Source organism: Hypanus sabinus, chromosome 2, assembly GCF_030144855.1.
Source record: "Hypanus sabinus isolate sHypSab1 chromosome 2, sHypSab1.hap1, whole genome shotgun sequence".
Lineage (NCBI taxonomy): Eukaryota > Metazoa > Chordata > Chondrichthyes > Myliobatiformes > Dasyatidae > Hypanus > Hypanus sabinus.
The window spans coordinates 46913395-47057573 of record NC_082707.1 but is presented as its reverse complement, the minus strand read 5'-3'; the positions used below and the strand labels follow the sequence as shown (position 1 = coordinate 47057573).

The 144179-nt window shown below is 41.3% G+C and overlaps 2 protein-coding genes and 1 long non-coding RNA gene across 3 annotated transcripts; 2 read left to right on the top strand and 1 right to left on the bottom strand.

Annotated features, from left to right (window-relative positions):
• Window positions 1-43243: 43243 nt before the first annotated feature.
• LOC132378561 (uncharacterized) lies at window positions 43244-108917 on the bottom strand. The gene is made up of 3 exons (XR_009507107.1): window positions 108850-108917; window positions 45607-45734; window positions 43244-44779 (listed from the first exon to the last, which is right to left on the bottom strand). It is a non-coding gene; the product is annotated as an uncharacterized LOC132378561 (long non-coding RNA).
• On the top strand, window positions 53949-56913 carry LOC132404656 (uncharacterized). The gene is made up of 2 exons (XM_059988975.1): window positions 53949-54178; window positions 54457-56913. The coding sequence occupies exon 2, from the start codon at window positions 54624-54626 to the stop codon at window positions 56211-56213; it is 1590 nt and encodes a 529-aa protein (XP_059844958.1). The 5' UTR covers window positions 53949-54178; window positions 54457-54623; the 3' UTR covers window positions 56214-56913.
• Window positions 108298-110241, top strand: her6 (hairy-related 6). The gene is made up of 4 exons (XM_059945555.1): window positions 108298-108568; window positions 108667-108762; window positions 108864-108951; window positions 109319-110241. The coding sequence occupies exons 1-4, from the start codon at window positions 108461-108463 to the stop codon at window positions 109972-109974; spliced, it is 948 nt and encodes a 315-aa protein (XP_059801538.1). The 5' UTR covers window positions 108298-108460; the 3' UTR covers window positions 109975-110241.
• Window positions 110242-144179: the final 33938 nt, after the last annotated feature.

The window sequence follows — 144179 nt, the reverse complement described above, 5'->3', positions numbered from 1 at the left end:
TGACATTGAATGTTAAGTTGTTGTTATGACACCACTCAGCCAGATATCCAGTCTCCCTCCTATATGCTGATTCATCACTATCTTTGATTCGGGCCACACGAGAGGTGTCATCAGCAAACTTCAATATGACATTGGATGTGTGCTTAGTCACATAGTTATAAGTGTAAAGCGAGTAAAACAGGGGGCTAAGCATACAGCCATGTGGTAAACCTGTCTTGATGGAGATTGTGGATGAGATTTTCTTGCCAATCTGAACTGACTGGGGTCTGTAAGTAAGGAAATCCAGGATCCAATTGCACAAACATGAGGAAATCTGCAGATGCTGGAATTTCAAGCAACACACACAAAATGCTGGTGGAACGCAGCAGGCCAGGCAGCATCTATAGGGAGAGGCACTGTTGACGTTTCGTGCCGAGACCCTTCGTCAGGACATTCGCACAAAGAGGTTTAAAGGCCAAGATCTTGGAGGTTATTGAATAATTTTGAGGGGATGATGGTATTGAATGCTGAGCTGTTGTCGACAAAGAGCATCCTGATGTATGCATTTTTGCTGTCCATATGTTCCAGGAATGAGTGAAGAGCCAATGAGATGGTATCTGCTGTGGATCTCCCGCTCCAATAGGCAAAGTGGAATGAATCCAAGTCACTTCTCAGTCAGGAAGTGATATGTTTCATCACCCCTCAAAACACTTCATCACTGTGGATGTAAATGCAACTGGGTAATAGTCACTGAGGCAGGTCACTACACTCTTTGTGGGCACTAGTATAACTGAAACCTGCTTAAAGCAAATGGGTATTACACACTGCCAAGGGAAGGTGTTAAAGATCTCAGTGATCTGAGATCGGCCATTTGGTTAGCACAGGTCTTTAGTGTGTAGCCAGGTACCCCATCTGGTCTGGACGCTTTCCATGCATTCACCCTCCCGACATGGTGATTTGTGGGTGTTTGCAATGGTTCTTCCATGTTCTGATGGTTAGTACTAGCGTAGAAGGAATAGAGCTCATCAGGAAGTGAAGCCCTGCTGTCTCCAATGTCACATGATTTAACTTTGAAGGAGGTGATAGTATTCAAGCCCTGTTACAACTTTCAAGCATCCCTCGTTGATTCAAGTTTGATTCAGAATTTCCTCTTTGCCCATGAGATAACTTTCCAGAGATTATACCTGCACCTCTTGCAGCTTTCCTGGCCTCCAGACCTGAAAGCCTCTGATCTGGCCCTCAGCAGGTCTCAGATCTCATGGTTTATTCAAGGCTTCTAATTGGGGAAGATTCTGAATGAATTAGTAGGGACACACTGATCTATAGTGGCTTTAATAAACACCTTTACAACCATGGTGTATTCATGCAGATCTCTACCTCTATCATATAGATTCCTATATGAATTTAGTATTTTTCAATGAGATCACCTTATATTCCTCAAGACACTGATGGCCCAGTCTTCCTAAGCTCTCTTCATACAATGTTTCTATCGTTCTAGAAACTGTATACATTCATAGAAATATATGTTTTCTAAATTAGGGACACCAAATGTGCACATAATATTCTATATCTTAGTAGTAATATAGTTACAGCAGATTCCTTAAGGTTGTTATAGCTGGAGGTGGCAGTGGCGAGCTCCCACTACCTATTAAATGCACCCAGTGGCTTGCAGCTGGATAACTAGGTCAAACTCCCGGCCTTCACGTGTGGCTTAGCTATTAAGCCTAGTTAACCAATTCTACTGACAAGAGAAGGGGCAAAGGCAGGTTTCAGGTGCATTAAAACCAGTTGGTTCAGGCATTTGGGGTTTGCCCACCATGGTTGGCAGCTTATCCAGGAAAAGGAAAACTCTGATCTGAAACTTCCACTACCTTGCAGCTTTCCCCCCCATGGGGAAGGCTATAGGAGTAAACCACCAAGGGAAAATCCAGAGCTGGAATCCCTACAGCAGTCCTACGTTGAGTTCAACACAGATTGGCAACTCCTGCAACAGAGCTGCTGCCAAACTGTATTGATCTCTGCTGTTCTCTGGGTTCATTAGCTGCGTGGAGATGGGGAGCTTTCTATATGGGCAGCAGCTTGATCTCCATACCGTAGTGCCCTGGCTTGCATATCTTGACAGCTAGGATGCAACATCCATGGTGGACCCTGACCGATGGAGGCTCATCATCAACTAAAGCAGGATAAGAGACATTGACTTTCCTCCATAGGTGCAAACACAGGATCCAGCAGCTGCCATTCACTCCAGGGTGCTCAGGATGTTCACAAACCCTCTCTAATGTTGTTACAAAGGAAGAACTAGTCTTTGAAAAGCTGCTGCAGGTGGCAGGACAGCTAACGGAGATTTTTCAGTGACTTCACACAAGTTCTTTGTTCAGTCCTGCTTTTTATAACCAGATAACTGAGATCACTATTTAAATTATCTCCATCAAAAAGCTGACATTTCCACAAGCTCTGCTCAGAAGCATCCTTCGACTTCCAATTCTACCTTGTTTACTGAGCAACTGGAACTCATTCCTTGCCCACTGCATTCACTCTTCCACAGGTGTACTTTAAGTGAGAAGGTGTGAAACAGGGCAAGGAACTTTATCTCTATTAGAGAATATCCCACAGGTGACCAAGTTTCTCTTTCTGTTGCTTTATCTAACACCCATTAAAGGGAAAGTAAGAGATATTCAATAAATTACCATCAGTTGGCAAAAGGTGGATTATTTTAGCCATTTTGATAAGTAAAAATCTAATAGTTACAAAGCATCGGCAGATGGAGGACTTCACATCAATTTCCCTTAGAAAATTATACAAAATAAGGTGGCATGCCCATCTACATTGGTGATGCGCAGCTGGAACAGATCAAAAGCTTTAAGTTCCTCAGGGTGAATATCACAAATGACCTGACTTGGTCTAACCAAGCAGAGTCCACTGCCAAGAAGGCCCACCAGTGCCTTTACTTCCTGAGAAAGCTGAAGAAATTTGGCCTGTCCCCTAAAACCCTCACTAATTTTTATAGATGCACTATAGAAAGCATTCTTCTAGGGTGCATCACAACCTGGTATGGAAGTTGTCCTGTCCAAGACCGGAAGAAGCTGCAGAAGATCGTGAATATAGCCCAGCACATCACACAAACCAATCTTCCATCCTTGGACTCACTTTACACCGCACACTGTCAGAGCAGTGCTGCCAGGATAATCAAGGACATGACCCACCCAGCCAACACACTATTTGTCCCTCTTCCCTCCAGGAGAAGGTTCAGGAGCATGAAGATTCGTACAGCCAGATTTGGGAACAGCTTCTTTCCAACTGTGATAAGACTGCTGAACAGGTCCTGACCCAGATCTGGGCCGTACCTTCCAAATATCTGGACCTGACTTGCACTACTTTCCCTTTTCTATTTTCTAACTATGATGTATAATTTAAATTTTTATTATATTTAATTCGATTTGTACTTCAGGGAGGGCGAAGTGCAGAATCAAATATCGCTGTGATGATTGTACGCTCTAGTATCAATTGTTTGGTGACGGTAAGGTAAGTATTCAAAATATCTAACAATTCCACCCACAGTTGCTAGTCTATCATTTGCGTTCCTCCAGCAGGTTGTTTGTTGCTCCTGATCCAGTTTCTGCAGTGTCTGTGCCTCCATCTAACTATTGCCTCCTTCTTCAGCTGAATTAGTCAATGGATACCTCCAAGTCCTTTTGCTGTCATGCTAAATTCCTAACATTATGTGCATTTTCTTCTGAACATTATTAATGAATTGACTTAATACACACAAAGTGCTGGTGGAAAGCAGCAAGCCAGGCAGCACCTATAGGAAGAAGCACTGTCGATATTTCGGGCTGAGACCCCTCGTCAGGACTTACTGTTTTTAATATTCCTTAAATAAGTGAAAGGAAGATTACTGTCGACATGGTTATCTTCAAGCACTTGTGTTGTCGGAGAGTCCTGGAGGTTATTGAGCTGCCATCCATTGCCTGTACTATCTTAACTCATAAGTACCTGGCTCAAGTATTGGCAAGTCTCTTGACATCACTATGATTACAACTTTAGTGACTAATTTCACTATGTAGAATAGTGTGGTGAACTACGTGTGCCTGTCTGGACACGCCCCCTGCTGACTGCTCCTGTGGCTCCTCCCACAGGCCCCTGTATAAAGGCGATCTGAGGCCTGAGCCCGGCCTCAGTCTCCAGGATGTAGTATGATGGTCACTCACTGCTGGTTCCTTCTTCCAGTCAATAAAAGCCGATATCTCGCCTTTACGTCTCAGAGTGAGTTATTGATGGTGCATCAAATAGTCACATCAGTGTTATAAAATTGTGAGCGTTGATGTTTACTAAAAGCCTAATAACATAAGAATTAGAAGCAGGAATAGGCGATTCAGTCCTTCGTGGCTCCTTTGCTATTCAATAAGATCATGAGTGATTCTTATCTTAACATCATTTTCTTCAATATTCTTTAAAAATCTGTCAATGATTTTGAAACTTTTCTACGTTATTGTACGCAAGTTCTGCCCTAAGAGCAATTCAGCACTGCACTGGAAAATTTGTTCTCAGAACAACTTCAAATATTCTGCATTTCTCAAAATGAACTGTGACATCCAGGATTGGCGGATTATCCACCAACGGTACATTTGCAGCATGGGATTCAGAACTTGGACTGAATAAATATCTTTGCAAGATACTCCAGAGTATTTACAACCAGCACTATATGATAAAGTCATGTGATATGAATATAAGTAGACACTGGCCGTACCTGCTCAAAGTGGAGAAGGATTTTATTGGACACAATGAATCCATGCAAGTTAAACACACAGAGGTCCTGCAAGAGTGCAGAATTCGTGCAGCGGTTCACTAACTTGCTCTATCAGTCACTTCCACTGTCTCCCCCCCCCCCCCCCCACCTGTGGAAGAGTCAGCAATTCCTCATTAGTCACCACAGGAGCCACTGGACCTGAGTGGAAGTCAGTCACCCTTCATCTGGTGCAGTTGCCCAAGAAAAGTATCATAATCCTGGCACTGCAAATCACTTGTTGAGATTTGCTTTGTGTCACTGTGTGGGATAGCTCTTAAGGACCCAATGAAAGCCGGTGTTATATACCATTCCAAAAATAGAAAAAAAAGCAGAATAAGAATCCTCCAACCAGAGAGAGGTGAGTTTCCAGGAAGCATTGCCTAAGAGTGTCAGAGGCAGAGCTATTGATGCCATTTAAGAGGTTCCTAGATGAATACTTGAATCACCCAGTTACAAGGCTATTGGTCAAGATGATCTGGATGAGTGAGCACAGGTCGAAGTGAACGTGCTGGGATGAATGGCCTACTTCCATAACAAACATTGTGTACTAGGCATGTTTAAGACTATTTCTGTAGGGAATTTCAGATAAGTTCAAGTGTAAGCTGCTCAGAGATTCAGATGAACACAGTTCTTTCCACATGTGCCAATCTGTGTTCTGTTCTTATGTGAGTGGGTCGTGTTAACTCTGTCTCTCCACCGACTACCATTGCCTTCCATCTTCCAAGCCTCCCTCCGATCGCCGATCACCCTCCAGGTATGTAACCTCCTAGCTGTCCCAGCCTGCAGCCTAGCCCAGAAACCTATGCTCTTGCCTGGTGCTACCTGCTGTCTGTCGGTTGCAGTCTGTTGATCATCTATGAAGGGTTTGTGAGTCCCACTCTATTATTTCCCATTCATTCAATGGAGATAGATTCATTCTGCAGGAGCATCAAGGGTAGCTGTTCTGAAACCAGACCTACAGGCTACACACAGCCAATCAGCACACTGCTGCATCCACTTCAAAGCATTTTTGAGTAAACTCACCTGAGGTAAATAACGTGGTGTGGCCACGTGGGAAGGATGCCCATTTTAAGTATTGGGCACCGCATAGTCCCTGTATGAAAATTCACCCCATTCTCAAACACTGATACCATTTTGTTGCAAAACTGTAAAAACTCCACTATAGCATTCAGAAATATTGGACTGTGATCGGTGTCTGAAATATAAAGGATCAAAGTATAGGCCTACCACAATCTATCAAACCTGCTTTCCTGCTATAAACCAGTTTCTTTTATTAGTGCTTATCTGGAAGTTCTTCTCAGTATATGGGTGCCTTGAGTGATTTAGTGGTTGAAGTGTCACCAATTTCCTCCAATTCCCACACTGATAATCATCTTTCCATTGTAAAATAACTTAATTATGGGCCCTGAAACTAGTAATCAGTCATGTCATTTGGAGCTCAGACACACTTATCTTCATTGTTTAAGCACTGTGTTTGCTTCTGACTCTGGAAAGTTGATGATTCAACACTGTGTCTGGAGATGAAAACCTTAAAGGCATTTTAATTCATATGTGACCCATTCTATTTACAGGTTTTGAATTTAATGATTTACCTTATTGTTACCAAAATAAATAAATGACTTATATACAAAGTTGCATGGACCTTACCTCCCTTTTTAAAATTAAACACATTTAAATATTCACTTTGTTGTGAAATAACCAGATGTTGATAGCTTTGTTGCTTTTTGCTATCTAAAAATGTATCAATAACCTGGAACATTTACACACTGAATGTCTGCAATTTAAACTAAACACAAATGGTTGATTCTGGCATAGTATTGGGATTACTAACCGATTAAGCTGCTGCGCACAGCCTCAAAATCAATTCCTTTCTTCACTCCCATAACACAACTTCATAAGATCACTAAATTGTCGAGCTCACAAGATCCATGCCTCTTGGATTATGCTAATTACTCCCAGGACTTGTACTGTTGGTAATCAGAGGCTTTCTTGGGCAAGTTGGTGTTTTGACCTGTGGATATTTTGTTCTGTGTTATCTGCTGAAACCAAATGGCATGTTTGTTACTGATGCACCATCAATAACCCACACTGAGACGTAAGGCGAGATATCGGCTTTTATTGACTGGAAGAAGGAACCAGGAGTGAGTGTCTATCATACAATGTCCTGGAGACTGAGGCCGAGCATCAGGCCTCAGATCGCCTTTATACAGGGGCCTGTGGGAGGAGCCACAGGAGCAGTCAGCAGGGGGCGTGTCCAGACAGGCACATAGTTCACCACATTCACCCCCCCTTTGTTTGAAAGAGTCCCCATGTGGCGAAGTTCCTTACAAGTCAAGTCTATCAGGTGGTCGAATCTGTCGCTGTGATCTACGTAGCACCGGCTGTGATCGCATAGATGCCGGCAACATTGGTGATTGCACAGGGGACGGAGCTTGTTCTTGCCCACTAGGCGCCGGTGATCCCTCATGCATGTGCGAGGCGCCTGGTATAAATGCGTACGAAACGCCCGGTATACAAGTGTCGTGAGGAGTCTGTGTAGGGCCTGGTGAGCACGGTGTCACCTCTGGTGCAGGGTTCATAGTTACCGGAGAGCCTTCAGGGTAGTGGTCTGCTGCACCTGCGGGTGCCAGGTCGCGGATGGAGACCGTGTCCTCCCGCCCATCAGGTAAGACCACGTAAGCATACTGGGGGTTCGCATGTAGAAGGTGAACCCTCTCTACCAGCGGGGAGTATTTATTGCTCCTCACATGTTTCCGGAGCAGCACTGGCCCCGGGGACGTCAGCCAAACTGGTAGGGTGGTCCCAGTGACAGACTTCCTGGGAAAAGAGAATAGGCGCTCGTGAGGGGTGACATTGGTGGACGTACATAACAGGGAGCGGATGGAGTGGAGTGCCTCAGGAAGGACCTCCTGCCATCGAGAGACCGGCAACCCTTTTGACTTAAGGGCTAAAAGTGTGGCCTTCCACACTGTGGCATTCTCCCGCTCCACCTGGCCATTACCCCAGGGATTATAACTCGTGGTCCGACTGGTAGCAATGCCCCTAGCTAGCAAGTACTGGCACAGCTCCTCACTCATAAAGGAGGACCCTCTATCGCTGTGGATATAGCAGGGATACCCGAACAGAGTGAAGAGCTGGCGCAGGGCTTTTATGACGGACGTGGCAGTGGTGTCGGGGCAGGGGAAGGCAAAGGGGAACCATGAGTACTCGTCAATAACACTGAGAAAATAGACATTGCGGTCAGTGGAGGGAAGGGGGCCCTTAAAGTCAACACTCAGTCGTTCAAAAGGGCGGGTGGCCTTGACAAGTTGTGCCGTGTCAGGACGGTAGAAGTGCGGTTTGCACTCAGCGCAAATTTGGCAGTCCCTGGTCATCGTCCTGATGTCCTCCAGGGAGTATGGCAGGTTCCGAGCTTTCACAAAATGGTAAAATCGGGTGACCCCCGGATGGCAAAGTTGTGCATGAAGAGTGTACAGCTGGTCGAGCTGTGTGCTAGCACATGTTCCCCGGGATAGGGCATCAGGGGGCTCATTGAGTCTGCCAGGCTGGTACAGGATATCATAGGTGTAGGTGGAGAGTTCTATACTCCACCGCAAAATCTTATCATTTTTGATTTTGCCCCGCTGTTGGTTGCTGAACAGGAACGCAACCGAGCACTGGTCGGTCAGCAAGGTGAACCTTTTGCCAGCAAGATAGTGCCTCCAGTGCCTAACAGCCTCCACTATGGCCTGGGCTTCTTTCTCCACCGCGGAGTGCCGAATTTCGGAGCCTTGGAGGGTGCGAGAAAAGAATGCTACTGGTCTGCCTTCCTGATTGAGGGTAGCAGCCAGAGCGAAATCGGAGGCATCACACTCCACTTGGAAGGGAGCGGTCTCGTCCACCGCATGCATCGTAGCTTTGGCAATGTCCGCTTTAATGCAGCTGAAGGCCGCGCAGGCCTCAGCAGAGAGGGGAAACAAGGTAGACTTGACCAGGGGGCGTGCCTTGTCTGCGTAATGGGGGACCCATTGGGCGTAATAGGAAAAAAAACCCAGGCACCGTCTGAGGGCCTTGAGAGTGGTGGGAAGAGGGAGTTCTAACAAGGGGCGCATACGTTCGGGATCAGGGCCAATAACCCCGTTTTCCACGACATACCCAAGTATAGCAAGGCGGGTGGTTCCAAACACACACTTGTCCCTGTTATAAGTAAGGTTCAGAGCTGCGGCCACTTGGAGAAATCGTTGGAGGTTGGCGTCATGATCTGGCCTGTCGTGACCACAGATGGTGATGTTATCCAGATAGGGAAATGTGGCCTGCAGTTGGTACTGGTCCACCATCCGGTCCATTTCCCTCTGGAAGACAGAGACACCATTCGTGACACTGAAAGGGACGCGCAGGAAGTGATAGAGCCTGCCGCCCGCCTCGAAGGCGGTGTAGGGGCGGTCCTCTGGGCAGATGGGGAGCTGGTGATAAGCGGATTTCAGATCTATTGTCGAGTACACCTTGTACTGAGCAATCTGGTTGACCATATCCGCGATGCGGGGTAGGGGGTACGCGTCAAGCTGCGTAAACCTATTGATGGTTTGACTATAGTCCACCACCATCCTATTTTTCTGCCCGGTCCGAACAACAACCACCTGGGCCCTCCAAGGGCTTGTGCTTGGCTCAATGATCCCCTCCCTGAGCAGCCGCTGCACCTCCGACTGAATGAAGGCCCTGTCCCCCGCGCTGTACCTCCTGCTTTTGGTTGCCACAGGTTTACAGTCGGGGGTCAGGTTGGCGAACGGCGGTGGGGGAGGGACCTTGAGAGTGGAGAGGCTGCAAGTGGTGTCGGTAGCGCAGCTGTCGGCATGGTGCTGGATGGGATGTGTGTGCCCGTGTGTGTGTGTGTGGTCAGTAGCGGGGTTTGTGAAGAAGTCCCACAAAACTGAGGATTCCGGACAGTAAGCGGTGGGAGGGGCCCGTCGTATACCATAGTCACACTTTCAAGATGGCTCTGGAAGTCCAGCCCCAATAGCACAGGTGCGCACAGATTAGGCATGACCAGCAGCTCAAAGTTCCGATATTCTGCGCCACCAATGTCGCTACACAACCCGCCCGGATGTCTGTGGACTGCGACCCAGAAGCCAAATGGGCCTCCGACTTACCGGCCGCGTTGCGAGTCCGCAGCGTTGCACTGTGTCCGGGTGAATAAAACTCCCAGTGCTGCCCGTGTCAAACAGGCATCCAGTCCAATGCCCCTCCACCTGGATGTCCATCATGGACCTTGCAAGCTGGTGTGGGGCGCTTTGGTCGAGGGTCACAGTGCCCAGAGACCTGGTCAGCATCGGAGGGCCAGGGGCGGGGCATGCTGACGTCGACAAAGATGGCCGCTCACATCCGGGGTACCCGGTCAGCATCGGAGGGTTGGGGGCGGGGCGTGCTGACGTCGCCAAAGATGGCCGCCCACATCCGGGCATGCAAGATGGCGGCCCCCATGTTTCACCCGCAGCGCTGCACTCCGCTCGAGGTTGAGACTTACAGACCTTGGCGAAGTGGCCCCGCTTCTGCAGCTGGAGCAGGTCGCTTCTCGCGCTGGACAGCGTGTGTCGAGGATGTTTTTTATGGCCGCAGAAATAACAAAGCACGAGCTTCTGACGGGCCACAGCCGTGGTCAGGGTCGGGGAGCTCATGGAATCGCGACTGGCGGCGGCGTTGGCGAATTCGCTCCCGGGAGCCGGCGGTGGTGGGGTCTGAGGTGTCCACGGAACCGGCGGGGAATCGCGCGACTGGACAGCGTCAGCATTATGCAAAGCAGCTTCTAGAGCGTTGGCCGTCTCTATCGCCGAGCTTAAGGTAAGGTCTGAGTTTTCCAGCAGCCGCTGGCGCATGTACACTGACCTCAGTCCCGTCACAAAGGCGTCTCGCACCAACAGCTCCGCATGCTGTTCTGCCGTGAGCGTCTTGCAGTCGCAAGGTCGGACGAGCGTCTGTAGTGCTCGGAGAAACTCAGCGCACGATTCGCCAGCCCGCTGTTGCCGGGTAGCTAAACGATGTCTTGCGTAGACGGTGTTCACCGGCTGCAGGTACTGTCTTTTGAGGGCGTCCAGTGCCCCATCGTAGGTCGGCAGGTCCCGGATGATGGAGTAAACTTTGGGGGTGACCCTCGAGAGTAGAATTTTGTGCATAACGGCGGGTTCAGTTGCACGAACCTCCTCCAAGTACGATTGGAAGCATGCAAGCCAGTGTTCAAAAGCGAGAGCTGCGTCAGGGTCTTGAGGGTCCAAATCCAACCGGTCCGGACGCAAAACGGTTTCCATGTTTTAAAACTTCCAGTCAATAAAATTGATGCACCATCAATAACTCACACTGAGACGTAAGGCGAGATATCGGCTTTTATTGACTGGAAGAAGGAACCAGGAGTGAGTGTCTATCATACAATGTCCTGGAGACTGAGGCCGAGCGTCAGGCCTCAGATCGCCTTTATACAGGGGCCTGTGGGAGGAGCCACAGGAGCAGTCAGCAGGGGGCGTGTCCAGACAGGCACATAGTTCACCACAGTTACTGGTATAAAAACTGCAAAATATTGCTGTTTGCGAATGAAATATGTCCAAGATAGAGACTTGAACTGATGATACCTCTTGTTACTAATGGCCACACAAAGCTATACCACGTAATGTGATTCATCTGTCTGTAGGCTAAGCCCACTCCAGGACTCTACGTTCACATATGACTGCATCAGCAAACAGCTGAGCAATCACCTTGTCAAGTTCGCTGATGACACGAAGGTGGTGGGGCTCACCAGCGACAAGGATGAAACTGCCAACAGAGAGGAGGTGAAAGAGCTCGAGGCCTGGTGCCAAGCAAATCGCCTTTTCCTCAATGTTAACAAGGCAACGGAGATAATTATTGACTTCAGGAAAACTCGCACCTCTCATGCCCCTCTTCACTTTGAAGGCACAGCAGTGGAAACTATGAGCAGTTTCAAACTCCAGGGAGAGGACCTTTCATTGTTCCTGAACACAAACTCCACAGTCAAGAAATGCCTTGCCTTCTGAGGAGGCTGAAGAAAGCTGGTCTATGCACACACCGACACTCACGACCGACGATGCACAGTAGAGAGCACCCTAACATGTTGCATCACTGTGTGGCGCAGAAACGGCACTGAAGCAAACAGGGGGCTCTACAACACGCAGTTAAAACACCCAATGCATCAGCACGCCGGCCTACCTGCCATCAGGGACAAACTGTATATACAGAAAAGTGCCAGAAAAAGACCAGCAAGGTCATGAAGGATTCCACCTGTCCTCTTTATGGACTGCTTGTCCCGATCCCAACAGAGGAGAGGCCACACCATCCATGCCAGGACAAATAGACTTAAAAACTGTAAACCATCAGAGTGATTAACATCTCCACCCATTAAACCACCAAACCACCACTACATGCACATTATTTAGCATCACTTTATGTACAAACAGTCTGTGTACTGTATGTAAGTTCCTTGTACATTGTATTTACAGATTTACTTTTATGTTTACATTTATTGTGGTTTTGTTTTTATCATTGTGTTCTTTATCCTTATTTTGCTTTACCTGCTGCATTGAATCCAGAATAACAAACATCTTGCTCTCCCTTACACTTGTGTACTGAAGAATAACAATAGACAACTTTGAATCTTAAATGTTGAGAGGAGCTGTTCTACATTTCAGCCATGTGCAGAGAGTATTGTCATCTGTTCCCATTTCCTGCTCCCTCAAAGGGCGTTTCAGCTCTTCAATGAGATCATTTCTGTCTCTGCTACCCTTCTGGTTACTTTAGTTGTACGCAATGTCAGACTATGGGTGCCATGGTAGCGTAGTGGTTAGCACAACACTTTACAGGACAGGCGTTCTAGGTTCAATTCCCATCACTGCCTGTAAGGAATTTGCACGTTCTCCCCGTGACCACGTGGGTTTCCTCTGGGTGCTCTGGTTTCCTCCCACAGTCTGATGATGCACTGGTTGGTAGGTTAATTGGTCATTGTAAACTGCCTTGTGATTAGGCTAGAATTAAATTGGGGGATTGCGGACCGGTGTGACTGTGCTGTATCTCAACAAACAAACAAGTACACATGGGTATCAACAGCTCTTCAGGCTTCACATACCTTTAAAGGTATGTACACTATGCTGAGAACCAGCAGCCTAATTTACTTGATTTTCATTGGTTCAGGGAACACAATTCAATAATCCAGTGAGAAGCAACTGTGGGTTGCATCCAGTGCAGGGAACATCACTAACACTACATGGGGACTCCCTGACTTCAAGCTGAAGACAATATATAGCCATTCACAGAATCCATCCAGTCCATGAATGATGGGACCATATACGCTGCAGAGTGAATTTATGGTCATCAGTGCCAACCATCAATGAACAAATTGAGCTCTGTTGCAAGGGACACCTCATTTTTCTACTTCACATATCACAATGTGACTTTTCAAACAGAATGCTTTACAGGTCCTAAAAAATGACATTCTGGTGTATAGTGAAGGCTAACCGATGATAAATGTAAAAGTCATTCTTCTGTGCTATTGAGTGACACCGTATGAAATGTGCAAAAAGATTAAAGTCCTGTTCCCTACAGAAAATATCCTCCCTTAGAAACTGTTGGGTCAATTTTAGCTTTTATTACAATGGCAATTATCCCACAGACCGGATTATCCATGTTGTTGAAACTGTCTGATATTTCCCCCCAAATTTCACCATCAAATCCAATGATCATGGAGAGCTATTCTAATATGGGTGTTCCTTCACAACTGTTCCCATTGAATTACATTCAGCATGTCCAACATCTGTTCTGTCAACACCGTAGCCTGATGCTATTATCTAAAGGGTAGCAGCAGCTGTATAAAGTCAGACATTTATTATGTTATCGGTTGTATTCAACTGGAGAAGATCACAGGTGGTACGTATTTTGCTTCTTTAATGTAGTAGAGGGCAAACATACTCCAAAATGAGCAGTGAAGGATAAGTTGCTTTGTGCTATTCCGGTGCATACTCTTCTCAGAATACTGTGTCTGTTACAATTGATCACATCTTCATATAAAAGGTGATGATAGCCATATAACCTTTACAGTTTTCTACACTTCGAAGGATATTTGTATTGCATTGGCAGATAAATGGTATTTGTTATCAATACCGTATATCTGAGGCCCACCCCCCCCCCCCCAAGGAGAACTGATGAAGTGACCTGCACGTTGGTCACCTCTGAGGCTGAATTACACAGGTGTTTCCAGTGAGTGGACAGTCGCAAGGCTGTGGGACTGGACGGCATCCGAGGGCGGGTACTCAGGATGTGAGCAACGCAGCTGGCACCTGTGTTCACAGGCATTTTTAACTTCTCCCTCTCTCAGAGTGCCCTCCTGCTTCAAAACATTCACCATTGTTCCGGTACCTAAGAAGACCAAGGTAACATGTCTGAACGACTGGTATCTGTTGCACTCACCTCAATAATAAGCAAATTCTTTGGGAGGCTGGTCAAGAACATCTGCAGCATTGTACCACCCAGACTGGACACTCTACAATTCACCTACCAACACAAACAATTGACAGATGACACAATAGCCACAGCTCTACACACCGTCTGTACACATCTGGAGAAGAAGGATGCTTATGTGAGAATGCTGTTCTTGGTCTACAGTTCAGCATTCAACACCATAATTCCCTCCAGGCTCGACTAGAAGCTCAGAGACCTCAGCCTTGACCCTGCCTTGTGCAGCTGGATCCTGGACTTCCTGTCAGATCGCTGACAGGTGGTAAGAGTGGGCTCCCTGACCTCTGCCCCTCAACACAGGTGCCCCTCCTAAGCCCCCTCCTAATCCTAAGCCTTTACTCTCTGTACACCCATGACTGTGATGCCACCCACAGCTCCAATCTGCTAATTAAATTTGCTAATGATACTACATTGATTGGCCCAATCTCATATAATAACGAGGCAGCCTACAGAGAAGAAGTCATCACCCTGACACAATGGTGTAAAGAAAACAACCTCTCCCTCAATGTCACAAAAACAAAGGAGCTGGTTGTGGATTACAGGAGGAATGGAGACAGACTAGCCCCTATTGACATCAATGGATCTGGGGTTGAGAGGGTAAACAGCTTTAAGTTCCTCAGCACACATATCATCGTGAATCTTACGTGGCCTATACATACCAGCTATGTGGTGAAAAAGGCACAACAGTGCCTCTTTCACCTCAGATGGTTGAAGAAGTTTGATATGGGCCCCTAAATCCTAAAAACTTTCTACAGGGGCACAACTGAGAGCATCCTAACTGGTTGCATCACTGTCTGGTATGGGAACTGTACTTCCCTCAATCGCAGGACTCTGCAGAGAGTGGTGCGGACAGCCCAGCACATCTGTAGATGTGAACTTCCCACTATTCAGGATATTTACAAAGACAGGTGTGTAACAAGGGCCCAAAGGATCATTGGGGACCCAAGTCACCGCAACCACACACTGTTCCAGCTGCTACCATTTGGGAAACGGTACCGCAGCATAAAAGCCAGGACCAACAGTCTCCAGGACAACTTCTTCCACCAGACCATCAGACTGATTAATTCATGCTGACACAACTGTATTTCTATGTTATATTGACTGTCTTGTTGTACATACTATTTATCACAAATTAGTATAAGCTGTACATTGCATGATTAGATGGAGACATAACGTAAAGATTTTTACTCCTCATGTATGTGAAGGATGTAAGTAATAAAATCAATTCAATTTAATTTAATCAGAAGAAAAATAGCGAATTTTCACTTTTAGTTGCATGGGATCCGGTAAGATGGCTGAACTCTTGGACACAGCAGCCTCCCCAGGGCCAACCCAAGGTGCTTTTGTCTTTTTCAGACACTTTTTTTTGTCAGTACAGGACAAGCTGGACATTAAAAACTTCAAGTACTGCAGTCTGCACCATCAGCGAGTTGCTTGTGTTACGGATTCAGCAACAATAAATATGTAAGTGAGGCAGGGTTTTTTTTTATAACAAATAAAACATTTATTAAACACTGAAAAACAAACCCCCAAAAGTAAACAAACCACTAATGTAACTGTGCAGCAGCTTAAACAGTTCTTAAAGCGATGTGGCAAAAACAGTTCTTCAAAGTAGTACTGCAGAAGTTCAAAATGCTTACAGTCAATTAAAGGAGAGACTTTTTAGATGATTTAAATTCTCTTTCACGTCGTGATGTTGCGGTTCCCAGTCGAACTATACTTTTCCCGGAGAATTTACGAAGATGAAAATGAAACGGCTTAAAGGCACTGACCTTTCCTTTACAAAACTGTACCCAACCCTTTCTGCTATTATTCGCAGGGGTTACCGCGGGGACAGCCAACGAATTCCTTCTGAATGAGGTTCAAACAAGGTCGAACCTGTTTCATCATCAAAATCGACTTTCCTCGATCTTTTAGCTTCCGAACTCCGATCTTCACTCTCCACTGATTTTTAACTGGCTGTATTATAAAGAAACTGCCGGCAATGACCTTTTAAACTTTAGGCATTAAATAAAACTCCACCTTTCAACAAAACTGCGTCATAATATTGGACCACGCAGTGGCATGGAGTCAAAATGGCAAATCCAGGCACGAACTGCCCCTCCTCACAGGGAGGGGTCCTCCTTTTATACCCTGTAAAAAAAAACCTGTCACATGACCTCTACTGGTGGGAAAATGACGTCACTCCACCATCACAAGACCACTACCTTAAGTCCAGTATAGCTTCAACACCACTGTCACGTGACAAGTACAAGACACCCATGGGTACGTAACACCTTCCTCCAAAAAAAATTTTGGTCTGTCAAGAACAAAATTTTAACAATTATTTACAAGAAAAAAAAACAAATGTATAAATTTTATAACATACACAGTATACATAGTATCATCATATAACATCTTACAACTTACAATACAGCAGGAGTGTTACAATTGTAAAAAAAACACTCCATTAAAAAATTACATTGTACATTCAACATCGAGATAGACAATCAGCAACCATATTATCTTTACCTTTAATATAAGTTATCACAATATTGTACTCTTGTAACATCAAATTCCAATTTAATAACCCTCTGTATTTGTTTTTCATCTTACTGTGAAACACTAACGGATTATGATCAGAGTAAACAATAAGTGGTTTTTGAGTTGTACCAACATATACGTCAAAACGTTCTAAAGCTAAAACAAGAGATAACAATTCCTTCTCTATTGTCGAATAGTTTCCTTGAGACTTATTAAATTTCTCAGAAAAGTAAGCTACTGGACGATCAACCTCATCACCCACATTCCTTTGCATTAATACTGCTCCTGCAGCCTCATCACTAGCATCTACAGCTAATGAAAAAGGTTTTTCAAAGTCAGGTGCCTTAAGCACAGGTTGATGACATATCATAGTTTTCAATTTCTCAAATGCTTCTTGACAAGGCACTGTCCACACAAACTACTCATTCTTCTTCAAAAGGTTAGTTAATGGAAGGGCAACATTAGCAAAATTCTTACAAAATTTTCGATAATATCCTACCATTCCCAAGAATCCCGAGAGTTTTTTTTCCACGTTGGAGTGGGAATCTCTAAAATTGCCCGAACTTTTGCCTGAACAGGAGCTACCTTACCTTGACCCACAACATAACCAAGGTAAGTCACAGTGGCATGTCTGAATTCACTCTTAGCTAAATTAATAGTAATGTTAGCTTTTGAAAGCCTTTCAAACAATTTCTCCACCTCAATAATGTGTGCTTCCCAAGTATCATTTCCTGTCACTAAATCATCAATATAAGCATCTGTATCTTTCAATCCCTGAATCACAGAGTTAATCATCCTCTGGAAAGTACTTGGGGCATTCTTCATCCCAAATGGAAGAACATTATATTCATATAGCCCAGATGGAGTTACAAATGCAGAAATCTCTGTCCGTTAATGGAACACACCAATACCCTTTCAATAAATCAATCTTTGTAAGGAACTTTGCTTTTCCAACTTTATCTACACAATCATCTACTCTAGGAATTGGATATGCATCTGTTTTCATTACAGCATTCACCTTCCTATAATCTGTACAAAACCTAATACTACCATCTGGCTTTGGCACCATAACACAGGGTGAACTCCAATTCGAGTTAGAAGGTCTAATAATATTATTCTCTAACATATATTTAACTTCTTTCTCAGCAAGTTCACATTTTTCCATGTTCATCCTATATGGGTGTTGTTTAATGGGTTTGGCATCTCCAGTATCTACATCATGTGAAGCTATAGTCGTCCTTCTCGGAACATCTGGAAACAAATCCTTATATTTAAAAATTAATTTCTTCATCTGCTGTTTCTGCTCTGGCTGTAAATGTGCTAGTTTCTCATCAATATTTTCCAGAATGGTTGAATTTGGTTACCTGACAGAAACAATGTTGGATTTAGAATGAAATTCAGATGAATCATCTATCATGTTCCTAGTTAAATCAAACTCATTATCATTAAGCACACCAGTCACAGTATCAGATTATTTCTCATAATATGACTTTATCATATTTATATGGCAAAGTTGTGTTGGCCTTTTACGATCTGGAGTTTTTATCACGTAATCCACATAATTGATTTTAGACACAATTTCATAAGGACCATGAGATCTAGCTTGGAAAGGATTCATTTGCACTGGGATAAGAACCAGCACCTTATCTCCAGGCTTAAACATCTTCATCCTAGCTTCTTTATTGTACCAAATTTTCATTTTCTCCTGAGCCAATTTAAAATTTTCCTTGGTTAAGCTACAAGCTTTATGTGACCTGTCCTTAAATTTCAAAACATAGTCCAACAAATTAGTGTGTACTTCCTTACTAATCCACTGTTCTTTTAATAAAGCTAAAGGTCCTGTAACTCTATGCCCAAATACAAGTTCAAATGGACTGAAACCTAAGGAATCTTGTACCGATTCCCTTACTGCAAATAAAAGTAAGTTTATACCCTCATCCCAGTCACTTTCATTTTCCACACAATACGTCCTAATCATATTCTTGAGGGTAGAATGAAACCTCTCCAAGGCACCTTGCGACTCTGGATGGTATGCAGACTAAGGGATTTACTTAGCTCCCAATTTATAAACTATCTGTTGAAACAATCCAGACATAAAATTACTGCTTTGATCAGTTTGTATTTCCAAAATAGGTAAAGAATTTTATAAGAGCCTTTGTCACGGTTTTAGCTGTTATATTCCTAAGTGGTACTGCCTCTGGAAACCTAGACAAAGTACACATGATAGTCAACAAGTACTGATAACCAGTTTTTGTCTTTGGTAATGGACCGACACAATCTATAATAACTTTAGAAAACGGTTCACCAAATGCTGGAATAGGTTGTAATGGAGCCACTGGTGTAACTTGATTTGGTTTACCCACAATTTGACAAGTATGGCACATTTTACAAAACATCGCCACATCTTTTCTTAGACCAGGCCAGTAAAAATGTTTTAAAATTTTGTCCACAGTTTTCCTTACCCCTTGATGTCCACCTAAAGGCACACTATGAGCTAAAGTCAAAATCTCATTTCGATAAATTTTAGGGACAACTACCTGGTAAACAATATTCCATTCCTCACTTGCAGGAACTGTAGTGGTCTCCACTTCCTCATCAACACTCCTTTTTCCAAGTAATATCCTACTGGCACCTTCTCAATTTCACTATCTGGTAGAGCTTGTTCTCTTAATTTTATAATCTCAGGGTCTCTATTCTGCTCTGCTATCATCTCCTTCCGAGACAGAGATAAATCTTCATAGTCAGACTTACTCCAAGAACCTTGTTCAAACAATGAAGGTAAGAAAGTCTCTGACACATCCTCAAAACTCGAATCCTGAGTTGAACAGTCATGAGTAACAACCTCATTCTGCGAATCAATCTTTTTAGCCATAGCTCTAGTCACAACACAGGAAGAATCTGTGTTAGAATTCATCTCTGGTTCCTCTGATTCCATTGCCAAATGCACTTCAGGAAAAATTTGTCTACCTGCCAAGTCATTACCTAACAATAAAGAAATATCCTTCACAGGTAAGCTAGGCTGTAATCCTACTTTAACAAATCCTGTAACTAACCCTGACTTTAAATTTACTTTATGCAAATGTACAGGCATAAAAGCACTCCCATCACCTCGTATATAATTTACCTCACCAGTATCAGACTCTTCATAAAACTTCAATACACTGTCTAACATCAGTGATTGAGACGCTCCAGTATCCCTAATTTTATTGGCACCGGAGTAGATCCTTCTTTCAAGGATACAAACCCTTCAGTTATAAAATGATCATATCCCTTTTTAACTTGGTCAGACTCTAACAAAACGTCATTTGTGTTTATCAAACCCTGTAAATTTACAGGTGCTCAAGTATGTTGCACACAAGCATCTGGGACCGCTTCCTTCTCTTTCTTTTTCAATCGCAAACAGTTAGCTATTACATGGCCAAGTTTCTTACAATAGTTACAAATAGGACCAAACTGTCTTTCCTTCACAGGGTTTCCTTCCTCATTACCTTTCTCATTAACTTCTGATTTAATTTCTGATTTACCTTGAGTCTCTGTGTTATTTTTCCTCTTAAAAATTCTGCCTGAGGAAATTTATTCTTATGGATTAAAACATACTCATCAGCTAATCTAGCAGAGTCCTGCAATGTATCAGTATCCCTCTCATTTAAGTAGGTGCTTACTTCAACAGGGGTGCTTATTTTAAATTCCTCCATTAAAATCAGCTCTTTCAATGTATTATAGTCCCCATTTACATTTTTAGAAAAAGCCCATCTCTCAAAACACACAGCTTTATCATAGGCAAATTCCACATAAGTTTTTTCCACAGACTTCTTCAAACTTCTGTATCTTTCTCTATACGCTTCTCGGACCAATTCGTATCCTTTTAAAATCTGCTGTTTCACAATATCGTAATCAAGTGCTTTCGCAGCAGTTAAAGCTGTATAAACTTGTTGTGCTTTGCCTTTAATTACACTCTGCCTTTAATTACACTGACCATTTATCTTTCAGCCACTCTGAGATCTGAGCAATCGTTTCAAAATGTTGGAAATATCTTTCCACTTCTGTTTCACTAATCGATTTTCAGAAGGCATTTGAATAGGTCTCACATAGGAGATTGGTGGGTAAAATCAAAGCTCAGGGCATCGGGGGGAAGACATCGACATGGATAGAAAACTGGTTGGCAGAGAGAAAGCAAAGGGTAGCAGTGAGTGGGTGTTTCTCGGAATGGCAGGTGGTGATTTTGCTGATGATACTAAGCTGGGTGGCAGTGTGACATGTGATGAGGATGTTAGGAGAATTCAGGGTGACTTGGATAGGCTGGGTGAGTGGGCAGATACTTGGCAGATGGCACTTAATGTGAATAAGTGTGAGGTTATCCACTGGGAGTAAGAACAGGAAGGCAGATTATTATCTGAACGGTGTAGAGTTGAGTAAGGGAGAAATACAAAGAGATCTCGGAGTCCTTGTTCATCAGTCACTGAAGGTGAATGAGCAAGTGCAGCAGGCAGTGAAGAAGGCTAATGGAATGTTGGCCTTTATTACAAAGGGAATTGAGTACAAGAGCAAGGAAATCCTCTTGCATTTGTACAGAGCCCTGGTGAGACCACACCTGGAGTACTATGTACAGTTTTGGTCTCCAGGGTTAAGGAAGGACATCCTGGCTGTAGAGGAAGTGCAGCATAGATTCACGAGGTTAATTCCTGGGATGTCTGGACTGTCTTATGCAGAGAGATTAGAGAGACTGGCTTGTACACGTTGGAATTAAGGAGATTGAGAGGGGATCTGATTGAAACATATAAGATTATTAAGGGATTGGACAAGATAGAGGCAGGAAATATGTTCCAGATGCTGGGAGAGTCCAGTACCAGAGGGCATGGTTTGAGAATAAGGGGTAGGTCATTTAGGACAGAGTTAAGGAAAAACGTCTTCCCCCAGAGAGCTGTGGGGGTCTGGAATGCACTGCCTCAGAAGGTAGTGGAGGCCAATTCTCTGGATGCTTTCAAGAAGGAGCTAGATAGGTATCTTATGGATAGGGGAATCAAGGGATATGGGGACAAGGCAGGAACCGGGCATTGATAGTAATTGATCAGCCATGATCTCGAAATGGTGGTGCAGGCTCGAGGAGCCGAATGGTCTACTTCTGCATCTATTGTCTATTGTCTATTGTCTAAATGGAGAGTCCAATTTAATTTCTTGACTAGCAACAAATGGTTTTCTAGAACCAGAAGACTGATTCTCAGACCTTAATTCTGCCATCGCATATTCACATTCCCTCTGTTTACTTTCAGCTTCTAACCTACAACGCTCCAACTTCATTTATTTGATTTGCAACTGCATCTCCAGATTACTTATTGGAAATGACTCTAAAATCGATTCATCAAAATCACCTGAATCTACATACTGTGACGCGATTTTTCTCTGTATTAGAGCCTTTGATGTAGACCTCAAAATACCTTTAAGTTCCAATCTACTAGCTATCTCAGACACCTCAGTTTTTTTTGCCTTCGCTAATAACTCCGCATCTGGCGAAGACAGAAACTCATCAATATTCATTGTTGCCGAATACCACTCACAAGCCAATCAAACAAAAGAATCGAGTATTCCCCTTTTCCAAAACACCAATTCAAAATTGAACAAGCATTTAAACTCAAAACTGGTTCATCCCGGATACAGCACCCATATTTATGTTATGGATTCAGCAACGATAAATATATAAGTGAGGCAGGGTTTTTTTAATAACAAATAAAACATTTATTAAACACTGAAAAACAAACCCTCAAAAGTAAACAAACCACTAACATAACCGGAACTCAGCTGCTGTGCAGCAGCTTAAACAGTTCTTTTTTTTTTAAACTTTTTTTATTGCATTTTTAAATGATTACAAAGTATGAAAAAACAATGTATATAACCCATACCCCCTCCCCTTAACCCCTCCCCCCTAACTGCCCTATAGAAAAAGAAAGAAAGAAAGAATGCCTGGTGGTTGGAAGATCTCCACATGCTCCATGGAATTCGTAATAATTTTAATATGTATATTTATTTCTTTCCCCTAATAACAAATTGTTTCATCTTCAAAGCATCTATATATTTAATCCTGTCTTTTGTAAATAAGGGCTCCAAATTTTCAAAAATGTTTCATATTTATCTCTTAAATTATAAGTAATTTTTTCTAATGGAATACAACCATAGATTTCTTTCTTCCAAGAATCTATACTTAAATGTGTATCCGATTTCCAAGTAACTGCAATAGCTTTTTTGGCTACTGCCAGTGCAATTTTTATAAATTCTTTCTGATACTTATTTAGTTTGAGTTTCGGTTTTATCCCTTCAATATCACCTAGTAAAAATAATATTGGATTATGAGGAAATTGTGTTCCTGTAATTTGTTCCAGTAAAAGTCTTAAATTTGTCCAAAAAGGTTGAATTTTAGAGCAAGACCATGTCGAATGTAAAAAAGTACCAGTTTCCTGGTTACATCGGAAACACTGATCCGATAAATTTGGATTAAATTTTTTTATTTTTTGTGGTGTAATATATAATTGATGTAGAAAATTATACTGCACTAATCTTAACCGAACATTTATTGTATTTGTCATACTGTCAAGACATAGTCTTGACCAATTTGTTTCTTCAATTTTAATATTCAAATCACTTCCCCATTTTTGTCTTGACTTATGGACTCCTTGCTTAATTACCTGTCTTTGAATCAAATTATACATGCAAGATATAAATTTTTTGATATTTCCTTTTTGAATTAAAATTTCTATTTCATTAGATTTCGGCAATAACATTGTTTGACCTAATTTTTCTCTTAAATAAGCCCTTAATTGAAAGTAACAAAATAAAGTGTTGTTTGATATTTTATATTTATTCTTTAATTGTTCAAATGACATTAATATACCTCCTTCAAAACAATTCCCTATATATCTAATCCCATTTTGAATCCAATTATATAAAAGTTGATTGTCCATTGTGAAAGGAATAAGTCTATTTTGAATTAAAGATCTCTTTGCTAATAAAGATTTTTTTATCTCATCATCAACATTTATCTTATTCCATAAATCAATCAAATGTTTTAATATAGGAGATTCTTTCTTTTCCCGTATCCATTTAGATTCACAGCTTAAACAGTTCTTAAAGGAATAAAGTGTAAACAGTTCTTAAAGCAATGTTGCAAAAACAGTTCTTCAAAGTAATACTGCAAAAGTTCAAAATGCTTACAGTCTATTAAAGGAGAGACTTTTTAGACGATTTAAATTCTCTTTCACGTCATGTTGCTGCGGTTCCCAGTCGAGCTATAGTTTTCCCAGAGAATTTACGAAGATGAAAATGAAACGGCTTCAAGGCACTGACCTTTCCTTTACAAAACTGTACCCAACCCTTTCTGCTATTATTCGCAGGGGTTACCGCGGGGACAGCCAACGAATTCCTTCTGAATGAGGTTCAAACAAGGTCGAACCTGTTTCATCATCAAAATCGACTTTCCTCGATCTTTTAGCTTCTGAACTCCGATCTTCACTCTCCACTGATTTTTAACTGGCAGTATTATTAAGAAACTGCCGGCAATGACCTTTTAAACTTTAGGCATTAAATAAAACTCCACCTTTCAACAAAACTGCGTCATAATATTAGACTACGCAGTGGCACGAAGTCAAAATAGCAAATCCAGGCACAAACTGCCCCTCCTCACAGGGAGGGGTCCTCCTTTTATACCCTGTAAAAAAAAACCTGTCACATGACCTCTACTGGCGGAAAAATGACATCACTCCGCCATCACAAGACCACTACCTTAAGTCCAGTATAGCTTCAACACCACTGTCACGTGACAAGTACAAGATACCCACGGGTACGTAACACTTGTTGGTGGAGGGGCAGGACTCGGTGCAGACCCTGTTGCTGCCTACTACAGAGAGGCGTCGAAGTTGGAACCAGAAGGCAGCGGGAAGACTAAGTGCGAGTGATTGTCTTGGACATTTTTCTTGCGATTGCAAGACACTGTTGGACATTAGTAATTTAAAATCCTACTAGTCCAGTTCTGTGGTTTATTGGTGAGACCGATGGTGAGGGAGCTGTGTGGCCTCGGTTGTAGCCCAATTCTGCGGGCTCACCTGCTGCGGCCACCCAGAAGGGGAGACGCTGGAGATGGTGTGGCACGGTGTCCATGCTGGTTTGAGGGCTGGCCCCTCCCATCAGTGCCTGCCTCAGTGTTCACTCAGTGGAAGACAAGCCTGATTGCGTGCGTGCATACGTGTTCGTCTGCGGACTGCTGAGGTCCTGTTCTTGCCAACCACACCCATACACCGTCAATTTACAGGTCATGTCACTCAGGGACTTGCGTAAATATTTCTTCATGTTTACTGCTAGCTCATATGTGCAATATGTGCCTTGTGCTATGTATAACTGTTGATACTGTGTTTTGCACGTTGGCATGGAGGAACACTGTTTCATTTGACTGTATTCGTGGTATTCATATGTAGTTGAATTGATAATTAAACTTGAACTTGAACTATCAGCTCAACTGTACCTGAGCATCCAGGGAAGTTTTGGAAAAGTGCAGTGATGATGCTTCTCTTTTCCATATTTTCCTTCTTATTCTCAGCTTTGATTCCCAACAGATGGAATACCTATGAATTCTGATGTCAGATCTCACCCACAGTCCTCAGCCTGTGAGAAACACAGAGGGAAATCCTTCCATAGTGGCAGTTTATTCAGGAGTGCACAATGCCTTAGGACTTAGGTACGAAAGAATATTGCTGGCTCTAAAACAAACGTTCTCTGGCCCACCAAGTGCAGACAGTTAGCAGGCCTAAACAAGCAATATTCAACTTCTTGGAAGGCTATACGTATGCCTTTCCTTAACACAGTTGGTATTTGAGTGAGAAATCTCATACCAGAGCTTCACAGCCTCCAGCTCTTCAGCCAGACCCTCCCATTTGGTAAAACTGGTCTATTCTGGGGGACAGGAGCCTGAAGAGGCACACACTCAATGATTTAGGAAGCTTCTTCCCTTCTGCCATGAGATTTATGAATAGCCCACGAACCTATGAAAAATACGTCATTAAACCTTTTCAAAATTTATTTATTTTTGTAATTAATGGTAATTTTTATGTCTTTGCATTGTACTGCTGCTGCAAAACATCTTTCACCATATAAATCAGTGATAATAAAACTGAACTTAAACTTAATCAATTTGACTTTAACATAGTTTTTAAAAGTACTAGATCAAGTGATTAATTGAGTTTCTTTGCTTTGAAAATGCATGCATCATTATCTATTTAAGGACAAATTTATCTTGGTTGATATTTGAGTCTCCAGTAATTACTACAGCCTAATATTTGACTTTTTGCCTTGTCTTTCTGGTATCTTCTGGTCGAGATTTCTTCAGAGGTAACACACAATTGTGTTTTTTCAACTCCTGTGGTACTTTTCCTGTGATAACTCTATCTACTCAATCTTACTCTGTCATCATTCAAACCTCGACCGCCTTTAGGATCTTGTGAGAGTGAAGTGGGCTGGAGAGAAGTCTTTTGATTTAGAGCCCATTATTTATTTTTGGTGGGTCAGTGACTGAAATAATCTCAAACTCATGTCCCAGTTTTCTTATGAGCAATTGAACTAACCTCAGTTTCTGAGCAGATCAGATTTGTTCAGTTGCATACAAACAAAACTGAACTGCAATTGACCTCCTAGCTTATCCGACATTACACTTATAGCTGACAAAGTTAATTACTTTCCTGAAGGAGTTTACGTTCTCCTTTCTGCTACATGAATCCTTTGTATTTAAAACCTATAACCAATGGAAATGGTGAGGGCTTTCTCACAGAAAACTGGGCTTTCTGAATGATTTTAAAGAGAAAGTACTCTAACTCACAAAGTTAGCTACTGGAAGTTGTGATAGTTGGCCAGGTCCACTAAAGGCCTGTTTCTGACCTCATCTGCCCAGTATATCTTTGTAAAACTGATGTTAATATGGATGATGAACACTATTGGATGCCACTACCTGTAACCATTGACTTTCACATCCATGCACATCTCACACCTGGAGGACATAGGAGCAGAAATAATCCAGACAGGCACAATTGACTCAACAGATATTCAGCCACTGTGATCAAGATTGTAGCACCCTTCAATGCACAAAAACATTATGCCTCAAGATTGAATATCTATCTCAATGTGTAGGCAAAAAAAAATCAGAAATTACATGTGCAGGTGATATTAAACCTGATTCTGATTCTGAAATGATTTTGACTCCAATGTATGCAGCACTAGCTTATGTGTACAGTACAGGGGAAGCAGTTGCTTGCTATCTATCAATAAACCAGTCAAGTAATAAAGACCAATTTAATGATTGGATCTTACTTCAAATATTGATAATGTCATCCAGCAGTAATAAAGTTCTGGCAAACTGTTGATAATTAGAATCAGGGTTGTTGATTTCCAACAGCTGTACATTGCAATACATAATAATAAAAACATAAATTACCATAAGAAATACTAAAAAATAAATAAAATTAATTAATTAGAGCAAAAAGAGGAAAAAAAGTAGTGAGGCAATGTTGAGACGCTCCGATGTTGATCAACAGCAAGGAAACACTGTTATTTCTGATCCACACAGACTGTGGTCTCCCAATGAGGAAGTTAAGGATCCATTTGCAGAAGCCAGGATTTTGAAGCTTGTTGATTATGACTGTGTTGAATGCTGTGCTGTGAACAGTACACAGCAGGCTGATGTAGGTATTGCTGTTGTCCAGGTGATCCAAGGCCAAGTGGAGAGCCAATGAGATTGCATCTGCTTAGATCTATTGTGACAAAAGCCAGATTACAACAGGTCCCCAGGTCTTTGCTTAGGCAGGAGTTGGTTCTAGCCATGACCAACCTCTCAAAGCACTCCATCACAGTAGATATGAGCGCCACTGGGTGATAGCCGTTGAGGTAGCTCACCCTACTCTTCTTCGGCACTGGTATGATTGTCACCCTTTGAAGTGGATGGAAGCAGTCAGTGAAAGACCAAAGATGTTCTTGAACTCTCCCACCAATTGGTTGGCACAGGCTTTCAGAGCTCTGCCAGGAACACCATCAGGACCTGGCACCTTGCAAGGGTTCACCCTCTTGGAAGATCACAGGGTCACCAGATGCTACAGGAATTCGTACAGATGTAGTCTTATTCTCCCTTTCAAAGTGTGCATAAAAGGCATTGAGCTTACCTGGAAATGAAGAATCACAGCTATTCATGATGTTAGGTTTGCATTGTAGGCAGTAAACCCTGCCGACCCTGCCACAGCTGACATGCATCCAGTTTTTGTCTCTAACCTCAAGTGGAATTGTTTTCTCGCTCTTAAAACAGCCTACTGTATGTCGCACCTAAAGTTCCAGAATAGTTCTGGATCACTGGTCTTGAATACCACAGATCTAGCACTCAGTAGACTACAAATCTCCTGGTTTGTCCATGGGTTTTGTTTTGGGTATGTCTGCTATGTTCTCAAAGACACACACTCATTCATACAGGTCTTGATGAAGTCGGTGACAACTGTGGCATACTCATTTAGACTCAGAGATGAATCCCTGAATACTGTCCGGTCCACCAACTCAAAGCAGTCCTGTAAGTTTTCTTCCACCTTTCTTAATCCTCATGACTGGTGTTGCAGTCTATAGTCTCTGTCTAAATGCTGGAAGTGCAAGTACAGCCAAGTGATTAGACATACCGCAATGTAAGCGGGAAATGGCACAGTAAGTGTTCTTGTTGGTGAAAGAACGGTGGTCATGTATGTTGGCTCTGATTCCATAGGTGAAATATTGGTGGTAGTTGTTCAGAGACTATCATCTTAGATGATAAACTTAGATCTTAGATGATCATCTTAGAAATAAACTCCAACATTGCCTGAACCATAGGAAAGATTTCATCCATAGAGGAGTAGCACTGGCTAAGAGTTGTGAATACAATCATCAAAATTAGAAATCATCTAGATTCATTCTTAAAAGCTAATGTTGCAAAGAGAATCAGGAACACTAGAAATAAGAAATCAAAATACAAAATGCTTAAATGTATCTTAATATGTAAAATTAACCTTGTTTAACTGTAATTTAATCATCTGCAATTCCTAACTTCTTAGAATTTAGATCAATAACTATTTTCATCAAAATATTAATGTGTTGTCTACTATCTGAACATTTTCAAATTTTGTCATTTTGAATGATGACTCACATGATGTCAGCAGTGCTTTAGAATTTTATATTAAAATAGTTGTAACACTGGAAGCATTGTATTTCTCTTATAATTAATCAATAATGCTACCCTTGTTTAGTAGAAGAAAATAGCTCAGTAAGATTCAGAAAATTAATTGAAAAGGGTGGTGTCATCTGTATCAAAGGCCATGTTCTTGTAAGGAAGAATTTAATAAAGTGCTCTTTGTACTGAGGCAAAACCTTAACAGTTTGATTTGGTTAATATCAATATTTGACAGTTCAGTGTATGCACCTGATTCCTTCAAGGGAGGTTATTTATAAAAACATTTTCAACACTACTTCTTCTTTCTATGTTTTTCTTTCTAACGTAACTTATTATTTACTTAACCCCAAGTAGGCTTATTGTAAGGGAGCTGAAGCTCAAGATCCAGCATTCAGATTTTAGTGTTTTAGGCATGAGTGACAGACGTTTGGGTTGAGTGAACACATCAGAAGGGGAAACCTTCAATGTCATTTTTGATAACTTTCGTTTAAATAACTACTCACTTTATAATTCATTACTTATATTCCAAAATATATGTTGAAATAAAACAAAATTATTGCTTGGTATTAAATAAAAATGATTTATTCAGAAATACAGATAACATAGATACATTACACTTCTGTTCAGAAATGATCCTCTTTGAAATTTGAACAGAGTTAATTCATTGCAATACTACAGACAGAGCTTGGATTGTGGAAAATTAATTGGGGCCTATGCTAAGTACTGGTGCTTCTTAACGATAATAATTATACTAAACTGGAGAGTACTATTATCTCATTCCATTATTAGTGGACTGATTCACTTTTGTATTGAAAAACTCAGTGAAATGCCTTAACATGGAACTATTATGAAGCAAAAACAATAAACAATCTGTTAAATTAAGAATGAAGAATGACTGAGTAATATCTAACTTAAATACCTGAATACAGCTGTTTTCTTGTTCTCTCTTCTTCCTGTTGTCTAAACCATTGTTTCTTCCTGTTAGTTGTTCACACGTGAATTGTGATTTTGTTTTTGCTTCAGCTGCTTTCGTTCTTCTAAGGTGAGCTCCCACAAACTCAAGTTCATTCAAAGTTTGTGATGCATCACTACCTCTGCTGGTGTGAACCGTGTAGTAGAATGTGGCATTATATGGTATTTGAATGGAGGTTAACAAAGCAACATCTCATGGTTGAACTTGGACAAGTTGTGAAAACTTGTCTTTCAAGGCTTTCTTCTGCTGCCGTTAGAGGCTGGATGGTATGGGGGAGAATTAGTACTGTGATAAAATAGGCCAAAGACAGCATAGTTTTCTAAAGGGGAAATCTTGTTTGACAAATCTGTTGGAATTTTTTGCAGAAATAACAGGCAGAGTAGACAAAGGAGAGTAAGAGGATGTTGTTTATTTGGATTTTCAGAAGGCCTTGGACGAGATGCTGCACTGAGGTGCTTAACAAGATAAGAGCCCATGGTATTAAGGGAAAGATACCAGCATGGGTAGAGACTGGCAGATTGGCAGGAGCCATAGAATGGGAATAAAGGGGGCCTATTCTGGTTGGCTGCTGCTGGCTAGTGGTGTTCTGAAGGAGGCAATAGTTGTATTTGAATAATAGTCACCACCTCTATAGTCCAGCAATGAAGATGTTGATGCCTCACTATAAAATAAGCTATGTATGGCAGGTGCTGAACAAAATTCCTCAGCATTTTTCATAGCCATTTGTATTAATTTTGCAAGCAAACCTAAGATTATGCATATGTAACAAATACATTCTTTCATTAAGCCACACACAAATCCACCTTGGAGATCTTCATTTAAGAATTCACCAAATATTTAAAATCTCTTCAAAAATATGGACTGCAAAAAGATCTTCGATTATTCAAGCCTAACTTGGACCTTGCTGCTATTATAAGTGGCTGTAGATTAAAATCAGGCTTATATTTCTGCACAAGCTCTGTGAAGGTGATTCTTTGGCTTGCTGTGGGGTTATCAGATTAATATCATTTCAAAGCCAATGTCTATCAATAGGCAGCACGTACTTTCCTGCAGTAATTTTCATTCCCTATGTATTTGCAATTTGATCTCTTACTTCCAGTACGTTATTAGCAGTAAGAATAATTCCATTCTATAAATGTTGAATCATGAAAGGAATGTGGCCCTGCAGCCAATAAGCTCTTGGACAGGCTACGCTCGCCTCAGCGCTCTGAACTCACTTTCAGACACTCCGCAGTTGATGTTCCATGTGTTTTTGTTTGTTTTTTACTATTTGTGTGTCTTGATCAAGGTGCCAAGGCTGAGGGCGGTGTTCAGCTCACTACTCAGTGAGATTTATTCCCTTCAGCGCAGAACTGACTCTGCAGCTGTGGCCTACGACCATCAGCACTCACCTCTGTGCTGAACTGTCCCCCTAGCTATGACCTTCAGCCATCAGGTTCCTGGACTGGCTTCACTCGCATCAGCGCTGAACTGTCTCCGTGGCGTGGACTCGTTTTCGGGTACTCTGCAATTGATGTTCTATGTGTTACTTGTGTACTTTTTTGTTGTTGCACAATTTCTTTTTCTTGCACATTGTGTGTTAGATGGTCTTTGTTGTGTGGGTTTTAAAAAAAAACCCTATTGTGTCCTATTGTGTTTCTTTGTCTTTGAAGCTGCCTGCAAGAAGATGAATGTCAAGGTCGTATACAGTATACATAAAGAACTTTGATAATAAATGTACTTTGACCTTTGAACTTTTCTCTTAGGAGCGAAGGGGGATGAGTGGTAACTTGATAGAAGTATATTAGATGTTAAAAGTCATTAATAGAGTGGACAGCCAAAGACTTTCCCCAGGGCAAAAACGACTAATATGAGAGGATATCATTTTAATGTGTTTTGAGGAAAGTATAGAGTGGATATCAGAGGTGGGATTTTTACACAGAGAATGGTGGATGCATGGCACGTGCTGCCAGGAGTGGTGGTAGAGGCTGATACGTTAGGGACATTTAAGAGATTCATAGGTAGGCACATGGATGAAATAAAAATGGATGACTATGTGGGAGGGAAGGGTTAGATTGATCTTGAAGTAGGTTATAAGGTCAGCACAACATTATGGGTCGAAGGGCCTGTACCGTAGTATATTGTTCTATGTTTTATTTGATGACAACCCTATGTCACACAGACGTGACTTATTTATAACTTCACGGTCTCGGAGTGTTTCAATTAATGATACCACAGTTCCTACTGGCTGCCTAAATTATGTAGAGACACAAGAGACTGCAAGTGCTGAACCTGAAGCAAAATAGAAACTTCTGGACAGACTCAAAGTGTCAGGCAGCATCTGTGGTGGCAAAAAGATATTCAGAGTTTCGATCAAGATCTTGAGTGATGATTCTGTGCTAGACTCCTATATGGGTAAGTGAAGAGCCTGATGTCTTTTACCCTCTCCCAAAACGTGGTGTTTCGAGAATGCCAGTCTCACCTAGGATCCTTCAGAAGCCTCTCACTAGCAACCACGAGTGAGATTATTAAAGAATTGTGCATTTAGAATGAGAATGAGACTTCCAAACTGCCTGAGGAGCCAATTATTCTCCACAAGGCATTTACCCGAAACAGATACCAGGATTTGATGACTGTCCTTGTGCAGAACATCCTAAAAGTTAACTTGTAGTTTGAGTTGGAGGTGAGGTAGGAAAATGCAATGTTAGCATTCATTTCAAGAGGTCTAGAATGTAAGAAAAGGGATGTGATGCTGAGGCTTTATAAGGCACTGGTGTAAATAGTTTTGGAATCCTTGTCTAAGCAGAGTTGTGCTGGCATTGGAGAGGATTCAGAAGAGGTTCACAAGGATGATTCAGGAATGAAGGTGGTTATCATACAAGGGATGTTTGATGATTCTGGGTCTGTACTTGCTGGAATTTAGAAGGATGAGAGGGGATTTTATTGAAACCTTTCAAAGGTTGAAAGGCTTAGACAGAGTAGATGTAGAAAGGATGTTTCCCATGGTGGGACAGTCTAGAACAAGAGGACACAGCCTCAGGATAGAGAGGTATCCATTAAAAACAGATGTGAAGAAATTTCTTTAGCCAAGAGTGGTGAACTTGTGGAATTTGTTACCACGGGCAGCTTTGGAAGCCAGGTCATTGGTGTATTTAAGGTGAAGATTGATAGGTTCTTGATTGGACATGGCATCAGAGTTATGGAGAGAAGGCCGGGAGTGGTGTTGAGGAGAGGAAAAAGGATCAGCCATGATTGAATGGCACAGCAGATATGATGGGCCAAATGGCCTAAATTCTGCTCCCATGTCTTTAGATTCACAGGAATGTCAGCTGGCTGTGAAAGCAGAACAGATAGTACTAGCTTTTTCATTTAAATATCACAGGCCCGTTTTGGCCTGGACTCAGTAGACTGATGAAGTTATAAGCTACAAGAAAGAATTGTAAGGCACTCTGCTGAGAGAATACAGCCCTTGATAATTATGCACAGACAGATACATTCATGACTGCCATCAAGGATGAGTGAAGATCAAGTGGAAAATAACGATGCCTGTAAAGAACTTATTGTTGTTGTCAGGGAAAAATATGCTATGTAGAAGAAACGTCAGGGAAAAATCAACTAGACATCTAATAAATTTAATTCAAACCTGAATTCATGTGACATTTGTATTTATTTACAGATCAAAATAGGTAGAACAGAGATAAGAATGCATTTCTTCAGCCAGAGGGTAGTGGAATTCATGGCTGAGAATGGCTGTGGAGGCCAAACCATTGGGTATATTTAAAATGGAGACTGATATGTGATTGATTAGTAAGGGAGTCAAAGGTTACAGGGAGAAGACAGGAGAATGGAGCTGAGCAAGATAACTAGCCATGATGAAATGGTGGAGCAGACTCAATGGGCTGAATGGTCTAATTCTGCTTCTATATGTTATGATCTGATTATAATGTATGGATCTATTTCTTTTAGAGCAATGACCCCTGTCCCCTCCCGCACCTTAGCACTGCATATTGATCTGTTGTCTGCGCATGTGCTGTTGTCTATGTATGCGCATTGAGCTCTCTCTCTCTCTCTCTCTCTCTCTCTCTTTTTCGCTGCAATGTTAACACACAGTTCAACCCATCTTTAGCATGTGTGCTTTTATTTAATTCATATGTAGCTGTGCACAGAGACAACCAATCGGTGATGAGTATGAACCTGAATGTCAGAGAATATCACAAACTGCATCAACAGTTATGGGACGAAACAATGAGAGTTAAACAGCACGGGAAAGCCGAAGGACCTGTGAGTAACTGTGAAAGACGTGCTGAACTTAAACTGAAAATAACATGGTGATTGCTTCATTCAGGAAAGTTGGTGAATTTAATAGTGCCAATGAAAACTGGGAGTCATGTATCTAGAGTGTTGAACTGCGTTACCTTGATGACATCATCATGACTGGCAAAAATGATGAAGAGTACCACCCAAACCTTGGTAAAGTGTTTACCAGGCTGAGTGAGTATAGCCTGCGTGCAAAGAGAGAAAATGGGAGTTTTTCATGAATGAAGTCTCATGTTGTGGATATGTCATTGACAAGCATGGCTTTTGTAAGTCACAAGAGCAGATTGAAGCAGTGCTTTAGGCACTCAAACCCGACAATGTGTCACAACTTGGGTCATACTTGGGCCTTGTAAATTACTGCCACCAGTTTCTTCCAAGCATTGTTGCAGTGCTGCATCCATTGAATGCACTGTTACAGACAGGAGCAAAGTGGGATTGGTCAGAAAAAACATTCAAGGAAACCAAGATCCGATGAACTGCTCACCCATTATGACCCATCCCTGCCCATCAGACTGCCATGTGATGCATCCCCTTATGGCATTGGAGCCATTTTGCCACACATTATGAAAGATGAATCTGGATTGGCTTCAAGATCACTGATGAGCACAAAATGCAACTATGCACAGATCAACTGAAGCCCTTAGTGTAGTATGGTGAATAAAGATGGTCCACCACTACCTCTACGGACAACAAATTATGCTAGCGATGGATCACCAATCCTCGTGTCCATTTTAAATCAAAGAAAGGGGATTCCAGTGACGACTGCTACCCGGTAACAATGTTGGGCACTATTCCTAGGAGCCAATTCTTATAACGTAGAGTTCAAGGGTAGAAAACAACACAGCAGGCTTCTTCCACTATTGGTAACTGAAGAAGAAAAGTCTTCATACTGTGACCCAGCAGAAGTGTTCCACACTGCATCGGTGGAACAGTTTTCTGTAACAAATTCCAAAAGATGCAAGGAAAAAAGGAATGACCCGATATTGTCAAAAGTCTTTGAAATCACCATGCAAGGATGGCCAGCTCGTGGTAGCCCTATGTTTCCAGTGTTCTCAGCAAGATGAGACCAACTGTTGGTATGTCAAAGAATGCTGATGTGTGGATCTCATACTGTGGTTCCCTCTAAATTGTGCACCACAGTGTTAGAAAATCTGCATGAAGGACACCTGGGTACAGTCATGATGAAGAGTTTTGCCCAGAGCTATGTGTGGTGGTCAGGAATAGATGAACAGATTGAAGACTTGGCCAAAAGCAGTTCCGGATGCCAATAAGTTCAAAATACACCCCACAAGCACTGTTACATCCAGGGGAGTGGCCACTATCACGATGGCATAGATACATATTGATTTTGCTGGGCCATTCATGGACTCCATGTTTTTGATTGCTGTGGCTGCTCATTTGAAGTGGCCGGGGTTATACCAATGAAGTCAGCCACCTTATTGTCTCCGCCCTGAGGACTATCTATGTCAGAAACCGCTTACCAGAACAAATTGTGTGTGACAATGGACCGCAATACATGTCAGAAGAACTCCAAATGTTCATGAAGAAAAATAGTATCAGACATTTGAAGTCAACTCCTCATCACCCAGCAATGAATGAGTTTGCTGAAAGGTTTATCCAAACATTCAAGAAATCTATCAAAGCAATGGACAAGAAGGACATTTCTCTAAAGCACAATGTGGGCAATTGCCTTTTTGTGTCAGAACTCTGTTCACGCGATGACAAATCAAACACCTGTAATGCTGTACATGAGCAGGAGTCTGAGATCTCACATAGACCTCCTGAAACCACATCTACAGAGAGAATTGCAACTGAACAGTTCAACCAGTCACCAAGTGAAGCAGCAAGGAGCTTCAGGCTGTGACAGGAAATCCTAGAGCGCGATTACTGGGATCACCAGGTAGGATACATTCCAGTCACTGGGCTTATCTCTCAGTGATAATGTCCTTGACAGCAACTAGACACTGGAAACTGAGAATGTTGTCAACTACCAAACCTGATGCCACACTACAGGTCCAGAGGTGTTCTCTTGAAAGAAACAGAGTGTCACCCAAAAGACTAAACCTTTAGAACTTTGAAGTTGTTATGGACTGCTTTTGTGAAAGCATGTTTATTAGGAATATGGATTTATCAAAGGGAAATTGAAAGCTTTGTACATATACAGTTTTAAGTTGCATTTTTCTAAAGGGCAAGGAAGTTTAATGTATGGATCTATTTCTTTTAGAGCATTGACACCCCCCCCCCCCATCTTTAGCACTACACATTGATCATTGAACTCTCTTTCTCTCTCACTGCAATGTGAATAAACCAGTTAAAGCCATCTGCCGCATGCGTGCTTTTATTTGATCGATATCTAGTTGTGCACAGACATAACACTTATGTTCTTAAATGTAATTTTTATTACATTTCTTTATCTTCATAAAAGATTGAATGCTGCTGTAAAAGAACATTCAGCAGTCCAACAAGCTGTTCTTGCATGACAGACCACTTTTTGGCCGAAGATAAGCAGGATACCACCCAATAATGCCTTACTCATCAGGACCCTTTCCCCAAAAGAGCAAATTAAATTTATTCTGGCCGTTCAAGTTTGCAATATTGGCAACTAAATGATATACAGAAGCACAGAGGCAATTTTCGCTCTGTAATGTTCTGTCAATGGGAGATTGGATTATTAGGGAGTGTGCATTTAAAATGAATAATTTGAAATGTTTTGACGAATCATCTGACCTGGTGCAGTTTAATCAATTGGAAATTTTCAGCCTTTGTTAATTTTTCACACTTGACCAGCTGATCTGCACAGAGCCAAGGGCCTTGGGTGCTTATTGTTTTTGTAGAGTTTTATCTCTCCCATTAAGGCATGGGTCAGAGGTCCTGTACGGGAGCTCACGTTATTAGTTTATTTGTTCAGATTCTGCATCTCGTTAATTGGTGGATGGAATTCAGGTCTTTTGTTCTCAGAGAATGTTGAAGCCACGTGGAAAATTGAGGCAGACACCAAACCTCACCAGCCATGTCACTCCCTTTTGTTTGTGACTGGTCTTGTCTTTCAAATTAAGTGTCATGTTCTCTTTTTCTTGTTTAAACTGCCTGTTTTTGTTTCATCTTGGACTGCGACACATCAGAATTGAACCATTTTTAAGAAAAATCACAATTCTTTTACAAATGTATAAAACACAATGAGGTGAATAATTGGGCTTCCTGCACAACCTTCAGTCATTTTCATTTGGAGTAGAAGGTAATTGTCTGGTGAATGTCAGAGCTGTTTCGGGTCCATGTAATTTATTGTAACAAAAAGAACAGCCTATAATTTTCTCTTAAGTTGCATTTTAGAAGGTCCTCCATGTCACCTTATAGTCCTCCACCCTCTGCAAATAGCGTGGAGGGAAGTGGAACAATGAGGAATCCCTTTTGTAATACTTGAGCTCAATGTGCACAGAATTAGCTGTCAGTAGAGGCTTCTTTGACTCGATTTACGTTTTTGAGTCCTGAGAATGCAAGTCACTAAAAATAATAATAAAGTCCTCCTAAGATATGTCACCAGCATGGACAAAACAAAAATATGTGATTATAGAGTTAGCTTTACCTTTAATGCATGGTGTACATCTAGGTGTAAGCCACTGCACTCACCACTGGGTTCAGGGATGGTTCTAGTCTGTATTGAATTGAAGGGTTAAATGTATGCTAAAGCTGGCCACTATTTATATCAGCAATGTTTGCACCTATATCAAGCATGGGGGTCAATGATCACTGTAAAAAGTGTAACTAGAACAAATTACTTTGTTACTTTTTCAATTTACATTAGTGTCTTTAATCTTCTTGAAGTTTGTTGTTTTTTTTCTCTCCAATACATTTTTTTTTCTATTTTGGATGGACACCTTCACTAACCACCATCACCACCCTCTGAAGGACATGGCTGACGGATCAGGCCCGAGGCAGATGGCAAAAGAATCCACGTAAGAGAGAAAGAAAACAAGACAATGTCCTCACTAATCTTTCTGATGTCAAAGCATCCACTTGTAGTAGGTTTCTTACACAGTTCTTGTGGTGATGAAGCCCCATCTTAACAAATAAAGACACCCTCCAGTGTGTTCTGTGGTATTGTCACCCTGTTCGGTGGTAGATTATTTGTGATTGGAATCAAAATTGATGGTAACTCTGCCCTCCCTATCTTTGGTGGAGAATGGAATAGCTTAGACCTGATTCATCTAATTAAGAAGTTGCAAAAGCTCAAGCAGATGCCATTTAATATATATATAAGAAATAACTAGAATGGTGACTAATGCACAAAAATTGGAGGAATTTTAATTATGATGAATATACTGAAAGGAAATTAGAACAAAGTCTTTAGATAACAACTTAATATCAATTGTAGAAAAGATAATGGAATTTTTACTGACAGTTAATATAAAAAAATTATGGATAATGTATAAGTCTTCATATATTTGGATTTCTAAAGGGAAAACCCTGTAGACATGACCAATGGCAGAACTGTGGGGTCAAGCAATGCATTGTAGCATGGATAGAAAGCTCACTGCAAATTGTTTGTTGTGGTACTCCTGCCCAAATCAGAAGATCATCCATCTCTGAGTTTGAAGGTTTTGAGTTCAAGATCCATTCCAAGCACCTGAGAACATTCCAATGTAGTACTGTGAAAGTATACACAGGGAAATGTAATTTTCAGATGAATCTTTAAACCATGGTCCTTTCCTCAATCCCTGATGGATCGGAAGTATACTATTATATGATAAGAAGATCAGAGGAATCACCCCTCGTCAATCAACACTGAAAAGACCCACATCATCTCATCATTACCACATTACAGGATACAAATCTTCTACCACATTGCTGCATCCCAACAGTAACTGTGGATCATTAGTGTCATCGGTCCATTCAGAAGTTTAACATGATCTGGAGGGCTTTACTCATGATGGACTGGGCAAAATCTATTCCTTTTGTACCATTGTCCATTCAAGGTTGTGGTCATGATGCAGCCCGTCAGTATACTCCAGCACACATATATAGAAGTTAGTCAAAGTTTTAGATTTCAATTGGAATCTTTGCAAACTTCTAGGAATGTAGGGGCACTGGCATACTTTCTTCATAATTGCACTTACATGCTGGCCCCGGGACAGGTCCTCTGAAATGATAAACCCAAGCAATTTAAAGTTGCTGAACCTCTCCATCTCTGATTCCCCCTCAATGAGGACTGGCTCCTGAACCTCTGGTTTCCTCCTCCTGAAATCAATAATCAGCTTCTGGTCTTGCTGACATTGAGTAAGAGGTTGTTGCTATGGCACCACTCAGACAGATTTTCTATCTCCCTATATAGGGAAGATTTAAAATAATCACACTTGCTGCATATTAAACAAGTTCTAAGAAGTACCTAAATCTTTTGAATGCTTTGAAAATACTTTTTAACATCTGCTATGCCAATAAACTTCGGTGTCTGTGCATAAACTCAACACAAATTACTGGACAGTTATAAAAATAAAGAAAGTGAACTCCACCCTGTCTTGCATATTTTCAGCTGGGTTCCTAATGCTTTGAAGTACAAATACAACTTCGTCTACTGAGAACAACTGTCTGACCTTATCCGTTTTTCATGCCGTTGGTTATAAGACTGAAAAGTTCTGTTATTATTTTCTGTATTTTGCTTCCTGTAATTGGCCTTATCCTTCCCATATCAAATCCCTCCTTCTAAGCAGCAGTTATCTGTGAGGTCCTTCATGGACCAATGCTGCCTCACGTTTCAGCAGGAAGCAGGATTTCAGTGCAGTATTTACTCCAAGAAAACCCAATGGTCTTGACCATACTTGATAAAATTAAGCAAATTATGCTTTCAGTGGCAGACAGAAAGTTTGCCTGTTCAATTTTTCGAATATCCGTGTCTATAACATTGGACCAAAATATGGACAGAAGCAAATTCAGTATCCTTCAGAAGTACAAAGTGATCAAATCATTCTTATACATTTTCTAAACAGGCTGCAAATTGTTTATAGCTGTACTACATCTATTATTACATCATCTCTAAAATCATAGAACATGGTGAAAATAACTAACACCTGCTCCAAATTCCTGACCTATGTACTAAGATTATGCCTTTTTGTTCTCAGTGCCTGACTTTGAAAGTAAGGAGAATATCATATAAGATGGGAACACTAGAGGATAAAGCTTTCTTTTGGGATTCTCACAATCTTTGAAATACATTTTATTATTTTTATAACATCAGATTTTTGATGCTGCCAAAATGCTTTAAAATAATCTGTAGTGGACCAATTTTGCATACTTTTGATAGTAGAATTTTTTTCTAATAGTGAGGTTGTATACATGTGTTTGTTGTCCATTTAGAAATCTGATGGTGAAGGGGAAGAAGCTGTTCCTAAAATGTTGAGTGTATGTCTTCAGGATCCTGCGCCTCCTTTTAGATGCTAGCAATGAGAAGAGGGCATGTCCTGTGTGATGGGTGTCCTTAATGATGAACGTCGCCTATTTGAGGCATCACCTTTTGAAGCTCTTCTGGATGCTGAGGAGGTTAATTCTCATGATTGCGCTGGCTGGGTATACAACTTTCTGTTCTTTTTCCAATCCTGTGCAGTGGCCCCTCTATACCAGGTGGTATTACAACCAGTTCGAAGGTTCTCCATGGTACATCTGTAGAAATTTGCAAGTGCCTTTGGTGACATACCAATTCTCTTCAAACAGCTAATGAAACATATATGCTGCCATGTCTCCTTTGCAATTGAATCAATATGTTGGGCTGAGCATAGATCCTCAGATATGTTGACACTTGGGAACCTGAATCACTAAAAGCCAGTGAAGTCATGTTTTGAGTGGAGACAGTTAGGTCTGAGGAAATTGGGCCCAAGCCAATACCAGGTCAATTGCATCAGAGCCTGGTATGGAAATGTCAATGCCCTGGATTGGAAAATCCTGAAAAAAGTAGTGGATATGACTTAGTCTATCACATGTAAAGCCTTCCCCATATTGAGTACATCTACACAGAGCATCACTGCAGGGAAGCAGTGCCCATAAATAATGGCCCCCAGTCACCCAGGCCATGGTCTCTTCTCAGTGCTGCCGTTGAGAAGGAGGTACAGGAGCCTCAGGACTAACACCACCAGATTTGGAGAACAGTTACACCTCTCAACCATCAGGATCTTGAATCAGGGGGCATAACTTCACTTGACTCATCACTAAATTGTTGCCACAACCTATGGATTCACTTTCAAGGACTCTTTGTCACATGTTGTTGATATTTATTGCTTGTTGATTAATTGATTTTCTATTTTGTACTTGCACAAATTCCACTTTGATTGTTTGTACTCTATGTTAGGTGCGGTCTTTCATTGATCCTATTATGGTTCTTGGATTTACTGAGCATGCCAAAATCTCACGGTTGTTTACGGTGTTGTATGATAATAAATTTACTTTGAACTTTGTTGTTTACTAGAGCCAAGAAGAACATCATGCTTCTTGCAAATCCACAAATAAACTACATCTTGGAAGTTTTGGATGCTTTCTTCTAAATGACCTCAGACAGCTTCATTAAGCTAGACAGATCAAGTATTCACGAGAGAAATATAAAAATCCAACTAGGTTGTGAATGCTTGTCAATTATTGTATTAGGCTGTAGCAAGCCATTGCACTCCTCTTCAAAAACATTCAAACAATTGTGTAGCAATTGGATTGCCTATACAGATGAGGCAAAGTTCACCGACGTACTAACTGGTTGTTGCTGCTCCAAGTTTTACAGCTGTAAGACAGATGCACATTTTATGCTCCAAAATTTCAATTCTAAAGTTGGAACAAGCTGTAAGAGGCATGCCAGGCAGATGAGCAGGCTGAGCTACAGCCACTGCAACTACCATTAGTACACTAATAATTCCTTCAAATCTATCTGGCAAAAATGCAGGTCCCAGGTTGACACTATAAACAAATCCCAGAATGGCACCAGAATGTTGACTTAGGTAGGTTCCCTTTAATTAATGCATAGCCAACTCTATATATTACTGACCATCTAGCAAGCATAAATATTAACATTTGTTTTATTGGTATTCTGATGGTCAATGCATTCATATGGGCAGTGTGGTTAACTCAACCTCTCTTTGTGCTTGCCACTGCCTTTTACAGTTTAAGATTGTTCATAGAGCCCATATGTCTAAATCTAAACTATCTTGATTCTACCCTAGCGTTAGTCCGCTCTGTGATAAATGCAAGAGGGGCGTGGCCTCTCTCATCCATATGTACTGGTTCTGTCCTAGCTTGGAGAAATTCGGGAAAGATGTCTTCACTACGTTATCGTGTATTCTGAATCAGCACCTAGAACCAAACCCCTTAATTGCTTTGTTCGGTTTTTGGGGCGAGACAGATTTATGTCTGGGTCTGACCAAGTGCCGAATATTATCCTTTGCCTCTCTCCTGGCTAGACGCTTGATCCTCAGATGGAGAGATGTTGCCCCGGCCACTCATGCTCAATGGCTTAACGACATCATGCCCTGTTTGGACCTCGAAAAAATTCATTATTCAGTTCTCAATTCGGATCTAAAGTTCCATAAGGTCTGGGGACCTTTTATCGAGTACTTTCATAACCTTCCTCTTGACTAGGGTTTTTTTTTCCTTTTCGGTCCCTTGCTTTCAGCTCCTTTTTTTTCTGGTAGAAGGCATTATTATCCTCTGTTGCTGAGTGTATTCACAGTCTGGGAGTTTGGCTGTCCTGGCTTATACTCTCTATATTGTGTTGTGGTTGGTCTGGAGTTGCTGTTGTTTTTTCTTGTGTTGTGGGGCTTGGGGAGGACACTAATCTTACTTGTCTTTAATTTAGGTGCTTTTTTTTGGCTAAATTCTCTTCCTTTGTAGCATATTGTTATTGTATGCTTAATTTTGCACTGTTTTAATGTTCCTCATTGGGATTTGGTGTTTTTAATTTGTAAAATGTTTTGAAAAACTAATTAAAAAATAAAAAAAAATATGGGCAGTGTTAAGTTATAATGGAAGAGTTTAATCTTAGTGATATTTTGTATATGGTACAATTTTGACAGTACTCAAATACATTGCAACTAAATATCCCATGAAGCAACCTCCAGTGGTTTGGGGTCATCAATGAGAACCAATGGCCGGGAAGGCGAGTCTGCAGTGCTCCATGGAGAGCGATGGACGTGACAAAGCACAGAAGTCTTGGTCATCCACTGCAACCAAGGAAGAGCCCGGTTTGTGATGACTGTGCATACCACTTCTAAGGCTGAGCGAGTGGAACTGCCCCAGTGAAGTGGCTCTTCCACTTTAAAAAATCTTCCAGCATAGGTCTCCTGTCATTGTTGGTACGATGGACAACCAACACATCCATTCATAAGAAAAGATTTAGGACTAAAACCCTGCAGCATAGAAAGGTAAAGGGCCAAATGTTGAACCAGATCCTATGAAGTGATCAGTAATTGGTTGTTTTTATTGCTCTTCTTCTGTGACATTTTGACAAATGCGCCTTATCTGTTGATCTTGTAGTTAATTACCTTCATATTTATTTTCAATCAATCTCCAGTTAATTATCTTATTCCCACTGAAAATATCAATGATCATTGCCATCAGTCCACCCTCGAGCAATGTTTTGACAGGTGACATCAGTACAAAGGGGACAGGAAACTGTTCTATTCACCCCTTCCCATGTTTGTTTGATCACAAGTGCACCAGAGCAGGCTGCAGAATAGGATGGGTAATGCTAGCGTAAAATTAGAATTAATAGAAACACTGTGAATAGAGATCTTTGGCTATGATCAGTAAACATGTTCAGGTGAATGAATAAAGGAACCCATTGTACCATGACAAATCATGGCACGTACGTTCTCTATATTTGCCAGTTCAGCTTATTATATTCATACCTACATGGAACATTCTCTATCTGGATCACTGTGCTGAAAGAGATTTTCTTAATTTATTTACAGAATGCTTTCTTCACTGATAAGTTAAGGTGAGTGTTATTGTCTGTTCCCAAATGTCCTTGAGAAGGCAGCAGTGAGCTACCTTCTTGAACTGCTGTACTTCTTCTGGAGAGATACTCACACAGGCTGTCGGAGGCACCTCCAGGGTTCATACCCAATGATGATAAAGGTCATACAATACACTTCCAACTTGAGATGATACGCCAGCTTCTAATTAGTCTTTGCATTACTCTCCTCACCTACCTTTCACCTCCCTCTGGTGCCTCTGCTCCTTCCCTTTCTCCCATGTGCCACTCTCCTCTCCTATCAAATTCCTTCTTCTTCAGCCCTTTACCTTTCCCACCTATCACCATCCAGCTTCTCACTTCACCTAACTCATCCACCCACCTTCCCCCTCACCTGGCTTTGCCTATCAGCTGCCAGCTTGTTCTGGCTTCTTCCCTCTTCCTTTCCAGTCCTGATGAAGGGTCTTGGCCAGAAATGTTGGCTGTTTATTCCTCTCCTGACTATCTGGGTTGCTCCAGAATTTTGTGTGTGTTACTCTGGATTTCCAACATCTGCAGAATCTCTTGTGTTTAAGATTGCACTTCTACATGCTGGCAACATAAAATAAACAAGAGTTAATTTTAAATTTCAATGCATAGATTTTAAAAATTAATACATTTCAATGGATTAACTTTACAATGTGCATCGGAAGCTGTATATTTGCTAATGCTCAATGTCAATCCACTTCAAAGGTTTGCAGTGTCCTCTGGGGCCTGTGCCCTGACTAAATATGACTGTTTTATGGTTGTAGGAATTTCAGATACAGAATCAAGTATTCATGCACCACCAGCAAGCCTGGATGGTGAGTATTTCCTGTAAAGGTTGTAGATAATGATGTGGCTAAGGTTACTTTCCCAAGTACAGAAATACTGATACCAACTATAGTAGCAGATCAGCACTCCAACTGTAAGTCTGTTAACTCAGTGTACACTGGGGATGTAATGTAATACAGCTCCTCCACAAAGTAAACTACTTGGGCAAAGTTTACTTTTTAACCAATACACACAAAATGCTGGAGGAACTCAGCCGAGTTATTTTGTTTGAATTGTGACTATTATACCTTTTGAGAACTACCGTACTGCAATACCACTTGTTGCAGGAGAAACAGGCCAATTGCCATGTGGTGATCTGTCAGTCTTAGGCTGGATTTTGTGTGATTTTTGACATAATATTTTCATATTAGCACACATCATCAACCATGATTATCTTCCCTGTTTTTCTCAAAGCATGATGATCACTCAGATTACTAATCAAATATTAATGCAGTGATATAGCATTCTAAAAATTCATGTAAGAAGCTTAAAAAGTTACCAAAATGAATTTAATGGATGTATTTGGTTTTAAAATTTCAGGTTAAGTAATTGAAAAATTCACTTACCAGATGTCCAGTTAATTAGAAGCAACTTTATTTAGTGCAAAAAGTTACAACAATTGGACTGTTAACCCATTGCTCCAACCATCCTAATTGTTCCTTCCAACAGCATTATGTTTTGGTGGAAAAACAGTCTGGAGAGGGCAAAAGGTTAATCCCGTGAGCTTTACTAACTGCATTTTTGGGTTTCTTTTCATAACCGTATATAAAGAATATACCTTGTTAAAAGAACAGAGCGGGGGGTTACAGTAGTGCCATTATTCAAGTTTGAAATAATATTATTTGCCAAAACTGGTCTGATAACATAAAACGTTAGAAACTGTATGTCAATTTAGCTGTGGCTGAAAGACTTGGTCCTATCATCAAACTGATGTTTAAATACCAAAGCATATGACAACAATGTAGCAATTACAAAGGCTGTTAATCTGAACTCCTATTACCTCTGCCACACTCCCAACCTGGAGCAGGGCAGCTGGTGTGAGTTCACTGGAGCAGTACTTTCCCACAGTCCAGGGATTTGACACGTGGCTTCTGCACATTCCTCAGCCTCCCCAAAAAGGCTGTGCTTGGCCTTGAGTCAAGATAGAGTGCTGCAAGCTGGGAGCTGCTGATTAACAGGTCCCACCCTTGGCAATCTGAAGGATTTGGGTTTAAATCTTGGAAAGCAGGAAGCTGTTTTTCATGACTCAAAATCTGTGGTAATGAAATACCAACACTTATTGGTAACCCTATCAAGTCCAAGTAATAGTCAACAGCTGGTTTTCCATAATAGAAAAGCAAATAATGCGAATGAATAAATTACGTATTCAGATTGATCTTTCCTATAGTAATGCCACACCTTTAATCTGTACTCTAAGATCTTTCAATATATTGCACCTACCAAAACCAACATCACACCCTTAGCATTCCTTGGACCATGCCACTTCAGTCTGGTTACTGTTCGCTCACAGAATAACTTCATTGATTATACATTTGTTACCTAACCTTCTTCAACCATTGTAGTGTTTGGCACAGTTAGAAGCCCTTCTCTATGGCCTGCTTCTACTGCTGCCCTCACATTGTTTAGCCCTGAGACTTCAAGCCAAGAGGTCTCCTTCTACTGCCTTGCAGTTACCTCCAGGGTATTTGGCGTTGCCTTTTTTTCTGCATTGCCATTGTGAATATTAGAACATAGAACATTACAGCAAGGTACAGTACAGGGCTTTCAGCCCACCACATTGTGCTGAGCTTATAGCCTGTTTTAAGATCAATGTAACTCTTCTTCCCACATACCCCTCAATTTTTCTATCATCCATGAGTCAATTAAATGTCCCTAATGTGTCTGCCTCTACCACCACAATGCAGTGCATTTATGCAAAATAAATTACCTCTGACATCCCCCTATACTTTCCCCCAATCACCTGAAAATTATGCCCTTATATTAGCTATTTCAGCCCTGGGGAAAACCTCTGGCTGCCCACTCAATCTATTGTTAATTTTCATGAACAAAAATATGTAAGTGTTCCATTGCTACAAAGATCAGGCTGCCATACAATCTCCAAAATTGAAGATAAATCCTCATCCAAGGTCAAAATCAAGGCTGAGCTCAACACTTTCTCTAACCTGACTCTAATAAGGTCACAGTCACCTTGTCCAAGTCCCATTGCATCTTTATTTTTTATCATTTCCCTTCAATAATCTGGGTTTAACTTCTCCAATGCCCTTCTCACCAGCATCCCCAGTCCCCACAATAACTCAGATTTTTGCAGGGAAATATCATCCTTTTCCTGTGTTAGAAACCAAAATTCCTGTACAAACACAGAAGTCTTACAATGTGGTCAGTGCTATTCTGCTATTTATTTGAATTCCCCCCACACTGGACTCTTGAAATCCACAAAATTATTCTTTACCAAGCTGAACCTGATGCAAGTCTGCTCCTGCTGTACATATTTTTTGAAGGAGCTGAGAGGAACTCAGCTACATTTCCTTTTCATTGTTTGTGTGGTTCAGGTGACCAATCAAGTAGTTTCTAATGGGATTTAAAAAAATTGTTAACATAGAAAAGATTTTGTGCTAATATTTCTATACTTCTACAATTATACTAGCTTCAGTACTTTTAATAAAGTTTAAGTTAAAATCTCTATTTGCAAAATGATTTGAGTTTTGCATTGCTCTTAGTTTCATGATGTCATTAATATACCCCAAGTGAAGAAAGAAGTAAAAATCGCCTCCCATTTTCTGTCAATATTGAACTCTTAGAAAGTCCTTCTTGAAGATGTCACCACATTTTCATTTGAAATTGCTGAAACTGGAGAGTTAACTTGTTGTTAATTCAATTTCATGACATGGTGCCATCAGCACTTTGCACATGTCCCTAATTCATAGAATTGGCTAAAAAACAGTTACAATTGTATCTGTCAACTATTATCCTTATTCTTACTGAATGGAAGTTTACACTAGCTTTAAACAGCAAGAAAGGAAGGAGCAGCTGATCACCGAGTGTGACTCAATGCTTCCTATATCAGGCAAGAAACTGCATTACTGCCAGCTTGATCAGCTGTAAGTTTATCATTAAGCACAAATTGTCTTCATACTTAAATTTTCACATCATTGAATATTTACAGTAATTGTGTTTCAGCAAATGCAGTAAAATTTATATCAAAATCTGATTGTAAAAATGTATTTTTCCTCTATCTCTGGTAGTTCTCCTTTGCACTAAGTAATGCAGTTATGAATATGAAGATAATGGACAGATTATCCCTGCTCAGAGCTCAGTGTCATATCTAATGTTAAGATGAAATCAACTGTGCAAGTTTACATTTGGTGATCATCCTATCTGTTATGGTTCAGTACAATTTTGGATCTAGATTTTCCACACTAAACCAGAGGAGCTTCAAACTACTGTTTTCAAAACAAGTTTCCAAATAGTGCAGCAAATCACAGGTAGTTTTGTGAGCTAAAATTAATGATTTTTGCGACTGTCTTTGCTACTAACCGCGAGTTATCAGAGAATATACTATTTATCACATGTGCTTTCAGAGAAGATTCACAAGAATGATTCCAGGAATGAAAGGGTTACCGTATGCAGAACATCTGGCAGCTCTTGGGCTGTATTCCCTGGAGTTCAGGAGAATGAGGGGGATCTCACTGAAACATTCCAAATGGTAAAAGGCCTGAACAGATTAGATATGGTAAAGTTATTTCCCATGGTAAGGGAGGCTAGGACAAGAGGGCATGACTTCAGGATTGAAGGGTGTCCATTTAGAACAGAGATGTGAAGAAATTACTTCAGTCAGAGGGTGATAAATCTGTGGAATTTGTTGCCATGAGCAGCTGAGGAGGCCAAGTCACTGGGTATATTTAAGGCAGAGAGAAATAGGTTCTTGATTTCTTGATTAGCCAGGGCATCAAAGGGTATGGGGAGAAGGCAGGGGTGTGGGGAAGACCGGAAGAATTGGATCAGCCCTTGATTGAATGGCGGAGCAAACTCGAAGGGCCAAATGGCCTACTTCTGCTCCTATATTTTATGATCTTATGGTCTTATGAAACAAATAAATCACAATCCATTCTGTGAAATTGTTATTACCTGCCCTTGCAGAATATCTCAATTTAAAACATGTACACAACTGCTACATTTTATACCTGAAATTATTTGGCCATTATGGTCTACATGACCAAACTGAGATAATATTCAATTTGCATTAGTTTAACTTGATCATTTTGTTTCAGACTTAATATTTTCCAGCTGAACAAAATGCAGGTAACCTTGCCTCAATCCAATAGTTAAAAGATTTAAGTAACCATCTCCTACATTAAAAAATATATTGCTCAATTCTATGTTTCATCCAATCATCAATGCAGAATTTAATCTGTATAAGGCCTTTAAGACAGATGTTGCAACATACTTTACAAAGGTATGAAACAAAACAGAGAGTAGATGCAGATGTCCAAAAGCTTGTTCAATGAAACAGTGACTTTAAATAAAAGAAGAGGCATAAGGAGTAGTTACAGGGTTCTTCATTAGTGGATGAGGGGTTACAGGTGAAAGATGTCCAATAAAATGGTCAAAGGAATGGGGAGAAAGGTAGCCTTTTAAAAGTCACAGAGGTGAAGAAGGCATCCTCCTTCTTGTGCCCACCCGCTACATTGATGTATCAAGTATGCCACTGTGATTTCTTCAGTGAATAACGACGACAGGTCAGCAATCAGAAAGACACACGGAGACACAACATGGCCTGGGGCATTGATTGTTTTACATATAAGCATGTGAATGTTGATGTATTGAGTGTTGGGAAGCCTCATCAAGAAGTGAAGATGGGAGCAAAGCTGTAGAATGACATACAGGTAATGGTGCCAAAATTTAGGAATAATGCAAATCAGGCAACATCAGTGGAAAAAGGAACTAAGTTGCAGGATGATGGCATTACAATAAATGAATGGGGTATTCAATTAGCTGACATTGGAGGGTTAGAGGTTAAGTAGGACATCACTGCAATAATCAACAGATGAGAAAATCCGTGAATAGACAATAGACAATAGGTGCAGGAGTAGGCCATTTGGCCCTTCTAGCCAGCACTGCCATTCACTGTGATCATGGCTGATCATACACAATCAGTACCCCGATCCTACCCTCTCCCCATATCCTTTGACCCCGCTATCTATAAGAGCTCTATCTAACTCTCTCTTGAATGCATCCAGAGACTTGGCCTCCACTGCCTTCTGGGGCAGACCATTCCACATATCCACCACTCTCTGGGTGAAAAAGTTTTTCAGCATCTCAGTTCTAAATGACCTACCCCTTATTCTTGAACTGTGGCCTCTAGTTCTGGATTCACCCATCAACGGGAACATGCTTCCTACCTCCAGCGTGTCCAATCCCTTAATAATCTTATATGTCTCAATCAGATCCTCTTTCATCCTTCTAAATTCCAGTGTATACAAGCCCAGTCGCTTCAATCTTTCAACATATTACAGTCCCGCCATTCCGGGAATTAACCTTGTGAACCTACGCTGCACTCCCTCAATAGCAATAATGTCCTTCCTCAAATTTGGAGACCAAAACTGCACACAATACTCCAGGTGGGGTCTCACCAGGGCCCTGTACAGCTGCAGAAGGACCTCTTTACTCCGATATTCAATTCCTCTTGTTATAAAGGCCAGCATGCCATTAGCTTTCTTCACTGCCTGCTGTACCTGCATGCTTGCTTTCATTGACTGATGTACAAGAACACCTAGATCTCGTTGTGCTTCCCCTTTTCCTAACTTGACTCCATTTAGATAGTAATCTGCCTTCCTGTTCTTGCCACCAAAGTGGATAACCTCACATTTATCCACATTAAACTGCATCTGCCATATATTTGCCCACTCACCCAACCTGTCCAAGTCACCCTGCATTCTCATAACATCTTCCTGACATTTCACACTGCCACCCAGCTTTGTGTCATCAGCAAATTTGCTAATGTTATTTTTAATCCCTTCATCTAAATCATTAATGTATATTGTAAACAGCTGCAGTCCCAGCACCGAACCTTGCGGTACCCCACTGGTCACAGCCTGCCAATCCGAAAGGGACCTGTTAATCACTACTCTTTGTTTCCTGTCAGCCAGCCAATTTTCAATCCATGTCAGTACTCTGCTCCCAATACCATGTGCCCTAATTTTGCCCACTAATCTCCTATGTGGGACTTTATCAAAAGCTTTCTGGAAGTCCAGGTACACTACATCCACTGGCTCTCCCTTGTCCATTTTCATAGTTACATTCTCAAAAAACTCCAGAAGATTAGTCAAGCATGATTTTCCATTCATAAATCCATGCTGACTTGGACTGATCCTTCTACTGCTATCCAAATGTGTCGTAATTTCATCTTTTATAATTGACTCCAGCATCTTTCCCACCACTGACGTCAGGCTAACTGGTCTATAATCGCCTGTTTTCTCTCTCCCTCCTTTCTTGAAAAGTGGGGCAACATTAGCCACCCTCCAGTCAGCAGGAACTGTTCCTGAATCTATAGAACATTGGAAAATGATTACCAATGAGGGATTTATCAGCAGTCAAATTGAGGTAGGAGGAGACTTGGAGGAACAGGTGGATAAGGGGAACACCCACAACATCTGCAGTGAATACTAGTTGAAAGGAGCATCGTTGTGAGTATTTTTTGTCAGTCATTGTAAGAGTTCCTCAGGAAACCTTTATCTTCACCACTTGAAAGGATTACATTATTTTTGTTGACAATTGCACAGCTCATTCACAATCCCTCTAATTTCTAAAATCCAATTCTGGCAGGACTCTACATAACATCAGATGATGTTATCAGATTTGACTATCTGCTTAGCAAACCGTCCGATGGGATCCGCTCTTTAATTTCCCCGCAACCTCAAAGGACATTCCACACAGATCATCGGTCAACTAATGCATATTTTTGCACAAATTTTTCCACATGGAGCAGGGTCCTACTGAATGAATAGTCCTGAACAACATGACCAAATGTTTAGTGTTTGTAACAGACATCAGGAAAAGTTCAGTGCAGTTTCCCCAATCCTAAAACATTTCTGAAAACATGATTTAGTTTTGAATATCCAGTAAAATGGAAGCTAGTGCAACAATAAATGTACCAGAGATGCTTCTTTTACATATGAAGTTCTGCCGACCAAACCATTAATAAACTCATTCTCAAATTTATCTTGCAATAACTTGCAAAAGATTGAATAACTAAATAGAATAATAGTATACGTTGAGTTAAATATATGTGAACGCTACATGATAAACAGAGTTATTGGCAAAGAAGTGTGACCTTCAACACACATAAGATAAATGAGCTATCAATTTCCCATATTCTCTCCTGGAGACCTACCATAGGTGTTAACAATGTTGTGTTGGCCCAAAGCAAATATAGGGGGAAACGATGTATCTGGTTGCTTTGTGGTTGATTTTCCACAGTCTTGGGGCAACTGGGAATGGGATATCTCAGGCAAAACCTGGGACAAAGATCCCAGTGAGTCACAGGAGAGCTGGAAGCAGAGATCCCAGCACGTCTCAGTGGGGCTTGGGACCTGGACTCCTGTGAGTCACAGGGAGCTCAGGAACTGAAGAGCACAGAGAATTTCTTGGGAGGATGGAAAACATCATGCAGTGAGCAAGGATTTACAACAGTCTGAATGCAGGTTATTGGAGCAGTTCAGTTAAGGAGAGCAACATGTATATGTTTACTGCAAGCAACCTAAAGCATATTAAATGGATTCCAAGTACAGACAAAATATTGATAAAAGGAAAATGACAGTGTCTGTTTCATCATGGTGTTCCAAAAACTGCTTGATCAACTTCAGGAATCAAAGTTCTAAGTAAATTTATTATCAAAGTACATATATGCCACCACATCCAACCCTGAGATTCGTTTCTTGAAGGCAGTCACAGTGAATACAAGAAACACAATGGAACCAGTGAAAAACTACACCCAAAAGGACAAACAAACACACAATGTCTAAAAGACAATGGTCTCCTGAAGTCAATTATCATCTCCTTGGTCTTGTTGACATTGAGCGAGAAGTTGTTGTTGTGGCCCCACTCAGCCAGATTTTCAGTCTCCCTCCTATATGCTGATTCAGTCAATGACAATGTGTTGTCAGCAAACTTAAATATGGCATTGCAGCTTAGCCTCATGGTCATAAGTATAAAGTGAGTAGAGCAAAGGACTAAACACATAGCCCTGTGGTGCACCTGTGATGAGGGAAGTTGTGGAGGAAATGTTCTTGCCAATCTGAACTTACTGAGATCTGCAAGTGATAAAATCAAAGATCCAGTTACACAAGGAGGTTCTAAGGCCAAGGCCTTGAAGCTCATAGATTAGTTTTGAGAGGATGATGGTATTGAATGGTGAGCTGTAGTTGATATCCTGATGTATGCATCTTTGCTGTTCAAATCTTCCAGGGTTGAGTGAAGAGCCAATGAAGGCAATGTTGATCTGTGGTGATGGTAGGCAACTTAGAGCTGATCCATGTCACTTCTCAGGCAGGACTTGATATGTTTCATCACTAAACTCTCAAAGCATTTCATCATAGTGGATGTAAGCGTTTGTGGATGATAGTCATTGAGGCAATGTTCTTCTCAGGCACCAGTATAATTGAAGCCTACTTGAAGCAGGTGAGTACCTCAGCCTGCTGAATTGAGATGTCAAAGATATTGGTGAGCATTGGTGATCAGATACTTTCCATGGATTCACCCTCTGGCTCTCATACCGGCCTCAGACGTTGAAATCACAGGGTCACCAGGGCTGAGGAGTTTGTGAAGGTGCTTCCATGTTTTGATGGTCTAAGCAAACATAAATGGCATTGAGCTCTGTGCTGTCTTTACGACAGTTATTTAGTTTATAATATTTTCGCTTAGTAATTCATTCAATAGTATTTTCTAGTTAGAATTAGAAGTGTTTAAAGTATATTCATTGCATGTAAAATATATCGGCATGCGATGACGTCACATCCGGTTTCGCCGCGTCTTGTGGGAAAACACCGGTTTGAAATCAGCGCGAGGGTGGGGGCTTTCCACGAGGCTCACCTGAGCACAAGCAGTTTTGCAGGCATGAGAAATCACAGTGAGAGCAACGCTGTAAGTTAATAGATAATCGATATATTGAACTAAGATGTTAATGCTGATCCTGTTAGAGGTAACGACGGTAGATAATGTTTATGCTTTCGTTAGTTAAAGAGTCGCGGATAGTTTGCATGGAAGTGTATTTAAAGTAGTCAATGGAGCAGGTAAACTCTCCCTGTATACTGCACCTTAGTGTAATGTAGTTATAGTCACCTTTGCAAGTATTTACACTTGAAATGTGATATTAAGGAAGGAACAAATACTGTATCAATCTTGTATTGTTTTATCAACAGTTTTCACCATATGTTAATGTGAAGAGTGAACAGTAAATGGTTAATCTTACTGCGATCTGGTTCTTATTAACTGTGGTTTATCCGGACGTTAAATTCGGCGTTTCGTTACACCCGAAGGAGAACGTGACAGTGAAAAAGCGGCATTATCAGGTGTTTCAAGTGCTGCAATGTCAGCTCAATCCAGCATCAAGTCGACGCCGCCCAGCGACAGGGGCAGTAAACCGACATCAAGTAAGCCCACCCGGGCGTTATCAGGTGTTCCAAGTGCTGCAATGTCAGCTCGATCCGGGATCAAGTCGATGGCGCCCAGCGACAAGGGCAGTAGAACGACATCAAGTAAGTCCACACAGGCAAGAGCCAAGGCAGAAGCCGCCAAGGTGCAACTGCATTACGCCAAACAAGAAGCAGTTTTGAAAATGAAACTGGCCACCAAAGAAGCCGAAAGGGCCGCCAGACAAAGAGAAGAGGCCGCCAGAGAAGCCGAAACCCAGTTGGAAATGGCAAAAATATCGACAGAGTTGCAAGTGCTGCAGCTAGAAAGAGAAGAAGAAGCTGCCGTGGCGGAAGCAAAGTACATAGAAGAAGCTGAAGGGTCACATGATCTGACCGCAGCAAGATCTACTTTAGAAAGGACCAGACTGGAACGCACAAGCGACTATGTACAATCTCAAATAGACAGGCAGGCTTGTCTCCCTTCTCCATACGTATTCGATAACTTCCCCAGCTACGAGGAACCTCAGAGAGTCACGATTGCATCACATCCATACGAGGAAGGAAATTTACCCTCACGGCTCCGTGATGAAGTCAAGAATGAAAGAACCGTCAACGCTCCTTCACCCCCACAACAGGACGGCGGGGAGGGAGAGGTTCACTCCAGGACAACAATTGTCAGCTCGAACTGTACAGAAGTTTGCGGTCAAACTCAGTCAAGCCGTTCTTGTTCCGAGATCTGCCTCACTGAGGTGTACCCTAAAGAAGCACAACAAGACATTACCAAGCGTAAAGTAACCGACGAGACGCTAGGTCAGTCAGTTTTCGTTCAAACCGAGCACGGAAACAAACTTGCACAATCAGCTCAAGATACCATTTCTTTAAAACCCAAAGACACCAAGGTCTTCAGAGATGAAGCAAATAATGGGGTTGCCCCATTGCCTATCAGAGAACCACGCCAGCGCTCACCAGATAACAAAGAGCAGGTAGTCAAACGGTTCACGTCCTTACGGAAAACCCGGAAAAGGAAACCTGAGATGCAGCAACACACCCGATTGGCCCACGAGGTACTGTGCACCCTAATGGCAGAGGTCACAGCCATTATAAACGCACAATCATTCCTACCTGTGTCTTCTGACCCAGAAAACCCCTTTATACTTTCGCCATCAACGCTCCTTACACAGAAGGCAGGAGCACCTCCTCCACCAGGAGACTTTTCAGACAAGGATTTGTACACAAAGCAATGGAGACAAGTCCAGGCTTTGGCAAGTCAGTTCTGGCCTCGCTGGAGACAAAAATATCTACCTTTGTTGCAACAGAGACAAAAGTGGACAGAACCCCGAAGGAATCTTCAAGTTGAAGACTTAGTCCTGCTCAGGGACAAGCAAGCCACCCGCAACAGCTGGCCAACGGCCAGAATCACTGCTACATTCCCTAGCGAGGATGGACATGTCAGGAAGATCGAATTGAAGACTACCGACCAAGGCGATGTGAAAATTTACCAAAGGCCAGTTACAGAAGTTATTCTACTTCTACCCAATGACTGATTAAGAGACTAAGTTTGTACTCTGCTCATTGTGACCTTACGAAGGTCAAGCGGGGAGTGTGCTGTCTTTACGACAGTTATTTAGTTTATAATATTTTCGCTTAGTAATTCATTCAATAGTATTTTCTAGTTAGAATTAGAAGTGTTTAAAGTATATTCATTGCATGTAAAATATATCGGCATGCGATGACGTCACATCCGGTTTCGCCGCGTCTTGTGGGAAAACACCGGTTTGAAATCAGCGCGAGGGTGGGGGCTTTCCACGAGGCTCACCTGAGCACAAGCAGTTTTGCAGGCATGAGAAATCACAGTGAGAGCAACGCTGTAAGTTAATAGATAATCGATATATTGAACTAAGATGTTAATGCTGATCCTGTTAGAGGTAACGACGGTAGATAATGTTTATGCTTTCGTTAGTTAAAGAGTCGCGGATAGTTTGCATGGAAGTGTATTTAAAGTAGTCAATGGAGCAGGTAAACTCTCCCTGTATACTGCACCTTAGTGTAATGTAGTTATAGTCACCTTTGCAAGTATTTACACTTGAAATGTGATATTAAGGAAGGAACAAATACTGTATCAATCTTGTATTGTTTTATCAACAGTTTTCACCATATGTTAATGTGAAGAGTGAACAGTAAATGGTTAATCTTACTGCGATCTGGTTCTTATTAACTGTGGTTTATCCGGACGTTAAATTCGGCGTTTCGTTACACCCGAAGGAGAACGTGACAAGCTCATCTGGGAGCGAAGCGTTGTTGTTGACTATGTCGCTTGGTTTCACTTTGTAGGAGGTGATAGCATTCAAGCCCTGCCACAGCTGTCAAACATCCTTTGCTCTGGAATTGCCACTTAACACATGAAATGGATTTCTAGTGATTGTACCTGGACCTTTTATACTTTTCTTGGTCATCAGACCTGAATGCCTCTGATCTGGCCCTCCCTCAGCAGACTGAGGATCTCATGGTTCATCCAGTGTTTCTGGTTAGGGAGACTCTGAATAATTGTTGTGGAGACACAGTCATCTATGATTGTTATCATAAAGTCCTTGACAACAATGGGGAATTCATTCAGACACTCGAACAGGGCACAGTGTTACCATATTCGGATATGGCCCAAGTGAGAGACACTGAAGCAAGTCGATAGTTCACAGACTTTAATACAAAGAGTGTTAAAGAGAAAATAAAACAGTAAATGCAAGGCCAAACAGGGCCGTTAACTAAAACTCTCAAAAGGAAAACGAAGCCTACACGGCAGCTGAAAAGAGCATCTAAACATTAAACTAGTCTTCAGAGTCAGTAGATTTGAAAGTCCAATATCTCAGGGAAGGTCGAATGCAAAACAGCAGCGAAGCGTTGCTGTGCTCTGTCCAAGTCTCGATAAGCCCTACAATGACAAGTATGGAGTTAAATACTATCACAATTAAATATAATTAGCTGATTTGTACAAATTCACAAGTGCAATTGCCGCATCTCCTGCGCTACCAAATTCACGGTTGTGACACACAGTCTAGGAATTCGAAGCAATCCTCTGACTCCTATGACAACCTTTTTGTTCTCTTTATCTCTGAAGCCTTGCTCTTTAACCACTGCTTGTATGCAGGTTGGAGGAGGGCAGCTAAATGATCAGATTTCCCAAACTGTGGTCTAGGCATAGAATGGTAGGCATCTCTAATTGTAGTATAGCAGAGATGGAGTGTGTTGTGACCCCTGGTGCTGCTGGTGATATGTTGATGATAACTGGGCAGAAATTTCTTCAAACCAGCTTGATTGAAGTTCCTGACAATGATTTAAAAAGTGTCAAGGTAGGCTGTATCTTGTTTGCTGATGGCAGCATTCTGTACCTCGAGTACCTGCTTAACTTTGGCCTTTGGCAGTATGTAAACTGTGGTCAGGATCACAGAGGAGAACTCTTTTGGTAACTAGGATGGTTGACATTTCATTATTAGATGTTCTAGGTTGGGAGGAACAAGAGTGCAACAAGACTGCTGTGTTAGAGCACCACAAAGGATTTATCATGAACCACAAATGCCTATCTTTTGCCTTCTCCAAATCAGCAGTCCAGTCCATTTGGTGTATTGAGAAGCCCTCCGGTCTTACCAACTGCAGTGAGCCATGTCTCCATGAAACACAGAATACAGCAATTTCTCAGGAAAGAGTTTCCCAGAGATTTTTCTCAGTTGGCCTAAATTGACCTTCACAAGGGATTGCACTATCATGGGTGGGTGAAATAGAGATCGTGGTGGTTGGGGATCTGCAATAGAATGAGATGGCAGAACATAGAAGCTATTCCTTACTGGCATCATGCATGGTGGATTGATTAGGTGGTTTACTTCCATAATCATTTCACTATTGTGTTCAAAAATGTTTATTTTTGTTAGACAGTTGTAGTAACAGAAATAGATTATTCACTTTACCTCCTGTTTTAAAAGGAAGTGAAGGATTTATTTACCTAGATATATCCATAGTGATTTTTAAGAAGACAATTTATTCAATATATCTCAAAGCAACACAGCATGTTTTCCATTGTGAAGACTCTTTTTCTATTCCTTATTAAGCAAAGCCTAATGCAACTGAAGTACCAGTGAATTGGTCATGTTCTGACTTATAAAATACAGATTGGCAATTAGAATTTCCCAGTCAACCTCAAACATCTTTTTTATTGTTTAATATCCAAATTACAGGATGATTCTTGGAGAGGATTAGAAAAAAAAGATCAAAACACTGAATATAGTGCTGTGCTTTAATCCTTACCCTAGACCAGTAACAATGCACCAAAATCAATAAGAAGTGCATGGCTGCCTTCAAAACCCTTGACATTGTCACTTCCTGAGTAATTAAGAGCTACTACAGTTCCATGTCAGTTGCAAGGGCTAAAAATATAAAGACCCTTTTTCTGTAGCTTTAGACAAGCCCTATTCAGAGAAAAGAAATAGAGGGAGTTTGTTCAGAGGCCAGAGAGGGGAAGATAAAAGGAAAAAACATTTTTTTTAACTGCAGTCTGTCCATGACATGGGAAAAGGAGGGAGATGAATAGTGGGCTTGTGTGGTTATTTTCTACCTGACAGATTATTGTGGTGGAAATACTTGAGAAAGGTGAGTAACACAGGATAGAAGGAATAGACGCCAATGAAGGCTGTTTGCATATGAAAGTGATGGTGTGTTCCAGGGGGCTATATCATTTATTGTATGATCTTATCTGGCGCGTGCCTCAGCAGCCTTTCCCACAGTCTGCATGCTTCAGTGCAGAGGCCTGGCTAGATGAAAGCAGACTTGAGGCCCAGACTGTCACTGTGTGTCTACGACATAACACACTTGATAAAGAATACATTTTAGAATTTGACAAGGCCAACATTTACATTTTTAAATACCTGCTTAGAGGATTAGGCACCTTTCCCAGTGCAAATGAGACACTCTTGACATACTTCTTACAAACTTCTTACACATTAATATTTCATACAATGTGGAGGCTTTTAATAAGTTCTCACTGAAACTGTATTCTTAATTGAACAATATTTTCCAATGCGCTTCTCTGACATGAACTCAATGCTCCTTGCTTCACTTGGTACCTATTTAAGGTTATAAGATGTGAAATAATTTATGTGACTAAAACAAAGTACATACAGTTTTAAAACTCCTCACAATGCATCATATAATTGTTGATAATTCAGACATGGTAAATTCCAAGGTCCTGTGATTTACACTATGGATCCTAATATATGTTCAGGTTGTTGATAATTTTTTGTGGTATAATATTTTTGAAAAGCACTTTATTTTGTTTTATTTATGCCAACTGCACTCAGTTATATCGTAATTGTAACAGTAGATTTTTTGATGAAATAATAACATGCTTTTACTTACTACAAAGAATTAGCAAATTCGTTTTTGGAGCATTATGACAAGCATCTTATGTCATTTGCATCTAAACCTAAGATTTTTAAATGATCTTGATTCAGGAAGATAAATTCCTCCCGGCAGCAAACAAAGAGCATATAAAACCATTAGGAAAAAAAACTTGGGAGTATCAGAGTTTTAATTAACAATTTAATTATGGCCTCAGTCATCAGATAGCTCACCATCATGTACTTAAGTTCAGGACTCTATTCTTAAAATAAATTTGGAAGCCAAACTTTTCATAATTGAATGCAATTGCCTTCCCCTTTAAAAGCTAAACAGTGCATTGATGACCGAGCGGGTGATCAAAGTATGGCTTATGTGAGATTTCAGTCCAATCCAGAGAAGACACTAAGCTCCCACTTCATAACCTTTAGTTGGGTGTTCTGTGAATGTCAAATCAAATTTGTCAACAGTGGCACTCACTCGTCTTTTTTCCTTTGTTTCATATGGGTGAAGTAAAAGTTTGTTCACTTTAACAAAAGCAGAGATCGGTTTTATAATTTATAATTTTATCAGGTACAAGCTACCTCATAGAAATGCCCCAATTACATAACTTTTTTCACTATCCAGGTTAATTTGCTGAGTTAGCTGACCTCAGTGTATAAGGCAGTTTTAATGTTTCCTTTAGCCTTCATTTGCATGGATCAAGGAGGGGATAATCTACTGGGGCCAAGGCTGGTGGCAACTATTATGCTGTTCCCTGGTCAAAAATATGCACCTACACTGGTAAAGAGAATCAGCATAAAATAATTGATGCATTGGACAAACATTTACAAAATGATTCAATTTTCAATTTTGCTACACCTTTTAATTTTTAAAAATTAATTTTAATTTTTTTCACAGACCATTCAATCCTTCTCATAGTTTCACCAGTCAGAGGTGATGATCAGAAAAGCACTGATAACTCCTTTAACTCTGATCCGTTATCATTCTCTTGGTCCTTGAGTCCAATCACTCACAAGCATGCCCCCTCCCCACCCCGTACAGCTGTTCGGGCTGCAGACTGTTCTGCCAGTCTACGTCTCCCTACCTTTTCTTCACCTGTTACTCCATGATACAGTGAGCTTTTCACTGTACAGCTGGTGTGGAGCGAACCACCAGGCAAAGTGTGGCGGTTGCCCCGTGCTGAGCAGCCCAGGATAAGGAATGCTTCCATTCAGCAATTACGTGGAAGGGGATGGAACGGTGAGTGGGGGCCATTTCTGAGGAGTAGCCGCAGATCCTAGATGTGTTGGGTGCCCAGATTCAGTGAAGCATATCTCAACGCACTGTGCTGGCCAGGTTGCACCTCAACTCCGAGAGCCTGACCGCTCACCCAGCCCACCTAACACTAGCCCTCTTAGGCAGCCACTCCACACCGAGGCAATGATGAGGTTAACCCATGGATGACTGAGCCCTCAACCGCTTCCGCCACGGGTCTCATCCCTGGAAACTAGGCAATAATGCACCTTTCCAATTCAACCCAGTGTTAAAATTGATAGAACCTCAGGGTTTCCACACTGCCTCACCTCACTTCGGTTCTGCAGCACCAGATCACCTCAAAGTCCAAAGGAAAATTTATGGGTTTAACGGAAAAAGTGTGATGAACAACACTTTTAATTGTTTTCTTTGTTTCATTGGCCACCAGCAAATCATTGCTGAGCTTCACCAGACTGACCATTTTGGCTTTATGGTCAGGTGCCAGACTATGCTTGCTGATGGAAGTTGAAGAAACTCTGTACGTGCACCTGGTACATCTGAGCCTACACCGCCTCTATGGTTCTGCTACAAAATACAAACCACCAATGAGCTTTCATTTGCAAGTGCAACCAAGTTGATCCTGCCTTCCATGCCATTGGGTTACACAGTTACCTGATGATGAACAGGAAGCCTCCCAAACCCCTGTGCCGATCTACCTCTGGAGGTTCCATTAATCAACTAGGTTATCAACAATGTTCTGAAGTATTGCAGACCTCTGTGTTCAGGTATCGGATTACCAAGTCTGCTACAGAACGTTGGTTTAATTTCAAATTTCCAACACCAGGCACGTCATCTTGAAGCGATTTTGACTTCAGAACAACCTCCATTTATTTCTCTCCTTTCTCTCAAGAAATAGAATAATAGAACATCCAAGGGATTTACCAAAGCATCACTCATAGTTTTACTTTTAAAGTAATTAATTCAGCATTTCTCCTCTAAAACCTGCCTCAGGCAGATGAATACTTGACGAACTTTTGTAAACCCACAAGACTGTTGAAGCTGAATTGAAGAATCACTTTCAGTTGAAATGGTCTCTGACAATTAGTTTAATAACCCTTCCAACGCCCTGTAGCAGGCCACATTTACACTCAATGTGGAGCTCTTTTGTAGGAGTTAAACTATATCACATATTTGTTTCCAGCAATGTTCTTTAATTGGAAACCAGTGTCTGTTGCTTGCTAGCAGATTAGATTACATTACTAATCATTTAAACTGCTACTTTTCAAAATGAAGCTCTTTAAAGTCAGCAAAATCTTGAATGCAATAGTAATAGACATGGTTTATCTTTTCACAATATCTCTTTGTACCGTTAATTATGAATATGTGTCATGCAGCCCAAGGCAACTGTTACTTTCCCAGGATAATTAAAGTCACTTAGTTATTAAAAACTGTGTGTTACCTTTTTTTTATTTTACAAAGTGCCTGTATTGCTGGTCGAATGGATTATGCAGTACACACAGAGTAATTGAACAATCTGTGGGAAAGTCTGCCTCAGTTGTGTGTTCTTTCAGAGTAATCTCTGAAAATCCCTGATGACTGGATGATTTAATAGGCTGCTGAGTCCCTAAATCCTGCCTGTCTGTCTTCCAAAGTAAAAAAGAAACACTGTGTGGCATTTCCTGCCAGACCAGACTTGAACCTGAATTAGGCTGTAAACCATGGTAAGCTAAGACCTAGTACCATGTTCCCATGAATGCTTGTGCCCCCATCCCTCTCTCAGGAAAGGAATTCTATCCCATTGAATCAAAAGTAAAAGAAAGGTTTATTGCTTCCTATATTGTTCCATGTTCTTTATTTGGGAGCTTGCTCACTGCTGTAGGGTTCACCGTCTTTCATTTTAATTATCTAAATGTGATGTGAGTTACAGATTTCAATTCAGCAGGTTATCCACTTTTCTGTTTATAATAATGTTGTGGACCCAGATTTGAATTAGTTATGGTTTGAGTACAGTGTACTGAAGATAAGGAACAAGGGGGAGGAGGGCTGTGGGTGGCTATACAGAAGGAGAAGAAAAGACACAGGTGGTGATACTGTTCTATACCTATACCAGACAACGGCTGACAGCAAACTACTGGATAATTTTTCATTCTTTTCCAAAGTGCTAAAGCAGAGAGAGCAAGAAACAAAATGCAAAACACAAGTTGAGTGAACGGACACAGTGAATGGTGGGGAAAATAGTGATGTTACACTGGAAGGGAGCAGAACAGCTGCAATGTGATTATTTTCTTCACCTAAATCAATTTTATTCCAGCAGAGCAGCACATTAAAGCTTGATTTGTTAAATATACTTTTAAAAATTGCAAGCATGACTAGCAACATTAACGGCGAGCTTAATATTATTGAATTATTGTGAAACCTATTTGGCTCACTACTGTAATTTAAGGAAAATATTCTTCAGCTCACACAAACCAGATCTGTTGTGGTCAGTTCAAAAGAAAGCAGAAGTGGAGGTTAAATCCTGGCTTTTCTAAAAAGGTCCCCACCCCTCTTCGGAATGAGTAAAATTAAGGAACAGAAAAGAGAAGAGATAGATTGTTACACAGAAAATACATGAACACAGAACAGAAAATATCTGCAGAGCTCCAAACAGTTTTTCCTGCTAAACACTTGGAATGAATACCAAACTTGGATTTGGTATTGGTTTATTATCGTCACACATACAGTACCCAGATACAGTGAGGAGCTTGACTTGCAGACTGTGTATACAGATCAAATCATTATGGAGTGGATTGTGCTAGAATAAGATAAAACAAGAAAAATGCAAAATAAAGTGTAAAAACTACCGTAAGAGTGCAGTGTAGATAAATGACAAAGTGTAAGATCATAATGAGGATGGTTGTAAGATAAAGAGCCCATTATATTGTACAAGAGTCTGATGACAGTGGGATAGAAACTATTTCTTGAGACTGGTGGTACATGCTTTCAGGCTTTTGCATCTTCTACTTGAATGGAGAGAGGAGAAGAGAGGATGTCCGGAGGTAGGTGGGGAGGGGGCTGTCTTTCCTGAGGCAGAGGGAAGTATAGACAGAGTCCATGGAAGGGAGGCTGGTTTCTGTGATGTGCTGAGCTGTGTCGACAACTTCCTGCAGTTTCTTGTGGTCACGTCCAGAACAGTTGCCGTACCAAGCCTACTTCCCAAGGAAGCAGGCGAAAGAAATTCGGCAATCTTGCAAAGATTTCTGGTGATGATCAGAGTAAAAGTATGTCACATGCCTCTGGTAGCCTGAACTATCAATTCTCTCCCATGCCATTGTATTGGCCTCTCTTAAGCAGCTATCATCAGGTTCATGGTAACCTACTGGAAAGTCCCATTTGCTTTCTCTGGTACTTTCCCATCACCCTTTAGTTCACTGGAGAATCAAACTGCCCCATTGTAAGGTCACTGACAGAGTTGCTGAATGTGAAGAAAATCACTATGTTTGCCTTATTTGCTTTATGATCATAATCTTCAGGACAATCCGCATTTGATCGAATAGTCAACAGATAAAGAGGAAGTGGTGTTCAGGTCAGACTGATCTAATCCCAAAGCAAACATCAGACAACTCAGGTCACAAAGAATTAGAAAGTCACCATTTTGTAGCTTAATTACAGCATAGCCATACTTCTCAAAGAAGATCTTCAATCCCAGTTACCAGCACCTCACCACAGCAATTTAAAAATACACAACCACGAAGAATCATCAATCATGAATGATAATTCTGTTCCTGTCATCAGTGATGCAGCCTGTCTGCTGATTATCTCCAAGATCTATGTTTGAAAAATACAGGATCATATTCAGACTAAACTGTACATTATGTTACCAGTGGGTTTCAGTGGGCATCTCAGAGAAGGGCAATTTGCATTCAGCAGCACTATATAAGGTTGTGGAAGGAAGATTAGAGTCCAGTGGGCAAGGTCAATTAGGACTGAGAACAAAGTGTGACCCAGTAATGATCTTCACTTCATCTATCGTATTTGGAAGATCACTCTTATAACTCCAGGTCCGGTATTCAGTTACGTATGTTCCAGGTATCTTTATGTTGACAGCCAAGGATTATGTTCTGAAAAGGAGGGGTCAGCCATTCAGAAGTGAGGTGTAATGGTTTCTTCACCCAGATGGTAGTAGATCTTTGGAATTCTCTATCCTAGAGAGCTGTGGAGGCTCATTTGCTCAGTATTTTCAAGAAAGAAGCAAATAGGTTTTCAGCTGTTGTGGAAATAAAGAGAATTGTCTTACGGACGAAAGTGTCACTGAGGTAAAAAAAATCAGCTATGACCTTCCTGAATGTGACATGGTGCCTCAAAGAAAATGTATACTCATTTCACACAAAGGCAGAACACTAAAGAAAAAGTCCTTCAAATATTCTACATCAATTACACAATGTAACAGGTTGTCCTAGGATGGCATCGATGGATTATAGTTTATCAGATAGACGCAAATATGCAAATGTTAATTTAGAGTTGCATACCATCCAGAATGTTGTGGACGTTACTGATCTGTCACCAATGGAAGCAAATTATTTGTTATCTTGGAGTCTGGGATCCAACCACATACATATGATTTTATGTGTCAATCCGAGACAAAGAGTTTTCCGATATTTTTAGGTCTTTTCCTCTTTTTGTTCACTGATGGTGAAACAAAGGACATGAATTTATTTTCATAATCAATACTTATCCCTAACTTTAGAGAATGTGTAATCTCCATCTCTCATTCCCATGCTAAACTCATGTGACCTGATCTGCAATGATTTTGTAAAGATAAACTTCCAGACATAAGCAGGATATTGCCATAACAGTCACAGGTGAAATCCTCTGTTGGCTCCTTTCATACATGCACCACCCGCTGCCTGAGGAAGTTTCTGAAGGTTAACATCACTATTTTAAAATTTTAAAACATATCCTACAATCCCATCCATGATAAGATTAGATCTCTCCAGAGTTATAGTTTATGACGGAGATAAACTAATAATGAACTATCTGATATTGTAATAGAAACAAAAAGATCATTAAAGAACAACATATGGTTCTTAGTCTCATTGGAGTGGGCTAAATATTTAGAAGTTACTTGGAAGATTATGATTAATGAGGGATTTAACCAAAGCTTTAACTTATTAGGAGCAGCCAACATTAATACAGAAAACTGCTTCAGCTGGTTGGAGAGCCTAAGCCAGGTTAAAAAACCAGGCTCCACCGGAATGCAGATAAGAAATTCTCTACACACAAAGAGTGGTAATTTGCACAAGCCTTCCATAACTTGTATTGAAGATTTTAGATCAGTGATTAATAGATGTTTGTAAAACAAAGTTTTTATGTCCTTAAGGGCAAAGGAGAGCATGTGGAATTGGACTACAGATCTGCTGTGATATCATTAATTAATAGGGAGAATAGCATACTCCTAACCTTATGCTTCTATGATGGCAGTATCAACCTCACAGATTCATGGTCGGTTTCCAGAATTAAACATCAAAGCAACTAAGTGATTTTATTCAGTAATCTAGATTTTTAATGCTCCACGTATATAGGTGAACACTCTTCCATGCAGACTACTGTGAATGCCCACAAGAAAATTAATCTCAGGGTAGTATATGTTGACACATACATACTTCTATAATAAAGTTACTTTGAACTTTTGAACTTTGACAATCATGGCACTGGATATGACAGAGTATAGCTTCAACATTCTCTCAGACATATTCCATCTACACTAATGCAGGCTGATGCATGTTAAGGGGTTTTCTTTGTCTGGAATGGGGCCTGCATCCCCAGCAGAGCAAGGAGGTTGGCTTGCCTTTCAAGAAGTCTTAATGTCCCATTCCACCACATCTGTTGATGATTACAAAGGTTGCAAGTGATTTAAAGTTTCCTCCCTTGACGCCACACACACCTAAATCCCAATAGAATTCCAAATCTTATCTGGCATTTAAAGAAGATCCAATGATAGATGATGGTTCTTTGAGGGTAAATTCCTTAAAGTATTCAGAAAGGTGAGGTGATATCAGGACTTGAGGGAGTGGTTGAGAAAGCTGGAACTTTATTTCGTGGATTTTCTGAGTGAAAGTTACGTTGCTGGCTTCAGAAATGAGGGAGAAGGTTGTTGAAGAATTTTAGTTGATCTTAAATTAAAGACTGTTCTAATATGTGATTGAATTATGTTGCTTCTAGCATGTCTTTACCCGCTAGCTTAATTTATCTGTCATGAAGTCGCCTTCCATGTTCAACAACAAAGACATCAATTGTTGTTCCACTGTTAACACTCATCCACTTCAATTGAACAGGTCAAAGTTCAAAAGTTCAAAGTTCGAAGTACATTTATTATCAAAGTATGTATACATTATACGACATTGAGATCTGTCTCCTTACAGGCAGCCACAAAACAAAGAAAACCAAATGAATTTATTTAAAAAGACTGTCAAACACCCAATACGCAAAGTAAAAGTGAGCAAATAGCATTCAGCACAAAAGCAAGTCCATAGTCACGAGGTCTGGAGCAACCAGATCAGGCCACAGGGTCAGCCTCAGTTCAGGGCAGAGCCGAGTAAACATTGCGGAGCAGCAAGCAGAACAGGCCTGACCTTTGCCTCTTGTTGCAACATGCTGCCTTTTCAATCCATCTGGCCAGGTGTTTAAATAGTTCAAACATCTGGTTGTTCCTCGCACCAGGATCCAGGCCCTGTTGCATCAATATGTCTAAGGCCTGGACCTCCACAGCTACGTTTCAGTCTGTTACAGATCTTTCCAAAGTGGCCTGGTGCTTAGATCAGTCAAACCTCTCTCTCATTTTAGGTGGACGGGCCTTGAAACAGCCTCTCCTCTGCTCCGACTTTTCTCCACTCCCCTCACCCCGACTTTGCCTCAAACATTCCTTGACCTAACCTCAACTTTGCCTCTCACCTACACCCTCGACTCAGCCTTGCTCGCCTCTCCATTGTTTGCTCTGATTGCTTACCATAAACTTAACAAGAAAAAATGTTATTAATGAAGTAATTAGTTGTATTCTTTGTTTTGATTGCCGCCAGTAAGTAGTCGCTAGGCTTCATCAACACTTTCTTAAACCAGTTATAGTTAAAGCTCCACCCCAGAGGACTGATCACAACAATTGAGATGAGTAATTCCAGTGCAGTATAGCTAAACTGTTACAGAGCATGTGGGACATGTAATTGAAATCCAGAATCAGAATCAGGTTTAATATGACTGGCATTTGTTATGAAATTTGTTGTTTTGTGGCAGTGGTGCATAATAAAAAACCTACAAATTACCATAAGAAATATATATATATGAAAAATTAATTTAATAAGTAATGCAGAACAAAAGGAAAAAAAATTGTGGGATAGTGCTTATGGATTCAATGTCCATTCAGAAATCTGTTGGCAGAGGGGAAAAGCTTCTCCTAAAACATTGAATATGTGTGGCTGTTATATACTCAATATTTCAGTAGTATTTAAAAAACATTGTAAATATATTGTTCAATTAAGCATTGTTATTTGTTTAAATAATTAATTTTAGTTGTTAATGTAAGAATAAGTGAATTGCATACATTATGACACTACCACATGATATGTGTGCATCTTACTTAAAGTAAACACAAAGTTAGATTCACCATTCAGACTCTCCTCTTTTCCTTTCAGTTATTTCAACGTTTTGGAGTTACAAGACATAACGGTGGTGTTGAGGAGATTTTAAACTAACTGAGTCACTTACCTACCTGTCAAAGAACAGCAAGACATTTGAATTTTTAAAAAGCACAGCAAGAAAGGGTTCAGTAAAAAAAAACAGCACGGCAGTTGCTTCCTTGGGAATGGGCAGACTGTCAACTGTATAACCATATAACTTTCTAACAATTACAGTACGGAAACAGGCCATCTCGGCCCTTCTAGTCCGTGCCGACGCTTACACTCACCTAGTCCCACTGACCCCCACACTCAGCCCATAACCCTCCATTCCTTTCCTGTCCATATACCTATCCAATTTTACGTTAAATGACCATATCAAACCTGCCTCTACCATTTCTACTGGAAGCTCGTTCCACACAGCTACCATTCTCTGAGTAAAGAAGCTCCCCCTCATGTCACCCCTAAACTTTTGCCCCCTAACTCTCAACTTATATCCTCTTGTTTGAATCTCCCCTACTCTCAATGGAAAAAGCCTATCAACATCAACTCTATCTATCCCCCTCATAATTTTAAATACCTCGATAGAGGTCCCCCCTCAACCTTCTATGCTCCAAAGAATAAAGACCTAACTTCTTCAACCTTTCTCTGTAACTTAGGTGCTGAAACCCAGGTAACATTCTAGTAAATCTCTGTTGTACTCTCTCTATTTTGTTGACATCTTTCCTATAATTTGGTGACCAGAACTGTACACAATACTCCAAATTTGGCCTCATCAATGCCTTGTACAATTTTAACATTACATCCCAACTCCTATACTCAATGCTCTGATTTATAAAGGCCAGCATACCAAAAGATTTCTTCACCACCCTATCCACATGAGATTCCACCTTCAGGGAACTATGCACCATTATTCCTAGATCACTCTGTTCTACTGCATTCTTCAATGCCCTACCATTTACCATGTATGTCCTATTTTGATTATTCCTAGCAAAAAGTAGCACCTCACACTTATCAGCATTAAACTCCATCTGCCATCTTTCAGCCCATTCTTCTAACTGGCCTAAATCTCTCTGCAAGCTTTGAAAACCTACTTCATTATCCACAACGCCACCCATCTTAGTATCATCTGCATACTTACTAATCCAATTTACAACCCCATCATCCAGATCATTAATGTATATGACAAACAACATTGGACCCAGTACAGATCTCTGAGGCACACCACTAATCACCGGCCTCCAACCTGACAAACAGTTATTGACCACTATTCTCTGGCATCACCCATCCAGTCACTGTTGAATCTATTTTACTACTTCAATATTAATACCTAACGATTGAACCTTCCTAACTAACCTTCCGTGTGGAACCTTGTCAAAGGCCTTACTGAAGTCCATATAGACAATATCCACTCAACATCCTTGTCAACTTTCCTAGTAACCTCTTCAAAAATTCAATAAGATTTGTCAAACATGACCTTCCATGCACAAATCCATGTTGACTGTTCCTAATCAGACTCTGTCTATCCAGGTAATTATATATACCATCTCTAAGAATACTTCCCATTAATTTACACACCACCAACGTCAAGCTTACAGGCCTATAATTGCTAGGTTTACTCTTAGACCCCTTTTTAAACAATGGAAGAACATGAGCAATACGCTAATCCTTCGGCACCCGGCACCATCCCAGTTTCTAATGACATTTGAAATATTTCTGTCAGAGCCCCTGCTATTTCTATACTAACTTCCCTCAAGGTACTAGGGAATATCCTGTCAGGTCCAGGAGACTTATCCACTTTTATATTCCTGAAAAGCGCCAGTACTTCCTCTTCTTTAATGATCATAGTTTCCATAATTTCCTTACTTGTTTCCCTTACCTTACACAATTCAATATCCTTCTCCTTAGTGAATACTGAAGAAAAGAAATAGTTCAAAATCTGCCCCATCTCTTTTGGCTCCACATATAGCTGTCCACTCTGATTCTCTAAGGGACCAATTTTATCCTTCACTATCCTTTTGCTAATAATATAACTGTAGAAACCCTTCAGATTTATTTTTACCTTACTTGCCAAAGCAACTTCATATCTTCCTTTAACTTTTCTAATTTTTTTTCTTAAGATTCTTTATATTCCTCGAGCATCTCATTTACTCCATGCTGCCCTTATTTATTATAGATCTCTCTCTTTTTCTGAACCAAGTTTCCAATACCCCTTGAAAACCATGGCTTTCTCAAACTTTTAACCTTTCCTTTCAACCTAACAGGAACATAAAGATTCTGTAACCTCAAAATTTCACCTTTAAATGACCACGATTTCTCTATTACATCCTTCCCATAAAACAAATTCTCCCAATCCACTCCTTCTAAATCCTTTCTCATCTCCTTAGCCTTTCTCCAATCAAAAATCTCAACCCTGGGTCCAGACCTATCCTGCTCCATAATTATATTGAAAGTAATGGCATTATGATCACTGGACCCAAAATGCTCCCCAACACATACTTCCATCACCTGACCTACCTCATTCCCTAACAGGAGATTCAACACTGCCCCTTCTCTAGTTGGTTCCTCTATGTATTGCTGCAAAAAACTATCCTGCACACATTTTACAAACTCCAAACCATCCAGCCCTTTTACAGAATGGGCTTCCCAGTCTATGTGTGGAAAATTAAAATCTCCCACAATCACAACCTTGTGCTTACTACAAATATCTGCTATCTCCTTACAAATTTGCTCCTCCAATTCTCGCTCTGCATTAGGTTCTATAATACAGCCCTATAAGTGTTACTACACCTTTCCCATTCCTCAATTCCACCCAAATAGTCTCCCTAGATGAGACCTCTAATCTATTCAGCCAGAGCACCGCTGTAATATTTTCTCTCACAAGCAATGCAACACCTCCCCCTCATCCTTCTGATTCTATCACACTTGAAGCAATGAAATCCAGGAATATTTAATTGCCAATCACACCCCTCCTGCAACCATGTTTCACAAATAGCTACAACATCATATTTCCAGTTATCAATCCACGCTTTAAGCTCACCCACCTTTCTTATGATGCTCCTAGCATTAAAATAAATGCATTTAAGGATTTCTCCACCTCCTCCTGTCTGTTTAGCCCTAACGGTGCAAATGACTTTACTAACTTCTTTTTCTTCCTTCTCCCCTACATCTGTTCCTACACTCTTGTTCCCCTCCCCCTCATGTCTAATTTAAATCCACTGGAGACTCTCTAGCAAACCTACCCGCAAGAATATTTCTCCTCCTCCAGTTCAGATGTAAACCGTCTTTCCGGAACAGGTCCCACCTTCCCTGGAAAACTGCCCAATTATCTATAAATCTGAAGCCCTCCCTCCTGCGCCATGTCTTCAGCCATGCGTTGATCTCTGCTATCTTACTATTTCTAAACCCGCCAGCACATGGCACTGGTAGCAATCCTGAGATTGCTATCCTGGAGGTCCTGTCCTTTAACTTGATGCCTAATTCCCTAAACTCACCTCTCAGGACCTCTGAAACTCTTCTTACTGACATCATTGGTCCCTACATGGACCACGACATCCAGCTGCTCACCCTCCCTCTTGAGAATACTGAGAACTCAATCCGATTAACTCAATCAAGTTTAAAAACATCAGAAAATGGTAGAATTGAAAGGTTTATAAACAGTGAGTACAGGGTCATAATAATTATTTTTAAAAAGGGCAGAAATAGCCGGCTACATCAGAAAGATAGAGGTTTGTCCATTGCTCAACGGATAACTGAGAAAACTGAGTACTATTTTGAAGCAAATAAAATAGCCAATAGAAAGCAAGTATAAATTTTTGTTGTGTGCATTGTGTTTAATGGCATACAATTTGACTGCTCCAACAGAACCATCCGAACTGACCTTTGCTGATATCGTGAAAGTAATGCAAGAACATTTAGAACTGAAAGTATTGTTGATTGTTTCAGGTTTCATAGGAAGAAACAAAAAGGAGAGTCCTCTTCAGCATACATAACTGAATTGAAGAGATTTCTGAGCATTAACAGTTCAGTTATGGGCTTCTTGATGCACTGAGAAATTGCTTATCTTGTGAAATCTTACAAGAAAGCATTCAAAAAAATGGCTCCTATCTCAAGCACAACTTCATTTAAAAGAGCATCAGTGGAAACAGCAGACAGAAAAGGACTCAAGCTGCAATCAGGAATGAACAAGAGCATGAACAAAATTGCAATGTCTAAACAATGGCCAAATAAACTGTGTTCCACTCCGGCAACGGTTCAAATACACAAAATCAACGCAGAGTTAAAGGCAAAACTTGCAGAAAATGCAACAAAATAGGATACATACAAAGAGTATGTTGGGCAGACAAAAATAAATGGACTGCACAGGGAAGAGAAAGTGCTAAAATGTCATGTTGCAGTTTCAAAAAGAGCACTAATCTACCTGCTGCTGCTGAAAAATCTGATAATGATGAGAGTGACACAGGAATAGGTAACCTTGAGATTTACAATGTGAAAACTAACAGGCAAGCAACATGGCTGACACAAGAAGGGTACAGCAAATAAATTAAAATGGAATTAGACACTGGCTCAGCTGTTTCAGTCATTCCACAAAGATTCAAAGATTCTGAACTGAAGTCTGGAGATATCCAGCAAAGAAAAGTCTGGAGAAAAGATAACTCTTGTGGGAATGATATTCGAAACAATGAAATACAACAATCAACAAGCCACATTGGGCTTATATGAGGTAAAACCAAGAGGGCCAGCCTGTGGGAGTGTGATTGGCTAACACAACTACAACTTGACTGAAGATGCTGCCACAATTTGCATATCACATACCCACAATAGAGTCAACAGAAAACAAATTAAGAAAGGTACTGAATGATGTCCCAGTAATGTTCAAGGATGGCATGAAGGCTGAATGAGTTCTTCCCAAAGTTGAGTGGAGCCCATGGGCAATGCAGTGGTCCCAGTAGCCTAGAAGATCACCATCAACTCATTATTGAAAACAAATCAATACCCTCTATCTAGGATAGAGGATATCTCTACAAACTTCTCTGGAGGGAAACCCTGCAGCAAAATGGACTTAACTATGGCCCAACTGCAAATAAGAGATGGAAGAAGAGTCCAACGTGTTTCTCACCATGAACACTCACAAAGAACTTTATCGCTACAATAGGCTATTATTGAAGTAGCACCTACACCTGCACTCTGGCAGAAAGCTATGTGCCAGGTGCTGCAAAGCTGTCCAGCCACTCAGTGTTACCTGGATAACATCACTGTTACCAGTAAGGATGTCATGAAACATTCCCAAAATCTGAAGACAGTGTTAAAAAGATTAAAAGAATATGGGCTCAGAGTATGATGCAACAAGTTTGAACTCTTTAAACCAAGGATCACTTACCATTGTGGTCACACCTTTGGTGCACAAGGATTGCACAAAAGTGCTGAAAAGATATAAGCAGTTGTAAATGCCCCAAGGGCAAAGAATATGTCACAGTTGCAGTCCATTTTAGGATCAATTACTATAACAGCCTCCTGCCAAACCCAGCTACTGTGTTCAATCCCTCAGACTCAATACTACAGATCAGGAAGATATAGGAAAGTACAAAATAGTGTGAAGTGGCTTTCAAAAAGATAAAGGAAATGGTGATGTCAGACACTGTACTCACACATTATGATCCACATCGTCCAGTGAAGCTTGCCTGTGACACCTCACCGTATGGTATTGGTGAAGTCATGTCATGTGTTAAGAGTGATGGAAGTGAATGCCACATAGCCTTTGGTCTCTTACCTTCTACAGAGAAAAAACATGCACAGATTGGTAGAGAAGTCTTGAATCTGGTTTGAGGTGTAAAACGTCTTAGCCAGAACATGTATGGGAGAGAATTTACCATTGTTACTGATCATCAACCACTAGTGCTGGCTCAAAGCTTTGCCTGGTACCTGGGGTAGATCAGCAGATCAAGCATCTTGCCATGCACTGTTCGGGATGCCAGCATGTCCAGAAGTTGCCAAGAGAAGTACCTCTCCATCTCTGGGAATGGCCTGCATTGTTCTGGCAAAGGATTTATGTGGATTTTGCCAGACCATCCATGGACACAAATTTCTTGGTAGTAGTGGGTGCAGTGGTAAAGTGGCCAGAAGTGTTCCCATGTCCGCCACTACAGCCTTGTACATTGTGGATGTGTTGAGAAGCCTCATTGTAATGTCTGGTGCTCCAGGGCACTCAGTCAGTGACAACGGACCGCAGTTTGTGGTGGAACAGTTTTAGTCATTCCTGAAAATGAATGGAATCTGCACGTACCTCCCAGCTACAAATGGCTTGGTGGAAAGGTTTGCCCAGAGTCTAAAGAATGCTCTGTGAGCAATGTCAACAGAGCACACAACATTAACACTGAACCAAAGGTTCACTATTTCCCTCTTGCATTTCACTATACGCTGCACTCCACAACCAACAATTCACCAGCTATGTTGTTCCTGCGTTGTCTCTTGCATTCATGCTTGGATCTCCTCAAACCCAATCTCAGAAGAAGCATGCAGGACAAACAGCGGAGACGAATTGAGGGCTCCTCAAACAAGGAGGCTCAATGTTTCACTTCTGAACAAACAGTTCTGGTGAGGAATTACAGAGGTGATCAAAAGTGGGAACTCAAAAAGGTTAATGACAGAACTGGACCACATCCTACACAGTGGGAGATTGTGTCTGCTATCATTTGGAGACAATACATTGATCAAATGAAGAGAGCAGAGTCAATTGGCAGAAAAGAAAGCTGTCCAGAGTTGGCAGAACCAAATCCTGCAAACCCTGAGTCAACTCTTGCAATCACCATGGAGGAGGCTGACATTGTTTCATAGCCATTAGCCTCAGCTGCCAAGCAGAGTGATCCTTCTTATTAGGAAAGATGTTATTCCAAAAGGAAAAGAAAGCCTCCACAGAGGTTAAATCTTTAGGTCTGAATGAGACAATTTAAAAATTTACTATGCTGTGGATGCCAGTATAGCAGTTGTATTATATAGTTGACATGCTTTCTATATTGAGTTGGTGTTTATAGCTAAGCAGGGAGGACTGTTGTGCAATTAATACTTCAGTAGTATTTGAGTAATATTGTAAATATATTGTTTAATCAAATATTCTTATTCATTTAAATAATTCGTTATGGGTTAAATGTAAAAATAAGTGAATTGCATACATTACTGCGCAAAATTTTTAGGTACATAGCTGGAATGCCCAAGACTTTTACACAGCACTGCATTTGTCAAAGTGGAGCAGAGAGTGAATTTGTAAATCTGGCGGGAACGAAGGACGTTGGGAATGGCGAGAGTGGAGCGCCGCAGGAGGGGCAGGTGGCAGAGAAGGAGTGCCGGGGCTAGGGGATTGCGCATGTACCAGCAAACACAGCCCTTGAGACACAAGGCAAAGTAATATAATTCCAAAAAATTGGTTTTGTGATCATTACAGAATGTCTATCTGGTGCTTTGCACTCCCTCTCCTCTGCCTTCCCTTTATCCCAACTATCTCTCTTCCTGTCCCCTTCCCACTCTGTCTACAATAGAGACCTATATCAGAATCAGGTTTATCATTACTCATGTATGTCATGAAATTTGTTTTTTTTTTGCAGCAGCAGCAAGAACAGTACAGAGCAATTCATAAAATTACTACAGTACTGTGCATAACTCTTAGGCTCCTAAGCTATATATATGCCTAAGACCTTTGCACAGTACTGTATATCATGATGCTACCATATGATACTTGCATGCCTTGCTTAAAGTAAACACAAAGTTAGGCTCACGTTTAGGACTCAGTTTAAAGTTTTGGAGTTACAAAACATAACAGTTTATTCATGCTACAACTGTTTCTATGTTAGAGTGATGCAAAATATTTCCTGGTACCCTGAAAAAGATCAGTGCCTCGACCATGGTAGCATAATGGTTGGTATAAATGGTTTGCAGTTCCAGGAATTGGAAGGTTGGATGCTCTGATTTCCTCCCACAGTTCAAAGACACATGGATTAGGGTTAGTGAATTATGGGCATGCTATGTTGCATGCTATGGGCATACTTGTATATCATAGTATACAAATATACTATGATACTTATATGCTTCCTCCAACACATGTTTGGACAATGATGGTCAATGATGCAAACTGTATGTTTCAATGTTTTGATGTAGGACAAATAATGCTAATTCCATCTATTTTTATTTCTCACTCTCCATTACCAATATTATTACTTGTGGGGTGGCATCATGTGCAGATTGGCTGTCTTTATTACATTATGACTGTGACAGTTCTTGAAAGGTCCTATATTGGCTGTAAACTACTTTGAGGAACAAGGAAGATGTTGTGTCAAAGCTTAGACTGAGATTATATAGGCCATGAGCTACTGGTGTCCCTCTGCTTCAAAAACACTAGTGGAACATGAGTGGGTTGGGTGCTTCCAAAGCTGTAGATTGTTCATATAGTGTGAAATCCTAGAAGCTTTACACTATGTAGAATGCCACAAATGGACCTCTCTGTAGATCAGAAATACAGACTAATACTGATTAATTTGCTACTTGCTCGGTAATGGAAAGAAATTGATGTATCAATGCATTATACATGTTTCAAAGACTTCCTAAACATCAGGGATCAAATATGGATCCTTCTTAGTCTGGGTGGCTTGGCATCACATCACAATCTGGGCAGGGGAGTCTAGAACCTGAGGTCACAGATTTTAGATGAGAGGGAAGAATTTGAAGGAGATCTAAGGGATGGAGTTAATTGGAGAAAGTTGCCAGCAGAGGTGGTAGAGTAATTACTAAAGACACTTGGACAGATACTTAGATAGGAAAGGTGTAGAGCTGGGGTTCCCAACCTCTTTTATGTCATGGATCCCTACCATTAACTGAGGTGTCTGTGGACCCCATGTTGGGAACCCTGCTCTAGAGGATCACAGGATTAGTACAAGAAAATTAGGTTATCGTTTATGGATATCAAGTGTGGGATAGAAGGGCCCATTCTACACTGGGTGATTCTATGATTCTTAAATTACTTGGAGGCTATTCAGCTAATTAAAAATGATCTTCCTTGTTCACAACATCTGAGACCCTACTCCTTTTCAAAATGGTGCCGAGCTGCAGTCTCTGTCAAAGTTGCAGCTCGGACCCATTTGCATTTTAGGCTTTTTTTGGTTCATTTCTGTGGACAGAGATGTGAGTTAGGGATCAGGTTATGATTTAGGGACAGGGATGTGGGGGAAATCAGACGACAGGTCAAATACTAAATCTCCTCTCTGTGTTTGAAGGCCAGCCACATAGCTATGGTCAGATGTTGGGCCAGAGGACCAGCAAAGGCAAGGGCTGGTAGCCTCCCAGGCCAGCAAGTCATCAGCTTCTTCAAGGCCAGTGAGCCCCTGGGTACGCGAATCTGTCCCAGCACTTGCGGGCTGTCCCAGCACATTCAAACGCCACATTTCACTGTATGTTTCAATGTACATGATAAATAATCTCAATCTGAACTTTGTGACCTCAGTTCAATCACTGATTGTGTATGTATATATGTGTGTGTATCTATGTATATATTTATCAAACCATCAGATTGGAAATGCCTAACTTTTTGACAACCATTGTGTCCACCTTGTTTTCCAGATTTCTTTCTTCTATTATGAAATGACCAACAACTTCAAAAAGGCAGAACTCTCAATGTCAATATTTCACAATTGCCAAAATTATATTTCCAAACCATCAAAAATTAATGACAATTGTTTCAAAGGCAATGTTTTTACCTTCTGTTTCGTTTTGTGATGTAAAATGGGTTTTGCTGACTTTTGTGGTTGTGAACTTTACACCATCTTTATTATTATATTGCCATCATTTCTTCTTTGGATTGAATATTGCAGAACTCAACAAGCCTATAATAGCACTATGATATATTGTAAATCTATATCTTATCTTACAGTATGACTCCAGAACGGCCTTGAAATGGAGGAACATGTTTACACAGAGACTGGCTTAAGTATGGAACTTGCTACCATAAGAAAATGTTGAAGCAAGCAGATAGCTGGAGTCATGATGAAGGAATATAAAAACTCAGTGCCAATCTCACAGGAACAGGCCTGTTGCATCGTAGCAGTTTGCTGTGTTTGTATTTCTAGAGCTTCTGTAGTGCAGTAAAGAAATTACCAAGGTGAATCAGGTAGAGAACAATAAAAGTGGCTGCACTTACATGAACCAAACGTAGCTCAATCTCTCTCTGTATTATTAGAATAATGGCGACAAAATAGATTTGATATGAACCAGGTACTGCAAGCACTCTGTCATTGTTTTAGAATATACAAGCAAACAAGAATATCATTAATACAGTTATGCCTCCTTTTCAGATTTCATTGTTGGTCCCAATATCATGGAAATGAAACCTCCAGAAAGCTCCTGTGATTTTGGTGTGATCCTCTCCAAAGATTCTCTCCAAGATCAATTCCTCCATCGAGAAGCTTATCGCAATAACTGCTGTCAGAGGGGAATTTGGCTTCTTAGTCAGCCTGCTCTTTTGCACTGCCTTTGAAAGGATACCAAGAAGATATGCCATTCAAAGAGTATGCACTTATGAAGGGGAAAAACAAGTCCAAAAATACAACATATGTATTCCATTTTATTTGTTAAACACAGGGTTCTCAGAAGCAAACTCCTCAAATAACTGTATTTATGATACAAGCAAGGATATTAGTGTTTTATTTAGATTTTACCAGGAAAAGTGTCATTGTTGTGGAAAAATAAGTCACTCAGAGAGATTAAGTGAAGGTGGATCATGAATACTACAATGCATTGTTACATGCTTTGTATTTTCTGGAGAAGACCTAATTCCGATTGGTTAGAATAACAAATGTACAACATTATGAAAAGAATTCTACTAAAGTTGTTAGCTTTTCTATAGAATATACATACTATTAAGTTAGTTAGTAATGTTTGAGTTAAAAGTGTTTGCTCCTTAAAGCAAAATATTGATAGATTCCTAATGGAGAGTGAAGTCTATATATTCTGAATTCAATCTAATTGAAATAGGCATATAATAGGAAATTACAACAAAAAGAAACACCAGCAGCTCACCATGAACAGTAGTCCCAATTCCACCTGTCTACTATGTAGCCATGTTACGTCATGCCTCTTTCCTCCAATACAAATTTACCATTCCCAGAAATGTAACTGGTCAGCTTCAACTGCTGATTCTCCTGAGTGGTTCACATTCTCACAAACCAGTTGGTTAAAAAAAACTATTCTTTATCTAAAACCTCCTGTGATTAAACTTAAATTGATGTCTTCTCACTCAAGACATCTCATTTAATGCAAACACTAATCCTGATATTTATGGGATAGTGGGAACGGTGTGAAGAGAACAAAAGTGTTTCCAGATCCCTTCAGATCACGACTTTCACAGAAGGAATAAAAGACTGTTTCAACATTAACTCACAGGAATATCTGCCTTGATAAGCCAAGCTAATGACTCACTACAAAATATGTAATATGGCTTTTCTGCTCTGAATGTCAATACAGTGGATTCAGATTAATTGGGCCGCTGGTTAATCAGGGCAGCCATTTATTTGGGACAATTCTTAAAGAACAAAACTTAATTGTGAAAATAGCAAGATAAGGTCCCACATTGGAGATTGGTGGGTAAAATCAAACCTCAGAGCATCGGGGGGAAGACATTGACATGGATAGAAAACTGGTTGGCAGATAGAAAGCAAAGGGTAGCGGTGAATGAGTGTTTCTCAGAATGGCAGGTGGTGACTAGTGGGGTGCCACAGGGCTCGGTATTGGGACCACAGCTGTTTACAATTTACGTCAATGATTTAGATGAAGGCATTGAGAATAACATCAGCAAAATTGCTGATGATGCTAAGCTGGGTGGCAGTGTGACATATGATGAGGATGTTAGGAGAATTCAGGGTGACTTGGATAGGCTGGGTGAGTGGGCAGATACTTGGCAGATGACATTTAATGTGAATAAGTGTGAGGTTATCCATTTTGGGAGTAAGAACAGGAAGGCAGATTATAATCTGAACAGTGTAGAGTTAGGTAAGGGAGAAATACAAAGAGATCTAGGAGTCCTTGTTCATCAGTCACTGAAGGTGAATGAGCAAGTGCAGCAGGCAGTGAAGAAGGCTAATGGAATGTTGGCCTTTATTACAAAGGGAATTGAGTACAAGAGCAAGGAAATCCTCTTGCATTTGTACAGAGCCCTGGTGAGACCACACCTGGAGTATTGTGTACAGTTTTGGTCTCCAGGGATAAGGAAGGACATCCTGGCTGTAGAGGAAGTGCAGCGTAGATTCACGAGGTTAATTCCTGGGATGTCTGGACTGTCTTACGCAGAGAGGTTAGAGAGACTGGGCTTGTACACACTGGAATTAAGGAGATTGAGAGGGGATCTGATCAAAACATATAAGATTATTAAGGGATTGGACAAGATAGAGGCAGGAAATATGTTCCAGATGCTGGGAGAGTCCAGTACCAGAGGGCATGGTTTGAGAATAAGGGGTAGGTCATTTAGGACAGAGTTAAGGAAAAACGTCTTCCCCCAGAGAGTTGTGGGGGTCTGGAATGCACTGCCTCAGAAGGTAGTGGAGGCCAATTCTCTGGATGCTTTCAAGAAGGAGCTAGATAGGTATCTTATGGATAGGGGAATCAAGGGATATGGGGACAAGGCAGGAACCGGGTATTGATAGTAGATGATCAGCCATGATCTCAGAATGGCGGTGCAGGCGAGAATGGCCAAATGGTCTACTTCTGCACCTATTTTCTATTGTCTATAATTCACTTAGTTAACTTGGGACACTCTGCTGCTTAATTGGGGCAGGAAACTGTTGCTGTACAGTCTAGTGTCAATTGCATGCACTTGCGTGGCCGTTTAGACAATACACAATGCTTCAAGCGAACAGTTTTTAAATAGCATCAGTTGCATGTGTTTGACTTCAAAAAGCAGCAATTTTTGTCACTGATAGTTGGTGAGAAATAAGCATTAAGACAATTCAGAATTGTTTTGCTCACTGCGGTTTTAAGCGTCCAAGCTTGGAGATGCCAGAAATGGGCAGGAGTGAAATGAAATAATCTCTCTACTTCACAAGTTAGGACCTACAAAGAATTTGAAGGTATCGACAATCATCTTGAATGCTACAATTAAAACGAAGATTTGGAGGATGCATTTGCCAACAGTATTATATAAAAGCAATCCATTATCTACACTAGGTGTCTGCGATGATTTGTTTATTTACAGTTGAAGGAATGCAACATGGATTAATTCCTCCAGTGATAAGTAATCGGAACTAATACACAGCTTTATAGTATTGGAAGTGTTCTGTATTTCACTTACATACATAATTTGTTCATCAGTTTGTCTTTTTTTTAACCTTTCTAACTATCTCCATAAAACTTCAGCTAATTGGGGCAGTCACTTAATTGGGCCGAATTATACTGGTTCCCATGTATCCCAATTAACCAGAATCCCCTGTATATGGTAGTAAGTTTACGTAAAATTTAATATTCTAAATAAATAGTGTAAAATTTTACTGTTTGTCTGCTTTTTTATTTTTCTGGACTTTAATTGCATATTTCAGATAAAAAATAATTTATGTAGATAAGAAAAGAGTCCTTAACACATGGGTCACTAGACAAGAGGTTCAGTATGTACTTATAATAGTTTCATCCAAAAATAGTGCAATTAATTCAAAACCAGTTACATTATTAAAAGAGCTTACACATGGTTGAATGCAACCATTCCTAAGCTTTTTCAATCAGAATCCTATTTGTTCACACTCAGGAACATACAGGGTCATCGACTACTCCATTCAAGAACTAGGGTCTGTGCTGGGAATTATCAGCAGTATTGCTGCTGGAATATCCGGAATGTAGAATATCTTTTTACTTTTTTGTGAATTTTCTAACTAAACAATTTAATGCTATTAAAACCTCTCCAGATCCCTGTAATCTTTACTAATGTTACCCTTCCTCATGACCATGTAATGTACCCCAGACTGGAATCACTGTCTTTGTGAGTAAAGATTAGTTTGCATCTGTTTTTCATTCTAACCTCAGCAAAGCTGAAGCAAAAGGCCTAAGACTGGAAGTAAATTATTGTTGGGACCTCATGAAAAAAAGGGGGTCTAGTTTGACTCACCATCTATGCCTACAATGGACCTCGGGGAAGGGAATGAGATAGGTTGGAAAAGACAGAAGGAGAGCTGAGGGTGAGGATGCAGAAATGGGGGAAGCTGTGTGCTCATGAATTCTCAGGAGCCAGATAAGCAATATAAAATAAATTTACTATTTCAAGAATGACAGATTGCCAGGTACAAAATGAATGAAGAATCTATTGCAGGGAAGTTTTATGGACTGGATCAAACTCACTGCTGATCAATGGTTCTGTGGAGAACTGCCAGCTACATTCTGCACATGGGTCAGTTTGTCTCTGAAATCTATGTATGTTTATTGAAACACAGAAGTCAGAGACCAGGTAGCTGAACCTTCCTGTACTGAACTGACATGTACAATGCACTTTGTATTCAGTTACCTATTTTATATACCAGCAGCATCAATATTGCAATCCTATTCATCGAAATCAGCTTATCACCTCTGAGTCAAAGAGAAAGGGCCATTATGTAATAAATTAGCTATAATATATGGTTTATGCTATGTTATTTTATCTTCATTTTATTTAATCTCCATGATATTAAATTCCTTGTCCTTTTTATTATTTGATTACTATTAATTGTTTTTAATGTTTCAAGCACTTTGAACTGTTTTGCAATGTCCTTGATTATCAGCCTTTGACAGCAGCAACCAATCAAAAAGCCATGAGGGAGGCATCTGAGAACTTGACTTCACTATTAGCCTACTCCCCTTTACAGGTACAAAGGATCAGCTAGGTTAGCTCTCCATATTCAGATCAAGCTGCAGCAGGCAGCTCCGCGCTGCCGACAGTGTACTTGGGCAGCGGGCCAGAACCAATATGATCTGGCTAAATAAATGCCCACCCACCCACTCAGTAACAGATACATTAATCAAGGAGCTTAGCATCTGCCATATGAATTCACCCCAGGCTTATAGCTCTGATCAACATATTTGACAGAAGGACTAACAACTGCCAAAATTGTCCAATGATCATCCTATGACTAAACTGGTATGCTATATTAACCCCAAGAGTAGAGCACATCATATCCCAACATTCAATCCAGTATCCATTCAAACAACCTCTCCTTCACATAGCTCCTTGTAGTCAGAGAATCGGTGGCAATTTGAATATTAAGACTTAGACATCTAAATAGTACACGTATACATGAAACAGTATAGGATACATCCTATGTATCATTCTTTTTCCCGCCCTTTGGCATATCAGGTGGCATTTTTGCCGTTTCTGCAGCATTTTTACTGTTTTTTACAAGGCTGAGTTGATAGCTCAATGCTCAGCTCAGCTTGGATGGAAAGCATGCAAGGAGCCAGCCGGATTTGAACTTGGTACCATTCGCCTCAAAGTCCGGTGCTGATGCCACTACACCACTGGCCATCTAAACACTCTGTATACTAACTATGAATTAAAAAGTAACAATAACAAATTTAGCAAAGCTGCATCAAGTTTTAAGATAGTTAAAAAGAAATTTTAATCTATGTTTATGCTACAGTATTTGCTTTAAAATAGCAATCCATAAATAACTGTAAACTAAATTGCAAAATTCAACAGCTTAATTCATACATCCAAATACTATGATTGTTGGTTGTAAAAGCTGCTTCCATTGTTAAAAGGTATTTATATTAGAACTATATTTCCTGATATTCTTCAAAGGGGTATCAGGGCTCCCATTATATATCTGACCAATATCTTGATATAAAACAAAATTTTTCTTAAATATAATCTAGAAAAACACATAAGGCTCATGGTTATCAAGTGGTTTGTTGTTTACTCATTAATAGAAAGAAGGTAATGGGATTTGATACCAATAACAAGTCAATAATTTTTTTCTACATACTACTTCACAGGATATTGACATCACTGACAAACTCCTCACCAGCATTTTATCATCCATTTTTAATCTTTCCGGAAATGAGAAAATATTTCAGCGTTACCCATATTGGTGGATCCTGAAACAACAAATTTCTTGACATATGCCCGTGATGCTAAAATTGATTCTGACTCTAATATAAAAGATAAATTTCCTTCCCAGAGGCACATTTGTAAGCAAGAAGAGTTGTTGCAACAATTTGGTCATTTAATGTTACTGTTACAAATACTGGTCCAATTGCAAATCCTGGAATTATTCTTAATGGGGATGCCAAAGAGGTCATATTTAAAGGATGGTGAAAGTTTGTAGAGCTTGAAGGGAATATAGAAGCAGAAAGGTGTGAGGCAATAGAAAACATGGGTGAAAATGTTAAAATAAAAGTAAGAATGTAATTGGAATAGTTTTGGATCATTTCAAGTTTACAGAGAATAGAAAGTAGGGGCTGGCCAGAACTGTTGAAATGTTTAAATCTGGAGTGAACAAGGATATAGATAATTCAAGAGATGAGCTGAAATGTGCTTGTAAGTGGGAAATGTTACAGAGATGGAAAAAACTGTTTAGGATATACTGACAACACTACACCACCAACTTTCTAAACCTCTCTACCATCCCTAAAATGTGTACAGGTTGTCCAACATCAAGTGTACAAAAACTTCCTCCCATGAACATTGGAAGCACAGAAGCTATTGTCTTTGATGCCTGCTACAAACTGTGTTCCCTGGACGCCAGCTTCATTTCTGCCCATGCAAACAAAAAGCCACATACACAAAATGCTGGAAGAGCTCAGCAGGTCTGGCAGCTTTAATGGAAAAGAATAAGTAGTGCATGTTCTGGGCCGAGACATTTCTTCAGGACTGGGAAAAAAAGGGGAAGATGCCAGAGTAAAAAGTTAGGGGGAAGGGGAAGGAGGATAGCTAGAAAGTAATAGATTTTTCAATCGTTGTTCAATTTCTGAATCTCGTCAAGACTTTCAAACATTGTGGGGACATTTTCTGAATTATTTTCAAAACCTACAACTCATTGTTTAAACTCAGATGTTGGCTATTATTAATGTTTATTATATGAGAAGATATTTTACCTTCTTTTCTCCTTAATGAACAGCTTCAGTCTTGGTAGGGTTAGATTTTTTTTGCAATAGATTAGTATATTTCAATATAACTACTGATTAATTTACATGAATACGGGGTAATGAGATTGTTATTATGAACAGATATAATGTAATTTGTAGTTTTTTACATCTTTTTGACCTTTTATATACACTTTCTTGTACTCTATATTCTTCTATGTAGAAACTAATAAAAATATTGTAAAATAAAGAAATAGGTGAAGCCAAGTGGGTGAGAAAGGTAAAGGACTGGAGAGGAAGGAATCTAATAAGAGAGAAGAGAAAGAGAAGAAGGAAAGGCACCAGGTAAGAGAGGAAAGAAGCTAGAATGGGAAACAGCAGAAGAGAGAAGATGAAAACCTCATCCTCTTCCCACCCTGTGTCCAGTAAAAATGCTATTTCTTTTTCTCATTCCTTTTGTCTCTGCCTCACCTGTTCCTAAGATGAGGTTTTCCTTTGCAGGCCATCAGAGATGTCCTATTTCTTCAAAGAACAGAGTTTCCCTTCCTCCACCATTGATGCTGACCTCGTCCACATCTCCTCCATTTCCCAGACATCTGCGCTCACCCCATCTTCCTGCTACCTTAACAGGGATAGAGTTCCTTTTGTGCTCACCTACCATCCCATGAGCCTCCACATCCAACACATCATTCTCTGCAGCCTCCACCACCTCCAAAGAGAATCTACCACCAAACATATCTCTTCCTTCCCCAACCCCACACCCCTCCCTACTTTGCTTTCCACAGGGTTTGTTCCTTCTAAGATTCCCTTGACCATTTGTCCCTCCCCACTAATCTCCATCCGGACACTTAGTCCTGCAAATGGCCTAAATGCTCAACCTGCCCATTCGCTTCCTTCCTCACTTCCATTCAGGGCCTTCCAGGTGAGGGAACACTTCACCTGTGAATCTGTTGTATCCAGTACTCCCAATGCGGCCACTTAAGGGTGCCTTTACCTTAAGCTCCCTAATTACTTCCAGTTTATTAGATAACGCCTAATCCAGTATAGCTGATCCCCTAATAAGCTCAATGGCAAGCTGCTCTATAACACCATCTCATAGGCATTCAACAAATTCACTTTCTTGGCATCCATTACCAACCTGATTTTCTCAATTGACCTACATGCTAAAATCTCCCATGTCTATCAATAATATTGCCCTTTTGACACACCTTTTCAATTTCCTGTTATAATCTGTCATCCACATTCCAGTTACTGTTGGGAGGCCTGTATATAACTGACATCAGTGTCCTTCTCCCTTTGTAGTTTCTTAATTCAGCCCACAAGGATTTAGCATCTTCCAATCCTATGTCATACCTTTCTAATGATTGGATGGTATTCTTCACCACCACCCCCTCTGCCTACCTTCCTATCCCTCTGATACAATGTGTAACCTTGGACATTCAGCTCCCAACTACAACTATCCTTCAGGCACGATTCAGTGATGGCCACAGCATCATACCTAACAATCTATAATAGTGCAACAAGATCATCCACCTTATTTCTTACAGTCCTAGAAATTTGGTAGAAAAAGGGTAGAAATTTGCTACCCTTTTCGATTCTGCATCCCTAATGCACTGATACGCACCCTGCTAGCTGTAATTTTGTCCTATCACCCGCCTTCCCTTCCTGACAGTCTGACTGCTCGTCACCAGTTCTGTTATAAAGTGAGTACGATCCAGAAGCACCTGGGTCAGAGAACCAAAGGAGGTAGGACATACGTGCAACCAGAGAAGGCCTGAGAGACATTCATGGAACAAGGAGTCTAGAACTTATCAATGGGTTTATTGGCTTCTTTCTGTCTGAGTAAATAGCAGGTAGACAAATGAAGACTGAAGTAATGGCTTTCATTATTCTACTGAAAGTCATGATTAGGTTTTAATTTTATGCTGGCTAGCCAGCTTTACATAACCATGTGTACATATGAACCAGCAGCATAAGCAAATCAGCCCTAAAAAATCTGTCTAATCTGATATTTTAAGGAATGGTTAATATAATAAGATGGCAGAAATTTTGATGACAAAGGCATAGAAATGCAAGCTGACTCCATGGCATGCTTGCTGCCTCAGAGACTAAGATTAAATTGGGGCTTGCTGGGCAGCATAGCTCAAAGGGCCAGAAGGGCCTCATTTGCACAGCATCTCAATAAAGGTAAATTAATAAAGATCTGTATTTAAATGGAGGAGATGGCCCAGGGCAAGAATCAATGGGCCTTACGTTACCAAGATGTCATAAGAATCAGATGGCAACAATGATATCCCTGTGGAGGATGACATCACAGCAGGGAATCAAATATTTCTAAACACATGCTCAGCTGCCTTTTGCATTGACTAGATCTGTTGCTGAATTGCCCTAAAATGTTGTGTTACTTAAAAAAAGAAAAACAATGCTCTTTTCCTACATTGTTGCATGGACAGCCAAACAGTTTTAATTGCAGGCAGCTAATAAAATATGCATCTGAAGCATTAAACATGTTTTGCTCAATAAACTTATATCACCTTGGTACTTCTCTCTCAATTCCTTTTTCAATCTCAGCCCACACCGGATCCAACTGGCATCATGTTCATTTGTCGACATACCATTTGTACCTATTTATAGCCTTTAGTTACAACTGTCATTTCAACATTTTAACTAAAACGACTGTGGTGATAAAAGTACGTTCAAATGAAATTGGCAGGTTCACAATTGCCGAATAATAGCAGCCTCACTGTGCAATGCAAGGATCATGTGAACCACGGGGTTTTATTTCTATCCAAAAAATCTAATCTCGGGACAATTAAAAACAGCATAATGCCTCTAAACTCGTGGGGGACGTCCTTTAATGTTGCTGGCAGCACACCAGCAAGGTCTCAGGGTTATCCTGACTTTGCAAACTCCCACGGGAAAGGTACAGACAGATTGCTCTTTTCCGAGCAACCAGCCAACCCTGGGAAGGTGTAATGTCAGGACCCAGATAACTTCTTCTTGGTGATTAAAAGGCAGAAGCTGCTATATACTGACAGATCTCCTTTAGGCTGAATTAGATTTAATCACTTACACTTTCATCTGAATAATACATGTCAGTTGGTTTTCTTTTCTCCTCTCCTAACTTTATGAATGTCGTCAGTTTATTACATTAGGATAGACAGCAATGGTTATCAGAAAAGTAAACTAAAAAGGCATGCAAAGATGGGAAAAAGTAATCAAAAGTAATTAATCATATATAGTTAGAGTATCCTGTTAGAATCTTCTTTTCCCCAAGGTAAAAATGTCAGGTATTAGAGGCATGCATTTGAGGTGGGGGGAAGTTTAAAGAAGATATCTGGGGTAAGAAATTTTTAAACAGAGAGTGGTAGGTGCTTGGAATGGACTGCCTGAGGATTGATGAAAGCAGAATACAGTACCGACATTTAAGAGACAGTTAAACAAACACGCGAGTATATAGGGAATGGAGGGATATGTATCATGAGCAGGTTGAATTAAGTTAGTTCAATTTGGCATATGGGCCGAGTATATAGGGAATATAGGGAATGGAGGGATATGTATCATGAGCAGGTTGAATTAAGTTAGTTCAATTTGGCATATGGGCCGAAGGGCCTGTTCCTGTGCGTACTATGTTTTGTCATAAGATCAAAAATGATTTCATAACATTCAACTCTATTTTTTGCAGTTCAACAAGTGAAGCAATCCATGCCTGCACGCAGGAAAGCCTGGACAAGATTCAGGCATGGGCTGAGACGTGGCATATAATATTCAAGCCACAACAGTGCCAGGCAGTGATTGTTTCCAACAAGGAAGTCCAGCCATCTGTCCTTGATATTCAAAGCTTTTACATTGCCAAGTCCACCCCCATCAACATCCTGCATTTCACTGTCGGCAGACAAAAAAAACCCTGCCAACAAAAGCAGGTCACAAACTTTGTTTTGAGCTGTGAATGAGTCACCTCCTAACACCTCGAAATCTTACCATCAGCAAGATGGAATATTTTATAATTGCGTAGATGGGTGTAGCTCAAACAAAAGGCAAGAAGCTCAACCAGTACAATCACTGCCCTCATGCCCTCCAGCCCTAGTGCACAATAGCTACAAAATGCATTGTGATTACTTACCTGTAGTATTAACTATCTTCTTGACTCCACATTTGCTACTGAATGTTCCATCATCCCCACATTCCAGCAAAGGCAAAGTTCTGTTTGCCTAGTGTGTATCTTCTAGTTCCAGCATTTTTTTTATATTCTTCTCTCTTCTCCATTCTCATCTGTTTCCTTCCAGTTACATCTCATCCAAGTAAGTCATCTGTTGCTAATAATCCTTTCTCCACTCCCTCCTGGCCAGTGCCACCACATTTGCAACATTCAGCCTCTCTGGATCTCCTCTCTGCTCTCTTGGTTCTGTCCACCCCATCTGAAAACAATACTCACTTCAAACACCACAGGATTGCAACAGTTCATGAAGGTGACTCAGCGCCATGCTCTAAAAGCCAGAAGGCATCAGCAACAATTGTTTCCCTTGTCCTCTATACTTAAGTCAGACCAGTGAATGCAAAAAATGCTCAGCTGGAGTCTTAGCCCAGATCATGTGCTCAAGGTAGAACAGAAGAGCCAGGAGTTGGGGAGGCGGATGCTGGTGGAGTTGGGAGGGGCACAGGGGATAAGTCCCTGAGGTATGAATGATAATTGATACACGACCTTTTGAACTACAACTCAGAACGAACAGTACCATAAATGTTCCTGATTATTCTTTTATTTTTCAGCTCCTTTGTTCAGAGATTTACTTTTGTCAACTGCTTTGATATCCACCATAAGCCTAAGGACCCTACGGTATATATAAGTTCAAATCAAACATTCCTGTTAATTTGCATGTATCTCAAGATGCTATACCAACAGATTTTGATGTTCAGACAGAACCTGTTCAGCAACAGGTAACAGTATTTAAAAAAAAGACTTCACTAAATCTCTGAGCCTGTGTTAAGAAGCATTCTGGATGTGGATATAGCAAACAGTAATTCAAACAAGAACCAGTCACGGGTCTTATTGTAAATAGAAATAAATTCTGGATCCCTGCAATTAACATTCAGTTCTTACTGTAAATTGCAAGCAGTAAATTGAAGTTAAACTGGCCCACAGATCAATGTTCCCTCTAATTTGGAGTGACCTGTGTGCAATTTTTGGCTTAGTGACAACAACATGTGCTCACTGAATTTTATATATAGAGGTATTCCTTTTAACAGCTCGCAAAACACTGTCAATAAGAACTTTGGTCTCCTCTGTGTTTGATTGTTTTTGTTCTCGTTCATCTGCACTCTCACAAAACATATGCAGCAGGCCTGTAGTGGGTAGTGAAGGATTTTTTTGCTGTAGCTTTTGCACACTGTCTATATGTGATTTGCTTGCTTAATGATGCTTTAAAAAGTCAAGTTTCCAATATTGCTCCACTTCTTCCCACTTGAAAATTCTCCAGCAACTTTTGCACTGTGTCAATACATGCAGCTAACACCTGTTTCTGTATTGTACGTAAATATTTCTCGCAGCTCCATGTTCCTGATCTCATGCGCTTTCAGTGTAGCAATTTCTACTGTTTCATTAAGCCATTCCACTTTAAATGAACTAACAGTACTTTTGCACTTCACAGCCTTTGCTTCCTTGGAATTTGACATAGTGAATCAAATTTCTTTTCAATAAAAGCAGCATAAATAAGCCAGTTCTAAAACCTGCAGACAAATTATTGCAAACTCCATGCTGTCAACACCAGCCACATCAGAAAGCAAAAAAAAAATGTGATTGTGTACCGTTATGAAACATACGTATTGTGCCAATGAGGTAGAGGGTGACAACCTTTTGTGCGCTGTTTAAATTCCTTTGTGTACTTGTAGTAAAAGATGTGTGTGCGCACACCTTAGAGGGAACATTGCCACAGACTGAGAGATATCATATGCAACAGCCAAAACGTTAAGGCAATGGGGTTGTATTAATTGGCCTGCATAAAACCAGGCAATATTACAACTTGGCAGACCAGAGGGATATTGTCATTTAGTATATCAAACATGCTCATGGGTATAGGCAATCAATAGGATTATTGTACTCATGGTATTTGTGCACTCAGAAACAACCCTGACAACATTAATTTTAGGTGCCTGGCTCTCTATCATCAAGAAGTTTTAGAATATTTGTACTAATTAGTTTTTCCCAATGTGTTTGGACCTTCAGAGCTGTCATATCAATTACAATGCATTTCCACTGTGTATCTCAAAGGAAATATTTGTCAATACAAAGTATTGAGGTAAGTAATGTCACTCTAACTAGGGAAATTTAACTGAATCACCTACTATTACCATTGATGTTATGGGTATAAGTCCTGATTAAGGGTCTTGGCCCAAAATGTTGACTGTTTACTCTTTTCCATAGATGCTGCCTGGTCTGCTGAGTTCCTCCAGCATTTTGTGTGTTACTTGAAGCTGCTCACCCATTCCACTGTTGACCCCTTGATGAGGACTGGTGTGTGTCCCCTTGACTACATCTTTCTGAAGTTCACAATCGATTTCTTGGTCTTACTGACATTGAGCGTAAGATTGTTGTTTCATGACCACTCAACGAGCAGATCTATCTTGCTCCTGTATGCCTCTTTGCCACCATCTGTAATTCCACCACCAATAATTGTGTCACCTGCAAATTGATAGATGGTGTTTGCCTAGTCACACAGTCATGGGTTGTAGAAAGAGCGGAGCAGTGACTAAGCATGCATCACTGAGGTACGCTGGTGTTGATTGCCAGCAAGTAGGAGATATTTGTCCAATCTGCAGAATGTGCTGTCTTGGTGAGGAAGTCAAGGATTCAGTTGCTGAGGGAGGTGCCAGGAAATGCAGAGGAGGCTTGATCCAAACATAGCATAGTAGAGACAGTTCAGCGGTGAGTAATAACTAATAAATTAAATAAAATAACAAGCCATGAGGGGCCACAAAACAAGAGAGAACAGATACATAACACAACAAGAAAACAAGGCTACTGAAGGCTAAGTGTAACTAGTTGAGATTGCATGGTTCATATGAGTGAATATAGGTAGTGGATGCTGGGTTCAAATAGGCTGCAGGTGATGAGTTAGAAGTGAGTGGGAAGTGTCTCCTGCTAGCTGGTAGGAAACTGGGAGGAGTCTCCATGGGCAGCCCTAGAAGTAAACACAATTTCAACCCACCTTCCCAGACAGCTGGCCCCCAATAACCCAAGAGAATCTGGACAGGTCCACTGGAGCTCCTTGTTGAGTGCTGGATCCAAAATGCAACTTCAGAGTATCCAAGATCTCTCCTTCAGGCCATACCCTTCCCAGTCGACCAGGTACTGGACACTCCTTCCATGATAATCTGAATCCATTAACCGGCAAACCATATCCACTAGACCACCTGTTATCACCTTTGTTCTGGAGGTGCAGATACAGGTGGGTTGGGTGGCAAATAGACAATGGCCTTGAGGTAACACACGTAGATGGTAGGTATGGTTCTGGGATGGTGGCAGCTGGAGATGATAAGTGACTGAATTGATGCAATGAGAAATCTTAAAGGGACCAATGAAGCGGGGCAAGAGCATGCAGGAGACAGTGTGTAGGGGTAGATCTTGGGTGGACAGCCGTACAAGGTCCCCAGATTGAGTAGCTTGGCTGGGTGCTGATGGTGAACAGCCTGGTAGCAGTAGATATGGCTGGAAACTAGGATAGTCCTCTGCACCCTCTTCTAAGCATTCTGACAGCGACAAACTAGGGCCAACAGGACTTCCATCATTGTTCCTCTATGGGGAACCACAGAGTTGGTAGCCATAAAGCTCTTCAAAGGATAATGCACCCGTGGCAGAGATCGTAGATTATGGGACTGCTTGACCCAGTCCATATACTTCCTCTTTGAGGAAGGGTTAGAGGCACCAAACCATCACAGAAACTTCTTCATTTGTTGTTAGGCTCTTTCTGCTTGTCCATTACTCTACAGATGATAGCCAAAGGGCAAGCTCATTGATGTGTGGAGGGAGATGCAGGAGGCTTGCCAAAAGTGGGAGACAAATTGTGGACCCCAGTCTGACACAAAGTGCTGGAGGAGGCTGTGGAGGCAAGTTACATGTTAGAGAAGCAGGTATGCCATCACATCAGCTGATGGAAGTTTGAGGAGAGCAATGAAATGTTCCACCTTGGAAAACCAGTCCAGCACTGTCATGATCACTGTTGCCTATTGGGAAGTGGAAAGCTCAAAATGAAATCCATGGTGATGTGGGAGCACTGAGTTGAGGGACCGGCAGGGGCCACAGGAGCCCAGAGAGGTGCTGGTTGGAGGAAGTGGACTGGGCACACAGAGAGCAGCCAGCGATGAAATAAGGTACACCTGCAAACATGCTGGGCCACCAAATACAGCGTCGCAGAAAATCCAGGGTTCATCTTACATCTGGATGACTGGAGACGGGTGTGAAGTGAACCCACTGGAGTGCTTCAGAGTGCACGGCCACTGGAACGTATGTGCAGTTGTCAGATGGGCTGACTAGATCAGGCTTGTGCTGTAGTGCTTGGCGGATCTGGTTCTCAGGGTCCCAGGTGATCAGGGTGAGAATCTGGAAAGATGAAATGATAGGCTGAGGGTTGATGGCAGTTTTAGCTGGGTCAAACTGTTGCGACAGGGCACCTACCTTAGTGTTCTTGGAGTAACATTGGAAGGAGACGGTGAAGTTGAATTGCTCAAAGGAGGCCCAGCGTGGTTGATGTGGGTTGAGTTGGTGGGTCTTTTGAATGGTTATGAGGTTCTGGGTCAGTCCAGATCAGGAAGGGCTTGCTGTTTCCCATCAGCCAATGTCTCCATTCCTCTAAGCCTATTTGATGGTGAGTGGCTTCCTGTCTCCATCTCCATAACAGCAGTGTGTAGAGTTGAACTTATGTGAGAAGAAATCTTCTGGTCTGATTTTCACTGGGAGAGAATGGCCCTAATGCCCATGTCCACCTTCACCACAGAAGGTCCAGAGGCTTTCAGATGGTGCTGAGGCATCTTTTGAACTCCTTGAAAATATGGTCCATGGCAGCAGACCAAGTTATCTGTGAAGTAGATGATTTGGTAAGGGAGGTGAGAAGAATAGCAATTTGGCTGTTGTTCTCGATGAAACTACAGCAAAAGTTGGAGAAGCCCAAGAACCGCTGCATCTGTTTGAGGAAGCGTGGTCAGAACCATTCAATGACAGTGTCACTTTCTCTGGGTCCATGGAAGTGAAAGGACACAGTGCAGGAAGAAAATGTCTGGGGTGTTGAACTGGCATTTTTCCAATTTGCAGTACAGTTGGTTTTGGGGAAGATGCTGAAGGACTGAATAGACATGACATACGTGATCTTGGGGATCCTCAGAGAAGCTGAGGATATCGTCAAAGTAGATGAACACGTACATTCATGTCTCGGAGGATCTCAGTGATGAAGGATTGGAAAAAGCTGGACTGTTGGAAAGTCCAAAAGGCATCACTAAGTGTTCATAGTGGCCAGTTGAGTGGAACACCATTATTCATTCATCTCCCTGGCAGATGTGGATCAGGTTATATGTGCTTTATAAGTCTAGTTTGTTTAAGACTTGGGACGCACAGAGTCTTTCTTATGGGCTATCCATCAAGTGGAGAATGCTGCTATTTTTAATAGTGATTTTGTTGAGTCCACAGTAGATGATGCAGGGATGAAGACTCCCATCTTTTTCTCTGACAAAGAAGAATATTGCAACATCTGTGGACTGAGATGGTCAAATGAAGCCATGACATAGCACTTCAGCAATGTAGTTGTTGGGCCATTTTTGAGTTAGGATGCTTAATAAATAACCTCCTTGACTAACTTCAGCAACCAATCTTTAAATCTGAATATATGGGTTCCTAAAGGCCCTGAATCATAGTTAATGAGAAGACCAGACAATGTTGATTAAAATTCATTTAGGAGACTGTGGAGTGGGTGTAAAGTGGGAGGTATAAAGTTTGTGTGTAGTTCAAAGGAAACATTGTGGATGCATTGTAAATATGGAATTGTCCTTTGATCTTTAGCACATAAAATGTTGTGTAGCATTGGGTCAAGCAGACCTTCTTCCTTTGAAAGGGTCTCCATATGATGCCTGCTGTGTCTCATTTTGTTGAATAAATGCTGTATCATACATACCAATTCTTCTCTCCAATGACTTTGTTCCATGACAACAATAGTCTTTCGTGGCTTGTGTCTCAGGAGGGCAAAGGGAGAACAGTTGACCTTGGAGAAGGATGATGCCCAGGTAGAGGTTCATTGCATTGTCCTGTGGTTTGTGTGACAGAACGGTGCTGGCTTCCCTTTTACTGAAGGCAATGACAAAGTTACGGTATTCCTGTGGGACTTCGGTGAGGTTGGCTCCACAGATTTACAAGGTGAATTCAGCTGAGTTTGCAGGTAGATGGTTTGACAGTTGGGGCCCTGAATCAACACTGAACCAGTGGACCAGGGAAAGTGAAAGGCTGTGACTGGAGAGCCAAGGGTAACTCACAATGAGATAAGTGTTGGGTGAGTTAATAAAGAGGAATTTGATGGGCTGGTGGTGCTCTCCAATGCTCATGTGCACAAGCTGTGTGTACGATCTGATCATCCCAGGCCATAAGGGATGTCCATCAATAGCTGTGATGCAGAAGGGGTAAGAGGTAGGGTGGGTAGGGAGTCCAAGCTTCACACATAGAATCTGGTTCAGAAAGCTGCCTGTTGCACCAAAATCCACCAGAACCTCTGTGGATTACGCTGGCTGTACATACCCTATGTATGTAGAGCCACAGGGGTGTGGAAGTGGACAGAGAGTTTGAGTTGGGTTATGTTGCTGGAACCAGAGGTCTGCAGTAAGCACACAAGTTTTTTCTGCACTGACGTTCATGCTCCTGAGGCATTAAGGGAGCCCCTGCTAGCTGCCTGGGAAATGGTTCTGGCAGATGATCTGGAGGTTCAATGCAGAAGATGCTTATCTACTCATCGGGCCAGAGTGATGAGGCTTTTGAGATCAGTGAACATCCCCCAGGTAGACAGTTGGTCTTTCAAGCACTCTGTGAAGCCTTAATGGTAAAGGGCCAGCAGCGCTTCCACTTTTCAGCCCCACATTACTGCAAGTGTCCTGAATTTCATTGCGTAATTCAGCACCGCACCAGGCAAAGAATCCAATCCACTGCCTCCCTTCCACTTTTTGGATGGTCAAAAACCCGACACATCTCAGCAGTGAATTCCTCATATTTATTGGAAATGGTGGTTTTATTGTCCTAGTTAATGGCAACACAGGTCAGAGCTCGCCCAGTCAAGACAGAGATGATGAAGGCAATCTTGGCTTGGTGCGTACTGTACAAAGATGGCTGGATCTTGTCAAGAAATGTAGAGGAGGCTTGACTCAAATGCAGAGCAGCAAAGATGATCCCGCAGTGAGCAATATCTTTAATAACAAACTGCAAAATAACACGCCATGAAGAGCTACAAAACTAAAGACTAAAGAGAACAGATACTTATAATGACAAGGCAACAAGGTAACAAGATTTATTGGATAGTTAGGGATCACCTGTTCTGAATGCCATAGATCTGTTCTATCTCTCAGCAGACTGTGAATCTACCGGTTCATCCACAGCTTTCGGTTTGGGTACGTCCAGTATGTTTTCGAAGTTTCACACTCATCCGCATTGGTCTTGATGAAGTTGTTAACAACTGTGTCCTATTCATTCAGATTCAATATTGTTCAGAACACCAACTCAAAACAGTCCTTTAAATGCTCCTCTGGTTCCCTTGTCCATACCTACTTGCTCCTCATCACCAGTGCTGCAGTCTTTAGTCTCTGCCTATGCACCAGGGGTGGAAGTACAGCCCGATGCATAGACTTTCCAAAGTGCGGGCATGGAATGGCATGGTAAGTGTTCTTGATGGCAATACAACAGTGGTCAAGAGTACTGGCTCCTTTGGTTCCACGGGTAATATGTTGGCAGTAATTGCTTAGAGATCTTCTTCAAGCTGGCCTGTTTGAAATCTCCAGTAATAATAGGGACGGCACCAGGGTGTGCTGTTTTGTGCTCACTGATCACAGTGCTCAGCTCATCCTGATGCTGGAATGAGTGGATGGACTTTGACGAGTAAGGAAAATTCAGAAAGGGGTGGAAGGGTGAGCATGGTCAGTAGGATTGACTCTGCATTGGCATTGGTGTGAAGGTGTAACAACGCAGTTCATAAGTGGCAGTAGTGGAAAACAAGGAGCTGATTGGTGTGTCTCAGTAAATTTCTGTTTGGAAAGTTACTTGTAAAGTTAAGATATGGAAAGGAAGCCCAGCTGAGTCATGCTGAATGAGAGAGTAATAGAGTTGAACAGTATAGAAACAGGCACTACAGTCTACTGTGTCAATGCTGACCATCATGTCTATATCTACATGTCCCATTCACCTGCATTAATTCTATATCCTCTATGCCTAGCTTGTTCAAGAATCTTTGCAGATGCCACTTAAATGTTGTTACTATTCATGCCTGCATCACCTCCACATTCCAGATGCCAATTACTGTACATTTGAAAATGTACTCCTCAAATCCCCTTTAGACTTCTTCCCTCTCACCGTAAACCAATGCCCTCTCAAGTTAGACGCATCAGTCATGGGAGATAGGCTCTATCTATCTATCCTGTCCATGCTGTAATTGTTTAAACTCTCGTGCAGCTCTTAGTATTTTATTTTGCTCCAGGGAAAACAGACCCAGTCTATCCATTCTCTCCTTCCAACTCATACCAAGTCAACTAGGAAACCACATCTGCAGAAAGCATCCCCAACTGCAGCAGTTAGAACTGTTATAAAGTCGGGTGTTGAATCAGGACCCAGCTGCAAGACACAGACACTGAATTCCTGGAAACAGGACGAAGGACTAGGAACAAGGAGCCTGGGGTGGACTCCAAGCCCGAGACTGGACAAGGACCCAGATCCTGGGTCTTGCCTCGGGCTCGTACCCCCAAACCCAGGCGAGGACGTGATGAGGCTTGGCTAGGGATTTGGGGTCTTGAGGCTTGAGGCTTGGGGCTAGACTGAGGCTGCAGGCTTGGACCTTGGGGAACTCGAAGGTTGGAGCTAGGGGCAGACTAGGAACTGTACATCAACATGGAGCCAGAACTTATCCTCCAACAAGCCAGGACTCATCTTTAACAGGACACTGACATGAGACAGGACAGTACACAGGCATAGAGCCAGGACTTATCCTCCAACAAGCCAGAACTCATCTTTAACAGGACACTGACATGAGACGGGACAGTACACAGACAGAGCTGGGACTCATCTTTAACAGGACACTGACATGAGACGGGACAGTACAGACATAGAGCCAGGACTTATCCACCAACCAACCGGGACTCATCTATAACTCCACACCAAGGTGGGGCAGGACCATCCATCAAGTAACAGCAGAATGGCCTGACCTACCAGATGGAGGCAAAGACAAGACAGATTCCCCCCACAGGGTAACAGCAGAACAGCCTGACTTACCCCACAGAGGCAAGGACAAGACAGATTCCCCCACAGGGCAACAGCAGAACAGCCAGGACAGGAAGAGACAAACACCAAGGAACAACAGACAGTTCCACCTCTGCATTGCGGTAGCTCCGAGTAGCCGCTATGGACGGCAGCCCTGGTTGGCTACGGAAGCAACCGGATCCCTACCTAGCTCGGAGTGGCTGACGGCCCCCCAGCTGGCCCAGGAAACAGCTGAATCCATATCACAATGACCACCAACTACTACCAGCAAGGCTCCCAGAAGCCGTGGTTCTCCAACACAGCCCCAAGGATGGCAGCCTTCCACCAGCCCCCTGTACCATGAGTATCTTGACCAGACAACCACCAACCACACTCAATACCTGGGTCACTTATATTCCCAGTTCCAATATGAGCCTCAGGTGTTTCTAGTTAAGTCCAACTGCAGCATGGGACCGCCAGAAAACCTGGAGTCCGGAGTCTGTGGACTGGACCACGGACTTCGAACTGAACCACTACAAGAACTCTGGATTTTGGAACTCCTTTAGCTGCCGAAACTTACTGTGGTTCACCCACAAAGCTGAGGACTTTGAGGGTAGTATGCGTGGGGAGTGGCTTGGTCACAAGTTAAGAATCTGCAGACAGAAGTGTATGTAAGACTCTGCTCTGTCTATCTCAATTGCTGGGGTTAGGACATAGAGCAAATATTGACTTCAGTAAGCAACCTTCAGAACTGAATATACATTGAAGGTAAGATCTAAAATGGAACTGAACAATGGTTAGAGAATGCTGACTTAAATTCATTATCTGTGTGTATTTGGATGTCTGTAGTATGGGTGCAAAGGAGGGAGTTATGAAAGGGGTTTGTAGTTCAAAGGAAGTACTGTAAATATAGATTTCTTTGAATTACCCTGAATTTTTCTTTGATTAGGGCTGGGCCAAGCGGACCTTCTCCACTGAAAAGCTCCCAATATGATGCCTGCTGTATCTTGTTCCATTAAATAAAGAGGCTGCTTCATATCTACCAGTACTTTCCTCCGGTGACTCCATTCATGCAGCAACATCAATCACAGAGAGGTTTTGCTTTTACATTATTTGGAGGAATGCAGTCAGAGTTTGAAGTGCAGCACTAGAAAAGGTCCAGCAGTATGAGAGAGGAGGAAGAAGACCAAGAGGCATATTGAAGACCAAGAGGCATTTTTTTGGCTGTGGATGTGGCTCTAGGTTTGTTGGCACCCTAATGCCAGGGTTAAGAATATCATTGAACTGCTGCAGAATCTCATGAATGAAAGGATAAAGAATCAGAAATTATGATTCACATTGGTACAAATAACAGAGGTAGAAAGAGGGATGAAGTATTACAAGCAGGTGATAAAAAGCCAGAAGAGAGATTAAGACCCAATTTCTCTAATGATAAAGTTAATAGAAATGTCCTAGTAAGTGTGAAACTACTTTTCAAATCTCAAAAGCCAGCTCTTGGCAAAGGCAGAAAGTGTTGGGAAAATTCACCATGAATTTTATTGCTGAGTTCCTCCAGAATTTGGCTGAATTCTGTGTGGCTGAATTTCTATCATCTGCCAAATCTCTTGTGTTCATGTTAAAAATTCAACAAGTTTTTAAGTTTCAGTGTAGCCTTTGATTTACAGAGCCCATCATAAAAGGAAATATTAAGAAGACCAGGCTTCCATTCTCCAAATTTTAGAATAAATCTTAGATAGCTCAAGTGGTTATATAGGTAGAGCATGCTTTTTTTCTGCCTGGGGAATTTAGGAATAGCAGTTGTAGTCTCAGAAATTTACAACTGAAACAAAAAGTAATTTCTTCACTCTGAGGCTGCTGGATCTTTGTCCTTATTGGTATGCTCAAGGACTTTGGAGATAAATATCATTGTTGCATTCAAATCAGAGACTTACAGATTTCTTGATATTAAAGGAATTAGGGAATATGACACAAAAATAAAGGTGGAAGAACAGTCAGGACATTGTTGAATGCCCCATAACTAGTCTTATGTATAATGTCCTTAAAATCATTTTATCTTCCTTTACTAACAAATTAAAAAACGCTCAACCCGAAATCAAGTTTGCATTGTTTTCAGCAAACACACAGATCTCCATGTCTGAACAACGGTCAATTTCAGTTCTATACTCAAACAATAAGGAAAATAAATTCAAAATGCTGATGGAACACAGCAGACCAGGCAGCATCTATAGGGAGAAGCGCTGTCGATATTTCGGGCCGAGACCCTTCGTCAGGACTGAGGACGTCTCGGCCCGAAATGTTGACAGCACATCTCCCTATAGATGCTGCCTGGCCTGCTGTGTTCCACCAGCATTTTGTGTGTGTTGTTTGAATTTCCAGCATCTGCAGATTTCCTCGTGTTTGCTAGGAAAATAAACTGATAGCTTTCTTTAAACTAACACTTTTGTTCACCTAGAAGTTTACGTCATCCAAGTCGCTATAATGCAGAGAGATCAAATAAACGGTGATGATTGCAAGTTGATAAATTTGAACTACAAACTAACTGTAAGATTTAGAAAATGAAGCGTGTTGTCCATCCATATCTTAGAGATAGTTCATCGAAACACTGTAACATTTGGATATTATGCATTTTTAAGTCTGATAAGTAAAGCTTGATTTGTTTAATTTTACAATTGCGCTGTCATAACTTGCACCTTAACTGCTGTATTGAAGCTATTTGGTAGCTATTTACTTTGACATGAACCCGGAAATACTTTGGATTCTAATTACTAAAGGGAGAATGCCGCAGAGGGCCCCAGCCTATTTGCTCCACATTTCATTCCTGCTCTCTCTTGATTTCTTTCTTATCTTTATTTATTGTGAATCTTTTTCGGTTGTCACATTTATAATGCACCATGAGCCATGTAGTAAAACAACGGATAGAATCGTTAAAGTTATTCAACAGTACTAAACAATTTAGATTGGCAACCTAATAAAAATCCACACATCTGAAATTCCAACTGGAGTATTCCGTTTCGGGGAAAACCATGGAGCGAGGCTGGTTGTCCCATTTGGAAAATCAAATCCTATGTAAAACGATGCCTTTACGAGTGCTGAACGCAACACAGATTGTTATATTCTTTGGGCAGAAAGGAATGGGTCCGGTAGTGTGCAACGGAAGATATTTTGTTCTAATCTCTGGAAAGATAATCACTTAAAGAGCAATAGTTCAAATCAATGCATTTTTAGTATGTGGAGTACGTTAACAAAATGATTGAGACTTCGATTACCTCAATCTTTGTTGATCTGTGAAATAACTGGTGTGTCAATGATTGACTGGGACCTGTTACCGAATTTTATTATCTCCAACATTCCCACGTACTTTAGCGCTTGCAATTGCTCGTAATCACATTCTTACTCTGCCGGATCAAGCTAACAGGGCACAATAAAGATAACAACGCGGGAAAGGGGTAGAAACAAACTGAGATGACTATAGAGCTCTGATGGGATCAATTTTACAACACCTGCCTTGACATTCCGTTGCATGACAGGCATTTGAAAATGCCGATGACAACGACGTTTCAGATTCCATTTGATGTAGTTGAATCATTAAAGAGGGCAGGCCACCGACTCGTTGCAAAGATAGACACGTCGCATCAAAACATTCAAAGTCGGTCAAAGTATTCACTCCAGCTAAATTCGTCTCTAGGTTAAAAGAATTCGCTTTACACTTACAAAGTTAAGTTTCACGCTTGGACACGTCATGTCCAAGTCATGTCATAAAGCACACGCCTAGCTGAATTCACATGGAACGGACGTTTATGAAAAATAATTTCTTAATGCTAATCTTACAGTCCATTCAGCCGATAGTGTCTCTGTGGTAGACCAATTTAATCTTACCTATGCAGTTCCTCCGGCAGTGGCTTTTCAGTGTGAGCTCTCTCGTATTTGACAGTCCCTCATAAACCGCATCTGTTCACAAGGACGTATTCCCAACAACTAATCTTTCCTGGTATCTACTAATTTTCACTCTTCCTAAATATTCTCTATCTCCGCCGTTTGCGATCGAGACTTCCCTGTAATGCATCCAGTTCTGTATCCGGCGTCTGTACTAATAAGGACAACCATCTCATCCGACTTTTTAAGGCAACGAAACAAGGATATCTGACTATGCACTCTCATGCCCTCCCGCTTTTCCACACCAAACAATATCTTCCCCTTGTTGCATGTCCTTTTGCCCTGTTACATATTCCCAAGCGTATTTCCTTACATTTCTCCGGATTGAATTCCATTTTCCATTCTTCTGTCCAGCTAACAAGGCTATCTATATCTTCCGGCAGTCTAAATCTTTCCTTCTTACTGTCAACTATGTGACTGACGTTTGTATCTGCAAACGTGCTTACCATATTCCCTTATTTTAGCTTTAACTCAGTACTGATCACGTGAAACAAATGACCAGGGCCTATAGAACCCGACTTGTAAAATCCCCAAGTCAGCGAGTTCTTCTTGCTTCCTGCCACAATGATAACCATGGACCCGATTTGCCACTCTCCCCTGGGTTCCATGTGCGTTTACTCCTTTGACTGGTGTGCCGGTAAGAATTTGACAGAGGCTTGAGTTCTGGTGAAGGGCCTCGTCCAAAACATTTCCACAGATGCTGCCTGACCTGCTGAATTCCTCCAACATTTTGTGTGTGTTGCTCTGTGTAAAATATACTGCTTTTTATCAATTCTCCTGGATGCTGCCTCAAAAAAAAATCCATCAAGTTCATCAGGTGTAACCGCTCCATAACTCCACTTCGTCTTGTCCCTGAGAATAGTTTCCGATCATTCCCCCATCACTAAAGTAAAATCCCGGTGGGCCATGGTTTCTGGTCCGAGCAGTCCTCTCATTTTCTGGCACCACGACTAAAGCCGGCGTCAGAACCAATTGGTAATACCGAAAATGTCAAGCAGATACACTGTTTTTAGAAAACTGTAAATAATCGGCTGTCAGTTTCAAAACATAATAACATAAACATTATACATTTATTTCACAATAACAGCAAACGATGAAATACGTTTAGGCAGTTTTCACAGAATGGCAAATAATGCTGGTAAATGCCAGTATTAATTGCAAAATGTAACGCAATAACATTTAAGTGGGTGCACTGATTATGTAACAATGTCAGCAATATTCTTAACATAAAAGTGAATGCCAGTATAAGCAGTGATTTTCAAACATAGCAAATAACGATAGCGTTAGGAACCTGATTTCACAATATAACAAATTTTGACCGGAAGTTTAAGCATTGGTTGCCCCTATAACAAATAATGATAATAAATAATAAATACTGATGGCACAATGTAACAAGTAATGGCGATTTCAGACGCGCTGCCATCGTAACAACTGTGCAGTTAGGTCAGTAAATCGGGTCAACGGAAGAATCACAGATCAGATGAAATCGTAACGCAGACTCCTGGGAAGTTGATGAACCGAGGACGTTAGTTAGGCTTTTACAGTAACAGGCAATACCGCATTAGAAGTGCGCGCTGCAAATCGATGCTCTGGTCTTTTCAAGCAGTTTCAGTCTTTATTTAAAATAATCTACCAATATATTTTATTAATTTACTATACTTTCTAAATTGTATTGTTATTTAGTCTTTATCCAGGATTAATTTCTTTTTGTTTTTTCTCTATTAATCTTATCATCCCGCTCCAAACACACCCTCTTGGCGGGACATTAAATTCACCCAATGTTTCAAGGAAGTTTGCTCCTCTCGGGAGTCACTCCTCTGTCGTGTGTAGGTCGTGTGACGGAACATTCCACGCGATTTATACATCTCCCCTTGGTTCCTACAAGAAGTGTTACAAGCAAAAGACCATTGGAGCAACCTGAAAATTATCAATATGTCTCTGGAATCTCAGATCCTGCTTAGGCAAAACGGCTCAGGTGGGTGGAATTGTTTCACAAAGTGTCAAAGCTTGTTAACATCCCTTTTACAATTAATAACAAATCATTAAACACCCTTTTATTAACAACATATTTTGATACTATTCTGGATACAGAATTCATATCCTGTTTAAACTGTACGTTTTGTAATCGTATAATTCTCTCAACGTTTTATCAGCAAGCCCTATCGGTGTTTGATATTGATGCACACGTGTTCAGTCAATTGATTTGCACACAGATGAAATGTAAACATCTTGGAACACCTTTTTTATATTCTAACTTTACTTTTCTCACGGTTCTTGAAGGGGCCAGATGACGTGATGTATGAGATTAGTGCTGGCCAGGTGCAAACAGGTATCGCGAAACTATGTATTCTGGATTTCAAAAGAGCCTGTAGCGCCTTTGGCAGGGAGGGACGCTCTTTGCTGGCGTTCTATAGGTCCCGAGTGTGAGAAAATCAGTGAGGCGTTAGCAAAACAGCTTCAGAACCGGAGGCAAAACAATCTACCAGCCCACGAAATCCCAGTGAGAACCGTCTCTCTTCATACGATAACAAGTTAGAACTATTCAACAAAATCCTCCTACAAAGTACCCCGGTCTTGTTACTTCAAGGCGAAACATAAAACCTATCTAACCGAAACTATGTTGGATGGTATACGCCAAGACCACAAATCATAGTACCTGGCACCACCGTAAACTTGCACAAAATAGGAACGACTCCAGCAAACTGACTGAACACTTTACTGTGTGACTGCAGCACACGGGCGGCAGATTCTTTTAATGTGGTGATGGGCTGGCCTTACAAAGGAAGGGGTCAGAAGATAATCCGTTATGATATAAAATACATTATAGTAATGTTAGCAAGTTACATTTCGGACACGGTAATCAGCGTCTTTCATTGCAGTATACAAAACATTGCTGATTTATGTCCGATTTATATATATGTGAAATGCTTCCGGAATCTGAGAGTATTTGAGAAATATGTTGAATTTGTAACACTTCTAAATATTATTATCTTGGAGAATCATATACTGAATATTTTTCAGTGGAATTGCAATAACATAAAATTCAAGTTTGCAATATACAGTATCTTAAATTGGCGGCCTGCTCTTTATGCAATAGTTGATATCTAAAACAAAATACATATTTCTGGAAATCACTTATAAGAAAAAAGAACCTCGCGTTAAAAACTGTGTGGAAGCTAGGAATAAAATCGTTCGGCCTTTATTAAACGTGACTGTCATAACTAAATTAATGGATGTTATTCACCGTATACGACCGCGTTTCCGCTTCAAACCATTGAAAATTTGACCAATGAGGTAGAGGCTGTTTTTTCGTCCTATTTTAATGAATCGTTCTGATCAGTTGCCTTTGCTTTGTTGACAGTTTATGAAAAGATGCGCACGTTTCATCATTAACCGTCACAAATCAGGTTTACGCACCAGCTTTTAAATATGCCCAGGAGAACACTGCTCATGGTTTAAAAGGGGAAATCGCAGGAGGGCGGTTTAATTTTAAATCTCAAACTCTGTAAGCTTGAAGTAATTCATATACCGCGCTGAACAAAATGCTAAAGCCGTTTAATAAATAAGAGACACACAAAATGCTGGCATCTGCAGCTTTTCCCTTATTTGTAATATGTAAGAGATATTATTACATTGGTCAATATTCGACATATACAATTATACGAGTCTTCAATTTGTATTTCACGTTTTATTTTTATCAAAATATTGATATTTACTTGTATTTTATGCCAGTAACATCGAAACTTCAACAATATTTATATTGATCGATTAGTTTGATTTCATCCAGTCCTACTTTAATTCGAGTGTATAGCAGGGAGTGCATTTGCCAAATCTGAATGCATCATTATGAGAACAACCAACTGAGTCTGGAATTGGCAACTGTACGGAAACTGCTACGGACATCATCCGAACTGCAACAGCCTTCAACCTGCAGCCACAGACTGGTAGTCAAAACACACCATTAGAATTTGCGCAGATGCAAAAATTAATCTGTAGCCAAGAAATCAAACCCTGCATTCTAGCCGCGCTAATATAACTGATGCAATGAATAACAGACTTTTGTCAGTGGGTTAACACCCCCCATCACCACCACCCTTCAGTGGTATCGACTGCGTGTCGGCCGGCTGTGTGTTGGGAACTAAGCCTTGGCCTGACTGAACGCTTGCCCCGCGCTGAGCGCATTGCCTCTGCTCGCACGGTAGCTGGAAGCTTGCTGACCGAGTGCACCGTCTGATCCCAGCTTCTGGTGCACTGTGCCCCTGCTGGTTGCTTGCCACGCGTCGAGGGGGTCTCCGGCAGCACGAACAGCGGAAAGCAACCTCCTCCTTCCCCCATCCCGCTGATTATTTCAACACTCCCGCAAGATTACAGCCGGCGAGAGCCATCCTCCTACAGCTGCTGGTATTGCATCCTTCGCCTTCCTCGTCGCGCATACAGCCCCCAGGCTCCCCCAGGCAAGGAAGCCGCTAAATATTTACAATAAACCTTCTCGCGGTCGCGGGGAGGAGTGGTTTTCCCAGGCTTTTGCACATCTTGCTGCTGCCCTCCCTTCCCCCTTCCAGCAATAAAGCGCCTGGCACGTGCTCCCACCTGATAATGGAGCTCGCATGCCGACAGACGTCAAAGCGCCTCCAGCTGGCAGATCCCTTTTCCACTTTGACGGACAGCTCGCCCGGCCGATTGCAACACGTTTATTGGCCGCTCGCCTCGACGCGTTGCAACCAATCGTGGCGCGCCGTCCACCACGAGCAGAAGCGTCGCGCCCCGGGGACGGGCTCGTGTGTGCCGCGCTCTGATTGGTCACAAGTTAGTGTGGGAAAGAAACTTTGAGAAGTTTCACACGAGCCGTTCGCGTGCAATCCCAGATATAAATACGGGAGGCCAGAGCTGATCTGTACACAGTGGCGATCGGAGTTCACATCACTGATAACACAACCAAAGTACTTTATCTGTCCAAAAATAAAATAAAGTTCCCCGGCTGTTGGAACTGAATTCGTAGACCACAAGAAGTGGAAAGAAGACAAGGATTCATTTTAGTCAGTCTGCTAGGAACTTGTACAAGAAAATGCCCGCAGATATAATGGAGAAATCGACTTCGTCCCCCGTGCCTGCAACCCCAGCCAATATAAACGCTACACCAGATAAGCCAAAAACTGCTTCTGAAAATCGGAAGGTAAATTCAGAGTTGTATCTAGTTTCGTGGAAATCAGATTTTACATATAATACGCAGTTATGATCCTGTTACTTAATGAAAGATTATTCTCTTTCCAGTCATCCAAACCAATTATGGAAAAGAGACGCCGGGCTAGAATAAACGAAAGTTTAAGCCAACTTAAGACGCTGATTCTGGATGCGCTGAAAAAAGATGTAAGTACCGCCGTCTTTGCGCGGCGTCAGAAGCAGTGAATTAGTTCATAATCTGTGCATCACCGCCTTGTATTGATATTCACTCACCATCAATATTTTAGAGTTCGAGACATTCAAAGTTGGAAAAAGCTGATATCCTCGAAATGACAGTGAAGCATCTCCGAAATCTCCAGCGAGCGCAAATGACTGGTGAGTGTTCAAACCATGATTTACTTCTGTATTCCCTTCTTCTCTCTGAGGGCCTGGAAATTCTCGGTAATATTTTACAGACTTGGCGAAAGCTAGGGTTTCCCACGGTCTGTTTATTTATAGATTCTCACTTGCCGACTTGAACTCACGAAAATTGCATGGCTTAGTTTAAAATAAATTTCGAAACGTTTACTTATCAACTGTGACAGGCAGGTAAAGCCAAATAGTCCCAGCCGCTGAGATAGTTGCATGACTGAATAGCGTTTGGAAAGACGGAAGGCTCATCAAGCTCTCGTTATCAATGGTTGTTATAAACGTGACATCGAACAGAATGGTTTATTTTTTATTCTTTTCTTTTGCTGTTTAGCTGCTTTGAGTACAGATCCAACAGTTCTGGGCAAATACAGAGCCGGCTTCAGCGAATGTATGAACGAAGTGACCCGTTTCTTATCCACCTGCGAAGGGGTTAACACAGAAGTCCGAACCAGACTCCTGAGTCACTTGGCAAACTGCATGTCTCAGATCAACGCCATGAACTACTCCCAGCCGCCCCCCAGCCCAGCTGTGACCGGCGGATCTCACGCTGCTTTTGGGCAGCCCCTTCACGTCCAGCTGTCTGGGTCAGTTGGCAGCGGGGGACCCCTGAATGGAGTCAACATGCCTTGTAAGCTGGGTGCGGCTGACGCAATGCCTGCAGCGGCGGTCGCCGCTCCGACTAAAGTCTACGGCGGGTTTCAGCTCGTGCCAGCATCAGACGGCCAGTTTGCATTCCTCATTCCCAACACGGCGTTTGGACCGAGCGGACAGCTAACGGCAGGACCTATCATCCCGTTGTACGCCAATGCGAACGGAACGGCATTGCCCTCCTCTGTTTCCCCGGCCAACAGGTCTCCCGTTCAGCCGTCTGGCATTGCCCCTGCGTCCGGATTCCCGCTTCCGCTGTCGGCAGCCACTACTGCTGTCAGCCCAGTTAGCGTGGGTGTACCATCAGATTCCTTAAATTCCGTCTGGAGACCCTGGTAACAGGGCCGCCTCCTCTGCTTTCAGTGACTGGAAACTTCCGAAATAAAGACTTGCTCTTTAAAGTTAACTTTCTTATAGTTTTGTACAGTCATGTCAAAATTATGCACTATATCTGTACATATTTCGAATGTTAATATCAGGTTGCGTTTGTCTTAGCAAGATGTTCATTTTTCTATGATCTGTTGAAATGCCAAAGATAAATTGAATGCTCTTAAAGGTTCCTTCCAGGAAGATTTATATTTGAAATAAAAAGAAAACTAACATTTATTCTGTGTTTTTGCCTTTCTATCAGCAGAACGCAGGTGCGGGGGGTATGTCAAGAGGGAAAGTAGCACTTTGTGTAATTAATGGGGACACGGAGGGTCGAGATAAATGTTTTGTAACTTCAGCAATCTTTGGTATTTGGTGTAATGTGATAATCCTGCCATCGTTTGGCTCCCAAAACATAAGCAACATTTAACAAATTTAAAAGTTTTCTCATCTTTTAAACATCAAACACCTCCCTGCGTTTAAAATTTGGCGGGAGATTGGACTTATTGTGGAGGAATGGGAAAAGGAGCCCCTAATTATGCACGAGCTTTGTGTGTAAACTCTCCGATCAGATGTCAGTAAACCTGCTCTCTGTATCAGGTTTCACCTCTTACAAGCATCAGCCCGAATAGGCAGCTTTAAACAGTCACGGATCCTGTAGGGAATTTGTTCAGTACCTACCACAAAACTTGTTGTATTTTGTCTGCCAACGCAGGTGGTTAATCGCATACCCAGGTGGTGGGAGCAAGAAGAAACGAGACAAAGAGGGAAAAAATGCGAAGGAAACATTCTAGGATTCGTAGTGGATTGAAACTCGCAGTTAAAAAAAAAGTACTCCAGTTTGATTTGAGTAAAGATTACAAAAAGCAGGCTAATCTCCCAAGTGCTTATTACAGTACTCTTGTGGGTTACACAACAATGCAATATATATAAAGTTCGCGGGCAAATCAACTCGGTGCTTAATCGTGTTATTCCGGAAAGAATTAAATCTCACTATTGTGGTAAAAGTGCCAAACTTAATTCAGGTGGACAAAGTGTAGTCGATCAGAGAAGGATCGACTATTTTCCAGACAAGTACATTCCATCGTGTTAACTGTTCCATTTGTTGTAACTTTATGATATGGAATCTTGTTACAGAAAGCCCAGATTAAAATGACAAAACATCTGATAACAACACACAAACCAGATTTAAGTCAAACAAATCCAGGTATGATTATACACAAGGCACACAAGAATATGCTAAAAGCAGGGTTTTGGGTGACATTTTTACAAATTTATGAGCAATTAATTGCACATGCAGTCCACGATGGTTCCTCTTGCTGAAGAGCTCGACAACGCTGAGTTCCCCAAAGCCCTCTCCCCATAAACAGTCCTTATATCAAGATTGTTTCATGGGTGATTTTAGAATCAAAAGCATAATTAGGACAGTTCTGGAATAAAAATTAATATAGACTCTTGTGAATCTGAAAATTACACCAGACACACACAGAATATTTCCATTCGCAGGAATATTAGACTCCCACTTTTCACCAGCTTGGTCGATGTTGCAATTATATGGTTAAATTGGACAACACACTTTGGTTGGAAGTTGTTATTAAAACCAATTAACTTTTCCCACACTTCTTGCACATATGAAGTGTAGCCTTGCTCTCTCTTAGCGCTAAGTGCTACCATATGGTGCAATCTATTTCTGGTTTTATTGTAGTCGGACAGCAGCTTATGATTTAGCTGAACTCGTACCAAGCCCAGGGCTTCACTGCGGCCAAGGTGGTTTGCAGGCAGAGCTTCTGGCAGGAAATGAATAGCTCCCAGATGACATCAGAAACCTAAAAGGTCGTGAGAAAGATGCGAACCCTTTGCAGTCGGCATGCTGCCAGTCACTTGGAGAATGTTGGAGAGCGCGTTTCTGACACACGAGTCAGTCCTCGTGAAGGAAAGATTGCTTCTTGGTCCTAATGCCTGTCAGGCCAGTGTCTCACAGACATCAAGCTGCGTTTCAGGGTTGGCACGTTCTGCAACCATCGGAATACCATGACAGTACACCATCGCAATTCTCAAGGAATTTTTAATTTTATTCTCTCATTTTCAAACAGCAGTATAATAAATATTTCACTGATTCAAATACATGTTTTCCCACTTGCACTAAATTTAGGAATTTTAGCCAACTTAGATAAATCTTTATCAGAATGCACCCTCTCACCACAGTATTCCCTTCTCTCTCTCTCTCTCTCTCACACACACACACACACACACACACACACACACATACACACACACACACACACACACACACACACACACACATACACACACACACACATACACACACACACACACACACACATACACACACACACACACACACACACACACACACATACACACACACATACACACACACATACACACACACACATACACACACACACACATACACACACACACACACACACACACACATACACACACACACACACACACACACACACACATACACACACACACACACACACACACACACACACACACATACACACACACACACATACACACACACACACACACACACACACACACATACACACACACACACACACACACACACACACACATACACACACACACACACACACACACACACATACACACACACACACACACACACACACACACACACACACACATACACACACACACACATACACACACACACACACACACACACATACACACACACACACACACACACACACACACACATACACACACACATACACACACACATACACACACACATACACACACACACACACACACACACACACACACATACACACACACACACACACACACACACACACACACACACACACACACACACACGTTCGGGGTTGCTAATAGTAACTGGGTAACATGACGCAGCATTGTTTCATGCCGGAGACAGCTTTGGACACAAATACTTGCTGATTCACTTCAGGAATATTTGATATAAATTACACCACTGCGTCGCTTATAAATACGCTTGGAATGTTGGAATGTATCGCGCAAGGGTAGATTAAACAGACATTATTTTGGCATCGATGACAACCTCACTATTTCCGCATTGCAAATCAATTAAAACGGCAATGCAAACAAAACGCATAGTTACACTGAAAAGACCAAACCTGTCATGAGACAGTGCAAAAATTGTGCAAAAATGTTTTCACAAATTAACAATCTCTGAAATAAATCCAGAAATGCTAAAAATGTTGACTTTGCCCCACTTGAAGACTTCCTTCTTCATTGGCGGTTGAGGACTTCTTTCCCCATTGTTATTTTATTGGCTCCGAGGCGATCGTTCAGTCCTACGGAGGACCTCCTGATCTCGCTACAGATGGGGCGAGTATTGTCTGATGGGGAGCGCGAGCAGCGTTTGTGATGTTGTGGCCACATCTTCCCTGGGGGGGACTTGCGATGCTCGGTCCACTTTCTCTTATTTTGAGCAGTCAAGCATTCCCCGTGGCTCGGGAATGACGTTACCTTTTTTTTGGAGGTTATTTCAAAGAAGCTCTCACCGTCATCTTGGAAACCTCTTGCCTTGAAGGAGCCCGGAGAACATCCCTAGTCACAGACATGCAAGAAGTGTGCCCACTCACTGATGAAAATGTTGGCCCGGGGGAAGGAGAATGCTCGTAGCGGATTACGTGTCCTGCCATAGCCCTGGAGAATTCTGTGGCACTTCCCCGCAGATTATCCATGTCTCCATATGCTGCATGGCAGACCATAAATGTAGGAATCAGATTGAGATAATGGTCTTCGAACAGTCTTTTCTCCAGTCGGCCAAATGCTCAGAGTAAATTTATTATCAAAGTACATGTAGGTCACCATATGCTACCGGGAGATTCGTTTGCTTGCGGGATTTCACAGTAACTACTGACAAACACGACAGAGTCAACGAAAAACTGCATACAAAGACGGACAAACAATGGGCAAAAGACAAAGAATTGTGCAAATACAGAAAACAACAAATAATAAATAAATGAATATTGAGAAGATCATTTGTAGAGTCCTTGAAAGAGAGTGAGTCCATATGTTGTGGTAGCAGTTCAATGATGGGGTGAGTGAAGTTATCCTCCCTGGTTCAGGAGCCGGAGGAGTGATAACTGTTCCTGAACCTGGTCCTGCTGCACTGCAGGTTGTCCTGGCTTTTGTTTCTCAGCGGCTACTTTCCCTGCTCCACCCTGCCCAATAAGGTGGGAAATGATTTACAGCTCCAAGAGACTAGATTGCTAGTGAGAGGGGAAAGGGAGCCGACAACGTTGTAAGGTGAGAGCAAACTGCTTTGTCAAGTGGATATGCAGTTTAAGGCCCATCCACCTGTACACTCACAGGAACAATATTCTGCCGCTTTTCCTCCAAGAAACAGCTCATATAAGGAGCATAATTTTAAGGTGATAGGAAGAAAGTGTAGTCAAAAGCAAGTTTTGTTTTACACAGGGAGTGGGGGGTGTATGGTACGCCTTGCCAGGGTGCTGCTAGAGGCAGTTACATTAGGGGCATTTAAGAAGCTCTGAGATAGGTACATAGATGATAGCAAAATTGAGTGCTCTATAGGAGGAAAGGGTTAGATTGATCCTAATGTAGGTTAAAATGTCAGCACAACCTTGTGGGCTGAAGAGTTTGTACTGTGGGGTACTGTTCTATGTAATGCATACACATGCTGTCTGCATAGTGTAACTAGATACACAAGGTTGAGTGATTTTGGTTCTGGAGTTCTGTCAATAAGGGCTGGCCAATTTCCTATTCACCGTGTATATGAACCACTTCAGCAGGAAACTTGGTGGAGGCAGTATTGTAGTGAGGAGAACTCAGAGAAGGGTCAATGCAATCGCACATTTTGCTTGACCCCAGCTGCCACTGGGATTAATCTCCACTGGATTAATTTATTATGAACACAGCATCATCTGATAAGGGAAAGGCAATGAACTCATTTCTGAGGACAGCTAAAATTAGATGTTTTACATTCCATTTTGTTTGATGGCACCCAAGGCTTTTATGAAATTCACAGCAGTCAGGTACAGTACCGAGATTAGTGCAGATTGGCATGTTTCTTTGTAAACAAATTGCTTCAAAAATATCATGTCCATTGTACCTTGGATCAGATTATGACTTTCCAAATGTTCTGTTATCACCTCCTTAGTACATGATTCATTCATAATAGACGTTAAAGTAGCCAGCCTAGAGTTGCCCATCTTTTGCTTCCAACTCTCTTTGAATAAACAAATTGTCACTACCAAGCCTCTAGTATTTACCTAGAAGCTTTTGGGAGTTCACAAGCCAGGATGAAATATCTTGAAATTGTAAGTATTTTTCAGATGATGTATTAAAACTGTTGTCTCAGGTGGATGCAAAAGATCCCAGGAGCTAGTTTAAAGCAGACTAAGTTATTTTATTTCTCAATCAAAATCCCCTAACTACATCATCTTATTGCTTTATCTCATTGCTATCCAGTGGACCTTATTTCCGTCTGTCCTCCTTTACAACGGTAACCAACGTATAATGTAAGTTATTGAATATAAAATAATTTCAGGTCTTAAATATATGAAAGACTATACAATTCCCAGTTTTTTCTTTCAGTTTCCATTGGAATTGGAGCCACTATGTGCATAATGGATGACACAAGTCATCAGAGATGACTTGACCAGTGCTTGATCAGTGATGACGAGGCTTCTGGGAAAAAAAATTGTAACTTTTGTAGCCCCAAGCTTGGAGATCTAAATATGAAAATGAGAGTTGGTGTTATTATAGTTATGGTAACAGAAGACATAATTGTCAAAGCAGTATTATTGCTCTTATGATTGTTGTAGCTGTTGTAAAAGAAAATTGATACTTTGCCCTGTGTTAGCTAACTTCAATGCAGACCTTTAAGCCATTTTAATTATTCAATAATGATGAACTTTGGAACCCAGATTTCCAACATGATGCCATTCGCATCCACAAGTTCAAGCAATGCACTTTAGCCTTCTGCTAATAAACACTTGGAGTATGTTTTCCTTTGTAAGGTAGATTTTTCTGTTTTAGCAGCCAGATTAAAATGAAAACAAAATTGCCCTCTGATCAGGATCATGGAACCATTTAAGGGAGGAACAATAGTAGTATTAATGGATTGGAAAAAATGTACAAATAATTCCCATCACCTAGATTCTTTCAATATAAAATATTCTCATAAAATATGCTTCCAGATACAGATAATTAAATTGCATTCATGAAAGTTTTGAAGGCTATCTCACTGAGGTTCAACAAGCCGTAGCCCAAAAGAATGAAAGATTTATGGAAAAATATGTATCATTCTAGTAGTTTCAATGAATTTTTTTCATTGAAATTCAGGAAACTCTCCATACCGTCCATAAGCTAAAGCCTGAAAGGTAATTATGTTTTCAATTTCTAAAACTTACACATCATGAAAGATACAATTCAGGACAATTAAGAAATCCACACACTTTCTTAAAAGAAAACAACTTACATAAGCTTTGGCAATGCCTTCAACACTTTTACAAGCTTTCACAAATGCCAATAGCTGTGGATGGATTGTCATCAGCTTTACGCCAAGGCACCCAGTGCCGTACTCGCTCAGGGCACCATTGGGGAGTGGTTCCATACCTCTGTAGGAGTCCGTCAGGGCTGCCTCTTCTCCCCCACTCTCTTCAACGTCTTCCTGGAATGGATCATGAGTGATGTCCTTGAAGATCATGTGGGCACAGTCAGCATCGGAGGGAGGAACATCACAAACCTAAGGTTTGCTGACGACATTGATAGACTTGCAGGAAAAGAGGACGAACTGGCTAACCTGGTCAGCCATCTTGACAGAGCCTCCACAAAGTCTGAAATGGAATTAAGTGCCGAGAAAACCAAGCTCATGGCAAATGCCAATGGTGCCATCACAATGGGCATCTCAGTCCATGGTCAGAAAGTTGAGACAGTGAAGCAGTTCAAATACCTGGGGGCAATCATCAGTGATGAAGGATCAAGGCCAGAGGTCCTGGCAAGAACCACACAGACAATGGCTGCACTATCCCAACTCAACAATATGGAGGGACAGCAACATCACCATGAAGTACAAGATCCGACTCCTGCGTTCATTGCTATTCTTCATCTTCCTGTACGCATGCAAGACATGGACCCTCACAGCGGAGCTACAGAGGAAGATACAGGCATTGGAAATGAAATGCCATCGCAACATCTTGGGCATCTCATACTTGGACCACATCACAAACGAGCAGGTCCGCAAGACCATCCGGCACCACATTGGCCCCCATGAAGACCTTCTCACAACGGTGAAGAAAATAAAGCTGAGATGGTACGGTCACGTAACAAGATCCAGTGGCCTTACAAAGACCGTTCTACAAGGAACTGTGGAGGAGAAAAGGAGAGGTAGACAGAGGAAAAGATGGACCAACGACATTAAAGAATGGACAGGGAAAACATCTGCGGTGACACAACCGTGACAGATGGAACAGACTGATGCAAAGCTTGGCATGACAGCACCCCGACGACTCCACCAGGAGTGAAGGGCACAAGGCAAGGCAATAGTTGTAACATTAACCTAATGTTTCTGGTGAAAAAGCTCTTGCAAATGTAGCACTGGTTTGATAGTAAATTTTGTAAAAGAAACATTTAAACATAATCTAATTTTCTTTTTCAATGGGAGTAAAAGAGTCCTTTAGGTTAGCAAAGTCAAATACTGGGAGCTTCAGTGTCGTTTAACAGTGAATGGGAAACCAAATTAATATGTATTTAACTCCTACAATTAACAATTCATATCTGCATCTGGTTTGAGACTGTAATTGTGTTATTATTAACACTGTCACCGATGGAAAATAAACTGATGCAGAAGTGATTCTAGTACTCAAGAGTCTGACCTGATCTGATTACTAAAGCCAAATGGGTCAGGCCCCCGTAAGAAGGTAGTATTACAGCTCTTGAAGCTTGTACCAATTACAGCATGCCACCTGACAGGCAGAATCGGCAGCAGAGCTTCCTTTGAACTTTAGAAGCATATTTTCCAATGCTTATTTAGTTTAGCATGGGCGTAATGTTCTTCCACATCTGCATATGGTATTAAAATACTCACTCTTAAAATAAAATTTTGTATTTGTTAGCCTACTTTGTCATTGATGCCAGAACTACCTGACACTGAATTAGCCTGAAATAAAAGTTCAGTCCACTTTACACTCAACTCAAAGGAATCACAGTTTGTGAAACAAGGCTCCTCACACCCTACAACATCAATGCTGTACATACTGTAACTTGGCGTTTTGGCAAGAATTCAATAAGAAGATCACTATTGTATTAGTAAAGGGTCTCAGCTGGTAATGTCGACTGTTTATTCCCCTCCATAAATGCTGCCTGACTTGCTGAGTTCGTCCAGCGTTGTGTGTGTGTGTGTGTGTGTATTAGTAAAACTGATATCCGTCTTTCAATTATTGTGCGATCATCAGATGAATCCAAAAGATTACCTTTAAATCTAAAACAATTTGCCTTTACGTCTCACCTTCTCCGTTTATTTTCAGGATATTCCCAGTTACATACAGCCAGAGAAGCACTTTCGAAGTGTCACTACATATTTGTAATGTAGGTACGAATCCTATGCATACTATTATTATGCATATTCAGAACGCAAAATCGCAAAGCGCAAGAGTTTTTAGTTGACGGAGAATAGGCACGAACTAACATTAGATTTGCGACTATTTATTCTGGGGGGGCGAAATTTAAATCTTTAATTTGTGACTTTGTGACTTTATTCCTTTTCAAAAGAATGGTAGACGCTTTTAAAGTCAGATGTGACTGATGGAGTATGTTGACACTAGGACCCTGCGGAAGCCCGAGAGACTCCCGGCAGCAGGCTGAACACACGAAGCCAGCGGCCGGATGCCGCCCGGTGACAAAGTCCAGGCGGGCGGCAGTCTGATCTCAGTCACGCAGGCAGGTCGGACGGACACAGAGCCGTGTGGGGCGCGCACTGCTGCCCAAACTATTCCCTAAGCTGCTTCTCACAGGGACCGTGACATGCATTAAGCAGGGCTTAAGGTGAAATTTCCACACAATTACCCGGATCGCCAGCGGATTTGAAAACATTTCCCAGCCGAGACGTTTCTGACAGTGATTACGTGAGGTTTCGGGCGGCCGGGCGAAGTGGGCACAGCAAGCCGCTGGCACCTCGGTCAGGCAGACTGAGCTAATGCGCGGCACCGCTTGGACGCGCTTGGCTGGGCTGCTCCATATGACATTGCTTCAGGCACTCTCGCCTAACGCCCCATTTAGGGGCCGCCAGCAATGGCCAGTTGGAACATGCCCGCGGGCTGGCGGGGACACACGCATACTCCGGAAATTCCTTAACGTCCCTAAATCCTTAACATCAGAATCTTGAATTACTGTTGACTTACTCCGGGCAGTCCGTGTGCATTTGTTAAAAGAAGTAATTCCGTAACTCATAATGCTATGGGTCGAAACGAACAAATCCTTCACATATATGCCGGTTCCGCTCCAAAACAGTAAAAGGACTGTGCGGAGACACGATACAGTTTAGGCGATGTCTAAACATGAACCTTACTGATAAAAAAACAAAAGCCTTAAATTGCTGCTTTTATTTTGTAAGTGAAGTAGCGTGTTACACGGCTGACCAGTCGAGTACTGCATCAGAAACTGTACTTGAAACCCCCCCCCCACACACACGTACGCACACACACTCACTCACTCACACACACACACTCACACACACGTACACACACACACACTCACTCACACACACACACACACACACACACACTCACACACACACGTACACACACACTCACTCACACACACACTCACTCACACACACACACACACACACGTACACACACACACACTCACTCACACACACGTACACACACTCACACACATACACACACACACACTCACACACACACACACTCACTCACACACACACACTCACTCACACACACTCACTCTCACACACACACACACACACACACACACACACACACACACACACACACACACACACACACAATTTTCGAACGGGTAGAAATCAGAATGAACTAGTAATGAAGGCCTTCTAAAGCTAAGTTTTTGGTTTCATATTTACAATAATTAAGACATTTAGGGCAAGCTTTAAAAATTATGGTGATCTTTATGCTAATTTCTATTTAATGGGGAAAACTTTTAAATTTATTTTACGTGCACCCTGTCATCTAAAATCTGCCGAGGTGCGAACAATAAACTTTGCCATAACGGTATTCAACGATTCCCAAGCTGCAAAGTGCGGCAGGTGTGTGAGCTGCAATTTCTTAGTCTCAGACAGAATGCCACATCAGTGAAATCTTTTAGCTGCTTGTGGTATATGTATTTTTTTTGTTCTATTCCCATGGTTGGAGATGTTAGAGATCTAATTATAGAAGCGGGAAAGTTCCCGCCAGCTGGCACAAACAATGTTTCAGCTTTCGGGAAAGAGATTGAAGGAGACTGGAGACTGGTATATCCAAGGTAACCCTGGCTGTCACTAACCACAATAAACAATAGCAACAACGCACTGCTGGTTCTATGGTTGCAGAAAGGACGTTAAAATGCATATAATAGCACGATTCAGTCTTTTTTTCCACGGATTGTATTTTATTTAAATGTTTCAGTCTCCTCTACATTCAAAACTATCAAAATGCGAATTACTTGCACTAAAACATCAATTTTAATTTGAATGCAAACATTTTCCAGCAATATAAACAGAAAATGCTGGCAACGATCAACAGATCACGTGGGGGGTGACAGAGAAGCCCTCGGGCCGAAACTCTTAATCAGAACACTTTTAGGATATGGAACTTGCATACAAGCCACTCTTGCATCACGGTTAATTATAAACTACAATTGCAGATTTCATTGATTCTTGAATACTAATACAGATAATAACCACCAGGTGGCAGTATATACCATACTCTCTCCACCGATTTTTTGTTCCAGTTTGGATTATTGGATCCTAAAAGTATTTCCACACAAAAGAACATTATTCCTTTATTTTTTTCTCTTCGGGAATTAGAACAATTTTATTCGGTGTCATTTAAAAAAAAACATACCCCTGTTTCCACATTCATTTTTCTTATGTCTATTACAGTCTATTATAATATGTCTATTATGTCTATTAATCTTGAATGCTCATTACCAGGTAGGCCAAAAATGGAGTGTACTTCTAGACAAAGAAACGCCTCAGGTTACAAAGTAAATCTTCATCTGTGCCCATACTGTAACTTAGCCTTTCGCATTTTATGTTCAATAAAATGGTTAAATCAGTAACGTTGTGCCATTTTGTACTATTGCACTTTCTCATTGTTTAAGTTTGAACAAGGATGTCATTTTATAATCGTCATTCTCTTTGCATTAAAATTGTTCTTTCATAGTTGACAAATAGTGCATTATCTATTACAACTAAGTGAATGGAAGCTAAAGACTTCTTGACCACTAGATTCTTATAGTTACAGAGTTTTATGATCTATTTTATACATTTAACACAAGTAATTGGTAAATTTAAAATATCAATGCAAACCAGTACTACCGCTATTCTAAAATAATCTTTAAAGAGGAGTAATCATTTGAATACAATGTCTATATTTCAGATAACATGCATAACCTATTAAGTGAATAATGTAAGTGAAAAGTTTGGAGCTCTAATATGATACAGCCAGGCTTCTTATCACACAACGTTTATCTTAATATTAGTTTGGCAGAAGAATGACTTATGGGCTGCAAAAATGGTAGCAGAACAGTCAAGTATATTTGGAGTTTCGGAGTGTTTAAAAGAGCAGACCCCCTTGATGCACCATCAATAACTCACACTGAGACGTAAGGAGAGATATCGGCTTTTATTGACTGGAAGAAGGAACCAGGAGTGAGTGTCTATCATACAATGTCTTGGAGACTGAGGCCGAGCGTCAGGCCGCAGATCTCCTTTATACAGGGGCCTGTGGGAGGAGCCACAGGAGCAGTCAGCAGGGGTGTGTCCCGACAGGCACATAGTTCACCACACCCCTGCATGTGGATGTACCTGTCGTGCATGGAATTTTAGATGCCATATTGCCAAAGGATCTTCTTGCTCAGTCAGTGAGACTGAAACCCATTTATGTCCAGATTACAAATGGAAGGTACATTTCTTAAAGTCTTAATAAACAACGTCAGGAGTAGAATTTTTGTTTGGAACCAGCCAATAAGATCATGTCTAACCTGATCCGTGGTCTCACCCTTACGTTTCTACTCTCCTTCCATTATCCTTGATTGTTTTGTTGCCCATAAATATTTCTGTCACATAGCAAAAAACTTTTTCTTCTTGTTCAGTCGTTAAGTTGAGTCCAACTATTCTTGACCTCATGGACACCAAGCCTTCTTGTTGGAAACTACCTCTCTAAGATCCCCCCAAGGTCATACGCATTGTCTGAGTAATGTTATCTACCCATCGTAGCCTCTCCCTCTTTTACCTTCTGTTTTACCTAACATGAGAGTCTTCTCCAAGGAATCCTGTCTTCTCATTATGTGTCAAAATATTTGAGCTTCTGTCTTGTAATCAAGCCTCCTAGTGAGCAGTCTGGCTGTATTTCTTCAAGTATTGACTTATTGGATCTTCTTGCTGTCCAACGAACTCTTAACACTTTCCTCCAGCATCCAAGTTCACAGGCATTGAGTCTTTTGTATTCAGCCTTACTAATAGTCCATCTCTCACAGCCTTACATCACAACTGGAAACACCATGGACTTGACTATACAGATCTTCATGGACAATGTTATGCCTCTGCTCTTCAGTATTTTTTCTAAATTTGCCACTGCTGCCCTCCCCAGAAGAAAGTGCTGTTAAATTTTGTGGCTGCAGAAACCATCTATAGAACTGTCACCCTACTTTTTTAATCTCTATGCTGAACACATCATGAGGAATGCTGGTCTGGAGACTCAAATGTTGGAAACAAAACTGCCGGATGAAGTACTAACAACCTGAGGCGTGTAAAAAGGGCCTGAAGGATCACTGGAGACCCGAGTCACCCCAACCACAAACTGTTCCAGCTGCTACCATCCGGGAAACGGTACCGCAGCATAAAAGCCAGGACCAACAGTCTCCAGGACAGCTTCTTCCCCCAGGCCATCAGACTGCTTAATTCATGCTGACACAATTATATTTCTATGTTATTATTGACTGTCCTGTTGTCCTTGATATTAATTATAAATGACCATAATTGCACATTGCACATTTAGACAGAGACATAACGTAAAGATTTTTACTCCTCGTGTATGTGAAGGTTGTAAATAATAAAGTCAATTCAATTCAATGCAGCTGATACTACTCCAATGACTAAAGGAGAGGAGGATCTGTGAAAGCTTCTAATCAAAATGAAAGAAAGTGATCAAAAAGCTGGTTTGTTGCTCAGTTTTCAGAAAACCAGGATTATGTTGATCAGCCCTATTAATTCCATGGTAACACATGGGGAGGAAGTGGAGGCAGTGATGGATTTTGTCTTCCTCGATTCAAAGATTTCTATAGATGGTAACAAATTGATAGAGCCCCCCTGATCCTCACCTATCACCCTACCAGCCTACAGATCCAACGTATAATCCTCTGTAACTTCCGCCCACCTCCTACGTGATCCCACCACCAACCACATCCTCCCCTCCCCCCCCCCCACTCTCGGCTTTCCGCAGGGATCGCTCCCTGCGCGACTCCCTTGTCCATTCATTCCCCCCCCATACCTCCCCACCAACCTCCCTCCAGGCACTCATCCCTGCAAACGGAAGAAGTGCTACACCTGCCCCCACACTTCTTCCCTCACCTCCATCCCAGGCCCCAGACAGTCCTTTCAGGTGTGGCACCACTTCACCTGCGAGTCAACTGGGGTGATATACTGTATCCGGTGCTCCCGATGAGGCCATTTATACATTGGGGAGACCCGCCACAGACTGGGAGACCATTTCGCCGAACACCGGCGCTCAGTCCTCCAGCAGTGGTGGGATCTCCCTGTGTCCACACACTTCAGTTCCACAGACCACTCCCACTCCGACATGTCTGTCCATGGCCTCCTCTACCGTCAAGATGAGGCCACACGCAGGTCGATGGAGCAATACCTTATCTCCCGCCTAGGTAGCCCCCTACCTGCTGGCATGAACATCCAACTCACAGACCTCCGTTGATACCCCTGCCTCCCCCTTATCCCCATCCCTATCTCTTTCTCTCTTTTCCCCCTCACTATAATCTCCCCCCAGCCCTACCTTTCTTTCATTTTATTTCCCATAATACTCCACCTTCCCCCTAGCCCATTTCCCTCCAGCCTATCACTTCCCAGCTCTCTACTTTATCCCTCCCCCCACTTCTTATCTCCCCTCGACCATCCCATGTTACTTCACTCCTGATGAAGGGTTTCGGCCCAAAACGTCGTCACTACCTCCTCCCATAGATGCTGTCTGGCCTGCTGAGTTCTGCCAGCATTTTGTGTTTTTATTTATTTCCAGCATCTGCAGATTCACTCGTGTTGCCTTTGAATTGAATTGACTTTATTTCTTACATCCTCCAAGTGCATGAGGAGTAAAAATCTTTACGTTACGTCTCCATCTGAATGTGCAATGTGCAATCACAGTAGTTTATAATAATTTATATTAAATAGAACAGTCAATTTAATATAGAAAACACCCAAGTCAGCGTGAGTTAATCAGTCTGATGGCCTTGTGGAAGCTGTCCTGGAGCCTGTTGGTCCTGGCTTTTATGCTGCAGTACCACTTCCCAGATGGTAGCAGCTGGAATAGATTGTGGTTGGGGTGACTTAGGTCCCCAATGATCCTTTGGGCCCTTTTTACACATCTGTCTTTGTAAATATCCTGAATCATGGGAAGTCACAACTACAGATGTGCTGGGTAGTCCGCACCACTCTCTGCAGAGTCCTGCGATTAAGGGAAGTACAGTTCCCATACCAGGCAGTGATGCAGCCAATCAGGATGCTCTCAATTGTGCCCCTGTGGATAGGTCTTAGGATTTGGGGGTCCATACCAAACGTCCTCAACTGTCTGAGGTGAAAGAGCTTTTGTGTCTTTTTCACCACACAGCTGGTGTGTACAGACCACTGAGGTCCTCAGTGATATAGATGTTGAGGAACTTGAAGCTGTTTACCCTCTCAAACCCAGATCTATTGATTTCAATAGAGGTTAGCCCATCTGTATTCCTCCTGTAATCCACAACCAGCTCCTTTGTTTTTGCGACATTGAGGGAGAGGTTATCTTTTTGACACCACTGTGTCAGGGCAATGACTTCTTCCCTGTAGGCCACCTCGTTATTGTTTGAGATCAGGCCAATCAATGTAGTGTCATCGGCAAATTTAATGAGCAGATTAGAGCTGTTGGTGGCAACCCAGTCATGGGTATACAGGGAGTAAAGGAGGGGGCTTAGGACACAGCCCTGAGGGGCACCTGTGCTGAGGGTCAGAGGGGCAGAGGTGAGGGAGCCCACTCTTACAACCTGCTGGCCATCTGACAGGAAGTCCAGAATCCAGCTGCATAAGGCAGCGTGAAAGCTGAGGATTAAGAGATTTGCAACCCTCTCATTGAAATAACTCCATCTCATTTCAGTCTAGAGTCCATATGGTTCCATTTCTAGAGTCTCACATCAGAAGAAAACTGGAATGTGTATGTAAGATTGACAAAGAGGGCACAAGTAAGCTGCAACTTTCAGGGGCTGTCTTTCCAATGAAGGCTGAAGTCATCCAAAAAATACTCTCCTTAACTGAAGATTTGCAAGAGGGCATTGTCCTATCACCAACTGTTAGGCAGAATCAGGAGTTTGTAACTTTGACTAGTAGTTTTCAGACTCCAGCTGACACAACGATCAATGGAGCTGTGTGCAATAGATAGTGAGGAGGGTGTTCTCAGTCTATCTCTGACGTTGATCAGCTGGTATATGGACTGAGCAATGTCAGATTAAATTTAACCTTGATATTGGTAACCTCCAGATATTGGTAGACTGGTTTGTGGTGGTGTACCAAAATATGCTCAGATTTACACCTCTTACCTATAATGAAAGTCTTTTCTCTCCGTTCCAAACCACGGAACGGGGCGACGTAAGGGAGCCTAAGGGATTGTTGGTGTGTATCATGGCAGATCAAAACAACAAGATGGAATGTAGGTCAACGGGAATCCAAGAATGCTGCATGCCACGTTGGGCGGTAGGAAGAGGTGAAAACAAATTGAATTTACTGACAAAGTGGAATGCTGTTGAGAGGCGAACTAAGCAGTCGGGGCATCGGGAGTGAAATCACCTGGAACTTGTGACGGCTCCCCATAAACCAACTCTGCCACAGATGACTGAAGGTTCTGGAGCAGTTCAGAGTCCCAGCAGGACCACAGGAGACCATCATGCCAACACTCGTCTATCAGGGAAGCCTTCAGAGCAGCTGTTAAGGAGCAGTGAGACCACTCGCATAGGCCATTGGACTGCGGGTGATACATGGTGGTGTGGTGTAGCCTAATGCCAAGGTCTGAGCTATCTCAGCCCAGAGGTCTGACGTGAATTGAGGGCCGCGGTCGGAGGAAATATCAGCTAGGGTGCTGACTCGAGCAACCCAGGTGCTGATGAACATCCAAGTCACGTCCGCGGCCATTGTCAATGCTAGGATGATGACCTCTGGCCACCTGGTGGCACGGTTCACCATGGTAAGGAGGTACATGAAACCATGGGGTGGGAGGGGACAGCAGGACATGGCCAAGCCATCGCTCAGGAGCTTCAGAAGGTGCCAATGGCACCTGAACATGACGGTTAATTTTTGCCCGCAGGCACTCCACACTGGCAGCAGTCCAATCCCACAGTCCTTTCTGAGGCCATGCCAGACAAGTGCAAACAGTTTCTATGAGGCCAGGTACTGAGTCGAGAACAGTTCGACTCCAATTTGCAGGCAGGATGGGGCAAGTGCGACTGGTTGAGACATCGCACAGGAGAGAAACCCCAGCTTCCCCAAACATAGTGACAGCCAACCACAGGCCTGTTCGGTAGGCCTGGGCCTCTGGGTCAGTTAATTGGACAGCTGCCATGCCAGCATAGTCAACCCCTACGAAAGGCAATCAGCCATGGCATTATTTTAATCTCTTGAAGCATTATATATCAGTTGTGAACTTGGATGTGTAGGGCAAGGTGGCATTGCTGGCGTAAAAGCCAAGGGTCTGAAACTTTGGCCACTGAGTGCGGGGGGAGGGGGTGGTGGTTGTGGTCAACAAACCTTGTGAAATGGCAACCCTCTGAAAGAAAATGAAAATGGTGGACAGCCAGACAGAAACTAAGAAGTTCATGGTCAAATGTGCCTGTACTTCCTTTCGAGGCGTCAGAGCCGCCGAGTGAAGAGGGCGAGCGGCTACCACAGGCCTCTGACCAGCCGTCCATGCACAGCACACACAGCATAGTCTGATGCGTCACTGTAATGGCTATGGGTGCGTTGGGGAGCGGCTCGCGTTAGAAAGAGCTCGTCTGGTATCATCAAGTACCCTGGTCATGTCCACTGAGCAGTCAAGCCTGTGACTAGGGGTATTGTCTTTAAGCACACTATACAAGTTCGGCAACTTGCAGAATGAAGCAGTGATAGAAATTCACCATGCCTGAAAACTCCTGTAGTGTTTGAGTAGAGTGGGGTGGTGGGAAATGTATAATAGCGGCTAGTTTTGACGGGAGGAGTTTTGCACCTTCTGCAATGGCCGAGGAAGTCAATGGTTGAGAACCCACACTGGCATTTAGCAGGGTTAATAATCAACCCACGTTGACTTAAGCACTCAAAAAGTGTGCAGAGATGAGGCATGTGTCAAGATTTGGACACCCTGGTGGCAAATATGTCATCCAGGTAAACAAAAAGAAAATACAGAGTCCATCAGCCTTTGGAAAATCTGTGCTGCATTTTTAGATCCAAACGGCATGCACAGAAACTCAAAGAGGCCAAATGGGCTTATCATAGCTGTTTTGGGAATGTTCTCCAAGCACACAGGCACCTGATTGTAGCTGCTAAATCGACTTTAGAAAAAATTAATTTTCTGGTTAAATGTGCTGGAAAGTTCCAGATGCGGGCCCGGAATGGTGAGTCGGTTGTGGGAATGTGGTACTCGACCCCATGTTTTGCAAATGTGGTGGAGGTTTGGGAATTTGCCTAGCAGTTGATTAAACTCACATGCGGTGGTGCATGTGCCTGACAGAATTGTTGTGAAGAACCTACTGGGGGAGCAGGGTAATGACCCAAAGTCCTTGACATCCACAAGCCGCCAGTTCTTACGATCAACCAACAGTCCCTGGGCACACAGGAAATCTGCACCGAGCAGAGGTCCAGCCAGTTTAGCCAGGGCGAAGTCCCATGTGTAACGTCGCTGACTGAAGCAGGGCGTCACCCATCGTGTCCCGTAAGTTTGGATCTTGTTGCCATTGGCAGCCTCCAGTGAGGTTTTGTTGCTCTTTGCCTTTTCCTTAATAGGAAATGCTGGCAATACACTCACTTGAGCACCTGTGTCACACAGGAAGCATTGACCTGAAAGGTGTCCATAATGAACAGTACACATCCCTGGCAGTTGGAACCCCATGGTGTTCACAGACGTCTGATGTGCTTGCACTGTCAAAGCTGATAAATGATTTGGCACTTCCTAGCGCTCGTACCAAACCAAGCATGGTAAAAGCTCGGGCCCGGTGTGTCTCTTTCACAGCCACAGGCGTCCTTATGTTGGGGGCCTTGCTGACCAGGCTTATTGAGGTAAGGAAAGGAGGAGGAGTGATGCACCACTGCCTGACTGAGTGCAGCCAATCAGCAATTTTAGCAAGTCCCCTTTAGTCCTTCACGGGTGCATTAGCGAGGGCTATGAGAACTTGATCAGGCATTTGCTGCATGAAGAGTTCTTTAAAAATAAAACGATGGAAACAGCATGTGGTCCATTAACTCCAAAGACCGAGCATTGTCGAGACCAGGTAAGGGAAACATGCTCAAGCTCTGATCGTCCAAAATTCGGTAAAAGTTGAGTTTTCAGCAATCAGTATTTATCATGTACAGGCGGGTGTTAAACAGACTTAGCATGCAAGCAGCCATGGGATTGCTGAGCAACGCTAACAAGTCGTAAAATTTGATGTTGTCAGCGGAGAGCAAACAGGGCCTCAACTTGTACAAACCAAGTGGTGGCGTCTTGCTCCCAAAACTCCAGCAGTTTCAAAGTCGCTGTACTGGCCGACACATTCAGTAACTCTGGAATCGTCCTAGAACATCGGGGTCACCAATATAGGTTTTTGCAAATAAAACAAAGTGAAGTGTTTTATGTTTAATGAAGCTGATAACGCATTTAATTGAACTCCAAAACCTGCACTAGAAGTATACTAAAACTCTCTACATAAAGCATTATCACATCACAACACCTTCTTAAAGAGAAATGCCAACTAAATGTCAGTGGTTGTGAAGTATGTATGTTTCTCCCAATTAAGTTACCCTACACTTATCATTTGACATTTTTTCAAGAGCATTGGTCCAAGACCTTTATTCTAAGGCCTCTGATCCAACCATCCAGTACCCCTGCGTATTAATCTAATTTATCAACATTTGGTCCACAATCTTGTGTACCTTAGTCACTCATGTGTTCATCTAGCTGCATGAGTACCTGCATCCACCAGCCATTTGGCCGTGCATTCCAGCTTCCAACCATCCACTGGGTGAGAATACATCATCAGATTTTCCCTAAGCCTCCTTTCCCTTACCGTAGAGCTTTAAACAACTCTGCTATGACATTGCTTTGAAAAAACCTCAATCTATGGAAATTGCCTCTGGTGTTGTGTTTACAAATCACATACTTCTCTGCAGTAGCTACCAATCTGTGGGCTGAAGCAGGTTATGAATGGACACTCCTCAACAAGCTCCACATAGCAGAAGCCGTTCTTTGCATCCAGTACTGCAAAAACATTTGCTCTCCCCTGACCTGCTAAAACACTTTGCATCTTTTTCCTTGTCTGTGTCTCCCCTGCAGAGGTTTATTATGGTTTCTCACGTTTAGACAGAGTTTCAGTTTGCCACCTGATCTCACAGCATACGTCAAAATGGACAAATAAATTCTCCCAGGACTCATTGAAGAGCATTATTTTTGACCAGTGACATAAAATAACTCATTTACTTACATCTGCTTGGTCTATTCTCTGTAGTCAACTCAATATACAATGTAAATTTTCCTTTCCCTCTCTCCATTCGTTATGCTGGTTAACATAAAGCACAGTATGGCTCTTCAGCCTACAATCTTTTTGCCATCTTTTTAATAATCTAACCCTTCCCTCCTACCACCAACCCTGGCAGTGCATTCTACACAGCTACCACTCTCTGTGTTAAAATCCTACATCTGGATTCTCCAATCACCTTAAAATGAAGCCCCCTTATATTAGCTGCTTCTGCCTTGGGCAAAGTTTCTAGCTGTCCATCGAATCTGTGCCACATCATCTTGTACACCTCTATCAAATCACTTGATACTCCTTTGGAAATCCAACCACTTGTGTATTCATCTCAATTGAATTTTACAGCACTCCACCTCTTGGCACATATCTATGTGCAGTTAGGAAGGATTCAGAATTCCAGTTCAGCCATGACACCTACATTTCTCAATTTGTCAATCAACACTTGATATCATATCTCAATATCTCCAGTATTCACTTTCTAAGAAATTGGAAACAGTTGCTGATTTGAAACGCCAGAAAAGGTGCTTTATTCACGAAATGACTTACACAGCTCAAAAGCATCTTTAGTTTTTTTTCTTCAAACTGTCTTCTTCTGAAACTTATCTCAGCCTTTTACAGTATTATACTGCTGTCAGTCATTCAAAAATTCTTAAAGGGGTGACATTATTAAAAGAAGGGTAAACAGGATGATGAAGGGTCATTCCTGGGTTTCACTGCCTAGCTACATTAATAAGAATGGAATGAGGCAAGAGGATTCAATCCAGTGAGCAAGTTCATTCATATCTGCAAACAGCTATAGAGACATGCGGGGGGTGCTGTTCTGCACGTGCACATACAGGAGCCCAATAACCTGATTCCATGGGTTCAAACATGGAAATGTGGCAATATTTGTCACATACATGGAATGGAGAACTTGAGAGAAGAAAGTGAAATTGGAAGATATTGAGATTGTACTTTGAGACCATTACATTTGAGTAGGTGAAGTCAGATATTCAAAAGTGTTCTAAAGACAGGACTTTTAAATCAACAGGACAATAGATTAATCAATCCAAGCCACAGCCCTCGTGATTGCACATTTTCAGACACTATATCCCACAATGCAGATCCATCAGACTGGGCTTCTAAACTCTGGTGGGGGTGGGGGGAGTAAAATCCACAACTGGCATCTGCAAGGGTAACACCAAGTCAGGAGAGCCTTGAGGAGAGATGACTTCTTCTTTGTCTTCAACGTTTGATCTGAAAATGGAGAAGGAAGCAAAATTTCCTTTCTGGAATCTACAAAATCTGTTTTCTACAAAATCCATAGTCAACTTTCTAATCTTGTTTTCACTTTGTGAGTGAAGCCCAACATACCTTGTAAGAGAGAATGTTATTGTGTGAAGGGATATGAAAAATGCTCCAGGCGTAGGGATGAGCAATGTGGGGAGAAAGCAGTAGATGCCACTAAGGTGGTTGGAGGAGAATGATGAAGAGAGAAAGGTTGAATGTTGGGGAAAAACAGTAGGTGCAGAGCTCAGTAAAATGTAGGGAAGATGATTGGGAATATTACTTTATCAATCCTGCAGTTTATTGGTAGTGGTATTTCAACCAGGTCCTAGACCAATGCCCCTAGGGGGATATATTCATGTCCTGGCTTACTTGCCTTGGAACTCTTCTGCTATTGCTTAGCGGCAGTAATCCTGGATCTCGAGTAATCAACATTTCTCCATAGCTCTGTAGCCATTTAAATTATCTGAATTTCTTCAATTCTGACATCAAGATAATGTCTGAAGTAATTCACAGTACAAGATTCTAAGTTTTTAACTTCAAGACCCTGAGTTCAGAATTCAATTCCATAACTTCTCCTTCACTCTAGTTCCTTAATTGTGCTGATTAAAACTTAGCAATTTTACCAAGGTTTTAGTCATCTGCCTTTAAATCTTAAACACAAAGTACACTGCAGATGATGAGGTCAAATCAAGACGTACAAGCAAGCTGGATGAACTCAACAGGTTGGGCAGCATCCAGTGAATTGAGCAGTCAACGTTTCGGGTCGAGACCCTTCGTCAGGACTCATTCATACATATATGAGTTATATAGTATATATATGTCCTGATGAAGGGTCTCGACCTGAAACATTGACTGCTCATTTCAACAGATGCTGCCTGACCTGCAGAGTTCACCCAGCTTGTTCGTGTGCCTTTAAATCTTGGTGTCCAGTTTTGCTTGACAAACTGTTTTATTGCATAAATTATGTTATATGAACCCTTACAACTTTGGCTGTGACATCCTTGAAATTCAAGTACAGTACTACTTACAAACTCTAAAATGTATTACTGAATCAAATAATACATTAAGAGTCATTAGGAGATGCAGATTATCTATAAATGGTATCTCTAATGTCTGTTTTCAGTGCTAAATGTCTGTCAATCATTATTAAGTAAGACATGGTCTAACTGGTACCTCCTGTACGTATCATTGTCCATTTAGAGCATTTACTATTGTTACTCCAAGGTGAATGTTTCCCTATGAGCTTTTTCCATGCAGTAATTTAATGGCCTGGTGTTTATTTTGTAAACCTTTAATTCTGCACAGCAATTCCAGACATAGAATATTTGTCTTACAGATTAGGGAACCTCATTATCGATCTATGTATATATGTAAAGATTAAATATATTGTTGTGCATTGGTGTATGCGCATATTTAGCCTTTTTCTAAAAATTGTAGCAGAAAATCAAACCACAAGCTTAACGTTTGCAACTGTTTGTGTTGTCAAGTCAAAGCACTAAGCTGCATACGATATGAACCTGGGATAACTGCAAACAGAAATAGGTCACACGATCATTGATAAAAATCTACAAGCATGAATATTGTAAATCAATGATCCATCTCTTGCAGCCGCAGATAAACATCTATTTGCTTCTGAGGCAAATTTTAATGCACGGAGAGAAGTGCTTCATTATCAGAACAAAAAAAAATTAAACTATCATAAGATCTTACCATAAGCAGCACAGACAATTAACTGTCTCAGGTTTATTTTCCACTTTTTTGAGCTCTGGCAGTTCTTACCGACAAATTGCTTCTGTCTGTTTTGCATTCTTGGCCAATGTGCCAACATGTTATACATTTAGAATTGACTATGAAACTTGCTCAGATTTTTTCAACAGTTTTGAACATGTGTAGAGCAAAGTTTAACTTTTATGTAATCATATAGCAAAAGGAGCAGATGTTTTAATTGTTTGCAGAACTACATTTCAAATACTGGAGGGAACTTTCACACAAAAGAAAACATATAGAGGCAGAAAAAGATGTTGAGATTGATTTTGCTGATTTAAGACTTCAAATTTTCACTGAAAACAGAACATGTAATCTGATAAAGGCTGCTAATCATGCAATTTAATCATATTGCTTAATAACCAAAGGACAAAGGAATATTATTAGTAAGTTTAAAGTAAAATTAAAGAACAAAATTTATACCTTTTTATATTTAGTTATACTGAAATAGACACCTTGGAAAGCACATTGTGCTGTGACAGTTACTTAAAATAAATACGTAACTTATTAGAGATGAAAAGTTGTTAAAAATTGATTATTAAATATTCCACGGAAGGAAATAACTTCTGTAGTTTGGAAAGAATGAATTAATCTATTGTCATATCCTACTGACCAAAATTGTGAAATGTGAAAAACAGCCCTGACATTAATACATTAGAAATGAAGTAGAATGAGTCTAAGCAATTTTGCTTAGATGTTTAGTCCAAGTTGCTCTCCATAGATGAGTCTTTGGTCCATGTCGCTATCTTTGAGGTGTCCTTAGGTTTATATGCTGCTAAATTTTAAGGTCTTTAATCTTTGTAACTCAGTGTAATCATGTAATTTGGTTCATAAGGTTTATATTTTGCAAATTTTTGATATACGTGGGTTATTTTCTACACCAATTGATCTATGGAGAAAAGACGCATTACTGCATTCTTTAAGTGCTTAGGCCTTTAATTGCAAATGACTTCCTACTTTCTAATAATAGACTCTGAACAGAGTCAGTGCCTAGCCTGGAGCTGTCCCATACACTCTAAGTTAGGGTGAACTTGTAAAGGAAACTGCCTTTGCTGCATTTTTTCGAGTACACACTAAATTTAAGTTGACCAATAATACTTTCATCTGGAAGGGTATTCTACTTATGGTGCCATAGTTTAGACTTAAGTGAGCTATTGTTCAGTTTTGTTTGTCAGGTTGAAAATTATTGTAAGTGAAAACTAAATTTCATTGAATGCACATCTCTCCGTGTAATCCACAAATAAATAATATTTATTCTGCAAGACATTACAATGTTGAAAGTTGAAATTTGTATTTACTAGACAAAGGAAACATTATTCATAAGGAAGCAATAGATTTTCATCCAGAATGAAGTACATTCATACATAAAACATCCATTTAAAAACTAATTTATTCACATTTAAGATAAAGTAGGCAATAAGACTATGATTAAACAAAGCAATAATGAGACTGACTTCCATTTAATGCATTTCTCTCTATAATGCTGAACAATACAGACAAGCACTTATGTCAATGGTTTTTTTTTATTTTTCTCCTTTGACCTAACATTGAAAGAATAGATTTAGTGACATTTTAATTTTGTACATGTTACATGTTAACAACTAATTGCACATATTAACCCAGGGACTTGGATTTCTTTCTGATGATGAGCCAGTGGCAGAGCAAGCTTATCCATTCGAGTCGATTCTGCCATTGACCTCTCTTCCCAGAGTCTTCATTTGCTCTGAAGAGTGCCTTGGGAAATGTATAAGCCCCAAGCTCATGTTTCTACAAGATTGGTTAAAGCACCAGCTGTAAAATGACAGGATCTGGATTCATCAGACATTCCTCTTCTTGTATTTCATAAAAATCAGGACTAGAAGAAGAACATTGTTAAGTACCAAAAAGATGAAAAACACAATAAAATTATGATGTAAGTCACTTGTAATTGACTGACACAGTCTATCTCTGTAATAGACTGTCTTCACCACTATAACATCAGTTAGGTCATGGTGTGTACTGTGCAGTGACCCCACAGGATGATTCAGATAAGACAGCTTATCAATTCACATTCTCTATGATTCTGACCGCTGTGAGTGTAGACATATTAATATGACCTGATGCTGCATCATAGTATCAGTTCAAAGCAGTGAGGACTATGACTGCTGCAGATAATGCTATTCTACTAACAACACTCTTCTACTGATAGAAATAGACCAAACATCGACAAGTATTGATACACCATCAATAACTCTCAGAGACGTGAGGCGAGATATAGGTTTTTATTCGCTGGAAGAGAGCAGTCAGCAGCAAGAGATCACCATACAACACCCTGGAGACTGAGGGAGGAGCAGTGCCTCCAATCGCCTTTATACAGGGGTCAGTGGGAGGAGCCACAGGAGCAATCAGGGGGGGGGGGCGTGTCCAGACAGGTATAAGTAGTTCACCACAGGTATATGTGAAATCAATGCCTTCAGTTCAAGACAAAAAATTGTAACTGCATTAAGGTGTCAACCATGTCGAACACACCAAGAAGATTGAAATGTAGAGCCACTGTAGCTCTTTTTGATTCCATTCACCTGATACAGTTTGGATTCCTGGTAGGTCAAATGGTATCATTAAAGTAATTGAAAGATAATTCAGTTGATTTAAGATGCCCATTGCTAATATACTATTTATCTACTTCAACATGGTTTCATGGTTAGATGAAAATCCACATCAACTTCTTTAAGTAATACAAAATGCAGTTAAGGATGTAAAAGCCTGGACAAGTGCAAACATTTCCAAAAAAAAGTGGCTGAATTTACAACTATGAAAATACAACACAAGGTCCTTCCACACTCTTTTCTTTCAGTTCTTCAAATATTTGCTTATATATTTGGCAAAAGCTGCATGAAGCATTGTGATCAGTTACAATGGAAGAGGCGTTGCCAGCAAATAAAACAAAACCCTGAGAAAGTCAAACAGAAAAACCATAGGCAAATGCATTTGAAACTGCAGTGATTATGCTTTTGCCAAATAGTCGATTTGTGCTGCCTGAGCTGCCAGTCTTTCAGAAATGTTAATATAGTGACAATGAAAAGTTTTCACTGAAGGCCTGGCCTTGTGTAAACGCCTTCCAAATACACCAAGGATTTCATAAAGCAAAGACCTGCCAGCAGATGCCTGACATATGGTAAATGTTTTGATTTCCTTCCTTGTCTCATTGTTGCAGTTTAAATATTTATTGCAGAATGCACATCCATTTTCAAAACAGTAGAGTGTGATGATTAAAAAGGGGGCAAATATAATTTGTTGAATTCAAATAGTGGTGGGTTTCAACATCAGAAAGTGTTTCTCTTTTTGGCAACAGGCATCAGAATCAGGTCCTCCCAGGTTAATTTTTTGTACAGTTTGTAGCAGTCAGCTCTGATAATGTATACTTGTTGTAGCTTGCTCCTGCCAAATACGAAATGGTCATATTTCACCAAAAACAGTGCAACTGCTGACATTACTCCATAAACTGACAATAATCTAGAGGTTTTTGTCCACGTTGAGTTTAAATTGGAAATCCTGAAGCTACTCAGTGTTTCAGTGCCTCCTCAGCCAGTTTGCAGTTAAGATACCTGAAGAGCAGAGAGGTTAATAAAATATCTGTTAGGCCACAACTGGAGTAGTCTTCATCACATTTCAAGAGTGATTAGAATGGGTACAAAGGAGATTTGCCTCTGGAATGGAACCGTCCCAAGATTTAGGATGGACTGGATAAACCATGTTTGTTTTCCTTGGAGCATAGGAACCGAGGTGGTGGGGGCGGGGAGGATATCTGAATGAGGTAGGCAGAATTGACAATAGGAATAGATGAGGTGCCAAAGCATAGAAGTCTACAGACTTAGGGTTGATAAATGCCATTGGTCTAGACAATTAATTAATGGAGGACATAGATATGATGGGCAGAAGGGCCTGAGTCTGTGCTTCATCAAAGATCTTAGCTGATTGCAAGAGGGCTCTGTGGCTATGGTTTTAATCATGTCTTTTACTGCTTTGAATTAATCTGTCCCTAAAAAGTTAATATGTGAATGCCTATTAAAATTTCTTTCCAATAAGACAGGTTTACTTCTTCACAACATCGATGCAGTGGTTCTTCTAACCATCCATGCCAAAGGTAGATATGTCTTCAAATGAGTATGAGATCAGATAAATTTCATCCTCACCATCCTCCTGTTGTTGCCTGCTGCAGCTTCTCAGCTTTGCCCTTTGGGCTTTGGCCAACTCAGCCAACTTGGTGACATCATACTTGCCGGACACTAAGGGCCCCATTGAACTGACATCTGGCAGCTGCAGGCACTGGAAATGAAGAAGCTCTTGCCACAAAGATCACAAGATCTTTCTGGGGAGCATTCATGGGACTTTGTGTAGAACACTGTTATTTTCTGTATTCAGTCTTCCAAAAGAATACTGAAATTGCTAATTACAAAACAACAGATTCTGGGCCAGTATATTTTCCTATCATCCCTGTGGCCTCCTTGGATTGGGATGAAAGCAAGGGCAGAATTAGGAGTATTTTTAATGGGAACACACAACCACAAATAACTAACAGAATTCTGGGCAAATATCAATGGATCTTGGAAGTTTCAGTATTCCTAAAAAATAATTTCTGTTTTGCAGCTAAATAATTAGCTCATGATTTAAGAGAGAAGAAGAGGTCATTGCACGCCATTTGAATTTGACACTGTAACCTCAATTCTTTTTTTTAAAAAAAAGCTTGATCATCCTTGAAACTTGCTGCTTTTTTTAAAGCATACCCTGATCTGATTTAAATGTTTACAGATTGCCGACACTTGGTGCACACACCCAAAGATTTCAATTTGAATTATTGAGAGGGGATCCCTGTACCTGGCCGTCGGCGTAATATATTAGATTCTCCTACAGGCTGAAAAATTCTAATCCAGACAAAACCGTATATATGAGTAACTGTTTACTCAAAGAGAGCGGTTTCAAACCATTCATTTGTGCTGAATTCAAGCCCTGAACTGGAGAATGGGGGTCAATTTATGTCTATGGTAAAAAATTGAAAGAGGCATTTTGGCAGGCCCTGAGGTAATACATCCCTCTTGCATCGGAGGCGGCTGCACCATTGGTATCAAAGGAGCAAATCTCAGACTGAAGCAATTATAAAGTCTGTGAAAATCAATCCCCTTAATATTTATACAGTCTACTGCTCACTTTCACTACTTGAGGGAATATCATCAAAAGTGCTAGGTAAATCATGTCCATGCAACTAACCAGTTCAAGATTAAAGATTCAAAATTAAAGCTTGTTTATTGCCATTTGTCAGTACACAAGTGTAAAGGTGAATGCAATGATTGTTACTCTGGATCTGATACAGCATAAAAAAGCACAACAAACATAAATAGCACATAAAAAAAGAATAAACATAAATATTTCAGATTAGCTTATATACATAAACTGATTGCATGTATAGGTTCAGGAGTATCTACATGAGGTGACTTTTGACAGGGAATGATGTTGGTGTTGGGTTGGGTTAAGGCAGATATGCTGATCCACAGGATGGCTTGGGTGAGGTAGCAGTTTTTGAGTCTAGTCCTGGCTTGGATGCTGCATAGCCTCTTCCCTGATGGGATTAGGACAAACAGTTCATGAGCAGGGTAAGTGGCATCCTTCATGATATTGCTGAACTTCTGAATTGTTATAAATTAATTCATGTGAACACATTTCTAAACTGATATAAATAAATGATTTGATGTTACAAATAAAGGTGTGGAGCACTGGACAGGGATAAAAGGCCTTCCATTGCTTTACTGTTGGGTACTTAATACTTGCGTAGTATGGTTTGTTTAAGCATTCTTTGTTGTTTACATAATTCATTACAGGTTCAAGATCAGTACCGCAATCAAATAGACTACATCACAATCAGCAAGCATTTCAGGAATGCCGTGCAACAGTCCAAGGCATATCCAAGTGCAGACTGTGAGGGTGATCATGTTCCAGTGCTATACGAGCTGAAGGTTAAACTTAGGATGTTTAAGGGCAATACCAAATCAAACCTGGCTTGCTTGAAAGATCCAGACCTGAAGATAAAATACATTGCATTACTGAAGAACAGATTTGAAACTCTGACAGTGGAGAACACACCAAACTAGTCAAACATTAAAATTGCAGTGGTGGATGTCTCTAATGAAGTGAATCCCAAAAAAGAGTAAAGACAAGAAGAAAAAAGGATGACAGACAAAATTCTGGATCTAATGAAAGAAAGACAGAAAATTAAGCCAAAGAACAGCAATGTGGTGAACTACATATACCTGTCTGGACACGCCCCCTGCTGACTGCTCCTGTGGCTCCTCCCACAGACCCCTGTGTAAAGGCGATCAAGGCCTGAGCCCGGCCTCTCAGTCTCCAGGATGTAGTATGGTGGTCACTCACTGCTTGTTCCTTCTTCCAGTCAATAAAAGCTGATATCTCGCCTTTACGTCTCAGAGTGAGTTATTGATGGTGCATCAAGCAACAAGTATAAAACTTTGAACAAGAAATCAAACAAAAATGTAGGGAAACAAGGACAATGGATAAACGGAGAGTGCAAAGAGGTAGAGAAATTGAAAAATTCTGGCGATATGCACAAGTAAGCAAGGATGTTCATTGGTGTTAATTCTTCTACAACTGATTGGTGTTTGAAGGTGAAAGATGGATCGAAACTCATGGAAAAAGCAGATACACTGGCTGGATGATCTGAATACATTGCCAACTTGTTTGAAGATATGAGCGGAGAGAAGCCAATAATTAATAAGAACATGGATGGCCCACCAATTATAAAATCAGAAGGTAAAGCAGCAGTGGGGAAAATAAAAAGGAATAAGGCATTAGGACCAAATGGCATTGCTATGGAAATAATTCAAGCACTGGGAGAATTTGGAATTGAAAGATGGACAGTTTTGCTGAATGAAGTATATGGTAGTGGGCAAATACCTGAGGAAATGAGCGTCAGTATTTATTGCACTGCCAAAAATTCCTAGAGCGATTGAATGCAAGTTATACCAAACAATTAGTTTGATGAGTCATGGTGTGAAAGTCCTGCTCCGGATCATCGTGAGAGCAAGGAAAAGCATGAAACCAGAGATCGTGCAAGAGTAGAGTTGCTTCATTGAAAATAGTGAAATGCAATCTTCATTCTTAGATTCTTAGAGTCCAGAAAGACCTATATCTATGTTTCATCAATTATAACAAAGCTTTTGATAAGATGAGACATGAAGAGCTTATAAACATTTTTCAACACTTGGAAATTGATGAGAAAGATAGGACAATCATCAGAAATTTGTATTGTGAACAAAGAGAAGGAATGAGAGTTGAAAATGAGGCAAGTGGGGGTGTTCTCTCCCCCAACCTACTCAACCTTTATAGTGAGAAAATTCTAAGAGAAATAGGCAGTATTTTAAGCATGACAATTGGTGAATACAATTTGGACAACCCACCATACGTAGATGACAGTGCTGATAATTACTTCTAAAGAGAAGCTTCAAGAAATATTAAATAAAGTTGTCGAAGGAAGTGCCAAGAGAGGATTGACCATCATCTGCAAGAAGACTGAATGCATGGTTGTCACAAAGAAGAAAAAAATACAAAAATGTGAACTGAAAGTGGGCAGTGAAATAAACAACATCTACTTAGGGAGCACGATAACATCTGAGTGTTGGGCTGATGTTGAAATTAGAAGGATTGGGATTGCTAAATATGCATTCAAACACTTCAGCAAGATACTAAAGAATAACATAATTTCTATGGGTACGAAACTCAGAGTGTTGCAGTGCTACGCTCATTCCACACTAACATATGGAAGTGAATGTTGGACAATGTCAAAGCAAAATAAGGGAAGACTTGAAGCTGCAGAAATGAGGTTTTGAGAAGAATGATCAAAATATCCTGGAAGAACAGACTAAGGAATGTGGAAGTGTTGTGAAAACCCGGAATAAAAAGAGAGCTGATACCATCAACCAGGAAATGGCAACTGAAATTTCTGGGACATGTACTGAGGAAAGAGAGGCTCAAACATCTTTCAATGATGGAAAAAATTGATGGAAGAAAAAGTCACGGTTGACAGCACATGACATTCATGAGTAACATCAAGGGTTGGACAAGCAAAAGTCTGAAGAGCTTATTAGAACTTCTCAGATTATGGAAGACCATGATTGCCCACATTATATGACATGGCACATGAAGGCGATGATGATATGTAAAAGTACATGAATGGCACACATCATTACACCACCACATCATCTGTGTGCCTTGCTAAAAGTAAAATCAAAATAGATACATTTATCCCTGGGTTTCCGGTATTTTTCTTTCGATTAGCTTTGGAGTTGCAAAACATACCAGTGGTGATGAATAAGTTTTAAAATTAACCTGAGACAACTACCTACCTGTTGAGATGCAGCACATTTTTTCTTTGTAAGAAAAGAGATGATCAAGTTAAAAAAATTTGCAGTGCATATCTCTTTAGAAAAGGAGAAAGATTGTCTAGTTAAAAAAAACAGAAAACAGACACCGTTCACAGGCCCATAAACAGTGATTATTAGGTGATAATAATAATAAATAGAATAAAAAACAGAGGTTGTGTGGAGCCCATGTGCAACGCCTGTGCCCAGTAACCACAAAGAATGGGTCTGTCAGGATCTGGGGTGATTTTAATGTCACCTGTCAATCAATACCCTCTGTCCAGAATAGAGGATATGTTTGCAGACCTTTCTGGAGGGAGATGCTTCAGCAAAGTGGACTTAGCTGAGGCCCAATTACAGATGGAAATGTGTTTCTCACCAAAAACACTCAGAAAGGGCTTTATAACTTAATAGGCTTATTTCAAAAGTAGCTTCTGCACCTGACGGAAAGATATGGACCAGGTGCTCCAAGGTTGCCCAGGCTCTCAGTGTTAGTTGGATGACATCATTATCATCAGCAACGATGACAAGAAACATCTCCAAAATCTCAAGAACAGTGTTAAAAAGATTGGAAGTGTGGATTCTTAAACCAAGCATCACTTACTGTGGGCACACCATTGACACACAAGAATTATACAACTGTGCTGAGACAATTCAAGCAGTGGTGGATGTCCCAAAGCCAAAGGATGTGTCACAGGTGTGGTCCTTCTTAGGAGGTTTCAATTACTATAACAGGTTCCTGCCAAACCTGGCTACTGGGCTCCACCCCTTGAACCTATTTACTACAGAGCGGAAGGAAATGACAATGGGCAAAGTAGCATGAGGTGGCTTTCCAAAACATAAAGGAAGTGGTGATGTCAGACACTGTAATCACACATTATGGTCCACATTGTCCAATGAAATCTCACCATATGGTACAGGTGCAATCAAGTCACGTCTCAGGAGTGATAGAAGTGAACACCCCATGGCCTTTTCTTTTTTTATTTCCATTCCTTTTCCCCATTAATGCCCCTCTTTTCAATTCAAATATTTTTTGAAAAATATTGTATTTGATGGGTTAATGGGGCTTAATACGCATTTTTCCAGAGGAGCTAGTGACTTAAGCTGCCATTCTTGACGATGATGTCACCGGAACCTCCCCCATGGACTTTTCATCACATCTCCCTACCACTGCAGAGAAAAATTATGCACAGATTGACAGGGAGGCCTTCAGTCTGGTTTTGGGTGCAAAACATTTCAACCAATACTTGTATGAGAGAGAGTTCACCCTCATTACCAATCATCAACCTCTAGTGCACATTTTCAACCCAGAGAAGGTGTTCCACTGAAAGAAGCAGCACAAATGCAGAGATGAGCTCTGTTTCTTGAAGGACAAAATTAGAAGGCTGAATTCAAGAGGGCCACTAACCATGGAAATGCGAATAGATTGTCCGGTTTACCCTTGGAAAAGGAAATAACTGAAAAATTTACAAAAGAGGACATTGCTGTTGATAATGCAAGTTATCCCAATTCAAGTGATCCTAATGCAAATTGAAAGTCTCCCTACTGTGGCAGAGCTGATGCAAGAGGAATCCAAAAAAGACCCCACACTCTCTCGGGTCTACATGGCAATACAAAACGGCTGGAATATACAGCAGAATTTCCAGTTCTCCCATTTTTACCACAGCTGGGATGAACTTGCCCTTGATGGGCGTTGCCTTATATGGGGATTGAGAGTTGCAGGGCCATCCAAATTGAGAGCCAAGGTGTTGGAAGAGCTACATACTTGGTCAAAATGAAAGTGTTAACTTGAAGCTTTGTCTGGTGGCCTGGGATATATCAGCAGATCGAGCAGCTTGCTGTGCACTGTTCTGGATGCCAACACATTCAAAAGAGGCCAAGAGCAGTGCCTCTCTATCCCCCGTCCAGGGGCCGAGAGGTGGGGTACGTCAGGGAATATTCTGGAGTTAAGTGCTTTGATAATAAACCTACTTTCCTCTTTGAATTTTGAACACATAATGATGATGTTTTAGGATATTGCAATGTACTCCCCTTATGCCTTGACTCAGTGAAGATACCCCACTTTTGAAGTTTTTATTGAATTTTGTTTAATTAACTGATGGATTCTGCCCTGATCTGGTAATGAACAGAGATTTATTTACAAAGTATTTATTTAACTGACATCTGCATTTAAAGAGCCCTCCAGCTGAAACAAATGTAAAATGTTTTGGAAAGCCAGCAATAGACATCTGTTAAAGCAGGATATAATGTTTCACACTCTGTCTGAGTCCAAACCTATACAGTAATATCAACTACAGCAAGTTAAGTCCATCCTCAAAGTGCATGTAAGATAAGAAATAGGAAAAGATGCTGGCCATCTGGTCCATTGAGCCTTCTCCACCATTCAATAAAATCATGGCTGATCTGGCCATGGAATTAGCTTCACCTACCTGCCTTTTCCCCATAACCCTTAATTCCCCTGCTATGCAAATATATACCTAATGTTTCTTAAATATATTTAATGAGATAGCTTCTACTTTTTCCCTGGGC

Coding starts and splice junctions, on each gene's coding strand:
- LOC132404656 (XM_059988975.1), top strand. CDS start 54,624: ATGTCAGCTCAATCCAGCATCAAGTCGACGCCGCCCAGCGACAGGGGC.
- her6 (XM_059945555.1), top strand. CDS start 108,461: ATGCCCGCAGATATAATGGAGAAATCGACTTCGTCCCCCGTGCCTGCA. Junction 108,569..108,666: donor CTGCTTCTGAAAATCGGAAG/GTAAATTCAGAG, acceptor TTCTCTTTCCAG/TCATCCAAACCAATTATGGA. Junction 108,763..108,863: donor TGGATGCGCTGAAAAAAGAT/GTAAGTACCGCC, acceptor TCAATATTTTAG/AGTTCGAGACATTCAAAGTT.